This window comes from Ictalurus furcatus, chromosome 12 (genome assembly GCF_023375685.1).
Source record: "Ictalurus furcatus strain D&B chromosome 12, Billie_1.0, whole genome shotgun sequence".
NCBI lineage: Eukaryota > Metazoa > Chordata > Actinopteri > Siluriformes > Ictaluridae > Ictalurus > Ictalurus furcatus.
In genome coordinates, this window is record NC_071266.1 from 30,269,851 (window position 1) to 30,382,335 (window position 112,485).

General features: G+C 39.9%; 5 protein-coding genes, 1 long non-coding RNA gene, 1 other non-coding gene and 1 pseudogene across 8 annotated transcripts; all 8 read left to right on the forward strand.

Annotated features, from left to right (window-relative positions):
- The first annotated feature begins 9,778 nt into the window (after positions 1-9,778).
- Positions 9,779-14,547, forward strand: LOC128616353 (interferon-induced very large GTPase 1-like). Its single transcript, XM_053638959.1, has one exon. The coding sequence runs from the start codon at positions 9,785-9,787 to the stop codon at positions 14,483-14,485; it is 4,701 nt and encodes a 1,566-aa protein (XP_053494934.1). The 5' UTR covers positions 9,779-9,784; the 3' UTR covers positions 14,486-14,547.
- A 29,043-nt stretch (positions 14,548-43,590) lies between these two features.
- Positions 43,591-54,335, forward strand: LOC128616359 (interferon-induced very large GTPase 1-like; annotated as a pseudogene).
- A 256-nt stretch (positions 54,336-54,591) lies between these two features.
- On the forward strand, positions 54,592-60,574 carry LOC128616360 (uncharacterized). The gene is made up of 4 exons (XR_008387421.1): positions 54,592-54,718; positions 55,016-55,175; positions 59,771-59,844; positions 60,407-60,574. It is a non-coding gene; the product is annotated as an uncharacterized LOC128616360 (long non-coding RNA).
- Positions 60,575-60,600: 26 nt separating this feature from the next.
- Positions 60,601-68,016, forward strand: LOC128616352 (interferon-induced very large GTPase 1-like). The gene is made up of 3 exons (XM_053638958.1): positions 60,601-61,280; positions 61,672-61,739; positions 62,566-68,016. The coding sequence occupies exons 1-3, from the start codon at positions 60,647-60,649 to the stop codon at positions 67,453-67,455; spliced, it is 5,592 nt and encodes a 1,863-aa protein (XP_053494933.1). The 5' UTR covers positions 60,601-60,646; the 3' UTR covers positions 67,456-68,016.
- Positions 68,017-71,328: 3,312 nt separating this feature from the next.
- pick1 (protein interacting with prkca 1) lies at positions 71,329-83,606 on the forward strand. Of its 2 annotated transcripts, XM_053638962.1 has the most exons (15): positions 71,329-71,511; positions 71,765-71,835; positions 74,752-74,863; positions 75,409-75,537; positions 76,192-76,258; positions 76,624-76,713; positions 76,982-77,035; positions 77,126-77,188; positions 77,339-77,472; positions 77,925-78,017; positions 78,492-78,542; positions 78,753-78,897; positions 79,435-79,725; positions 79,811-81,385; positions 83,448-83,606. In XM_053638962.1, exons 2-13 carry the CDS (start codon positions 71,792-71,794, stop codon positions 79,677-79,679), a joined length of 1,227 nt encoding a protein of 408 aa, XP_053494937.1. In that variant the 5' UTR covers positions 71,329-71,511; positions 71,765-71,791; the 3' UTR covers positions 79,680-79,725; positions 79,811-81,385; positions 83,448-83,606. The 2 variants fall into 2 exon arrangements, with proteins under 2 accessions (XP_053494937.1, XP_053494936.1); XM_053638961.1 differs by having other exon boundaries at positions 79,435-81,385.
- trnar-ccu (transfer RNA arginine (anticodon CCU)) lies at positions 81,316-81,388 on the forward strand. Its single transcript has one exon. It is a non-coding gene; the product is annotated as a tRNA-Arg (tRNA).
- plbd1a (phospholipase B domain containing 1a) lies at positions 81,820-90,208 on the forward strand. Its single transcript, XM_053638960.1, has 11 exons — positions 81,820-81,949; positions 83,448-83,670; positions 85,357-85,440; positions 85,667-85,808; positions 86,056-86,196; positions 86,443-86,587; positions 86,685-86,885; positions 87,435-87,575; positions 88,100-88,285; positions 88,671-88,777; positions 89,912-90,208. Exons 1-11 carry the CDS (start codon positions 81,886-81,888, stop codon positions 90,086-90,088), a joined length of 1,611 nt encoding a protein of 536 aa, XP_053494935.1. The 5' UTR covers positions 81,820-81,885; the 3' UTR covers positions 90,089-90,208.
- A 123-nt stretch (positions 90,209-90,331) lies between these two features.
- On the forward strand, positions 90,332-102,427 carry LOC128616357 (uncharacterized). Its single transcript, XM_053638963.1, has 3 exons — positions 90,332-91,247; positions 92,186-92,332; positions 101,137-102,427. The coding sequence occupies exons 1-3, from the start codon at positions 91,151-91,153 to the stop codon at positions 101,385-101,387; spliced, it is 495 nt and encodes a 164-aa protein (XP_053494938.1). The 5' UTR covers positions 90,332-91,150; the 3' UTR covers positions 101,388-102,427.
- The last annotated feature ends 10,058 nt before the right edge of the window (positions 102,428-112,485 follow it).

Here is a 112,485-nt window from a genome sequence, read left to right on the forward strand (position 1 = left end):
GTTTAGCAACTGTTTTATTTCATGAATACAGGCTGTTACTGGACTGGTTGAGATGGATATGTCAGACTGGGTAGTTGCATAGATCTGTGTGTCATCAGCATAGCAGAGGTATTGGAGACGAATAACGTGACAGAGTGGAAGCATATAAAGGCTTGGATGAGAGGGCAAGTGGTGGATTTGAAGCCTTTAATAGAAACAAAATATTTAAGATGTGAGATATGATGGAAACCAAGATCAAGCATTGCCAGTGATACCTACGTCTGTGAGATGAGAAAGGAGTGTTTTGTGGCAGATAGTGTCAAATGCAGCACTCAAGTCAAGCAGTATTAAGGTACGTTTGCAAAACAACGATGTACTAAAAATGGAGACGTTTTTCCTTTGTGTTTTTGAAAAGCTTCGCGTACAGACAACAACGTTGTCCAAATGATCCTATTCACATGGAACCGCGAAAATGACCCAAAATGCTGTATTATTCATGCCAGGTCAGTAGTTGGCGATGCCACTTTGTAAAGAAACACTAGTGCTTGCGCACAAAGCATTCAAGCCAACGTGTCCGACATATTGATCCGGGCAAGACTGTCCTATAAACAAATACAAGCTTCTGGATAAAAAGTTTATTTATCTGGGTTAATAAATATTGAAATGTCCCTGATGTAATGTAATGTACATGAAATGTGCATAAAGGTTTTTTTCATTGTGGAAATAGATTTTTCTGTCTTCAACCCATCTTTTAGCTTTTCTTGCGATAAATACCAATTTTCTTGTGCATAAGTGTGGATCTTATAGACAGATTTCGTACTTTTAGTAGTAGATTTAGTAGATTTAGGGGCGGCTGTGGCTCAGGTGGTAGAGCAGGTTGTCCACTAATCATAGGGTTGGCAGTTCGATTCCCAGTCCCAACTCCACATGCCGAAGTGTCCTTGGGCAAGACACTGAACCCCAAGTTGCTCCCAGTGGCAAGTTAGCACCTTGCATGGCAGCTCTGCTACCATTGGTGTGTGTGTGTGAATGGGTGAATGAGACACAGTGTAAAGCGCTTTGGATAAAAGCGCTACTATATATGTGTGCCATTTACCATTTACTTGACATGAGACACCTGATTTTTCTGTGACACTTACATCATCATTATAAATAACTGCAACACCTCCTCTTCTGCCAGTCAGATGGGGCTGATGTATATAACTGTATCTAGGAGGAATGGCTTCATTTAATGATACATACTCATTTGGTTTAATCCATGTTTCTTTTAAACACATTATAGTAATCTCAGTAACAATAATGGTAATTGTTTCGTTAACATAAGTGCAATAAGATGGTTTCATTAAAAATAAGTGTAAGATATCTAATATTTAAAAGTCCTAGCTTCAGATCACAGGTGCTGGCTGTGCATTGAGTATGATTGAGTTGTATGTTAATTATTTACTAAAAAAAATTCTGAGTATTTCTATATTTTTGTCTAGCTTGGGGAACAGACACAGTCTTGATATTTTGGAACCTGAGTGACAACTCAGTGCAGCTAGCAGACTGCTGGTTTAGCCTGCTTGTCTGCTCCCTGGCCATGGCTCTGGATTGTTAACAATTAACTAGGCCTGTTCGGAGACTGGTGAGAAGTGAAGTGATGGGGGGGGGGCGGACCTGAGACAGGCCTTTCTTGAACGCTTGTACTTCATTGTAATTATTCTTTTCCTCTCTACACTGAAATCAGGTCAGATGTTCAAGTTTCTTATTAAGGGTTATTATTAAGAGTTCTATGTTGGTCTTTCTGTAGAACAACAAGAATATTCTGCCAATAGCATCATGAATATTAATGTTTTGGGGTCCATATTGGATTTTTTGGACTCCTTTTAGTACTGTGAGACTATTCTTGTCTTCTTCTGAATATAAATAAGCTTGCTGTTGATGTCCACAAGAGAGAAATTTTCATGTTTCTGGGGTTGTTGCTTCATGGTAGGGCAAATGAAGGAACAACCTTCCTTCATTTCTGGCCTGTTTGTACACATGGGGAATACAGCGCAGAGGAAGATGGGCAGAATATACAGCAAGCATGCTTAAACACAAGCAAAGCACAGGGTATAGCAACACTGTGGTTTACAGCTGTATAATTAACTAGAGCTAATTATAACAGTCAACTAAAGCAGAGAATACTTCAAGATGGCGGTGCGCATAGACACAGCAACCTCTTTGGGACACTAAACTGTGCAAAATTGTGCATTTCCTTTGTGGTGTTTGCTGTTTTTCTCTGCTCTCTTAAGTCATAAACAAACCATCACAATGATCACATACAGCAAGGAAACCATGTACAACATCGTCACCATCGCTGTTAGCAGAGCTAGACAAGCATGGCATTCAGCCATTAGCAGGCCCTGGGTACACGGCTGTTCAAGCAGACAGCACAAGTGGTGCACGGAGAAATGGAAACACGGCAAGCGAGGTGGCATCCAGGCCAGGCTAAAGGCTAACCCCACCAAACCAGCCATCCTGTCACTATTTTTATCGAACGTGAGGTCACTGGACAATAAAATGGATTTAATAAGACTCAGACTGAAAACTGAAAGGGAAATAAGGGAATGATGTGTGAAACGAACCACCAAGAGCATCAAAGTTTGGCCAGACTCTTCAACACTGCCACACTCCAGCATCCATCACTGAATTCATCAGTAAGTGTGTGGTTGATGTTGTACATACTAGGACAATCACTAAATGTCCCCACACGAGGCAGTGTCTAAATGCTAAAGTCCACTCATTGCTCAAAGTCCATGATGAAGCCTACAGATCGGGTGACAGAGTGGCAGAGAGCAGCCAGGGCTAATCTCACCCGTGGCATCAAAGAAACCAAAAATTCATGCCTCCAGAATTAAAGAACACTTCAATAATAATGACACACAGGGCATGTGTAGAGGGATTCAATGTGTCACTATAGGCAGAAAAAACACCTCACCTGTATGAATGACACCTCGCTTCCACACAGTGAATGAATTCTATGCACGATTTGAAGCAACTAACTTCAGGAACATGGTCAAGTCTACCCCTCCTCCAGGTGATCAAGTGTTGGCTGTTTCTGTGAGCGATTTTAGGAGGACCCTCCTCAGGGTGAACCCCCACAAAGCTGGCAGACCAGATGGTATCCCAAGCCATGTACTCAATGAATGTGTCCACCAACTAGCAGATGTTTTTTTACGGACATCTTCAACATGTTCCTTAAGCAGGTGGTCATCCCTGTGTGCTTTAAATCCACCTCCATCACCCTGATGCCTAAGAAATCTACAATGTCATGCCTCAATGATTACTGCCCTGTCACACTCACCACTATGATCATAAAGTGTTTTGAAAGAGAGGTCATGGCTCACCTCAAACCGCTCATCCCATTCACACTGAACCCTCAACAATATGCATACAGACATAATCACTTTACAGATGATGTAATCGCCTTCACAATTTACCTGGCCATCTCACACTTGGAAAACAGATTCATATGTTAGAATACTGCTCATTGACATCAGCTCAGCATTCAATACAATCATTCCACAGACTCTAATTGAAAAACTGTCAGCACTTGAACTAAAAACACTTGACTTCCTGAGCAGTAGACCACAGGTTGTCAAAATCAATCCACAGACCTCCCAACCCATCACACTGAGCACCAGTACACCACAGGGCTGGTGTACTGAGTCCACTGTTATACAAACTGTTGACTCATGATTGCATTGCAAAACACCAAAGCAATAGCATCAGATAACACCACAATTGTGGGGCTCATCAGCAACATTGGTGAGACAGCATACAGGGATGAGGTGAACCAACTCATAGCCTGGTGTGATTCCAACAATCTCTTCCTGAATGTCAACAAGACAAAAAAGATGATTGTTGACTTCAGACACAACAAAGCTCATCAGCCACTTTTCATCAATGCTTAATATTCGATACACAAAAAGGCTGTGGTTAAAGTAGGCTTTTCCCAACTTAAGTTAAAAGTGAAATTAAATGAATAGTAATATTAATTTAAACCTTTTTATTCTGTTAAGGATTTAGATATTGTAATCCATGCATTTATCTCTTCTGGAATTGATTACTGTAATGCACTGTATTTATGTGTATCTCGAGCATTACTGTCTCCTTGTCAAACTCCAAGATCTGTAATATCATCATAAAGTCTACTGTTGAGTGTTCTCCAAGGACTCATCTTAAAACTATGGATATCACTCATTTTCTGTTATAGATCCTTGCCTTTGGAATGCTTTGCCTTTATTGATTAGGTCTTGTCCAACCTGAGATCTTTTTAAGTCTCAGCTAAAGACTCACTTTTTCTCCCATGCTTATGAGTCATTTTAATGTATTGTGCAGTGTCATTCTTTGGTGTTATTTTATTCATCTTTATTTTTCTTATTATTTATTGCATGTTGGTTAGTTTTTTATAGCAATTTGGTCAACGTCTGTTGTTTTTAAATGCACTATATACAGTGCATCCGGAAAGTATTCACAGCGCTTCACTTTTTCCACATTTTGTTATGTTACAGTCTTATTCGAAAATGGATTAAATTCATTATTTTCCTCAAAATGAATGAAAGAAGTTTCAAATCTTTGCAAATTTATTAAAAATAAAAAACAAAAAAAGCACATGTACATAAGTATTCACAGCCTTTGCTCAATACGTGGTTGAAGCACCTTTGGCACCAATTACAGCCTCAAGTCTTTTTGAGTATGATGCTACAAGCTTGGCACACCTATTTTTGGGTGGTTTCTCCCATTCTTCTTTGCAGGACCTCTCAAGCTCCATCAGGTTGGATGGGGATCGATGCACAGCCATTTTCAGATCTCTCCAGAGATGTTCAATCGTGTTCAAGTCTGGGCTCTGGCTGGGCCACTCAAGGACATTCACAAAGTTGTCCTGTAACCACTCCTTCATTATCTTGGCTGTGTGCCTAGGGTCGTTGCCCTGTTGGAAGATAAACCTTCACCTGTCTCTGTACATTGCTGCATTCATCTTTCCCTTGATCCTGACTAGTCTCCCACTTCCTGCTGCTGAAAAACATCCCCGTAGCATGATGCTTCCACCACCATGCTTCACTGTAGGGATGGTATTTGCCAGGTGATGACTGGTGCCTGGTTTCCTCCAGATATGACGCTTGCCATTCACGCCAAAGAGTTCAATCTTTGTTCAAACTTTGGTCTGAGAGTCCTTCAGGTGCCTTTTGGCAAACTCCAGGTGGGTTGTCATGTGCCTTTTACTGAGGAGTGGCTTCCGTCTTGCCACTCTACCATACAGGCCTGATTGGTGGAGTGCTGCAGAGATGGTTGTTCTTCTGGAAGGTTCTTCTCTCTCCACAGAGACACGCTGGAGCTCTGTCAGAGTGACCATCGGGTTTTTGGTCACTGATATATGCTGGGCCCTGGCTACAAGGACAAGCCAGGGCCCAGTGTGCCAGTAGCTTTTTCAATTCCTGTGTTGATAGGTAAGAGATATAGAACAGTGAATCTGCTGAGAAAGAGAAAACGCTTTGCAGATTCTGAAAATCTAGCATTAATTCCTCGTCAGCCACAGCCTGATGCAAAAAATGGGACAGATGGGACAGTTTTTAACACACTAAATTTAGCCTTATTAAATATTAGGTCTCTGGCAGGAAAAACATTTTTAATTAATAATTTTATAATCAAGCACAATCTTAATTTCATGTTTTTAATTGAAACCTGGTTAGACCAAGATACCAGTGCAGCTGTTCTTATTGAGTCTTTCCCTCCAAACTTCAGTTTTATAAGTGAAAATAGGGTACACAAGAAAGGAGGTTGGAGTTGCCATTTTGTTTAATGACTCTCTACAATGTAAGAAGATGTCTTATGGAAATTGATTCTTTTCAATATGTGGCTCTTCAATTGAATTGCTCTTCTCAATCTATATTTCTAAATGTTCACAGGCCACCTAAATACTGTGCAGCCTTTTTTGATGACTTTGCTGAGCTAATGGTTATCATTTGTATTGACTTTGACTGTGTAGTTATAGTTGGTGATTTTAACATCCATGTTGACAACCCCCAGGACAGAGAGACTAAAGAACTATGTGGTGTTCTTGATAACTATGGACTGACAGCATGTGACTGAGCCCACGCACAATAAGGGGCATACTCTGGATTTAATCATCTCCAAGGGTCTGAACATCTCAAAGGTTGTGGTAACTGATGTTGCTCTCTCTGATCATTCCTGTGTTTTCTTTGAGAGCGCCATCTCCGTGCATACTAAAGTTCAAACAGAGATAATCAAAAAACGACAAATCACTGAGAACACCAGTGAAATATTTCTCTTCCACACCTGCCCTCTCATGGGTCTCAGTAAATGAGCTTGTAGATCATTTCAATTCTAAAATGACAAATGTTTTTGACACCATTGCACCCATTAAGATGAAGGTGTTCTCTGGTAAGAAAAGACCTCCATGAAGAAATGCCACTCCGGTAATAACCGGAAAGAGAGTGTGTCAGAAAGCTGAACACAGGTGGTAAAAAACAAATCTCCAGATTCACCATGACCTCTATAAAATGAGACTTCACATTTATAATTTATAACTGAGAAATGCAAGACGGTCCTTCTTCTCTAACATCATCTCCAAAAACAATAACAATGCACGCACCTTGTTTGCTACTACTGACAGGCTAACCAACCCTCCTGTGTCAGTAGCCTCTGACTTTTTATCCACCAGGGCCTGCAATGACTTTGCCTTTTTCTTTACTGAGAAAATTTTAAAAATTATATAAGCAATCACTGTTTCCATGTCAGGTATAGGATATGTGCTGCCTCTGTGTCCATCTACAAACAACTCAATTATCATGACACAATTTCATCCTATCACTCATGAAAACTTGGGGGATATTATACAACACCTGAAATCCTCCTCTTGCTGCCTTGATATTCTGCCAACAGGCTTTTTCAAAAAGGTTTCTAATTGCATGGCCTCAGAACTCTTAGAAATTGTCAACACATCTCTTCTCTCAGGTTTCTTCCCACAGGCCCTGAAAACTGCTGTCATCAAGCCACTCTTAAAAAAATAATAATCTAGACAGGTCACTAATGAGTAATTATAGACCCATATCAAACCTCCCGTTGTTAAGTAAAATTATTGAAAAAGCTGTTTTTCAGCAGCTGAACAATTTTAATTGAACAAATTAATGAGTGGATGTGCCAAAATTTTCTCCAATTAAACAAAGAGAAAACTGAAGTTATTGTTTTTGGAGCTAAGAAGAAGCGATTAGAGGTCAGCACTCAGCTTCAGTCTGTAATGTTAAAGACCAGAGACCAAATCAGAAATCTTGGTGTAGTCATGGACTCGGACTTGACTTTCAAAGGCCATATTAAGACAGTTACAAAGTCAGCCTACTGACACCTTAAAAATATTCGAAGGGTTAGAGGACTAATGTCTCAGCAAGACTTAGAAAAACTTGTCCATGCATTTGTCTTCAGTCGACTCGACTACTGTAAGAGTGTCTTTCGGGTCTCAATAAGAAATCTATTAGACAGTTGCAGTTGATTCAGAATGCTGCTGCTCGGGTCCTCACTAAGACTAAAAAGGTAGATCATATAACTCCAGTCCTGAGGTCATTGCACTGGCTTCCTGTCTGTAAAAGAATTGATTTTAAAATACTGCTGTTGGTTTATAAAGCACTGAATGGTTTGGGTCCAATATATATTTCTGATCTACTAGTACATTATGAACTATCCAGACCTCTGAGGTCGTCTTGAACAGGTCTTCTTTCTGTTCCCAGAGTCAAAACTAAACGTGGAGAAGCAGTATTTAGTTTTTATGCTCCACATATCTGGAACAAACTTCCAGAAAACTGCAGATCTGCCAAAACTCTCAGTTCTTTTAAATCAAGACTGAAGACTTTTCTTTTTGCTGCTGCTTTTAATTAAATCAAGGCATTTTAATTAATATCTTATGCTGCACTGTAACCTTTTTAATCTATTTTAACCTGTTTTTATTTTTATTTTTTTATTACTTTTTTATTTATTTTTATATATTTTTTATGAACTCTTTTTACTGTATTTTCTTTTTAAATGTTGCTTTGTGTTGCTTTTATGTTTTATGTAAAGCACTTTGAATTACCCTGTTGTTGAAAATGTGCTATACAAATAAATTTGCCTTGCCTTGCTTTACCTTACCTCCCTGAATAAGGCCCTTCTCCCCCGATCGCTCAGTTTGGCTGGGCTGCCAGCTCTAGGAAGAGTCCTGGTGGTTCCAAACTTCTTCCATTTCCGGATTATGGAGGCCACTGTGCTCATTGGGACCTTCAATGCTTCAGAAATGTTTCTGTACCCTTCCCCAGATCTGTGCCCCGATACAATCCTGTCTTGGAGGTCTATAGACAGTTCCTTGGACTTCATGGCTTGGTTTGTGCTCTGACATGTATTGTTAACTGTGGGACCTTATATAGACAGGTGTGTGCCTTTCCAAATCATGTCCAATCAACTGAATTTACCACAGGTGGACTCCAATCGAGTTGTAGAAACATCTCAAGGATGATCAGTGGAAACAGGATGCACCTGTGCTCAATTTTGAGTGTCATGGCAAAGGCTGTGAATACTTATGTACATGTGCTTTTTTTGTTTTTTATTTTTAATAAATTTGCAAAGATTTCAAACAAACTTCTTTCACGTTGTCATTATGGGGTATTGTTTGTAGAGTTTTGAGGAAAATAATGAATTTAATCCATTTTGGAATAAGGCTGTAAAATAACAAAATGTGGAAAAAGTGAAGCGCTGTGAATACTTTCCAGATGCACTGTAAACTACATTTGATTAATTTTATTTAATTTTTTGAAGCTAATTGGGAATTAGCATAGCACCAAATGGAATGAGGGGCACATGGTGGCTTAGTGGTTAGCATGTTCACCTCACACCTCCAGAGTTTGCATGTTCTCCATCGGGTACACCGGTTTCCTCCCCCAGTCTAAAGACATGCATGGTAGGCTGATTGGCATGTCCAAAGTATCCATAGCGTATGAATGGGTGTGTGTATGTATATGTGATTGTGTGTGTGTGTGTGCCCCGTCTTGTGCCCTATGCACCCTGAGCTAGGCTCCAGGTTCCCAGTGACCCTGCAGGATAAGCGGTATAGAAAATGGATGGATGGATGGAAACAAAATGAGTGTTCAAACAGGCTTTAACTCTGTAAATAGGCAATTTGGAACTTCCTGTTGGTGATATGGAGTTTCCTTCCATTTTGATCAAGGATGATCAATAAAAGGCTTATCTGAAGTTTTTATACTCAGAATAAAGTAACACATTTCAATAAAATCTCTAAAAAAGCATGATTTGAAGAGTCTCCTGAAATAACTGTAATGCGTCCTACAACAACAGTAAAAGAAACTTAAAATTTAATAAATTATTTGAAAAAATTTCAATTAAATATTTCTCCCCCAAAAAAATCGTAGGTTAGAAACTGAAACAAACTGATTAGATATTGGTTACTTTTTTTCTCTCTTTATCTGATTTAAAATTTACAGGATAAGTGGAAAAGATAATATGTTGTTAATCTTTGTGATGTGAATATATTTGATACACATTGTAGGTGGATATCAGCTCATTGTTACTGGTTATGGTGTTTGTTTTATATTTAATATATTCTATAGACAGCTCTGTCACAAATGCATATTTATTGTTGTTTAAAGTAATAGATGCAATGTTTCCAGTTTCATATAACAGTTATTTTATAACCACAAAATTACATTTTATTTTACAGAAAACAAGGACCAAGCATGAATTAGAAGAAGGGTCCGTTTCTGAAGAAAAGAAGAAGCTTAAAATGACAAAACCAGAGGAACTGTTTATTAGAATTAATCTTAATGAAATGCAGAAACAAAAAAAGAAAATGTCAGATGTTCTTCAAATAACTTCACATTCATTTCACTGGAAGGAATCTTGTACAGAGAAAGAATTAGTGGGCACCTTTCTACAAAGGATGCTAATGATGGACTACAGAGCAAGATACATTACCACTGAAGAAGACTCCAACAATTCAGAACACACTGACTTCAACACAGGAGATGGAGATGATGATGATGATGATGATGGTTTTGCTGATTTCTTATCGAAGAAGACAGCAGGTTTTGATAGTGAAAGCCATAAATCTCCTGTTCACCCCATGGATGTTCAGATGGCAGTGTTTCACTGCTCAGATCATTTCCTAAAGCAGCTAATAGTGAATAAACTGGCTCATTGTCAGTATGCTCTGCCTCTGCTGGTGCCCAATCCCTTCACCAGCAAGATCGAGTTTCCTCTCTGGACCTTTCGCCAAATCAGAAAGAGCTGGAAGATCAATAACTCCTCTGGTAAGCTGATCAGTAAAACCCAGGCTATGTATGAAGCAGGAACTCCAATGGTGGCTTTCTTCAGGTTCGGCTCTGCATCTTCATCCAAATCTCAGCTGATGAACAGCTTGATCAATGAGAAGCATCACACATTCTTCCACAGACACTGTCCAGGCAGCAGCAAGAACCGGTTACTGCTGGATGGAGTGGTGGAGATTGCTTGGTACTGCCCATCTGGGAAGGAAACTGATTATTTCCCTGACTGTGTTGCATTCTGTAATCTCCATGGTGATGCGGTCACTCATAAAGAACAACTGGATATCCTGACTAAAATGTCCTCAGTGAATGTTGTACTTTTATCTGATTCTGAAAAAGCAACATATAAGGGGCTACTACAGAACCTCTTCAGAGACACCAAGCCACTGATTTTTCTATTTTCTGAGGATGAATCGGGTGTCACAAGGTCTAAGAATGGAAAATACAGAATTGGCCTTAAAGACAGAAATCAGTCAGATGTAACCAAGAATCTCAGAACGACTATCAAAGAGTGTCTTTTAAAGTCACCATCAATCTTCAGAATTGAAGATTTGAACATAACTGAGGTGATTAGAAAAGATGAAGATGACCCTGAATGCAAGAGAGGGAAAGAAGCTGCAGAGATAATCATGAGCCAGTTGGAGGGAAATGAATTGTCCAAAATAAAGGTGAAGCATCTGCCCTGTCAGGGGAAGTTATGGCATGACTGGTGTGAGAAGAACAAAGACCTGTGTCGACTTCAAGGTAACAACTTAGAAATGCAAAAGATTGAGAAACAAAAAATAATGATGCGAATCCGTGAAGAGCAGCATAAATACAGACTCTCTGGTCTTATGGAACAATTCATTTCCTCACTGAATTGTCTACAAGAAAATGAAAAATTATTCTTTGTAAAGTGGGCTGGGATTCTCCTGGACAAAAAAACCTCAGATGATCTTTCAGATCTATATCACAAATACAATGAAAAGTGGACATCAGTTTTAGATCTTAAGAAGAAACATGATAAATCAGATAAAATGAAGCAGGAGCAAAAAGAACTTGAGGAGCTTTCAGAAAAACTGAATGCAGCAACCTTTGGTTTGGAACACATCTTCAGAGAGATGGGTCAGATATACGAGTCTTTTATTTCTGTACAAACATTCAAGAAAGGATCTGAAGAAGAAAACATGTCCTCTCTCCCCAAGCTTGTAGCAGAACTCATGAAATCTGGTCACCCACTGGAGCTGATGGATGGAGATGCTGCTCATGTTCCTCTGATCTGGGTTTCAGCAGTTCTAGATGAACTTGTGAAGATACTGGGAGACCAGAGGGTGTTTGTGCTGTCAGTTTTGGGGATTCAGAGCTCTGGAAAATCCACCATGCTGAATGCCATGTTTGGACTCCAGTTTGCTGTCAGTGCTGGAAGATGCACCAGAGGAGCCTTCATGCAGCTGGTCAGAGTGTCAGAGGAGATGAAGAATGAGCTGAAGTTTGACTACATTCTTATTGTAGATACTGAAGGACTTCAAGCGCTTGAGCTCGCAGGAAAATCCACTCAACATCATGACACTGAACTTGCCACATTTGTTGTTGGTCTTGGAAACTTGACCTTGATCAATATCTTTGGAGAGAACCCTGCTGAGATGCAGGACATCCTTCAGATTGTTGTTCAGACCTTCCTGAGGATGAAGAAGGTCAGACTGAATCCCAGCTGTTTGTTTATCCATCAGAATGTCAGTGACATCACAGCTGGAGAGAAAAACATGCAGGGAAGGAGACATTTACAGGAAAAACTGGATGAAATGACAAAATTAGCTGCAAAAGAAGAAGACCGTGAAGCTGAGTGTTTCAGTGATGTTATTAAATTCAATGTACAAGATGATGTGTATTATTTTGCACAGCTCTGGGAGGGCAGCCCACCAATGGCACCACCAAATTCATGCTACAGCAGAAATGTTCAGGATCTAAAGAACACCATTTTCGAAAAAGCAAGCAATTGTACTGGTTTGACTCTCTCACAGTTTAAATCACGCATTAGTGATCTTTGGGATGCGTTACTCAACGAGAACTTTGTGTTCAGCTTCAATAACACACTGGAGATAGCAGTGTACAGAAAACTGGAGAATCAGTTTGGAAAATGGACCTGGACCCTCAGAAGTGCCATGTTTAATACTGAAGAAAAACTTCACAACAGAATTGAAAACGAAAAACTGGAAAAAATTGAAGATAAAGATGTTTATTCTTCCACGAAAAAGACCAAAGAGGAAGTGGACAATTCAGTGAAAAGTTACTTCGAAGAAGACAAAGACATTTTAATTCAGTGGAGAGTGAGATATGAAAAGAAAATCACACAGCTTTATGAAGACCTTGTCCAAGACACAAAACAAAATGTGAATGAAGTTATACAACAGCTACAGGCACGGGAGACTTTTGAACATGAAAGGACCCAGTACAATGCAAATCTGTTCAATCTGAGCAAAGCCCTTGCTCTGAAACTCAAAACCACAACAACTAATGAACAAGTTCTTAAAGATGAATTTGACAAAGTGTGGGAAAAATACATCACTGAACTGACACAAGACACACCTCCAGAGAGAACGTTTGATTTTTGGGAGGATGCTGTACAGATTCTGTCTGTGGGAATTGAACAAGCTTCTGTGCATGAGCGGAAATCTCAGCAAGACTACAGACAGATACACAAACTGGGAGATTATTCACATTACATTTCAGAAGTCAAAAGACAAAATGTTCTTCATTGCATTCCTGGCATGAATAAACCTTCTTCTGAAGACAGTGATTTAGTAAGAACTCTGATCATAAATGTGATCAGAGAAACCGAGGGATTAATGAACAAGATCTGCAACAAAATCAGAAGACTCGGGTACAAAGACAGCTACATACAGGAAATAACAGACCAGGTCAGGAAGAGAGTTGAACATCATCACAGTGGAAACCAGAGAATTATTTTAAAAAAGGAATTCATTCTGGATCTCTGTCTTCATGTGTGTGAAAGTGTTCGTCACAAATTTACTGAACATCATAAACAATTCAGGGATGCAAATGATCCAAGAGTTTATCTGTCCAAGCAGAAACCACAATATTACAGTGTCTTTAAAAACTACTGCAGAGGAGCAACAACAACAAAAGTGTTCGTTGAACTGATCTGCAGTAACCTGAGAGAATCCATCCTGCAAGCGGTTTACAATAAAACTGCTATTGATTTGGCAGATCAGATGAGATCAGACATGCCAGAGTTTAACGGTAACAGAACAAACCTTGAGAAACACATCCTGAAATGTCTGGCAGAGGAGGAGAACTTTGAGAAGTACAAAGTGTACATTTTTAATCCCCAAAATCACTTCCAACACTTCATTACAGAGAAGGTTAATAAGTACATTACTGAAAATAACACCACAGTTCTGAACCTTTTTAAAGGAAATCTAAAAAACAACGAGCGGAGAGTAACGAATGCTGTTCACATTGCAACTGAAGAGGTGAAGAACAGCTGTGGTGATGCAGACATGTGGTTGAGAAGTTTTACCCGTTCACTAAAAGATGAACTGAGCTTAAAAGAAATAACCTTCACTGATCACAAAGAAATTACAGACTTTGATTTTCTACAGCAGGTTATCAGTGAAGGTCTCACTGAAATTAATTCAGAGCTCCACAAAAGCTTTAACAGTGTAAAAGACATCGAAATGGTGAAGTTCAGGAAGAAACCACATGAGATTCTGATTGAACACCTCTGTCGATGCTGCTGGGGTGAGTGTCCATTCTGTAAAGCCATCTGTACCCACACATTGGAGGACCACGATGGAGATCACAGTGTCCCCTTCCACAGGATAATTGGTATCAATGGGTGGAATTACAAAGCAACAACAAACCTCTCCACTGATGTTTGCACAACACTTGTGCAAAGTAATAAATGTTTCCACCCCAGTCATGATACAGATAAGGCAGTACCTTACAAATCATACAGAAGAGCAGGAGGAGTATATGAGACCTGGAGCATCACCCCTGATAATTCACAGCTCGCATACTGGAAATGGTTTGTGTGCAGATTCCAGAAAGACCTGGAGAAGCACTATAAGAAAACATTTCAGGGTTATGGTGAGATCCCCAGTGAATGGAGAAAGTTCACTAAAGAACAAGCTATTAAGAGTTTGGATGAATATATCTGATCTGACACAACTCTGATAAACAGAACCTGGCAGGAACAGCAACTTAATCATGAACCAGTCATAAACAAAGAAGCTCGGCTTGTATTAGTGACAACAGAAATGATAAATAAATATCATTAGGAAACATTCATTAGATTATATTTAGAATAATCACTAATTATATATATATATATATATATATATATATATATATATATATATATATATATATATATATATATATATATATATATATAATCACACACACATACACACAGACATACACAGTTTACCTTTTCTCTTCCTTTTTCTGCTTTGTGAAAACCTTTAAAAATTGATCACATTATATCAGTGAGAATATTAATAATAGAATGTGTTTGATTATATGAATTTTTTTTTATTAAGGTGTTCTTGTTTACGGTTCAAGGCTGTAATAATAAACAACATTACAACATATTTTATGTCTCTATGCTTCAGAAAGACTTTCCAAAATCTTGATATTTGATTCTGAAGAACCTATAATGAGACAGAAAGAACCATATAGCTCAACTCAAGAACCCTATTAAATGAAAAATGGTTCTTGGGGGGTAAAAAAAAAAAAATTAAATCTAAAATACTTCAGATTTTTTTCATTTGTCTATGCCTGAACATTTTAAGTTTCTATGTAGAACCCTTACAGGAAGCTAAGAACTTTTAACTATAAAAAGAAGACTGTAGACTCATTTTGCTTTGTTTTATTTCTTTATTAGATTAAATACACCCATTTTATAAAACCATGAACAGATGCTTTTAACCAACAAGTGTCGCAGGACCCAGTCAAAGATCCAATCACAGAGCTGCGGAGCTGAGGGTTAAGTGTCACGCTCAAGAACACCTCAGTGAGAGTCCAGGGGTTTGAACTCTGTGATGAGTCTTTATTAGTTTTAATGAAGCTTTTCCTCAGGATGTTAAATAACCCAGACAGACTGTTTACATTTATGCTCTTTTTCTGTATCAACTTAGCCAGTGATGGACAGAGCACAGACACACAGGAGGTCGTTTCAGTGTCTCTCGTGGAGAAAATCTTTATTCACCAACGGGTTGTGAGAGGGTGTGCAGGTGTGGGGGTGTGAGGTGAAGTGTTTCGTCGCGGCGGGGTTGCCTAGGGCGTGCTGGGGGTTTCCCGCGTAACGGGGATCCCGTCTTGCCGTCAGGAGAAGCCAGGGGGCGGAGTCTTCGCTCGCGTCGGGATTGTCTGCAAAACACACAGCAACGGCTATCACACGTACCTTGAGCGCCTCCTCTCTCTTGAGAGTATCGCCCTTTTATACTCTCCCGTCACCTGCTGGATGGTGGAATTTTCCCGTGCCGTCCGCCTTTCAGCAGCCGTATATGTGTCGGCGGCCCTGCCCTGCCGCCATGCGCTCTCCGGGCTGTCCAAAACATTGGTGGTGCTGAAGCGGAGCTGTCGCTTCAGCACCACAGTGGCAGTCACGGGAGGAGCGATCTTGGTTTCTTGTGCGTCAACCGCGGGCCTGTCGCCACACAAGACAACATGTACAAATTAATCACATTATATCAGTGAGAAAATTAATCCTACACTGTGTTTGATTATATGATTTTTTTTTCCTATTTGGTTTGAGGGTCAAGATTGTGATAAAGGTGTGAAGAAAAGTAGAAGACCATGCCTCATTTTATTATTCTTGCATAGAAAAAATATTTTCTGTATAAAAGACGAGTCAAGGGAAAAAAAAAGAAGACGAGTAGAAGATAATGGAATGTGAGTAGAGGATAATAGAATGTGAGTAGCGGATAATAGAATACTAGTAGAGGATAATAGAATGTGAGTAGCGGATAATAGAATACTAGTAGAGGATAATAGAATGTGAGTATATGGGTGGAAGTGCTTGTCTTGTTATATATTACATGGTCTATGTTAAACGTTCCTTTGTGGGTGTTTGGATCCGCTTGTGCGAGGGTGAGAGGTCATTACTGTTTGTTTGTCTACTTTGGAGATGCAACTACAATTTCGTTGCCCTTGACAGTGACACTGAACCTTTAACCTTGAACCTATAATGTCATCACTTTCTCTTTGTGCAGTTAGAAAGGTCATCAGTAGATGGCAGTATTGTGTGTGTGTGTGTGCTGTTGCAGATTATATATTAAGTGTCATTTTCACATTAAGATTACATAACACAAGACACAGATCCGAAATGGCGTCAGGAGAAGGTAAGGATCCGGGTAGATCTTTTTTAAAAAATATATTTTAAATAAATAAATAAATACGTTCACAATAGGTCTAGGCTAAATGATAAACCATTTTCACTGTAAATAACATTGTTTCTGTCACGAATCGTGACGGAGCAGAGATAGGACGGATGCAAGTGCAGGATGAACAGTTGTTTATTTGAAAGAGAGACCGGCAGACAAATCCAAAACGTAATCCACAAACATGCAAGAGGTCAGGCGATTGGCAAACAGGCATACACGGGGCACGGCAGGAATCTAGGTTGTGGTCACGGAAAACAGGGTCGATAAACAAAACGAGAAACGAACTATGACGAGGGACTGGAAGCGGATAATCCAGCGCGAACTAACTCTAAACATGGACTGTGACTATGACTACGATACGATACAATACGATACGATACGATACGATACGATACGAACTAATCTAATTCTAAACATGGACCGTGACTATGACTACTAAACGAACTAAACTAACTCTAAGATAATCTTCCGCGTTGAGTGCTGGGAGGCGCGCGGTATATATGCGGACATGATCAGGGTCTAAACCGCTAGCAGCTGAGAGCAATACAGACCCACGTGAAATCCCAGCTAATGATGGAACAGGGAGGAGACATGACAGAAACATAAACAAAACACACGTGTCCCAATGTCATTACGGTCAACAACGGAAAAGCAGGTGCTCGCGCATTCGCGCTTAGAGCACGCTGCTTCAAGGGGGAATCATGACAGTTTCACTATTGATGTGTCACATTAACCTGAACTTATGACCATGGTCTCAAAATAATTAACACAGCCATCACATCAGATACTAAATATTTCCACAGCAATACATTTCACTAATAAAAACATTGCATTCTTTTATGATATGATTTTTAAAAGCAAATATTCAGCTATAAATCATTGATGAATTAGAACTTGCTGAATCTTGTGTTTTTTACATTACAGTAGGAAGTGTTCAGTATAGGCAGCTGCATCACCATGTCCTGCTCCTCCCTAAAGCACCAACTGAAATGGATCACTGTAATACTTCTCACTTTTCATCATATTTTTTCACACAGGATAACATTTGACATGAAGTAAATCTGAATGTGCTCACTCGAACAAACTGAAACCACATCTTTTCTTCTGTTCTTCTCAAAGGGTTCTTTATGCAATTTATGCCATTGGGCAGATGCCCAGTGAGCTACCACTATATTGCCCCTACTGCTTCATGCTTACAGCACTTCTTCTGGTCACATGATCATTTGTGGTCAAACTGCATTTCTGGATGTTAGGAAAGACAGTATTGTCTTGGATGATCCTCTGCTGGATTTTTCTGAAGTGGGTGTTGTTTTTTTTGTATGACTGTTTACAACTGCACTTTCTTCTTCCACTCCTCTGAACTCTTGTAACACCTGGAACCTGGTTCCTTTCCTCCTTCCCCCCCTCTTCTTCTTCTTTCTCTTCTCCACTGAACTCTTAGAACATGCCCTGTGTGCACTCTTTCCTTTCCCATCCTTCTTCATCTTTATCTTTTTTCTCCTCAGTCTTCTCATTCTAGTTTCTTTAATCATGTTTGGATCACGTGCTTTGACAGATAATACCTTTTATAGTCTGCAAAACACTGATTACTGATTAAACAATTAAGCTGATTGGTGTGCTCATTCCTTAACCAATTAATCTCAAATTGATGTGAATTGAATACATGTGTGAGAGAGGAATAGTTGGTATATACTGTAACCTGTAAGATCATTATACTGTATATACTGTAAGATCATTATCATCAATCTTATTTATTTTGACAGGTCAAAGATCAAAAAGGTCATCACCAACGTCATTGGACAGACGTAGTTAAAGATAGCTATTGTTGCACATTTGTTTCTATAGATTAATCATATTTATTTTGACAGGTCTAGGTCAAAAAGTTCATCACCAACGTCATTGGACAGACGGAGTTAAAAACTACCAGTTTATCAGTAGTAAACTTTAAATCCGGTTCCGGTGCATATGCACACACACACACACACACACACACACACACACACACACACACACAGAATATACCCCTGACTAATCAGCACAAAAGACACCTGTTTAAATATTTAGGCCATAGCTAATTGAATATTATCAGTAGTAAACTTTAAATCCGGTTCCCGTGCATTCCTGCACACACAAACACACAAGTACTTTCACATAGAATTTACTCATACATAGTATGGTCATGTGCATTACACACACACACACACACACACACACACACACACACACACCCCTGACCAATCAGAACAAAAGTAATTAAAATTGCTCCATCTGGTAGGTGTTGGTATAAACACCTTAAGTTTATAGAAGAAGAAGAAGAAGAAGAAGAAGAAGGACTCACCCACCCTCTAGGTTTAAAATACTCTGTGATTCAATATTGGGTAATGTCAAATGGATGTACAGACGGATTTTTTTTCCGATGCAGAGTCAACTCCAACATGCGTGATTGTTAAATCCTGACAAGTACTATGTGCACTTAAACACCTACAGATTGCTGAAAAAGCTGTTTAAACCGTGGTTCAAATACACGTTGGCAAGTGGTCTGAAATTGTGTGGGATCAAACACACTCCATCCCTGGAAATAATTCAAGGTGTCGCTGAAGCCATCGTGTGTGAATGGCGAGACAAGCCTCACATCAAAACCATGCTGAACAAGGTCAAAGAGAAAACCAAAGAAATTTTCAACAAGCAGGTGTACGAAGACGTGGACTGCTGGACTTTTCACTCATCTCTGGAACCCGCTGACCCGCCACATACGTGGGAAACTTCAAAACACGCCATGTCTATTCTGACTGCTAGAAAAGCCTGAAGCCAAACAAACAACAATGCTGAAGACATTCGTAAAACGTGTGTCCTTAACACATTTTTGTGTATCAAGTTTTATCTTACATGTATTGCTCAAAGGTTTGAATGTAAAACTAATCATGTGTCTAAACCTGTGTGTGATATAAATTGTTTAGAATGGAAAATGTTACTTTGATTTAATTTGTAATACCATACTCATGTGTTCTGAGATAAAATGTTTAATCTACACTTGCATTTTGTTACGGGGCAGAGGGATAGACAGGAAGTAAGTGCAGGAGCACTGTCTTTATTAATAAGTCAATTAAACAAACAAGCAAACACAGGAACGCGGTCTATATGGAGTTAGCAAGAAAACATGGGACTAGAGTCGAGGCAGGAAACAGGACATAAAAACAAAGACCGCTTAGCGTGCTAAACTTAGATGCTACACCGTTAAGGCTGATGCTTCTCACACAGGTATCTCAACTACAAATAATATCGCACGACGTGTGCATAGACCCGAGGGGTTTAAATACCCAACATAATTAATCTAAACCAAAGACACCTGCGTTAAATCAAGGACATCCTCAAACAGAAACTAGAACTCGGGCAGAAAGCGAATGAAAACAAAACAAAGTCATGTGACCAGTCTGGAGCCGTGCCACAGTGCCATCTGCTGGCCGTGGCGTAACACATTTGATCATTCTTGTCTTGACACTTGAAATGACTGAACGATTGATAAAGAATATATATTATATGCCATCAGAACCTGGTTCTTATGGTGGCGTTGAGAGTTTGCAAAGAGCTATTGTTGAGAAAATAGGTAAAAGAGCTAATGATACTGAAATAAAAAATTGGTTAGCAGAGCAGGATGCATACGGTCTACATAAACCAGTATCTACAAAGTTTAAAAGAAACAAGGTTTTTGTAAAGAACATCGATGAACAATGGCAAGCTGATTTAATCGATATGAGCAACCTGTCAGAGAGTAATGACAACATGAAATTTATGATCACGTGCATAGATATTTTATCCAATTATGCCTGGGTACGTGTGTTACGAAACAAGACCGGACTCGAGGTAACTAAAGCCTTTGAAAAGACTGAGCAGAGAGGCAATAGGCATCCTTCCATCTCTCACAAGAGAAAGCGGCTGTACATTTTCTAACATCATGGCTTTCTTACACAGTCTATCCTCAGAGTGTACCAAGACAGAATTGGATATTTTCACATTACCTTATACCCAAACGAGTATCAAAAAGTACACTTATGTCGAAATACCTCCACTTTCCGCTCTTACGGACAACGGGCCCCTGGAGTTCTACATAGCTGAAAACGGGGAGGATTACCTCGACTTGAACAAAACTTTTTTACATATGTCCTGTAAAATCATGTACCACGACGGTTTCAATATAGCTAACGATGCAAAGGTTAGGGTCGTTAACTATCCTGTAGCCTCACTTTTTTCACAAGTGTATGTCTTGCTCGGGGATCGTCTTATTTCTCAATCTAGCAGTACATACCCATACCCCACTACTTTTTAAAGTCTTCTCAACTATGGAAAAGATACCCTGGAAACACAATTTTGCACCGGGCTATTCTAGTCCTCGGCCCTTTACCTAAAACCATTATCTTTGGAATGGTAGACAACGATGCCTTCAGCAGGTCGTACAATAAAAACCCTTTTAATTTTAAACATTACGATGCAGAGTTTATCGCGTTCTATGTGGACAGTACTCAACATCCTGCAGAACCGTTTTAGCCTGTTTTTCAGTCCGGTAATGTGGGCCGTGAAATCCATTCTTTAATTTTAGCATCAGGAAAGCAGCTAAAAGATCAGGCTTTGTCAATAAACAGAGAAGAGTATCTGAACGGATATACTGTCCAAAGTTTTCCAATAAAGCAGACTTTGCTTGGAAGAAATCACGCCACGCTGTGCAGATCTCCAGCAATTCGAGGTCAAGTTGAATGTTGGCTTCCGAGTTGAATTCCTCTTGTTCTTCTATTGCATCACTCGTACCTATAAGTCACAGAACATGTGAAAGAGGTTTTTTTTTTTGGATTGTTTATTTTTGTGCTAGGTAAATAGAAGGTAAAATATGTCATCTCACCTCAAATATCTCCGTCTTAAGCATTGATAGTCACGACGCCCTCAACTTCTGAATATGACACAAACAAAGTTATAATTACGTATGAAAGACTTTACAGCATGAAACAGTCATGATTTTATGATATGACTTGCGTGTGGAGCTCAGATTCAAAAGGTCTTGAGCGTTTGTTTCAGGAATCTCATCAGAAATATTCACAAAGCTGTTGTCTAAAAACAGTAAAGCAAATAAAATATACTATTAGTAACGTAACAGACCCCCTTTTAGCTTGCTACACAGATCTAAGAGACAAATTCTAATTATCTACTAGAATCGTATTAGTTTGATGCAAACAAATACATATATACGTATGAAAGACTCTACAGCATGAAACATTCATAATTTTATGTTATGACTTACGAGTAGAGCTCACATTCAAAAGGCCTTGATCAAATGTCTCAGAAAATTCATTGTCAGAAATAATCATGACTCTGTTGTCTAAAAACAGTAAAGGAAATAAAACAAATGTTTAGTAACTTAACGGTTCGCTTTTAGCTCACTACACAGATCTAAGATACAAATTTTAATTACCTATACACTAGAATCAGATGACCTTAGCTTGGTCTTGCACTGTAATATAAGTGTATTGAAGAATAAATTTTAGATATTGCATCATTCCAGATTACATAACGATCAGATAAGAATGATGATTGTTGTACTCAGAAAGATTAGTTTTAGGTTTATATCATTATCAATATCAAATGGATAATTACATAAACATTCTATTTCAATTTATAATTAACTATTTTAATTGTTTAAAATACATCTTCTTACCTGCTTAGAAATCCATGGTGTCTGGAAGTTTTGAAGGATAGAGTCTGGAAATTCTTTCAACTCTTTGCTGATTGTCCAACTAACGGAGTGCTCGCTTTTATGTACAGGGTCATATGTGTATGTGAGTGTGTATGTATGTGTGTGTATGTATGCATCGGAACCGGATTTAAAGTTTACTACTGATATGCATCTTTAAGTCCGTCTGTCCAGATAATGATGTTGATGACCTTTTTGAACTAGGCTTGTCAAAATCAATCATTAATCTATAGCTAAGAACAATAATTATCTTTAATTTCGTCTGTCCAGATGGTTGATGACCTTTTTGACCTAGGCCTGACTCATGAGTGTTAGCCTAAACAGGGGATATTTGTGGGAATGCAATTTCCTTTTAAATAATGAGAAAAAAAATGTCAGTAGCACAGCTCCCAATATTGAATCTTTTCATGCTCTAAAATTTTTTCTAATCTTCCCAAAAAGAGTAGCTTTTTTTCGGGGCATTAGGACAAGCATCAGCCATGTTGTCAGATAATACACAATGTTCGAAGTACAGAGTATTTTAAACCCAGAGGGTGGGTGAGTCCTTCTTCTTCTTCTTCTTCTTCTTCTTCTGTAAACTTATGGTGTTTATACCGACACCTACCGGATGGAACAATTTTAATTTCATTTGTTCTGATTGGTCAGGGGTATGTGTGTGTGTGTGTGTGCATGCGTGTGTGTGCGTGGAATGCATACGGCCATACTATGTATGAATACATTCTATGTGAAAGAACTTGTCTGTTTGTGTGTGCGGGAATGCACCGGAATCGGATTTAAAGTTTACTACTGATAATATTCAATTAGCTATGGCCTAAATATTTAAACAGGTGTCTTTTGTTCTGATTAGTCAGGGGTATCTTCTGTGTGTGTGTATGCACCGAAACCGGATGTAAAGTTTACTACTGATAAACTGGTAGTCTTTAAATTCGTCTGTCCAATGACGTTGGTGATGACCTTTTTGACCTAGACCTGTCAAAATAGATAATTAATCTATAGCTAAGTATATGGAACAATAGATATCATATATATTTTATTGAAAGGTTTTGCATGTAGAGTCGAACACACATTCATACATACTCACTAAAAAAATCAATAGCTAAAAATAAATGAATGAATGAATGAATGAATGAATGAATAAATAAATAAATAAATAAATAAATAAAAATTCTAATAAATGAATAAACTAAATAAAATTTTAATAAATAAAACGGGGGGGGGGGGGGGGGGGGGGTTCCCTCAATCAGAAGACAAAGATGGCAGAGACTTGAAGAAGGTTAAGAAAGGCTGCCACTTACTGTGAAACCTATCAGAGTTGGCACCCAGAGAGTACCCAATCTTTTCCAATTTTAGAAAAGACATTACATCCCTGAGCCACTGAGTGCTGGAGGGAGGCTTTATGGATTTCTAGTGGAAAAGAAGGTGCCGTCTTGCTAACAAGGAAGTGAACGCCAAGAGATCTAATTGGTTTGAGTTGTACCTGTTATAATCCTCCAGATACCCAAATATGGCAATATGGGGAGAGGGTTTAACAGTAATAGACAGTATTTTTGAGATGCTATCAAAATACTTCTGCCAAAAGGAAAATAATGATGGGCAGGAATAGAACATGTGGATGAGGTTGCAGTGAGAGGCATGACATTTTTCACATCTGTCAGTGACAGTGGGATAAATCTGTGATAGACGTGTTTTGGAGAAATGAATCCTGTGTAATACCTTGAACTGTATCAAAGAGAGACGAGCACAAGATGAGCTTGTGTGGACCTTTTTAAGGGAAACGTCCCACCAGGCTTCATGTAGGGTCAACCCCAATTTGCCCTCCCAAGCAACCTTGATTTTAGTGATAGGTGAGCTGTCGTAGGATAAGAGTTTATTATAAATTCTTGAAATAAGAGATTTCTGAAGAGGGTCAGAAGAGAGAAAATCATCCCATAGTTGATTTGGGGGTGAGGAGGGAAAAGTAGGAAACAATGATTTTGCGCAGTGTCTAACTTGAAAATAGCTAAAAAGATGGGATGGTGGAAACTGAAATTCACTTGACAGATCTGCAAAGCTACGAAAAGTACCGTCCCTATAGAGATCTTTGAAGGTTTTGAAACCTTTGTCATGCCAAATAGCAAATGTGGGGTCAGATAGTGCAGGTTGGAATGAGTGATTTTTCAGTAACGGAGCTAAGGTAGACGCGGAAACGAATTTAAAATTCTTCCTGAACTGGTACCATATTTTTAGAGTTGAACTAACCACTGGGTTATCTGTAAAGCCAGAGAAGTTGGTGGACATAGATGAGGTAAGCAGAGCCATTGTAGAGGACGAGCCGCATGAATGTACCTCTAACGTACCCCACGGGGAATGCGCTGGTCTCAACCAAAATAAGATAATGTGAATGTGTGATGCCCAGTAATACAGCTGGAGATTTGGGAGAAGCATTGAGTTTACATCTCTGAAGCATTGGCTTACTTATTCTAGGTGCCTTTCCACAGCATAAAAAGCTAGAAATGTCCCGATCAATAGTCTTAAAAAATGTTTTGATAAGAATAGAGGGAGACATTGGAATCATTTTTACCATGTTAATTCTTTCTATAAGCGACAGAGGTAAAGACCTCCGTCACTGAAGGTCAGTTTTGATTTTAGACATTAATGGGGAGAAGTTAGCAGAGAAAAGTGAAGTTAGAGTTCTGGTTATATTGATTCCTAAATACTTAAAGCCAGAGGGGCTCAGTCTGAAGGGGATATCATATTGATTTAGCAGTGATGCCAAAGTATTAACTGGATAGCATTCACTCTTGGAAATGTTAACTTTATAACCTGAAAATGAACCAAATCTCTGGAAAAAGGAGAGAATTCTGGGTAAAGAGCAACTTGGGCTGGAAACATACAGCAATAAATCATCCGCATAAAGAGATAGTTTAAATTCCATTCCCAAACGTGATATTCCAGTGAAAGAGTGGGAGGACCTCAGATAGATTGATAAGGGCTCTAAAGCTAATGCAAAAAGTAAAGAAGACAAGGGACAACCCTGTCGAGTGCCACGGGATAAAGTAAAATAAGTTGATTGCATACCATTGGTGGAGATACTAGCTTGCGGGGATGTGTACAGAAGGTGTATCCAAGAAATAAATATATCATCCAATCCAAATTTATGTAATACTGTAGGCAGGTTGTCCCATTCAACCCTGTCAAACGCTTTTTCAACGTCGACTGAGATCACTACTTCGGGGCTTGTAGCGGAGGGTTTGGAGTAGATTATGTTTAAAAGGGTGTGGACATTGTAAAATAGCTGACGCCCCTTTATAAATCCAGTTTGTTCTTCTGAAACTATGACAGGAAGAATTCTTTCCAAGCGACTAGCCAAAGCCTTAGCAAGAATCTTAGCATCCACATTTATCAAGGAAAGGGGTCTGTAAGAGCTGCAGAGATTCAGACCTTTGTCTTTTTTAAGTGCAGATTTATAGAGGCTTGTCGTAAAGTAGGAGGAAGAGAGCCATCCTGCAGAGATTCCTTATATACAGAATGCAATAAAGGGGACAGTTAGAGCTAAATCTTTTGAAAAATTCTACTGGGAATCCATCAGGGCCAGGAGCTTTATTGTTTTGCATGCTATTTGTGGTTAGGTTGATTACCTCTAAGGTTAATGGTGAATCAAGATCTTTCGCAACGTCTGAGTTAATGGTAGGGAAAGAACACGAATAGACGATAAAAGAACACGAGTAGAGACGATAAAAGAACACGAGTAGAGACGATAAAAGAACACGAGTAGAGACGATAAAAGAACACGAGTAGAGACGATAAAAGAACACACGAGTAGAGACGATAATAGAATGTGAGTAGAGGATAACAGTATGTGAGTAGAGGATAATGGAATGTAAGTGCAGCACTTGTATGCTCTGATACAACCTTATTGAGCTTATATCAGTTCTAGGTTTGGATAGAGTGGGGTAACGGTGGAAAATTAGACCAGAGACCAGGTACTTTAAACACAAAAACCGGCAGTTTACTGAACAACAGACAATACATTAAACAGAATACAATTGAAGTAACCCTTCAGATCCAGTTCAAGTTCAGTTCCAAGGAAAAAGAAAAAAAAATTAGTCCCAACACTCCTACCGCTCTGGCAGTGAGTTTACCAGCATCCCTTCGTACACAGCAGATTCTCTCTGGCATGAAGAAGCCAAGTTGTCTCTAGAAACTTTGTCCATGGGTTTGGCTTGCCATCTTGTATCCCATGTCTGTGTGTGTAGTCCCCACATGCGGCAAACAACAACAAAGAAACCTGACCAAATACGTTGTGGTTTTCTTATATTTAAGCTTCATAAATTCCCAAGCAGGTAAGTATTGTTTTTGAGCTTCTAAATTAACTCTTCACAACAGCTTTTAACTTTTTAGCTTGTTAGTCTGCCTGCTTTTCCTCTCCGCTCTCTGCTCAATGCTTCTTCAAAAATGGGCCAACGAGTCTCTTAAAGGGGAAGGGCCACCACAATTCCTTACAGCCATACTTCTATTTGTTTACCTTAAATCACTGTGAAACTGTTTTTAACCATTCCCAATTGTTTGTTACATATGTGTTTTAACTGATTAGCTTATTTATGCATTTTATGAATTATTTATTGGTGATAATTCAATGTGGGTTCCATCCTCCCCACTTTACCTAATGCACGTCCCTGTGCATTGTCTTAGGAGCCTACACTGTCATGACTCTGTGCGTTTCTGGAAAACTATATTCTTTGAGTGAGTCTGTGATCACTTCACTCAAACTCTGAAATAGAGACTGGACTATTTGAACTAATGGATTCCCTAGTTCAGGATAAGTCAGTCGTCTGGTGCCCTTTCTGTCTCTGGTGGATCTTCTGAGGTGTTCCCTTCCACTTTCAGTTTCCGCTATGTCTTCATTTCTTCTCAGAGTGGTTTGAGTAGGAGAATGGACAGTATTCTGGTCCTCCCCTGGTAGGTTTTCAGGGTTGACAGGTAAGTGATTCTCCTCAATATCAGGTAAGGTTCTCCTTTCAGGGTGAGGTGAGTTACTCTCTCCAGAATCAGGTGAATTACTTTCTTCAGGATCCAGTGAGTTCAAGTCAATAGTGTCTACTGGAGCATACCCAGGGAAAGCTTCAGCTACATCCGAAAGAGCTTGCTCAACAGCAGTCAATGTGGAAGGTTCTGGTTCAGTTATTTCTAGAAGGTGTTCCATGGTTTCAGAGGTATGGTTGAAAGGTAGAGTTTATACTCTTATGTTCCCATAACCATCATGATAACATTCCTCAGGCTCAGATTGGGATTCTTTCCCATCATTTCATCTGAACTGTTGCCTTTTGGATGTTGTCATGTCTTTGGCCGCCTCACTTTCTTTGTCTTGCTGGATCCACCTTCCACAGAGGTCATGGGAAGGAAACCACATGGCAGTAGAAGGTCACGGTGAAGGGTTCTTTGCGGACCTTCTCCAGTCTCAGGTTTCACAATGTACACTGGCATGTCTCTACATTGCCTCACGACAACATATATATCTGACTCCCACCTGTCAGCTAGCTTATGCTTGCCCCTCAGGCGGACATTTCTGACCAAAACCCTGTCGCCTTCTCTCAGGGTGGACTCAACAACGTGCTTATCAAACCTTGCTTGATTGCGGTCTGCTATTTTCTTTGCATTTTCTGCAGCAACTCGGTAGCTTTTCTCGAGGTGGGATTTCAGGTTCTGGACATATTGAGAATGTGATCCTGGCTGGTGGTAGACTGGTAAGCCCAAGGCTAGGTCGATTGGCAGCCTAGGCTGTCCCCCAAACATTATTTCGTAGGGGGTAAAACCAGTCACCTTATTCTTAGTACAGTTATAGGCATGTACTAATGGCTTGACATAATCACGCCATTGACTCTTTTTCTGATTTTCAAGGGTTCCCAGCATATTAAGTAGGGTCCGGTTGAAACGTTCAACGGGGTTCCCCCATGGATGATAGGGTGTAGTCCATATTTTCTGGGTAGCGATGAGTTCACACAACTCCTTTATTGTTTTAGACTCAAAGTCGGGACCTTGATCGCTATGAAGTCTCTCAGGAATGCCATAATGGACAGGGAAGTGGTCCCATAAGCACTTAGCGACTGTTCGAGCCTTTTGGTTCGGAGTGAGGACTGCTATGGCATACTTCGTAAAATGGTCTGTGATGACCAGAATGTCTTTGGTGTTACTTAAGTCTGGTTCTACTTTGAGAAAGTCCATACATACAAGCTCAAGGGGTCTTGTAGCTGTGATGTTAACAAGCGGTGTGGCTTTCTCAGGTAAGGACTTAACTCATATGCAGCGATTGCAGGTCTTGATTTTGTTTTCTACGTCACCTGACATTTTTGGCCAATAGAACCGCGCCCTGACAAGGTCTAAGGTACGCTCAATACCCATGTGGCCAGTGTCATCATGCAGGCTCTTCAAGACCACTGGCCTCAGCTCTTCTGGTAGCAAGAGCTGATAACATATCTGTGCACCCTCTTGTCATTTACAGTACAATATGCCATTTAAAAGTTCAAGCCTGTTCCATTCCCTTACCATTAGGCAGAGCTCAGGGAGTTCTTTCCTCAGAGATGGTGGGGGTCTCACTCCAGACTCCATCTGGTTGATCACTTCTCAGATTACATTATTAACTCTTTGTTTTTCCATCAACTCAGTAGCTGTGAAATGGGGGATAATGGGTAAACCATCGAGCCGACCTTCATCTTCAAAGCTTTCTGGTATGGCCTTTGGGTGATGAGCAAGTGACATAACTAAGGTGGTGCCAGGTGATGTCTCTGTAGGTTCATCTTCCATGATGTAGTGAACCAAGTGTTTCTCACAGATGGCTTTGACTGTGTCCTCAGTTACCTGGTTTGGGTGTTCAGGTTCAGACAAATGTCTTTGGGCAAATTGCTTTATCCTTTCCATCTCTTTCTGTGATGCCAGGCCGTTGGTCAGTCCACTGTGTGGGTGTCTGGACAGCCCGTCTGTATCCTGATTTTGCTTTCCTGCTCTGTACTGCAGTTGAAACTCAAATGTTGACAGAGCAGCTAGCCACCTGTAGCTTGTGGCATCGAGCCTAGCAGAAGTGAGGATATAGGTTAATGGGTTACTGTCTGTGACAACCAGGAATGGACTGCCATACAAATAGTCCTGGAATTTTTCTGTTACTGCCCATTTAAGGGCAAGAAACTCCAACTTGTGAGCTGGGTATCTGGCTTCACATTGTGACAGGCCACGGCTTGCATAAGCAATGACATGTCTCTGTCCTTGTTGTTCCTGGTATAGGGCAGCACCTAACCCTGCAGCGCTCGCATCTGTATGTAAGATGTAGGGTAACTTGGGGTCAGCAAAACCAAGGATGGGGCTGTTTGTCAACTTATCAATGATAGTTTCTAATGCTATTTGGCATTTTGTTGTCCACCTATCACCAAAGACATCTTTGGGATTGTGGTATTTCTCTGTGTTCACTTTGGGGTTGTTGTAATTCCACTGCGGTGGGTACCCACCGGTGAGTGCATTGAGGGGTTTCACAATCTGTGAGTAGTTCTTAATAAATCTACGGTAATGCCAAGAAGGTTCTGAGCTCTTTCAAGTTGTTTGGTTTTGGCCAGGTTTTAAGGGCTGCAATCTTCTCTGGGTCAGTTTTGATCCCTTTTTCAGACACAACGTGCCCTAGGTATTTGACAGATGTTTGGAAGAACTTACATTTTTCAGGAGACAATTTCAGGCCATACTCCCTCAACCTGTTGAGCACATTCAGCAGCCTTTCCTCATGTTCCTCCAGCATCTGGGAGAACACTATGAGGTCATCTATGAAGACAAGGGCTTGTTTCAAGTTTAGTTCTCCTATGCAGCACTCCATAAGCCTCTGGAATGTACTAGGGGCATTTGTGATCCCCTCTGGCATCCTGTTGAACTCAAAGAACCCAAGTGGGCAGACAAATCCGGTCTTGTGCTTGTCTGACTCTTCCATCTCTATCTGGTAGAAGCCAAACTTCAGATCCAGTACAGATAACCACTTTGATCTGTTCAATGCTGGGAAAGACTCCTCCAAATTTGGTAAGGCGTACAAATCCCTGACTGTTTGGATGTTGAGTTTTCTGTAGTCAATGCAGAGTCTGACGTCACCATTCTTCTTCCTAACAACTACAATTGGTGAAGAGAAAGGTGATTCTGACTCGCGGATGATTTCAGCATCAAGAAGCTCTTGGAGATGCCTACGCACAGCTACCCACAACTTGGAGTTTTATGTGATGCTTTAGTTTATGAGTGCGCCCAAAGTCAAGGTCGTGCCGTGCAAACACATCTGGCATCAAGTTGAGTTTTTCAGTTATCCTTTTTTTCCATTCATTTGGTATTAGAGAGTTTCCAAAATCAAAGTCTCTGTTTGGTTTTATGTCAGGTCTAGTTGGAGTGTCTGGGTTGCCAGTGGTGGTGGGCTGAATACTTTGGATGGCATTCACTTCGGCTATCACACTCTTAGGAGGGATGGTGATATCATGGTCTGACTCATTCTTGAGGATCACTAGTATGCGATGAGGCAGTTTGGCTGGTTGGCTTGCTAAACCATTTGTAACCATTACGCCACCTGGTAGGCAAGAGGCTTTTGGTGGTTCAACCACTACCCACTTTCCTGCATTAGGTGTTCTGCAGTTGACTGATCCTTCCACAACTTTGGTCTGACCAGGACCAATGACCTCAGGGTCTTTGCTGAGTAGTTTCAAAACTCCAAGGCTGGAGTCGACTTTCTGCCTCTGTTTCATCTCAAGAGTTTTGAAGACAACTTTATACCCATAGGACAATAACTGGAAGTTCTGAAGTCCAGAATCTGAGTACTGCTCATAAAGGGTGCCTAGAGTATTGGTGCCTATCAAGACTGATGACAGGGTTGAGCGCATGTCAAGCACAATCAGGGCTAAGGTGGACACTTTAATATCCATGCCAAGGGAGCTTGTAGGGAATGTGATATCTACACCAACATAGCCCATGTAAGGGACATCTTGGCCATTAGCAGCTTCCACTTCGAGCAAGTTGTTCAGAGGCTCGATAGATAACTGTGACAGGTTCTGCTGATAGAACGAGTTTGGGATCGCTGTCACCTGTGACCCCATGTCTAACAAGCAATTGCAGTCTTTCTCTTCTATGGTCACTTGTGCAGTGATTTTAGCTCCAACGAGTCCTTTTGGTAAGGTTGCTGCTCACTGCTTTGAGTATGAGCATCCTGATGAGGCGTGCTGTTTGTTTTTGGGACACTTTTCCGGTGTTAACTGATCAGATGTTGAACCATTTCTCATTTCCCATTCTAACTGTTTCTGTCTCAACAGTTCCCTTTTTGAGGCTACGACAGAGGGATTGGGTTCCGTTTCACATTGGGGCCTTATGTGTCCATCTTCACCACACCTAAAACAGTACCAGGGTTTTGGTTTGTTACTGTGGTTTTTGTTCATATCATGGTTGCCAAGCTGTGCTTTTTGTGGTCTGATACTGTCAACTGAGGACTTGGTATTGGCAGCTCTGGGGGGTACTTTCTTTGATTGAGATTTGTTGTCTTTTTGTGTGATTTTTAAAAGCTGGGATCGCAAATCAGCTATTTGTTTTTTTCAGGTTTTGTATTTCAGATTCTGATTGATCTTGTCTTTGTGCTGATGTTCTGCACTCTTCAACACTCTGAGCATAGGCGCCCTGAAAATGTGAGGACACCTTCTGCTTCGAGGCACCAAGGTACTGCCTCATGCGACAGGCTTTGGAATTTCATTTGTCCTCTTCTGTACAAGGTAGCAAAAGCAGCTCTGCAAAAATAGGTGAGCTTTGTTTCTTTTGTTCAAGCTTTAATTCAGATATCAAGGTGTTGTTCCAACAGCCTCTGCAGAACTGTTTCAGAAGCTGGCTGTCTAGATCAGTTGCATTTACACCACCTCTCCTGAGGGTGGTGTTCAGCATCACTTGCAGTCGTTGGAGATAGGATGAGGATTTCTCACCATAGTTTTGTAGGGTGTTGAGAAACTTGGCGTAGAGGTCGTCTCCGTCTTCCGGGGGTTGTCGAGACGATGCCGGGTTAAATTCAGGGGTATGGACATTTTGTGTGGGAGGAGCACTGGGTTGAGGACTCACCTGTGCCACAGCCTCGAGCTTGTCATGTTCTTGATCATTATCCAAGCTTGTTTCAGAGTCTTCCTCTTGGTTCCCTGAATCATCTTGGCCAACAGTCTCACTGATGCAAGAGAGCTCTTCTCTCAGCACATCTGCAAAGTCCTTGCCACTCTGCTTTGCGATCTCCTTTAACTCTGAGAGGTACATTCATGTAGCTGATTGGCTGACTTCAGGAGTGTAAACACTTGCCAATGTCTTGATATGGTAAGTAATGTCTGTCTGCGTTTTACTGGCAAGTTTGTAAGGCAATATAGATGAGAGTGACTGTAAAGCTGTGCCATATGTAAACTCTATAATAACCTGTAGGCCTGGTTCAGACTGGGGTAAGTCTACAGGTATTTTTCTCTGAATAGAGCCATACTGTTTTAGGAAGTCATAAAGGTCTTTGTCAGCTTGTGTGTCTATTAAGCCACTAACTAGGACTGAGTTTGGAATTTTAACACCTGATGTCTGAATCACCTCCATCATGAATCAATGTAAATACTGCCTGGTCATACAGTATACATATTACATATGTGTTTGTATATGTAATATACATATACAGTATCTGGTCATACAGTATACATATATTACATATGTGTTTTAACTGATTAGCTTATTTATGCATTTTATGAATTATTTATTGGTGATAATTCAGTGTGGGTTACATAAGTATTTGGGTAGACATGCTTGTCTTGTTATGTTACGTGTTCAATGTTAAACATTCCTTTGTGGGTGTTTGGATCTGCTTATGCGAGGGTGAGAGGTCATTACTGTTTGTTTGTCTACTTTGGAGATGCAACTACAATTTCATTGTCCTGGACAGTGACACTGAACCTTTAACCTTGAACCTATAATGTCATCACTTTCTCTTTGTGTAGTTAGAAAGGTCATCAGTAGATGGCAATATTGTGTTGCAGATTATTTTAGTAAAGTTTCATTTTCACATTAATATTACAGAACAGAAGACACAAAATGGCATCAGGAGAAGGTAAGGATCCGGTTAGATTTTTTTATTATAAAAATAAATACTCTACACAATAGGTCCAGGCTAAATGATAAACCATTTTCACTGTAATTCACTATTCGTCACAGTAACCTGAACTTATATTCATGGTCTCAAAACCATTAACACAGCCATTTCCACAGCAATACATTTCACTAATAAAAACACTGCATTCTTTTATGATATGATATTTAAAAGCAAATATTCAGCCTTAAGTCATTGATGATTTAGAACTTCCTGAATCTTGTGTTTTTTACATTACAGTAGGAAGTGTTCAGTATAGGCAGCTGCATCACCATCTCCTGCTCCTCCCTAAAGCAACAGCTGAGATTCATCACTGTATTACTTCTTACTTTTCATCATATTGTTTCACACAGTATAACATTTGACATGAAGTAAATCTGAAAGTACTCACTCGAACAAACTGAAACCACATCTTCTTTTCTTCTATTCTTTTCAAAGGGTTCTTTATACAGTTTATGCCACTTGGCAGATGCACAGTGAGCTACCACTATATTGTCCCTACTGCTTCATGCTGACTGCATTTCTTCTGATCACATGATCATTTAGGGTCAAACTGCATTGCTGGATGTTATGAAAGACAGTATTGTGTTGGATGATCCTTTGCTGGATTTTTCTGGAGTGGATTGTGTTTTGTATGAGCATGTTTACAACTGCACTTTCTTGTTCTACTCCTCTGAATTCTTGTAACACACCATGTGTGCCCTGGTTCCTTTCCTCCTTCACCCCATCATCTTCTTTTTCTCTTCTCCACTGAACTCTTAGAACATGCCCTGTGTGCCCTCTTTCCTCTCCTCAGTCTTCTCATTCTGTTTTCTTTCTTCATGTTTGGTGCTTTAATAGATAATGCCTTTTATAATCCACAAAACACTGATTACTGCGTGAACAATTAAGCTGATTGGTGTGCTCCATCCTTAACCAATTAACCTCAAATTGATGTAAATTGAATGCATGTGGTGTGAATTTCTTAAGACGGCAAATCGAAAGGACAGTTGTACTTTTGATAGAGATTGGCGTGTCATTGGTAAAATGTGTCAAAACAATAAAAGTTTATTATTTCATTTGCTTCACTTATTAAGGGTTTAGATTGTTGTGTTTTAGCTTGAAAATATTGTACATGGTTTGGAGTGTTGTATGTAACGATTGCAAAAAAAATTATATATATTTTTATATTTGTGTGAAATTAATGAAAATGTTCAAGCTGTTTTGCTACATTCTGAAAGGTTCAGAGTTCTGTGTTAATTGTTTTAAAAACAAGTAATATATTTTGGAAAAATGTGTCAAATGAACAGCAAAAAAATGTAAATCACATGTTGTGCTGGAATGTGTAAAATATAACATTAACACACCTACAGCCAAATCAGTGTGGTAATAAATAGCTTCAAAAACAGAAGGTTTTTGAAAAAAGATAGAAGGTTATCATGTTCTGATCATCTCTTCTTCTCCACATCACTGAGCTCCAGATGGTGGGATTCTTCATTGTTGTAGCAAAGCACTGAAAAGATTTTTTTAAACAGTTGTTGTTAATAAAGAAACAGATCGTTATAGTCTATTACTATGAACTTACTGATGAGTAGACATTATTTCTAATGCAGCCAAGTTCCACTGTAATAATTCTAATGTTAATTCTCCTGCACATACTGGTTCTCTCAACATCTTCACTCTTTTCCAGCTACTCAGAGATGAACAACTATCTTAATTTAATCAGTAATCAGATTTCTAATTAGAAGAGGAAGGATTAGAGACTCTACAGACAAATGTCAAACCAGACAAACCAAACATACTTGTAACACCTCAGCTCATGAACAGCTCCTCCCGCCACCAGAGGAAGCCGTGACCTGAGTTCTAGGTTCGCTTCTGGTGTTTAGCTTTATAATCCATTCAGCTACCCCTGCTCACTGTGAAGTATTGCCAGTGTTTTCCTGCTATACCAAGCCGTCCCACTTCTGTGGATTTTGTGTTCTGACCTTCTGCCTGTTCTGTAGATTTTGCCGTTTAGTCTCACATTTGGATTTGTTTGTTAATTACCTGCCTTCCAATGGTTTAGCATACTTACCCCTTCAACCACGACCTTGCCTGCCATTCTTGATTGTTTGTCTTGTGTCTTCATTAATAAACACTTACTGCATATGGATTCTAACAGGCCTCCCTATATGGATGTGTCACAATACATATGTAAGTGGTAGCTAAGTGGTTAAAGTGCACCTATTATGGTTTTTCAGATATCACCTTTCATGTAGTGTGTTATAGAGCTTTTTGTGAAAGTAAAACGTCTGCAAAGTTTCATAAATCAAAGCGCATGACAAACGGAGTTATTGACTCCCAAAAGAAGGAACCGGTTCTGAACAGCTGAAACAAGTCATTAGACTTTACTTCCTGTACTAACCTACGTAGATCTGTAACAAAAAAACCCATCTCTGGTCTTCATCACCTGCTCGTTGACAGACGGAGCTGAAACTCTTTATGGTAGTGGGCATTTCCTTTTTGAAACCCGCTGACAGCTGTAGACCAATCTCAACAGACTGGGACATCTGACCAATCAGAGCAGAGTATGCTCTCTGAAAGGAGGAGTTTAGACTGAATCCTTTAGAACTAATCATTTAATGAGTCGTTTGTGACACTGGGGGAAAAGGTAATTCTGCAGTTTAAATTATCAACAAATAAAGCGCATGGTAAATAGACAACGCTAACATCACACATTTAAGCGACAAAGCTAAAAACTTGTACCTCTAAGTCCATAGCAACGAAAGGAAGGGGTGGATTTTCGACCATGACGCATTCTGAGAGGCATAAACAACCACTTATATACTGTGGTAGGGAGAGAGCCCATTGGCCATGTAGTTAATAAGGGTGACGTTTTAACCACGACACACACCCCACTACAGACTGTTGTTAAAATATTTGTTTTTTGGTGTGTGTGTGTGAGTGAGTGAGTCAGTGAGTGAGTGAGTGAGTGTGTGAGTGATTTTGTGTTGAAAATGTCCAGTTGTATGGTATTGTACCCATCACAGGACTGGGATATGCTTCTTCATCTTGAACCCAGGTTTTATATCATATAAAAAGAACAGACTAAGGCCGTATTATTATATAATTGAGTGAGTTCCATGGGGCACCAGCTAATGGGGAGCATCAAACGATTAAAATAATGACTAGACCTTTAAAATATTTGTCATATTTTCTCTATATATTATTTATTACTGATACAGATTTAACAGCTAATACTATATATATATATATATATATATATATATATATATATATATATATATATATATATTATTATTATTATTATTATTATATAGGTCTTAAAAAGATTTAAGATGTTTTGAGGTATTTAAGGTGTTAAAAAGAAAAACATGTTCGACCCGGTCAAAAGCTTTCTCCTGATCTAATGATAAAAACCCCATTTCGATCTTGTTGTCATAGGCATAGTCATAAAGTCCCTTACTAGATGCAGATTCTCTGTAATAGATCTGTCTTTTATACAATATGATTGATCTTTGTGTATGATTGTGTGCAGTACATCATTTGCTCTGTTTACCAAACTTTTTAAAATATTTTGTAGTCTGAACACAAAACTGCTACAGGTCTCCAGTTCTTTAAGAGTGTCAGGTCCCCTTTCTTGGGAAGCAGTGTTAAAATTGCATGCTGGAAGCTCTTGAGAGTTTTTTTCGGTGATACTTTTTTTGAAGAACTTTGAGAGAGTCATGTCTGAGAACAGGCCAAAAGGCCTTGTAGAATTCAGCAGGCAGTCCGTCTATTCCAGGTGCTCGGCCTACAGAGAGTCCCATTACCGCGGCTGTGACTTCTTCGTAGGTTAGTCCAGTCTCTAAGGAGTTTTTCTGCTCTAAGGAGTTTTTCCTTAGAAAGTACATAAAAAGAGAAAGTTAATCCTCATCATCATTGTGTTTGTGTTTTTCCTTTGCCTTTGCCCTCATTATTCTTTCATTCACAGTTTGTTTCCTTTGTCTAATGGTGATCAGATGCTTACTTAGTCAGTATCTCTTCTGCTGTGAGAGCTGTCCATAGTTGCTAGTTTTCTTTGCCATTATAACAGATGCAATGAATTTTTCAGGATCTGAAAACAAGTCATTGAGTTCTACACCTGTTTTTCCTTTTGTCTCCTCTAAAAAGTAGTTAATCTCTTCAAGGGTATACAAACCTTGTTCAGCCACACTTCCCATATCTGTATCTGACAGGTATTCTTCATCTCTCGACCCATCATCTGCACATTGGGAAATTTCATCTAACTCATCAGGCTCATTATCTTCTGATTGACTGATTAGATAATTACATGAATAAGTATGTGTACAGGTGTTCCTAAAACAGTGCTCAGTGAGTGTACGTTAGCAATGATGGTGAAAATACATATTAAAGATGAGTTACATTCAGAACTTTACTGTTACATAAAAATGCAATATGTAAGAGTGGATATGTACTAACTAGCCACTTTATTATGGACATCTACACATCTTCTCATTTGTGCAATTATTTCATCATGTGAATGATGAAACTGAATCCAATCATGTGACTGCAGCTCAATGCATAAAAACTTGTATATCCACAAATTTGTCATATTTCTTATGAGATTATTGTAAATCAAATAATTATTCAGCCTGTTACTAGATGTTTTTGATAATTTTGCTACTTTCTAGACATAAACGCTTAAAGTTACCTTAAAGTTATTTGTAGACAAAAAAAAATTCTTCTCTTTCCTCTTGTCACGAGTTCCCCTTTATGCAGCGCGCTGTGGAGCATGTGAGCGCGCGTGCACGAGCAGGTGCGCGAGCACCTGCTTTTCCCGTGTGGACAGTCGTGACATTTCTACACGTGCATTTGTTTGTTTCTGTTATGTCTCCTCCCCATTCTGTCATTGGCTATTGTTCCATGTGTGTCTGAATCGTCCTCAGCCGTCAGCCATTACGAGGCTGATTTTCTCCGCATATATACTGCGCGCCTCCCAGCACACAACGCGGAATGTTGAATGAGTTAGATAGTCGATTAGTTTAGAGTCCTTACGATAGATAGCCACAGGCCATAGTTTCATGTTTCGTTTCATAGTCTTAGTCTTAGTCTTAGTCTTAGTCTTAGTCCATAGTTCATAGTTCATGTCTAGTTTCGTTTGTTAAGTTCACGCTGGTTTCTCCGCTACCAGTCCCTCGTTGATGTTTCTGTTTCATGTTTGGTATATCAACCCTGTATCCCGTGACCACGACGTTGATTCCTGCCTTGCCTCGTTTATGCCTGTTTGCCGATCGCCTGAACCTTGTATGTTACTGGATTCCGATTTTGGATCACGTTTTGGATTTGTCTGCCTGTCTCTCTGTAAATAAAACTGTTGTTCAACCTGCACTTGCATCCTACCTTATCTCTGTTGCGTCACGAAACGTGACACCTCTGATTTAAACATTAATCATAAAGTTCTTCTTCTTCTTCTTCTTATTATTATTATTATTATTATTATTAGTAGTAGTAGTAGTAGTAGTAGTAGTAGTAGTAGTATGTTCAGTTAGATATCATCTATTTTCCATGTCCTTGTGCCTACCAATCTTTGTAAAAGGGTCGAGTCATTTACTACAAGATTTTTCAGAAATTAATTTTTTTCATCATTAAAAAAAAACTATTAGAAAATGTATTTCTAAGATTTCATTACTTGATATGCCTCTTCCACACATTTCTATGTGTGTCATGTATCAAGAAACTCTGGACTCCACTTCCCATCAGCCACTGCACTAGCTGTCACATGACCACCTGCACCTGACTGACGTTTTGTTAATGAGCACTCGTGTGTATATATAGTCCTTGTCTGCACTGTTTGCTTGTCTTTCGTTGTCCTAGACTCTTGTTGTTTGTCTCATGCCACAGTGTTATACCAAGTTCTCTTAGTGTCTTTGTCTCATAGTATGTTTGTTTAAATAAATGTTATTATCTGCACTTGCTTCTGGCTCAACCTCGGTACGTGACAGAACGAAAGACCATTTATCAGAAGCAGCACATCACCAAGATGGATGCCTGGTTTGCAGCATATGAGGAGTGGTATAGAGGACTACTGGAGCAGGGAAGAAGGACAGATGAACTCGCTCAGAATAACCGCATGCTAGGCCTGCCGCAGCCGGACAGACCATGCACCAGGCCACACCCGGCGTTCATAAAGGGCTACGCCATGCTACGCCGACAGGAGGGGGAGTCTGTGGTCGGGGCTGAGACCAACTCCCACCCTCCCTCCCCTATTATGGCTCTCGTTCAACCTTCATGTTCAGTGGAGGACGTCACTCTGCCTCCATGTTCCGTGAGAGACGTCGCTCCATCTCCTACCGGACTCAAGAATTCCCCACTGTTCAGCTACCTCAAGGTCGTTCTGCCTCCCTGCTCGGCTGAGGACGCCGCTCTGCCTCCCTGCTCGGCTGAGGTCGCCGCTCTGCCTCCCTGCTCGGCTGAGGTCGCCGCTCTGCCTCCATGTTCCGCTAAAGACGTCGCTCCTTTTCTTTGCTGCACTCAGTATGTCACTCCCCCTTCCTGCTCCACGGAGGACATCATTCCCCCCTCATGCTCCACGGAGGACATCGTTCCCCCCTCGGGCCTCGCGGAGAACCTCGCTCCTCTCCCTGGCCTCGCGGAGAACCTCGCTCCCCTCTCATGTCCCGTGGAGGACGTCACCCCGCTTTCATGTTCTGCCGAGGACGTCGCCCTGCTTTCATGTTCAGCCGAGGAAGTATCTCTGTCTCCCTGTGCTGTTGTGGAAGCCGCTCGGCCTCCTGGTTCTGCTGGGGACATTTTGGAGGACGTATAATTTTGGGCGCTCCGGGAGTAGCACCCTTGGGGGAGGGTTCTGTCATGTATCAAGAAACTCTGGACTCCACTTCCCATCAGCCACTGCACTGCACTAGCTGTCACATGACCACCTGCACCTGACTGACGTTTTGTTAATGAGCACTCGTGTGTGTGTATATATAGTCCTTGTCTGCACTGTTTGCTTGTCTTTCGTTGTCCTAGACTCTTGTTGTTTATGTCTCGGTGTTTTGTTTCATGCCACAGTGTTATACCAAGTTGTCTTAGTGTCTTTGTCTCATAGTACATTTGTTTAAATAAATGTTATTATCTGCACTTGCTTCTGGCTCAACCTCGATACGTTGACAGAACGAAAAACCATTTTTCAGAAGCAGCAGATCACCAAGATGGACGCCTGGTTTGCAGCATATGAGGAGTGGTATAGAGGACTATTGGAGCAGGGAAGAAGGACAGATGAACTACTCGCTCAGAATAACCGCATGCTAGGCCTGCCGCAGCCGGACAGACCATGCACCAGGCCACACCCGGTGTTCATAAAGGACTACGCCATGCTATGCCGACAGGAGGGGGAGTCTGTGGTCGGGGCTGAGACCAACTCCCACCCTCCCTCCCCATTATGGCTCTCGTTCAACCTTCATGTTCAGTGGAGGACGTCACTCTGCCTCCATGTTCCGTGAGAGACGTCGCTCCATCTCCTACCGGACTCAAGAATTCCCCACTGTTCAGCTACCTCAAGGTCGTTCTGCCTTCCTGCTCGGCTGAGGACGTCGCTCTGCTGTCCTGCTCGGCTGTGGACGTCGCTCTGCCTCCCTGCTCGGCTGAGGTCGTCGCTCTGCCTCCCTGCTCGGCTGAGGTCGTCGCTCTGCCTCCCTGCTCGGCTGAGGTCGTCGCTCTGCCTCCATGTTCCGCTAAAGACGTCGCTCCTTTTCTTTGCTGTGCTTAGTATGTCGCTCCCCCTTCCTGCTCCACAGAGGACATCGTTCCCCCCTCATGCTCCGCGGAGAGCATCGTTCCTCCCTCGGGCCTCGCGGAGAACCTCGCTCCTCTCCCTGGCCTTGCGGACAACCTCGCTCCTCTCCCTGGCCTTGCGGACAACCTCGCTCCTCTCCCTGGCCTCGCGGAGAACCTCGCTCCCCTCTCCTGTCCCATGGAGGACGTCGCCCTGCTTTCATGCTCTGCCGAGGACGTTGCCCCGCTTTCATGTTCAGCTGAGGAAGTATCTCTGCCTCCCTGTGCTGTTGTGGAAGCCGCTCGGCCTCCTGGTTCTGCTGGGTACATTTTGGAGGACGTATAATTTTGGGCGCTCCGGGAGTAGCACCCTTGGGGGAGGGTTCTGTCATGTATCAAGGAACTCTGGACTCCACTTCCCATCAGCCACTGCACTGCACTAGCTGTCACATGACCACCTGCACCTGACTGACGTTTTGTTAATGAGCACTCGTGTGTGTATATATAGTCCTTGTCTGCACTGTTTGCTTGTCTTTCGTTGTCCTAGACTCTTGTTGTTTATGTCTCGGTGTTTTGTTTCATGCCACAGTGTTATACCAAGTTGTCTTAGTGTCTTTGTCTCATAGTACATTTGTTTAAATAAATGTTATTATCTGCACTTGCTTCTGGCTCAACCTCGATACGTGACAATTTGTCATAGCAAAATTGTTGCGATAGCAACAGATTTCAACACTGACAGCTTGCTACAAGCGTAGACCTGTTGTAGTGTAAGGAAAGTTCCTGGTGTTGTCTGTCAATATCTCCAATAGATAAGATACACGAGCACAGGAACTGTTCTGACAGTTTGTTAATGAAAGTGAGAGAGGTTTCTGTTTTGTTTGTGACTGGAGCAACTGTAAAAGAATAAAAACAGGATGTATTGAATAGTGACCTAGATATTGATGTAAATATTTTCTGGATGATCAACATGCTTCAGCTTCACCAGAAGTATGATGCTTGAAGAATCAGGGGATCAAGAGCCAGAGTAGAGACAAAAAGATGGTTTATTATGCACACAAAGACACCCTGGGAACTACGGTGTTTCATAGTCTTAATCTTAGTCTCAACATAAGTTGGATACAGTTGGTTTTTATACTCATATGTACATGCAAGCAACTTACCCAAGGCAACTTACCATGAGAAAAGCATAAGAGAAAAGACAAAACACCTTGACAAAAACCATCATGAGACCATAAGTGAGCAAAAATCCCATTGAACTGATCTTAAATGAACATCTTCTGTGTTAAATTTTTAAGTGTATTTGGGTAATAGGCTAAATTTGAGCCAGCAGGTGACAGTATCTTGTAACAGACTCATTTTTTTTTCTTCTCAATCTCTCCAGGATTTAACATGGACTTATGTTAGATGGAGGTTTGTTTTTTTTTATTACCACTGTAATGGGTTACCATCTCTCTCCCAGCCTAGCTTGGGTCCTTTCCACTGAGAGGAGGATGGAGTGTTAATCGCATGTTGAATCACTGCTCTGTGCTCACAATTAATCCCTCTTAATGGTCTTAAATCACTATGGTCAGGTTGCACATACTCATTATTACCCTCTATTAATTTAGTGTTTAAATGGCATAGCCTTGTATCTCAATAAGGTTATACAAATGTGCTATGAGTGCATATTTATACTGTTGAATAATAATATTCTATTCTGGGCAAAATAATAAAAAAGCTCTTTCCAGACAGACCTGACTGACTGCCCTGTTAGAGTTAAAGTGCAGGAGTGGCTTTATAAAGTAATAGTAAAGCTCCACTTGTACAAGGGAAAAAGTACAACTTCTTTCATTAATCAGAGGTTTTAGATCACCTAAATCCCATAGACCATTTCAATACAACTAAATAATTCAATTAAAAGAAATAAAATAATAAAAGTTTATTTCTGTAGCCATTTTAAGAACAGTTTTGTAGAATTCTGAGTCTACTTTCCAAGTGGCAACTAAAATGTCCCAAGACAGAATAAGGAACTATCACAGTTTGAGATTATAGTATTGAACTTTTATTTTTGTGTTTCTTTTATATGAAGCAAGAACTGCCTTTCAACAATGCACTGTTAAGAGCAATAATAATCAGAGAGAGAGAGAGAGAGAGACAGTTTATTTAACTATGCATGGAGCATGCCACAGATTTTTGTGTCATGTGATTTCAGGGAAGTGACTCAGCCCCATCTCTTACACAATAAACTACAGAGCAGATTTCACTTACTAGAGAAGATAACTTAAAGCAAACAGCAACAGACAGACAGCAACAGGAAGAGGAAGAGCAATGCTGAAAAATGGTCTTTACACAGGTTGGACTTTTAAATTCATCACTTTAGTAACTTCTCTTTAATTGTTTTATAAATCTGTGGTATGGCATTACAGCTTAGGTATACTTCTATATAGGATAAATATGTCATATACTGAACCTTCTTTATATTTAAATCTCAGTTTAACAATTTGGACAAGTTCCAGCAGAAACTATGTGGGTGTGGCTCAAAAGGAAGAACAAAATATGACCTTACACGTTCATACAGAATTGTGGAAAAAAAAACAAATGCAAAACAATAGTAAATGATTTTGTAATCAAAGCTACTGATTAACATTTATTAATAATATATTGTTTATAGTAAAGACTTTCAAAATATTTTTTCTATCAAACAAAACTTACTATACAGTAAATATTATATTAGTAATTTAACTTCTGCCATGACACAACATATCTCACTGCTCTCTTCACACATTTAAGACAGGATTATAGTATAAATGGTATTGCACTTAAGACTAGTGCACACTACATGACTTTACTAATCACATTTTAGCAAGGGCATAGGTTTGGTCTCAATATTGGTAGGGACACCCACCCACCCCAGAAAAAAAAGAGGACTGTTTAATGTTGACAACCAACTGGTTTATTAAAATATAACATCTATATTTACATTAAGATCTGTATTTACATTTAAATACAAATTAAACAAAGCAACAGATCAAACCTAACCCTCACCTGAAGCCCTGAAGGTCCAGCTGCTTCTCCCTCAACCTGCCCTATGGCATCTTTAGGCCTACTTGATTTCTGAGTGTAATAAAATTATGCACTGATGAAGATACATAAACATATAGTTAAACTTTGGATCCCATTTATTTTTGAGGGAAATGTTAATATTGAGTGAATAGGATCTTATGTTGTTTTGATGTAAGATTTTTTTCAAAACAAACTCATGACCAATATGTTGACTTTCAAAGGATATACTGTATATTTGCTGAACATCCTAAAGACTGACTTTAATGCTGATGCCTCCCTACAAACCCTCACCTGAAACCCTGAAGATGCAGCTGTTTCATCCTGCTCTACTTCAGCCCTCTGCTGGGTTTCCTGCATTTAAACTCATTCATTAAATGATGACATTTTCATGGGATTTCTAGACTAAAATTCAACTCAACATAATTTCATATATGCACATATTTTAACACGGTTAACTAACATCAGTTGACATTACTTTCCACAGTGCAAGGCTGGTGACGTTTGGTCACTAACAGGTTTTCATTTTAAATCAATGTGTCTACTGGACAGTTAGTTTACTACCTATTACTTATGCTTTGGGTGGGGAAAAAGCTCCTGATGTCTCGTCGTTTTTTTGGTGACATGATATCTACAAAGTACAAAACGTGTTGGCATGGGAAAAATACTTTATGTGGCAATAGAGGAAAGGGTGTAAATTCATCTGAAAGACTAAATTCTGTGTCTGTACTCTACACTGGTAGTTCGATATTTGCATGTAAGGTGAGCCTTCAGATAGCCCCGCCCCCTCACTTTCAGCCAATCAAATGCTAGCATGCCTAAATCCTGGAGCTTCTGGGAGAGTATGCTATGGAATTTACATGACTTCATTCCAAAGATAATGTGAACGAGTTCGCACAAATATTGGTAGGGACAATTCTGCCCTCCCAAAATATTGGTAGGGACATGTCCGTACCGTCCATATGCAAACCTACAACCTTGCATTTTAGCCCTAATTTCACGGTTGTTGACTAATTTTGGGGCTCCGCACCTTTTGGTTTTGACTATTTGGTTTGTTAAACCTAAATGATTGTTAGGAACATCAAAAATAAAAACAATAGTGCTGCACAGTATAAAAAAGCAGATTTTAGCATTATACCTCCAGTTCACTTTGCAGAACAGACAATCTTTGCTGTGCACGTTTTCGCAATTAATCCGCCATTACCATTTTCTCTTATTTCTAGTTTTATTTGTTTAATAAAAAATAGTGATAGTTACCAAGTCACATGATAGATAGAGCTGAGGTATATTATTGTGAGAAAGGGGGATTTGGGGGATGAGGTATGATTAGAGGAGAGCTCTCCAGGTGAATGTTGGAGAAATGTGTGAACCTATAAGTGATGGTGTTGTATACAAACCCATTCATCCACAAAACAACCACCCACAAGTGATTAAAGTGTAGTGAGTGTGATATTGGTGATATCTGCATAAGAAAAAGCTCATTAATGAACCTGAAACATTTATTTAAATAAAGAAAAACAGTTCAATACTTCCATCACTGTGGAACAACAGAATAAAGAGTAAATATTCTTATCTTGGTGCTGACTAGTCGTCCCAAGTAAATACATTTCTCTATAGACAGATAGAAAAGCAGGTTTAGCTCAATCCTTATAGGTGATAGGCTCAGAAAGCCAAATAACAGCAATGGTCGATTACTCCAGCCATAATGTCAGATAAATTAAGGTTTACAGAGATTTTTTTTCCCCAGCATGTTACTGTAAACTTCATAAATGTGTAATATATAACTATATTACTTTCTCATTATAGAAAGTTAACTGTTTGCAGATGTCTATATGGTAGTAAAATCCATAAAGCATCCATCATTTAATACATGAGCATGGCTGCCACTACATCATTTTATCTATACATAATATACATAACATTAGTGTCATATCCTGGGTGTATCCCTGACCACTGTTCTCAGGATAAACTCCACAACCCTGACCAGGATAACACTCTTACTGAAGATGAATAAAAAATAATGAATGTTTCCTTCCTAGAGTTTTGTAATAAAATATTACTGTGTACACATGCAGAAATTATGAGGGACCTCCTGAAAAAGCTAGCCCTTTTTTATTATAATAACCATGGCTAAAAAGCTAATCAGCTGAACATGGTAGATTTAGAAGGTCCAGGTTAATTTTAACAAACCACATTGGCCAGTATTTTTCACATTGGTGAAAAATAATAATAATCAGAAAAACATGAATGAATAGATTAGAACTCTAGAGGGAAAGTAAGTGTGAGTGCATAAAAGGAAGGAAAGTTAAAAATTAATTTCCTTTTTTCACTAAAATGAAACAATCATAATTTATGTTTCTCAACAGTGAACACTGAAGTAAGATGACCTGAGCTAACACACACACAGAACGAGTAAATAACACCACTACCATCAAGTCCTAGTGTGGATCAGGCAGTAAAATGGGTAAGAATTTAAGAACTGGTTATTACTGGTCTGCTTCTGTGCTGGATTTTCTGGAGCTTAACACAACATTGTGTTATTGTGTTTTAGCCCAACCGGAGTCCAGAGTCAATTTTGTGCTGTTTGGAAACACCTCTGCACTTTGGACCTGAAAATGTACTACTTGGACAAGACCTACCCATTCTAAACAACACAGAGTTCTCTCAGATTGTCCCAGTATCAAGAATGGTATCAGGACATAATGTTTCTGTCATCAATATCCTTGGCTTGGAAGAGACTGAATTCTCCCCACACATCATGCATCAGTTCATTAGTAGACTTGTTAAAGAAAATGAAATCCATGCTTTCATCTTTGTGCTTCAACTGAACCGGTTAACAGACACTAATAAATTGGGACTAGAATGGCTGAAAAACACATTTGGAGAAGATTCTCTTTCTTTTGTGATGATTCTATTCACTTATGAGAGAGAGGAGGAGTGTGACACAATTGTAGATGACTTGAAGAAAAACAGTGTTCTAGAGCAACTGACACGGCAATGTGGAGGCAGGTACCACACATGCAGCAAGAGCATGAACAACCAATCAGAACTGAGACCACTGCTAGGGAAGATTGACCGCCTCACCTCTGATAATAATCAGCGCTGCTACACTGTTGAGATCTACAACACAGCCTTCAGTCAGCAAACAGGTATATAAATATTACAGGGCAAATATACAGTATTTAAATTCTTCATACTTCTCATATTCTTGTTCTATCATATAACTTTTATAAAATGAGGGAAAGAGATTTTTTTTTTAACCCAGTTTGGTCTCGCCAATTCCCACCACTAGCTACCTCAACCCCCGTCACACGACAGCCACCAGCTGGAGCAAATACATGCTTCATTTGAGAAATGTGAAGCCAAATTCCACATCTGTTCACCGGCTGTCTTTCACATACATGAGCTCACAGATGACTGACTGTTTGAGGCAAAGTAATTCCCGCCTAAAACCGTTAAAAATGACCGAAAATGCCTCCTCAGCTGTTCAAACTGTGAAGTCCCCTTTCTCTGTAAATGGGTTTATAGCAGTATTTGCTTTAGATCAGTTCATATACAGACACAGCACTTGGTTAAATCTACAACACTGACCATACTAATCACTGTTTTGAGAAGATAATCATCAACAGTAGAGTTATCACTAATGTTAACCGGCTAGCTTCTTGCTAATGCTACTTGCAATTGTCCGCTGGCTAGCTTGTCTAGTCTGAATAATCACTCAGGCCTGTAACTGTAAACATGCAGTAAAGTAGCTGTTCATGAGTTTTACCTGCTCTGACAGAGTAAACAAAAGGCACAGTTTCATGGAGGCATTTTTTTTTTTATCTAATTCTTACAGTGAACATTTCGAGGTGTGAAATGAAGTTATTACAACATGGAAATTACCATTTACAAGGTATCACAAACACAGCATTAGTGTCTCTTTGACAGGGGAGAGAAATTATGCCCCTCCCACCCAAAGAGGACAGCTAATTTTACTCTCTTGACTCCCAGTGAAGGATGGTCAGTGATTCATTTCTCTTTTATATAATTCTTTATCACTAGGGGGAAACTAAGCATTTGGGATCTACCGTAAATATACACCTTAGGGTGGGTTTTAAAAAAAAAGCAGGTGCGCAGTCCAGGGGTCAAGATACAGGCAGGCAGCAGAGAATCTGACTGGTAAGAGCCAGTAGCTAAATGGTGCAGGAATACTAAGAGCTTGCCAGTGGAAGCACAGTGGTAATTATTTAGTAGTGGGATTTTATGCAGCTGCCATGAAAACCCAATCCCTGAAGATTCTAATGAAGAGTTCTCATGCTTACCTTGGTTTCAGAAGCAGTTTGCAACTTGGTAGTGCTCGTAGATATTTTCACTTCATATAGATGAATGGGGAGCTGTTATAGGAAATCTGAGCAAATAATTTGGTGGAAAAGAGGCACCTTATGAACATGTCATGCTTACATCTTGCAATTTGACTGAATAAATAATGTTTTTGTGTACTTAGCATTTAATAGGCTTCTGCTACAAGAAGATATGGATATCAAAGAGAATCTAACCAATCAGCCTAAAGTAAGTAGTTCGAGAAACTGTCCACAGGCTCTACACAATAATGTAATCATATAATTAAGTGACTAATCATTAAAAACAATAGACTCAAACTAAATGTTCTACAAATATAGCTGTGTTATATGCAGAACTATATAATGCTATGCCTTACTGTGCTTTAGCCCCTCCCTTTGTCACCTCCCTGATGTCTAAAAACAGACATCCCATTGATGCTAAATAATCTATACACTCTGCCAACTTTTGTGATTTTTGGTGCCTAATGATCAATTGTCTATACCTAAAGATAATGTTTTGTTTTACAGGAAAAAACACCAGAGCTTAATGCAGCAGATTGCAGACCAGATTTTTCTGAAGAATTGAAGGAACTATTTTCAAGAGTATTAGGAAATCACAATCAAATAATAAAACCTGCAGATATTCTTCAAATAACAAAACCATCATTACAGTACCAAGAATCTTCATTACATTTAGCTTTCCTACAAAAGCTGCTGATGGTGAACTACAAGGCAAGGTACATTTCAGTTGATAAACAAACCAGTGAAGAGGATGACATTTCACCAGAACCAGTGTTTGATGATCAGAAGAACACTTTGTCATTTTTTCTTGACACATACTTCGCATCAACTTCTGATCTTGCAAACAAACAGATTGTTCACCCCATGGATGTCCAGATGGCAGTGTTTCACTGCTCAGATCATTTCCTAAAGCAGCTAATAATGAATAAACTGGCTCAGTGTCAGTACGCTCTGCCTCTGCTGGTGCCCAATCCCTTCACCAGAAAGATCGAGTTTCCTCTGTGGACCTTTCACTAAATCAGAAAGAGCTGGAAGACCACAGACTCCTCTGGTAAAGTTATCAACAAAACCATGTCGATTTCTGTGGCAGAAACTCCAATGGTGGCATTTTTCAGGTTCGGTTCTGTATCTTCATCCAAGTCTCAGCTGATGAATAACTTGATCAATAAGAAACATGACACATTCTTCCACCGGGACTGCCTTGGAAGCAGCAGTAACCGGCTCCTGATGGATGGAGTGGTGGAGATCGCTTTCTACTACCCATCTGGGAAGGAAACTGATTATTTCCCTGACTGTGTTGCATTCTGTAATCTCCATGGTGATGCAGAAACTAATCAAGAGCAACTGGAAATCCTGACTGAAATGTCCTCAGTGAATGTTGTACTTTTTTCTGAACAAAAAATATCAAAAATAACATAGTACTAGGAAATCTTTATGAAAGCCAAAAGCCACTAATTTGCTTAGTCACCAACAGTAATTCACATGTAACTCAGTTCAAAAATCTGAAATTCAGAATTGGTCTTAAACAGAGAAATCAGTCAGATATATCTGAAGCTCTCATGAACACCCTCAAAAAGTGTTTTAAACAAAAACACACAAAATTCAGACTTGAAAATGTGGGTAGAAGCAGGAAGATCAGAATAGATGAGGAAGATGATGAATGTCAGAAGGGGAAAAAAGCAGCTATCCAAATTGCACAGTTATTGTATGGAATGCAACTGTCCAAAATGAGGGAAACATATCTGCCCTGTCAGGGAAAACTGTGGCATGACTGGTGCCAGAAAAACAAGGAATTACATCGACTTCAAGGAAAAAACATAGAAATGAAAATGTGTGAAAAACAAACTGAAATGAAGACGATTCGTAAGCAACAGCATGAGTGTGGAGTCACAAACCTGATGGAGATGTTCATTCACACACTGAATTCATCAGAAGCAAGCGATAAAGACTATTTTCTGAAATGGCTTGTAATCCTTCTTGACAACTACACCACTGATGAGCTCTCTGGACTTTCACAACTTCAGGTCATATCAAAACAGTTCAAGGCTGCAGCCTTTGGTTTGGAACATATCCTCAGGGAGATGAGTCAGATATATGAGTCTTTTATTTCTGTACAAACACACAAGAAAGGATCTTTAAGAGAAGATTTCTACTGTCTTCCTAAGCTTGGAGCAGATGTCATGCTCTCGGGATACCCACTGGAGCTGATGGATGGAGATGATGCTCATGTTCCTCTGACCTGGGTTTCAGCAGTTCTAGATGAACTTGTGAAGATACTGGGAGACCAGAGAGTGTTTGTGCTGTCAGTTCTGGGTATTCAGAGCTCTGGGAAATCCACCATGCTGAATGCCATGTTTGGTCTCCAGTTTGCTGTCAGTGCTGGAAGGTGCACCAGAGGACCTTCACAACAAATTCAAAAACACAAATGATGTGGGAGTATACCTGGAGAAACAGAAACCTCAGTACTTCAACATCTTCCAAAACTACTACAATGGTGCGACCTCGACAACAGTGTTTGGTGAATTAATTGTGGATAAACTTGAGCCGTCTATACTGCAGGCAGCGTACGACCAAACTGCCATTGATGTAGCTGAGAAAATGAAACGTGATGTTCCAGCATTCAGTGGAAACAGGTCAAATCTGGAAAAACACATTCTAACAGCACTAGCGGAAGAAGAAAACTTTCAGAACTATATTGAATACCTTCACAAGCCCAAAGAACATTTTAATCATTTTATTACCAACGAAGTAAATAAATATCTTCTTGAAGACAAATGTCAGGAGGTTCTAGAAACTATCAAAACTAACATAAAGTCGAAGGGAAGGTGTGTGATGGACGCCATCAATAAAGCAACAGAAGATGTCAATAATAGAAATGGAAACATCGACATGTGGCTGGAGTACTTCTCCAAAGAGCTAAAGATGAGCTTCAGTTTAAAGAAGAATCATGTCCAGAGCAGAAAGAAATTACAGACCTTGGCTTTCTTCAAGAGGTTGTACAGAAGGGCCTGACTGACACCGTGGCAAAGTTATGCAGTGAAGTCAAAACCATTTCTGACCTCAAACAGGAAATGTTCAGGAAGAAACCACACAAGGTTCTGATTGAACATCTCTGTCAGTGCTGCTGGGTTCAGTGTCCATTCTGTAATGCCATCTGTACCAACACAATGAAGGATCATGATGGAGATCACCGTGTCCGTTTCCATCGCAACTGTGGAATCAATGGATGGTCTTTCATGTTTACAGAAAATCTTGGAGTTGATTTCTGCACAACTGCTGTTTCAAGTAACTTGTTTTTCCGTACATCTGAGGGTGTGTTTACTTTTAAAGAGTACAGAAAAGCAGGTGGAGAATATGCCAAGTGGAACATCAGCCCTGACACGTCTGAGGTGCCCTACTGGAAGTGGTTTGTGTGCAGGTTCCAAGAAGATCTGGAAAAGCACTACAAGAGAAAATTCACAGGGAATGGAGAGATTCCTCTTGAATGGAGAGATATCACTAAAGATAGAGCCATTGAAAGCTTAAATGAGTTGTAATATAAACTGGAAGAGAATTTAATTGTCTTTTATGCTGTAATATGATAGATATTTGAATGTTTTTAGTTTCTTTCAGTATTTTCTGGTGTTATTGGTTTCTTGTATCAGTAGTTCCTGTTAGAATATATGCATTAACGGTTGCTACAGCCTTAGCCACTGGTGAGGCCTGTAAGGTTTTGGTTGCATTAGGCATGGTGGCAAGGAAGAGCGGTAATCCTATGAGCACCGGAGTAGGTGCGACAGGCAGCAATGCCACAGCAGGCCAGCATCTACCTGTGCAATCAATTCAGCAACATTTAACTAATACCACTCAGCCATGCTTTAACCCCGGAAGGTCTCCTGGTACCGGAGCAGTGGCAGGGACGTATCCCTGTCACCCCTCGCAAATAGACCTTGGGTTAGGTGTTACTACCCCAACACTTCTCCTTTGACCTCATACAGAACCAAAAGGTGCTTTTCTCAGCCCCCTCTTCAGCCAGGTCTTTCAGGGCCTTCTGCTGGTTTGCTCCAGTTACTCTTATATCCCCAGGAGGTGAACAGTTGATGTTCCAACAAAGCCACGGCATCCTACTTCTACTGGGTAGATGATGGATCTATAGCCAGCCTCCTTTCACTCAGCGACAAGATCAGAGTACTTCCTCTTCCTCTCAAAAGCAGTTTCTATTCCTTCCTCCCAGGGGAGAGTTAGCTCGATGAGGAACCATTGGACCACATCACTATATCAGTATATAGACTTGTGCTGGTGATCTCCCCAATGAACTAGAACTTCCTGCCAAGATCAACTCTCATTCTACATTCCTTTGTGAAAGGAACTTTGCTTGTTGGAACTCTTGGTGTGGTACTTGTGTTGCCCCCTCCTTCTCTGACAAATTGGATGTGCTGACACACTGGTGCAGGATGACCTCTGCTGATGACCTGTACATGCTCCTCCAGCATCTCGGCCAATCTGCTCAGGATTTGATTAATCTTGCAGCTTGATAAGATGTGCTGAAGACTTGCATTTGGACTATTACAGAGGGGGCAGCATTCTTCCTGGCTTCCTGGTGCAGGTTCAGTGGGCAGGGGAGTGTGGTGTATGTTGCCCTGATAAGAAAACTAAGCTAATAGAAAGCAGCTTGCTTGATGATTTAAATGTTCTGATCACATTTCTGTTTTATCTTCTAAATTAGGAATAATAATTACTACATATTTTCATTTGGACCTTCCTTGGTACAACTCCCTCTGTTACAATATGCTCTGTGTGTATGTGTGTGTGTGTGTCACATGAACACACTTTTGAACTGTTGTATTTATATTTTGTAAAAAAAAAAAAGAAAGAAAGAAAGAAAGAAGCTACAGTTCTTTAAGTAAATAAATAATAATAATATATTTCCTCTGATGTTTGTTTATTATGGGTTTTATCCAGATTCCATTTTGGGGTGAATCCTGAAAGCATGACTATCTAGATTTTTTTTTTTTAAAAGTACAGTGTTGATTTTATTTTGTGACTTCACAAAGCAAACTATTCAAAGTTACTTATCATTATTATCATCATAATAATCATGTAGTTTCATCCACATTTTGTCTGGACCACAATCAGGCTTCAGAAAGATCTTATTAGATGAATTTACATTTATTCATTTAGCAGAGGCTTTTATCCAAAGCGACTTACAAATAAGGAAATACAAGCAAAGGAATATATCAAGTGGAGAACAATACAAGTAGTGCTACTGTACAAGATATTTTAATTGAGTTCTAGAAAACCAAAGTGCACAGGGTAGAGGTGTAAGAGCCTGAGTAATGTTATTTTATTTTTTAAATAAAGAAAGGACAATGTAGGGTTGGTGTTGAATAAAGGTAAAATCCCCAGTGTGTACACATGTTTTATTATTAATTTGTTTGTGCAGAGATAAACCTGAACAGAGGAATAATATTGAGAAGAAAAAAACAGACCGGATAAGTTTATAGCAGACCTTAATAAACAGCGCCACCTATAGGTGACTTATTACCACTTCAGTAAAGTTTTAATGTGTAAATTCAGCACCAAACTAGTTAATCACTAGTTAAACTAGGTAAACTAATTAATCACAAACTAGTCTCAGTCTCTAAGCTGCACTATATTTCCCCTCTGTATGCTGATGTATAGTGCACTATAAAGGGTGTAAAAGTCGTTATTTCATGCCAATGTTTACTATTTCTATATAATTTAAATTTGCATGAGTTTTACACACTTTGATCACACTGATTTGGTTAGTTTTATTTTAAACGATTTTTTTTCACCAGAACGTAAGCTATATAATTGTTAACCACCATGTTTCTATATATTATTTCCATAAATTAGAATAGGTAAAAACACAATAATTAAAATAATGTAAAAGCAAAATGTTGTTCAAATGTAAGGATGTTTCGGGTAGATCATGTGATTTTAAGAAATCGACGCGCACGTGACCAGTACATGTTCAGCTCGGTACTTTCGGTTTAAATCCCGGGAGACACCCTACTACTCAGGTCTGATTTCCTTTTATTCGTGTTATTCTTCACTCTTTCCTGTTTTGGGAAGCGAAAGTGCTCAATAAAGTGCTCATGTCTGATAGTTATTTAACATGAATTAAACTTTCTAAAGTACGAGATAAAATGTAACGCTTTAGATTTTTTTAAGCATCATTTACGTGCATGTCCAATGTAATACATTAACCTATCTCAAATTAATCGTGTTAGTGTGATAAATACGCCAGAGGTACATGTTTACAGTCAGTTTTACAGTCATTACTGCCAACTTTAACCTTCTGTAATAACATTCCTCAGGCTTTGAGGGCGTTACCTCTGAAGGAGTAACAGCAGAGCTTTCACATACTCTTATCTGCTTCTGACGCAGGACCGAAGTATAAGCTTAAAACTGCTAAGGACACTGAAATCATGACAGATCACGATCCAGAAGATGAAATGGACACAGAAGACATCACCAGTAAGTACATAACATAACCTCAGATAATGGTAACTTCACCAACCACAATGTGAACAGTAGCTATATTTATGTGCAGTCTAATAATCTGAGGGCTCAATCAGAATAAAAATGTTCATGTAAATGCTTCAATCTGAATATAATAACCTGACTAAAGCCAATCCTAATGAAATTTCTGTCTGACAGAACAGGAGGGTTAATGTATAACTGTGTAAACCTTATCTCATTATTGCACAATCAAAATCTGCACATGTTTGGGTCATGATGTGCTCCTGGTGCCATAAAACTGTCCTGTACAGAAAATACATCTCATAGGGCACATTGTAATTCATTTAATAAGCTGTGATGGGCATCAAACTATCATTTTGAGGCAGGAAGTGAGTACCTCAGGAAGGTCAGTACCTCAGTAAAGTCGGTTTGACATTTCTCAAGGTGTTCGCTAGACATTCAGCGAGGATCCAACACATGCACCTGGTACAAAAGAGTAAAACTTTTCATTTTGACCTTTAATATTGCTAAGTAGATGTAAGTGATTTTGCTGCACTCATAAACTCTTCTTATCACTGTGCATTTAATAATAACAATTAGATGGCATTTGGTATGCACGTACTTTAGATCAGATTATACGTAACATTCATATAAACACAGACTTTGCAATTGGACTGAATTCAATCAGACTGGTGAGAATGTGTGCATGTAAATATGGTTAATGTCAGTTAGGATTTTATGTCAGCAATTTCATTACTTAATGAACTACACATATCAAGACTTCCATTTCCCACATACCGTATACCATCAGACTCATGTTCACGTGTAATTATGTCCAATCATGTGTATCACACTAGAGTGTGGCTTCTTTTCATGTATGTTGTACATTATTGTACACAGAATGTAGAAAAGGGGTTCCAAAATTTTTTCAACGTAAATGTAGATAGATAGATAGATAGATAGATAGATAGATAGATAATTTATTGGTCCTCAAAGAGGAAATTTGTTTCCACAGTGGTGCGTACAAAAACATAACATCATACATATAGACCGTCAAAAACAATCACAGGCATAGAGGGGAGAAGGGGATGAAAAGAAAAACATCAGGATCATCATACCACAGATGCATCTGACATCACAATGGCTGAGTACCTATGTGTTTAATGCTCGTATAGCCATAGGAACAAAACTCCTACCATAGCTGGCCTTTCTGCACATGGGTAGTCTATACTTGTGGCCAGAAGGAAGGGGGTTGAAATATTTATAAAGTGGGTGGTTTGGGTCATTCAAAATTTTATGTGCCTTCCGGAGCATATATGAACTGACACAGTCCAATAAATTAGGGATGGGAATACCAATCATTTTTCTCGCTAAATGAGTTATTTTCAAAAGTTTGTTCTTATTGGTTACTGTTAGCATATGGAAAAAACAAATGGCACCATACATAAGAACCGGTTCAGTAATACTTCGATACAGAAGAAGAAGCAGACTAGGCTGAACAGACAGATATTTAAGTTTACGAATAACTGTGAGTCACTGTTGACAGCACTTGTAAATCCCTAGAGTGTGCTGATTGAAGTTGAGATGTTTATCCAATGTAATGCCCAGATATCTGAAATGCTCCACACTTTCAACCATCTCTCTGTTAATGGTAATACTGGAAGGATGGGTCAGTGTTTTGGAAGAACTAAAAACCAGTTCCTTAGCCTTTTTGATATTAAGGTGGAGAAAGTTATCACCATGTACTAAAATGTGCTATGGAGCATTGATAGTCCAAAAAAGAATCATTGCCCTTATTAAGCAATGCAAGAATGGCAGTATCATCTGCATATTTAAAGTAATGAGTGGTGGTGCCTGGACTCTGACAGTCATTTGTATAGAGAATATAAAGAAGTGGACTAAGTACAGACCCCTGAGGGGCACAAGTGTTGAGAACAATAATGGGCGATAATGCATTGTCCACCTTTACCACTTGTGGTCTGTTAGAAAGGAAATTATAAATCCGATGTACTAGTGGTGATGGACTTGCAGACACTGTAGTTTCCTGATTACCTGATGAAGCTGAATTGAGTTCACGGCGGAGCTAAAGTCAATGAAAAGACGTCTGGCATAATTTCCAAGAATGTCCAGGTATTGAAGTAGACAGTGCAAGAGGCAAGCCACTGTTCTGTTTATATGCAAATTGAAACATCCATCCATCTTCTATACCGCTTATCATTTTCAGGGTCACAGGGAAACCTGGAGACTATCCCAGGGAGCTTTGGGCACAAGTCAAGGTACACCCTGGACAGGGTGCCAGTCCATCTCAGGGCACACAATCACATACACATTCACACTCTATGGACACTTTAGTCATACCAGCATGTCTTTGGACTGGGGAGCATGGGGAGAACGTGCAAACTCCGCACAGAGCCGCGGGAATCGAACCCCCGACCCTGGTGGTGTGAGGCGAACATGCTAACCACTAAGCCACCGTGCACAGGGTGAAACGTGTAGTGATTTAACTCTGTTGGATGAGGTTTTTTAGGAACAGGAATAACAACTGATGTTTACCATGTGACTGGTATTGTTGAAGTACAAAGTGATCGAAGAAAAAGTGAATGAAGAATGGGGGGTAATTCTAGAGTGCAGGTTTTCAAGACCCGACCTGGCCCGGGAGCCTTATTCAATTTGCACTTAATAAGCTGGAAATAGACATCCTGCTTAGTTAGAAGGGGCTCATAATCCAGCTCTTGAGAAGGCAAAGAATCCAAAAGGCTATCACACTCTGCTGAAAAATCAGAGGTATCAAACCGGGCATAGAAATTATTAAGATTAGCAGCAAAGGTGGTGGGATCTGGTACAGAGACAGTCTGTTAAACGGCTTGTCCAGTAAGAGACCTGACTCGCTGAAAAGACTGTTTGATGTTCATATTTGCAAAGTCCTGCTCCAATTTGTTTTTATACTTCTTTTTAGCCTTGAATATTTCAGTTTTGATGTCCTGATGAATGATTTTTAGACCAGCAAAGTCCTTTTGCTTAAAGGCAAGTTTTCTCTTGTGGAAAAGAGATTTTAGAGATGAGTTGATCCAAGGTTTTGAATTTGGGTATGTTCTGGTAGTCGTTACCGGTATCAAGGAATCCATACAGAATTTAATGTAATCAGTAATAACTGAAGTCTGCTCATCAAGCTCTCCATCAAAGACAGTCTGTACACGCAACGCAGCGTTGAAGGCATGCAATAGCATCCTCCGACCATTGAGGGACGCTATGTGTTACAGGCCTGCGTTGTTTCAGCTGTTGTTTGTAAACAGGAAGTAAATGGATAACATTATGATTCACTAATCCTAGCGGTGAGAGAGCTCTAGCTTTATAGGCTTCTGGGATATTACTGTAACATAAATCTAGTTTTATTAAATCTTATTGGTACATCTACATATTGATTGAAGGCTGGCTGTGCGTAATCAAGCCGACAGCTGTTGAAGTCTCCAAGAAGTAGTACTGGAGCATCCGGGTATTTGCTGAGAATAGTCTGTGTATTATATGCTATCTGCTCAGCCGCCGCCTTGACATTAGCACTTGGTGGAACATAAACACAGCTAAGCACAACATTTGAGAACTCCCTGGGGAGGTAAAAGGCACGGGCGGACAGGGGAGCAGCTCCAGGTCCGGATAACAAGATTTCCTGTGTACTTTGATGTTAGTACACCACCGCGAGTTGATGTACATACACACCACTTCCACGCTCTTTCTCCAAATTACTGGTTCTGTCTACCCGAAAGATCTCAAAACCGTCCAGGTTATCCAGGACAGACTTATCCAGCCAGGACTCTGTCAAAGCGAGAACACATGCCTCCCTGAACGATACATCCGTGAGACATTTCGCATGCAAAAAGTCCATTTTGTTTTTCAATGAACGAACGTTTGAAAGGACGATCGAGGGTAGTGGAGGTTTAAAAGGACGCCTTCTAAGTCTGCAACGCACCCCTCGTCACCTTTTTCTTTTCCTCTTTAAGCCAGTTGTTGGTGTTCTATCCAGCGGAATGGCAATAGATGGGTTCAGTTGGCAGTGGATAGAGTTACAAAGGAGTAAAAGTTCCTCCCGTGAATAGGCGAATCCATTCCCTGCTCTAACATCATTTAATTGAATAGTCCAAACAGCGCAGTCACTAACAATCCATATAGTTATAGAAATAATCCAAATCCAACTTGTCCAATTCCCCATGATGTTTCAGCCGTAGACAAACAGACAAGCAACAACAAACAAACACACACACAACGCACCGACCGTGCCATCGCAGCTAACGCATGCGCCGAGTCAAAGAGTCAAAATGTAGTACCCCTTAGTACACCTGAAGAGTTTAAGTAAATGGCAAAACCTGTTATATAATGCATACCACCTTTCAGTTTCTGAAATATATATTAACATCTTTACTGTTCTGTGTTTTTCATTCTTGCAAATTTAACTATCTGTCAATCTATCTATTTACCATGTTTAATTTTATCACAATATTATGAACCTCTAGATCATAGTGATGTCATAGGATCTTGAACATGATTGGTAAACGGTTGACAATTTTGAAAAAAAGTCATAACTTTAAAATAACATCTGCTTTTTTTGTTTCATTAAGATTTCAGTAGCTATGAACACACAGATGAGACCATTACAAGTGTGGAAAACCAAATGATATCAGGAAATTACGAGGTGGGTACAGATTACCTAATAATCTTTTCTCTCCCTCTCTCCTTCTGCCGAGCCCCACACGATTTTATGGAGATACTAGAGATCCAGATCCTTTCTGCCTCTGGATGGAGCTCAAATCTACTCCAATTCCAGACTGCTGTGACTACGGCTGCTCCTAAGGCCAAACAGACTTCATATAAATCCATAATTAACTTTTTCACACTATCTGTTGTTACCCAGATGAGGACGGGTTCCCTTCTGAGTCGGGTTCCTCTCAAGGTTTCTTCCTCTTAAAACATCTTAAGGAGTTTTTCCTCGCCACCATCGCCACTCAGCACTCAACATATTAAATATGACCTGGTTTCTGTGTGTGCATGTGTGTGTACTGCTCTATAATATTAGTGCTATTAAAGACAGTGTGAAGTACAGGAAAATAGGAAGTAGTGGGAAAACAGGAAGTTGGATTGTCTTATATAAAGGGCTGATCTTTGCAAATTAGTATAATCTAAATTTATGAATAATTGAGAATTTTTATTTGTTAATAAATAATAATTTCTATAATAAATCATTACTTTTGTTTAAGGATAATAAAGACACACAGAAGAACTCACTGACATCGCAAGCTGGAATAAACTGTCCCACAACATCCAGACATTCCCAAGCTGATGAGCATGAAGGGTTGAAAAGGGTTGCTGTTATTTATACAGAAATGTCCAGAGTAGCTCCTGAACACAACCAAGCTGATGGTAGTTTAAAACATATTAGCACAGCCACTGGAGCACCTCAAACAGCTGAACCATCACAAGAAGACGGTACTGAAGAAATGCCTGTTAGGGGATCTGATTCCTCCAATTTCACTCTTGTGCTGTTTGGAAACACCTCTGCAGTCCACTTTGGAGATGAAAATATACTGCTTGGAGCAGAACATGTTCCTCCAGATCAGGCTCACATCCCCAGAGATATAAAAGTGTCAGGACGTGTTTTGTCAGTGGTCAATATACTGGACTTGCATGAGGGTGATCTATACCTGGACCATGTGGACCACATCACTGGTCAGTTAGTCAGTGAAAACAGCATCCAGTCCTTCATCTTTGTCCTGAAACTAGGACAATTTACAGATAATGATAAGATGGGACTTGATTGGCTGGAAAGAAAATTTGGAGAACATGCTCTGTCCTTTGTGATGATTCTGTTCACTTATGAGAAAGAGGAGGAGTGTGACACCATCATAGATGACCTGAAGAACAACACTGTTCTAGAGGAACTGATGAAGAAGTGCGGTGACAGGTACTGCACATGCAGCAAGAGCATGAACAACCAATCAGAAATGAGAACACTGTTGGAGAAGATTGATCATCTCGTCTCTGAGAACAATCAGTGCTGCTACACTGCTGAGATCTACAGCACAGAATTAAAGACTAAAGAACACCAGCAAGACGAGGGGGGGCCCAAACATGGTGAGTGAATATTTCCTTATTTTATTTTTTATTCTCTATTATATTGTAAGTCATTCCTTATATGCTGCATATTCTGTTTCTGAAGAAGGCCATCTGATATTAACTAAAATGTAAAGTTACTGTTTAATATTTTATTTCTATATGCAATGTAAGCTCTTTAATTTACGGTCTCTTCAAGAATTCCCTTTTTCATGAATATTTAATGATTCAATTATTCAAGGATAATTATATATTCAGTTCTTCTATATTTTTTTTGTGGAAAAGCAGAGCTGTCATTGATAGTATTAATACATCAGAACACTAGAAGGTCAATATGTTTGTATGTTATACTGTTTATACAGATTATACACAAATTTAGGTTTGTATTATTGCATCATTTTTGTATTTTCAGACCATATGGTTCAACTGCCAGATGAGGATGAAGAATCTTTTGGCAATAAAAAGGTTGAACACAGAAAGGTAACTGAAGTCACTTCTCTGGCTTCCTGTAACATGTAGAATCACACTAAAAATTCCTGTATTTGCCTTCTGTGTGTCATAATATAGTTACACCATATTATCTATATACCATAGTTTAAAACTGAGCCCATGCATCTAGATCAGGTCTTAAATCTCAGGGTAACTGGCAGGCCTTTCTCAAGAATCTCAGTAAGCTCTTGCTGTGAATCTCCCTTTCTACCACAAAGGTGCTCTTAGATTCAGATCAGGTGACTGGGGAAGCCACTGAAGTTCACTGAACTGTGTCATGTCCATGGAATCAGCTTGAGACGTCTTGTGCTTTGTCAAATGGGACATTATCATACTTTAAGTAGCCATTTATTAGGTGTTAAATTATGACAATAAAGGGATGCATGAGGTCAGTAGTAATACTCAGATAAACTGTATTATTTAAGTGATACTTAATTGGTTTTATGAGGCACGGTATGTGCAAAGAAAACATTCCCTACATCATTAGATCACCAACATCCAGCCTCAACTGAGGACACAAAACAGGGTGGGATTCATGATGATTCATACACAGATTCACAAGTTATGCCAAATTCTGAACCACCATCTGCATGTCAGAAATCAAGATTTATTATATCTTAAATCTGACATAAAAATGTCCTCATAAAGGTTTAATGAAAGCATAACCTCTTACATTCTAATATTCCTGAAGGCTTAATCACTTTAATCATATGTGTGTTAAATTACAAGTTGCCATCAACAAATGTTTTTTTAAAACATGCATTCATTTGAGTATTACATGGAAGTGAATTGTAAATTAATATTGTATACTTCACAGGGACAAGCACCAGAGTCTGAAGATAATCAGTCAAGAGATGGACAAAACCAAAACACGGAAGAAGATAAGTTTGGAAATGAAAACATAAGACAGCTTTTCAGCAGACTCAATCTTGATACTGAGCATACACTGAAGACCGGTGAATTTCTCAAAATAACAGCATCCTCATTGAAATGTCATGAACCATGTGCTGAAAAGGATTTAGTTCACACTTTCCTACGCAGGCTGATCATGATGGACTACACCGCAAGATATATCCCAATTAGACAGCAAGTCGCTAAAACCAACATTCAGTGCAACACCAAAAAATCTAAAGATATATTTACTGTCCTCTTTGACAGTGAGACAGTGGGTAGTGCGGCAGTAGAGCAGGTCCAGGTTCACCCAATGGATATTCAGATGGCTGCAATTCACAGTGCAGACAACTTTCTTCGACAGTTAATGGTAACAAAGCTCTCACAATGTCAATATGCTGTACCTCTGCTTGTGCCCAGCCCCACCACGGGGGAAATTGAATTTCCCTTGTGGACTTTTCGACAAATTAAAAAAAGTTGGAAGTCAACAGATGATACAGGTAAAACAACAAGCAAATGCAAATCAATAGTTGGAGTAGAAACTCCAATGGTGGCCTTCCTCAGGTTGGGATCTGTGTCCTCGTCCAAGTCACAGCTAATGAATAACTTAATCAATGATCGATATCATACATTTTTTGACAGGAACTGCCCCCAGGACAGCAAAACTAGACTTTTGATGAATGGAGTTGTTGAAATTGCTTGGTATTGCCCATCTGGTAAGAACTCTGATTGGCTTACTGACTGTGTTGCCTTCTGTAACTTTCATGGAGATGCAGGAACTAATACCACTCAGCGTGAGATCGTGACAGAAATGTCCACAGTAAACGTCATACTTCTATCTACACTTTGCAAGGATGAAAGCAATAGGGCAATAATTGAGGAGCTCTCAAAAGCCACAAAGCCTCTCATTTTCCTTCTTACTGACAGTGACTCAGTTGGAGAGGAACTGTGGGAAGGAAAATACAGAATTGGTTTGAAAGATAGAAGTCAATCTGATGTGGCTGAGGAATTAAGAAGAACAATCAAAGAGTGCATAAAATCATCTACTTTTAAACTTGAGAATGTTGCCAAGCAACCTAATATAGTTGTGGATGAAGAGAAAGGAGAATGCAAAAGAGCAAAGGAAGCAGCAAACCAGCTCATGCGCCTGTTTAACAATGAAAATCTGCCCAAGATCAAAGAAAAATACTTGCCCTGTCAGGGAAAACTGTGGCATGACTGGTGTCAAGAGAACAAAAAACTCTTCTGCTTAATGGGACACCTAGAAAACCACAAAATGTCTATAAAACAGGAAATGAATCAAATACGCCATCAGCAGCATAAACTAGATTTCAGTTGTCTTATAAAACTTTTTCTTGAGAGCCTAAATGTATTAACAGAAAATGAAAGAGTCTATTTTCTCAAGTGGGTTGGAATGCTACTGGACAGTTGCACTTCAGATTGTCTGTCCTCACTGCATCATGAATATGATGAACAATGGTCCAGGGTGTTGGATTTGAAGAAAAAACACAATATGTCACCATCATTCAGCGAGCAACAAGCAAAACTTGAAAAAATTTCCAAAGACTTGAACGCTGCCACCTTTGGTGTAGAACACATCCTTAGAGAAATGGGGCAGGTTTTTGAAGCCTGTACATCAGTACAAAGCACAGAAGTAACAAATGAGGCAAAAATAACCTTCTCATCACTTCCTCAGATAGCTGCAGAAATTATAGTGACCGGATACCCACTGGAAATAATGGATGGAGATGCTGCTCATGTTCCTCTGACCTGGGTTTTAGCAGTTCTAGATGAACTTGTGAAGATACTGGGAGACCAGAGAGTGTTTGTGCTGTCAGTTCTGGGGATTCAGAGCTCGGGGAAATCCACCATGCTGAATGCCATGTTTGGACTAGAGTTTGCTGTCAGTGCTGGAAGGTGCACCAGAGGAGCCTTCATGCAGCTGGTCAGAGTGTCACAGGAGATGAAGAACAAGCTGAAGTTTGACTACATTCTAGTTGTTGACACTGAAGGTCTCCGAGCCTTAGAGCAGGCTGAGAAGACAACCATACATCATGACAATGAACTCGCCACATTTGTTGTTGGTCTTGGAAACTTGACCTTGATCAACATCTTTGGAGAGAACCCTGCTGACATGCAGGACATCCTTCAGATTGTTGTTCAGGCCTTCCTGAGGATGAAGAAGGTCAGGCTGAATCCCAGCTGTTTGTTTGTCCATCAGAATGTTGGAGACATCACTGCTAGGGAGAAAACTATGGAAGGAAGGAGACGCTTGCAGGAAAAACTGGATGACATGACCAAGCTAGCATCTAAAGAAGAAGATGGCGATGCTCGGTATTTTAGTGATATCATTGCGTTTGATGTACAAAGTGATGTTAGGTATTTTGCACAGCTCTGGGAGGGCAGCCCGCCGATGGCACCACCAAACCCCTCATACAGTGAAAATATTAATGAGCTAAGAAGAAAGATTATGTCAAAAATATCCACACACCGTGGTGTGACACTTTCACAATTTAAATCAAGCATCAACGATTTGTGGAATGCACTTCTAAATGAAAATTTTGTGTTTAGCTTCAGAAACACTCTAGAGATTGCAGTGTACAGGAAACTTGAGCATGAATACACTAAATGGACCTGGAGTCTAAGGAGTGCCATGCTTACAGTTGAGAACAAACTGCTTAACAGAGTCAACAATGAACGGTTTTTGAGGATTGAGGAAAAGGATCTTGCGGCACAAATGACAGTGTTGAAAAAAGAAGTAGATAAGACAGTAGATCACTTTTTCAGGGACGACCATGATAAAGATATTTTGATCCAATGGAAAGAAAGGTTTCAAAGAAAAATCGTGGATCTTTACAATGAACTTGTGGAAGTGACGAAAAGAAAATTAGATCATGTTTATCAACAAAAAGTTGCAAGAGAGAAAGTTGATGAAGAAAAGACAAGGTATGAAAACAAACTCTTTAAACTGAGTAAAGAGCTTGCTTTCAATCTGAAAAACAATCAAACAGATGAAAATGCACTCGAGAACCAATTTGATGATGTTTGGTCCACATGGCTCTCTGAACTCACGCAGGATGCACCCATGGTTGGTGACATCGATGTTTTTGGAGATGTAACAAAAATTTTGTCTGAAACATATGAGCTGTCATTTGTCTGTGATCAACAGAATCTGGAAAGTTACAAAAAACTTGATGCCTTAGGAGATTATTCAAATTATGTAGTTTTCAAAAAGTCTCAAGAGCCCCTTCCAACAGAGGAGAATCTAACATATATAGATGTAAATGTGGATGAAAATGTGGATGAAAATGAGAAACCTGGTCGATTGCGTCACGCACGCCACTTTGTAAGTAATACGTGCAGAACACTTTATTCAGCAATGCGTCGTACAATTACAAAACCAGAAAACAAGCCTTCAGCAAATATGTTATCATCAAAGGATAATGATCAGTTAAGGGCCCTTGTAAATAATGTATCCCAACAAAGTAAGAATGAAATCCAGAGAATGTCCAGTGCAGAGCTTGGGTATAATCACAGCTACATCCAACAAATAATTGAGTCTGTCAAAACCAGCATTAATGCACATCACCAGAAGATATCTTGGTATACACTCAAAAAGGAATTCACTGTAGACCTCTGCCTTCATGTCTGTATTTTTGCTGCTGACCAATTTACCAAGCTTCACATGAAATTCAAGGAAGCAAATAATGTCAGACTCTACCTGAAAAAACAGAAACCTCAGTACTTCAATATCTTCAAGAACTACTACAATGGTGCGACCTCAGCAGCAGTGTTTGGTGAATTAATTGTGGATAAACTTGAGCCGTCTATACTGCAGGCAGCGTACGACCAAACTGCCATTGATGTAGCTGAGAAAATGAAACGTGATGTTCCAGCATTCAGTGGAAACAGGTCAAATCTGGAAAAACACATTCTAACAGCACTAGCGGAAGAAGAAAACTTTGAGAACTATATTGAATACCTTCACAAGCCCAAAGAACATTTTAATCATTTTATTACCAACGAAGTAAATAAATATCTTCTTGAAGACAAATGTCAGGAGGTTCTGGAAACTGTCAAAGCTAACATAAAGTCAAAGGGAAAGTGTGTGATGGACGCCGTCAATAAAGCAACAGAAGACGTCAATAAAAGAAATGGAAACATCGACATGTGGCTGGAGTACTTCTCCAAAGAGCTACAAGATGAGCTTCAGTTTAAAGAAGAATCATGTCCAGAGCAGAAAGAAATTACAGACCTTGGCTTTCTTCAAGAGGTTGTACAGAAGGGCCTGACTGACACCGTGGCAAAGTTATGCAGTGAAGTCAAAACCATTTCTGACCTCAAACAGGAAATGTTCAGGAAGAAACCACACAAGGTTCTGATTGAACACCTCTGTCAGTGCTGCTGGGTTCAGTGTCCATTCTGTAATGCCATCTGTACCAACACAATGGAGGATCATGATGGAGATCACCGTGTCCGTTTCCATCGCAACTGTGGAATCAATGGATGGTCTTTCATGTTTACAGAAAATCTTGGAGTTGATTTCTGCACAACTGCTGTTTCAAGTAACTTGTTATTCCGTACATCTGAGGGTGTGTTTACTTTTAAAGAGTACAGAAAAGCAGGTGGAGAATATGCCAAGTGGAACATCAGCCCTGACACGTCTGAGGTGCCCTACTGGAAGTGGTTTGTGTGCAGGTTCCAAGAAGATCTGGAAAAGCACTACAAGAGAAAATTCACAGGGAATGGAGAGATTCCTCTTGAATGGAGAGATATCACTAAAGATAGAGCCATTGAAAGCTTAAATGAGTTGTAATAATTACCATTAGTGCTGTAATGCCATGGATATTTGAGTGGAAAACTGGAACAGCTACACCTAATGTGAGAGAAATGATAACCAGAATAAAATGTAACTCATAAATAAATAAATAAACCTTCAAGAATAGGACTGGGAGCACACCTCGCATACAGAGTTCTGGTATGACTCTAAAAGCAGGCAAAACCTTCAGGTACTTTGGAGTGTTTTTCAGTATCTTTCAATATTTCCTGGTGTCTTTAGTGTCATTCATCAATGCGTCCTGTTGACGTTTTACATATTGCTGAATAGAGAGGTTACATTCTGCAGTTTGATCTGATATTTCTCCTCTAAATACTAATAATTATGACTGCTGTTCATTTTAATTTAGGCCTTACTTATTATAACTGTTACTATTAATACATGCAAAATACTACACATATAAGAACTGTTGTGCATGCATCAAGTTTTCAGGATGCTGATCTGTTGTATGAAATAAAATATATTGTTTAAGAAAATAAATGTATGTTTTTCACTTGATGGCCATTTTCACTTTTAACATATAAGTAATAAAGAGCAAGTTAAACATGCTGGCTTTTAAAAGTGTAAATAATAATAGATTAAATTAAGCAACAATACTGTTCAAAACTGCATTATTGGGTCAGTAAAAACATATCCAATTTTCTAAACAATACTTTTACAAATACATTGTTATAAATACAAATACATATTACATAACAAATTAGTGCGACTGTCAAGGTCTCCAAAGGAACTGTCAAATTCTCCTACAGTGCTCACTTATCATCTTAAACTTACCAGCCATTTCCTGTATAAAGTTTATATGAGACTGCTGATGCAGTTTTTGAAAATGAAAAAGGGTTTTCACACCAAATATTGACTTTGTTTAGTTTATTATTGTTGTCTAGTCTTTATAAACATCATTCAGAAAATGATGAAAATAGATGAAAAAGAAAATATGAGCTGTGTGAGGAACATACACTGTATGGTCAAAAGGGACACCTGATCCCACCAGACCCATATGTGCTGCTTGTTGAATGTCCCATTCCAGATTTATTCCCCCTTTGCTGCTATAAAGCTCCACTCTTCTGGGAAGGCTTTCCACTAGAGTTTGGGGCATGGCTGTGGGGATGTGTGTTCATTCAGCTACAAGAGCATTAGTGAGGTTGAGATCAGGCAATGATAACAATAATGAGTCATTATCAATCACATAAACATTACAGCACAGTGAAATTCTTCGCATATCCCAGCATGTCAGGAATCTGGGGTCAGCCATTATACAGTGCCCTGGAGCAGAGAGGGCCTTGCTCAAGGGCCCAGCAGTGACAGCTTGGCAGTGCTGGGGCTTGAACCCCCAACCTTCTGATCAGTAACCCAGAGCCTTAACTGCCAATCCACCACTGAAAGGTGTTCAGTGGGGTTGAGGTCAGGGATCTGTGCAGGACTCTCGAGTTATTGTACTTTCTTCCAACCTTCACACACCATGTCTTCATGGAGCTCACTTTGTGCACAGGGGAAGAACCACATATGGGTGTGATGGTCGGGGGTGCACATACTTTTAGCCGTATTTACTCACCTGCTTTGATCTTATGGTGTAATCATATCTTCACTAATGTCAGTGAGCTGTGTGAGGAATGTACTTCTGATAATCCAGTGGTGACGTACCTGCCTCTGTGTCAGGGATTATCAATAAGGGCATTTTCACACTTGGCCACTGGTGTGATTTTGAATAGAAAGATTCCTTCTGAACTGTGGATCAGTTGCACAATTCCTTATTTCACTTTTGTGCGTGCAGGTTTGCAAAATGGTGGACAATAACTTCACCAGGATTTATTATTTTTTATTTGGTACCAACACTCCAGTGTTGAAGAACAGTGCTTTTTGGATGAACTGCATGTCCAAGTGAAGGAATACCTGCAAACAAAGAGACACTCTCATATAAGAATATTTGTAACTTTTCATAAGATAACATAAGATAAGATAAGATAAGGTAATACATTATTAATCCCCAGACAGAGAAATTAGGGTATAATGCTCTCAGTGTAAGCACTCTGAGAGGTGAGCTAATTATAGACCTCCAGTCCTGTGAAAGTCTGGTTTTATATATCAGTGACCGTTATAATTTCCCCACTATCACACGTGTAAAAGCAGGAAGTAATGTGAAAGTAGTGCAGAAAGCTTCCACATATGATGTAGGTTGCACCTTGGTTTGGTAGAAGTGAGCAGACCCCCGTTTAAGAGGACCAGCATGTTCTTGCCCTCACTGTTATTGCGGGTTCATGCTCCTAAACCCAAAATCAAGTCCATCTTTTGTTTGGGGGTTTTGCGAACATCATGAAAAATTTCTGCTAAAATTCAATGCTTTATTTAATCACTTGTGTTCACAGAAGCCAAGCAAGTTCATCCTTTTGGGAAATGTTTGTAATATATACATAACATCTACTGCTAGGCAGATAAACAACTTAACAGGATTTCTGAGAGGATTTTTAAATCCATACTGTACCCCATATATCCCAGTTTCATCTACACCCCACTCTCCTCCTGGGGCAGTGGTAGATCAGTGGTTAAGATGTTGGACTCTCATTACAGTGGCACTTGTAAAGGCGGTGGGATATATTAAGCAGCTAGTGAAGAGATGGCACCAGGATAATATTAATAATAATATTACTGATATTTCAAATTCATATTCTTATCCTGCCTTATATTGATCCTCAGCTTTATTACAGTGATTAATAATAAAGAGACGGATCTACAGCAAACAGAAAGACATCAGCTCTCTAACAGTACTGCTAATTTCTATACTGTGAGGGTCACAATAAAGAAATACTACAGTGATATCACCATTCATAACACTATTGTCACAAAATAATTTATTATTAATATGTCAGAGGTAAACCTGAACAGAGGAATAATACTGACAAATAAACAAAAACATGATAACAGACTTTATTAAATAGCGCCATCTACATGTGACTTCATACCGCTTCAGTAAATATTTAATGTGGAAGTTCACACAGCACCAATCACAAACTATTCTCAGTCCAATAGAGGTTTATTTACTCCTCATATTGTGAAATATAGTGCACTATAAATAAATAAATAAACAGTGTAAAAGTCATTAGTTCACGCCATTATTTAATGTTTGGCTAAATTATTTAAAATTTAGCTCTACATGAGATAACCTCAATTAAATTTTTTAAAGTAGATATTACCAAAATTGCTTATAAAACCATTATCTGATAGACTTATATGCACATCGCCGGTGTGTACTAGGCTTTGAGCTATTTTTATTTATTTATTTAGGTTCAAAACTATACAACTCTTAGTAATTAATTTTTAAAAAGATTTAAAACTATAGGCTATGTTTTATTTTAAAGCCATATGTAGCCTATTATCTGGAGTTAATGCAGAAGAATGAAAAACATGGTGCATATATTGAAAAAATAATAATAATTGAAAATTCAAAGATCTTTACAATGTAAAGTAAAAACAGAAATATAAAACAAAAGGGAGTAAAACAGTAATAGGCAAATAACAAAACAATAACAGTGACACAAAGAATAAAATAATAACTATTTAAAATATATAATTAAAAGTGTGTGTAATTTACTTACAATAAATAAAATAATATAAACGTTGCGTTCCACTAAACAATCAAGTAATAAAAGCTGTCTATCTGAAGTTATTCCTAATAAACAGAGTGAAGTTGTGGAAATGTCTGTTTCACTCGGACATGTGCAATTGTTGGTTTGTAATCGACAAGTACTTTAAAGTTTCTTAAAAGGCAGAAATTCAACAAGGATTAATAATATTCGTGGGTATAGTACGCTTTATCTGCGTTACCGGGCGACAGGGGTGTTTCCGGTGAGCCAGCGGAAGTGACGCAGCCATCAGGTCCACATCACACAGACAGAGAGAGAGAGAGAGAGAGATATGGAACAGCTGGAAACATTTCTAATCTCCGTTTTTATTATAACTCAGAAATAAACGCGTTTTGTGGGAATGCGTTAATAAGGACATAAGGAAATAATTAATTCCGGGTTCAGAAGCGTTTACACGGTAAGACTGTACAAGTAGTTTTACTGCAGGAGTAATAGTAACGTCTAGCTAAGCTAACAGAGCAGATATGAACAGTTTCCCTGAGGATCAAATAAATCACCATCCTTATCACTGTGTGTGTGTGTGTGTGTGTGTGTGTGTGTGTGTGTGTGTGTGTGTGTGTGTGTCACTCTGGAAGTTATTGTCCCATATGTGAATTAGCCTGCTAGCAGTCTGCAGGGAAACTGTTACTGAGTGTGATTATAATGTGCAGGTTTGGGATACGGCTCTGTACCCTGGCATGTTCTCAGACACCATGGACTACGAGCTAGAGGAAGATAAACTGTGAGTGAGGCTGTTTTTACACACACACACACACACACACACACACACACACACCTCCATTTCTGTTGTATCCCCGTGTACAGCTGTAGTGGTGAGTGTTATGGCTTATTATACAACCGCAATTCTGGAAAAGTTGTGACAGTATGGAGAATGCTAATAAAAACAAAGAGGAGTGATGTGGAAATGTACTTTGACTTGTATTTAAAAAAAAAAAAAAACTTATAAAGACGAGGTATTTGATGTTTTATATAATCAATTGCATAGTTTTTTTTAAAGATAAATGTTTATTTTGAAATTGGTGCATGCAACATGTTCCAAAAAAGTTGGGACAGGAACAATTTAGTACTAATAGCGATGTGAGAAGTTGAAATAAGAAGGTGATGTGAAACAGGTGAGGCGATCGTCTATCATAGTGTATAAGGAGCCTCCAAAGAAGGCCTAGTCCTTTAAGCTTAAGGACGGGTCGAGGTTTGCCGATCTGCCTACAGATAGGTCAGAGAATAATCCAACAGTTTGAGAAGAACATTCCCCAAAGACACATCAGTAGGATTTTGGGCATTTCACCTTCTACACCACACAAATCTCCGGTCAAATCTCGGTGTGTAAAAGGCAAGGCTGAAAACCACTTCTGAATGTGTGTGATCTCCGATCCCTCAGACGTCACTGTCTTAAAAACCATCCAAGCTGTTATCAGTATCAGGTCCAAAATCATCTGTCATGGTATGAGGGCGTGTCAGTGCCCATGGTATGGGGGCGTGTCAGTACCCATGGAATGGGGGCGTGTCAGTGCCCATGGTATATGGGCGTGTCAGTACCCATGGTATATGGGCGTGTCAGCGCCCATGGGATGGGGGCGTGTCAGTGCCCATGGTATGGGGGCGTCTCAGTGCCCATGGCAGGGGTAACTCACACATCTGTAAGGGCAGCATCAATGCAGAAAGATATGTACACATTTTGGAGCAACATACGCTGCCATCCAGACCAGGACAATGCCACACCACATTCTGCCCGGGTTACAAGCGCATGGTTGCGTGAGCAGAGAGTGCGGGTGCGAGCATGGCCTGCTGCAGTCCTGACCTGTCTCCCATTGAGGACGTGTGGTGCATTATGAAGCACAAAATAAGTCGACAAAGTCCTTGTACATTTACACAGGTGAAGAAATGCATAATGGATGAATGGGGAAAATTCCGCTTGCTAAACTTAACCAACTGGTGTCTTCACTCAGAGTCCAGACACTTAATAAATGTTATTAAAAGAAAAGGTGATGTTAAACAGTCTACTGTCCCAACTTTTTTGGAGTGTGTTGCAGTCATCAGATTTGAAATGTGTGTATATTTTCATATAGTGAAACATGTAATAATGTGTTAATAATGTGTTTTCAGTACAGTAGAGCATGAACTGAATGTTCAAACGACTATTTGTGTTTTTTTTGCATTTTCCATACTGTCCTATCTTTTTTCAGAATTGGGCTTGTATGTTGATGATATTGATGGAGGTTTTGCTAATGTAAGCAACAGTGAAGGATAAAACTTATTTAATGTTTTATTTTAATATTTAACACAACTTTAAAGAACTTATGGATCAGCATCAGCGGCACCTCAGAGTCACAGACTTGCCTCGGCTTTAGGACCCCACAGGCCCGGGATCACTTTTACATGCACGTATACGTTTACAGATTAAAAAAAACAGTTAGCCTTACCTAATCTGACATGTTTAAAACATTAATAATTGAATAATATGCTAGTATTATTAACAAAATATAATGTATTAATCAAATACTTCTAACTGTAGCTAGTTAACATGCGCTAACCTTATAAGCTTTTAAAAACTGTTAATAATCTTCACTTCATAACCTTCAGTTGTTAATAGCTAACCTGAGAGTTTTTTTATTTTATTTTTTTAAATGTTAAGAATATAAACGGTTAATGCTATCTAGCTAACCTGACAGGATATCTGAGAGAAACCTGTGTACAGAGTCATGGTCCTCCTTTTGAGAGTGAAGCTGCAGCACACACTGAGTTTATATACCGTCTCAGGGACACGCCCACATTTACATCATTTACATACAGCCCTGGGAAAAGAAAGTACACCCTCCATCAGTTCTATGTTTTTATTTATCAGAGTATAAATTACAGTCGTGTAGTCATCAACAACTTCTATAAACAAACAAATAACCTCATATGACAACAAAACAACAGATTTCAATACAGAGTGATTCAGAAACCAGGTGGGAAAAATAAGTACACCCTATAATTAAGTAACATATTCACTCTTCTTTACAACATTGCTTCAGTTCATTGATGTTTGAAGACATTAGTTTATACACAGCTCTCTTAAGATCCCACCTCAATATCTCAATGGGGTTGAGGTCTAGACTTTGACTTGGCCATACCAACACTTAGATTTTTTTTTCTTTAGTCATCCAGATGTTGATGTACTGGTGTGTTTGGGATCATTGTCCTGTTGCATGACCCAATTTCATCCCAGATTCAGCTGCAGCACGGATGGTCTCATATTTATCTTAAGAATATTCTGGTATAAAGTGGAGATCATCGTTGTCTTAATGACTGCAGGTTTCCCAGGTCCTCTGGCTGTAAAACCCAAAGTCCAAATCATCACCACTCCACCACCACCATGCTTCACAGCTGGTATGAGGTGTCTGTGGTTATATGCTGTGTTTGGATTTCTCTAAACATGGTGCTGTGTTTATTTGTTTCTTTTTAAAAGTTTGTGAAAACCACACATTGTTATTTATGTGCTGATAAATAAAGGTATAGAATTGAAAGCATACCTTCTTTGATCCCCCTGACTGTACATGATCTCAGAGACACACCCACTGATCCATGGTCTCTCTGTGACTGTCTAGATGTGATGGTTAAGTGTTAAACTTGTGTGTGTGTGCGTGTGCACGCGCAGCGGGATTCCCACAGTTCCTGGAACAGTGACATTGAAGAAGGATGCACAGAACCTGATTGGGATCAGTATAGGGGGAGGGGCTCAGTACTGCCCCTGTCTCTACATCGTACAGGTTAGTGACCATTCACACTGTCCTAAAGTCGTACGCCTTGTCACAAAACTACACGTCCCAAAATCAATCACATACGCCATCCCGATATCAGGTACACCCGCCGAGAGTCATACACAGCCTTCCAAAATTAATCATACCCGCCGAGAGTCATACGCAGCCTCCCAAAATTAATCACAGGCGCCGTCCCGATATCACGTACACCCGCCGAGAGTCATACGCAGTCTCCCAAAATCGTGTGTCTCGTCTCAAATTCTTAATGCTGTGGTAAATGTCCTTTATCAGTTAAACACATTTATATCACAGTATCCTCATTACACACACACACACACACACACACACACACAGTTATTGGTGATTTGTTTAACTATTAACATTTATTTTAGTCATTTGGGTTTCATCTATCACTAACATTGGGGTTAGTTGTTCTGTTAGCCTCTATTATATTTAGACTTAAAATTAGTAAAATATCTTTGGAGCTTTTTGCTAAACTGGAATAAACTAGAGTCATAGGTGTGTGTGTGTGTGTGTGTGTGTGTGTGTGTCAGGTGTTTGATAACACTCCAGCAGCACTGGATGGGACATTAGCAGCAGGTGATGAGATCACAGGTGTAAACGGTAAACCAGTGAAGGGCAAGACCAAGGTGGAGGTGGCCAAGATGATTCAGGCTGTACAGGTGTGAGAGTGTGTGTGTGTGTGTGAGAGAGAGTGAGTGAGTGAGTGAGTGTGTGAGTGAGTGAGTGTGTGAGTGAGTGTGTGAGTGTGTGAGTGTGTGAGTGAGTGAGTGAGTGTGTGAGTGAGTGAGTGAGTGAGTGTGTGAGTGAGTGAGTGAGTGTGTGAGTGTGTGAGTGAGTGTGTGAGTGAGTGAGTGAGTGTGTGAGTGAGTGTGTGAGTGAGTGAGTGTGTGAGTGAGTGAGTGTGTGAGTGAGTGAGTGTGTGAGTGAGTGAGTGAGTGTGTGTGTGAGTGAGTGTGTGAGTGTGTGAGTGTGTGAGTGTGTGAGTGAGTGAGTGTGTGAGTGAGTGAGTGAGTGTGTGAGTGAGTGAGTGTGTGAGTGTGTGAGTGTGTGAGTGAGTGTGTGAGTGTGTGAGTGAGTGAGTGTGTGTGTGAGTGAGTGTGTGAGTGAGTGTGTGAGTGAGTGTGTGAGTGAGTGTGTGTGTGAGTGAGTGTGTGAGTGAGTGAGAGTGTGTGTGTGAGTGAGTGTGAGAGAAACTAGGACTGTAAACACTATCATACACCTTCATGTACATTACAGATAAATGATTTTCATTAATGGAGTCTGTGTGTGTGTGTGTGTGTGTGTGTGTGTGTGTGTGTGTGTGTGTGTTGCAGGGTGAAGCAGTGATACACTATAATAAACTGCAGGCTGACCCCAAACAGGGCAAATCCCTGGATATCGGTAAAACACACACACACAGAGTTGACCGCAGTTTGCATGAAACTGAACTTGCTTTGCCCTGTTCATCACATTGTTCAAAGATTGATCAATATCTATCAGTTCAGGGGAAAATACTGATGTATACCTTCCTCCTAGTCCATAGGTGGGCGGGGCATAAATAATACTGGCCAATAATATGACATCATTTACATTTCAGTGAAATCTTATTGGACGAAGCGACTGTATTATACAGTTCAGTACATCATGTTTATAGCTGCTGATATACTTTCAAATGAGAAAAGACAGACATATTGGGCAAGGTGTCTACACACAAGTGGTTTTGTGTGTTTGTTTATGTGTGTGTGTGTGTGTGTTTTTTCTCACAGTGTTGAAGAAGGTGAAGCACCGATTGGTGGAGAATATGAGCTCAGGAACAGCAGATGCACTTGGACTGAGTAGAGCCATCCTCTGTAACGGTAACACACACACACACACACGCACAGTGTGAAATCTCATTAACGCTTCTTAACAGATCTGATCTAGACCACTGGCTTTTCAGTCAATAATCAGATAATTCTGCGCATGTACACTGTTAATCAGATTTATCTCCTACATGTTCTGAAACAGAACTGATTATTTTGTACATGTAAACATAGAAGAATAGAAACACACACACATCATTATTGTAAGTACAGTTAAGTTTTGTGCAAATGAATCATTAGCTAAGTGTGTGTGTGTGTGTAGATGGACTAGTAAAGAAACTGGATGAACTGGAGAAAACTGCAGAGCTGTACAAAGGTACATGATGCTTCATTATTGACACTGTGTTACTGATTGAGTGTTTCTACTCAGGATTAAAGTGTGTGTGTGTGTGTATGTGTGTTACAGGGTTAATGGAACACAGTAAACAGTTACTCAGAGCATTCTTTGAGCTCTCACAGACACACAGAGGTAAGTCACACTGCACAGTGGAATTATGGGAAAAAGTGTCTAAAAATGTGTCTGTAGACGAGTATATAATGTTCACTAATATATGTTATTATTGGACAATGATGAAATACCCCCCCCCCCCCCCCCCCCCCCCCCCCGGGGGTTTAACAGCATTTGGTGACGTGTTCTCTGTGATCGGTGTTCGAGAGCCTCAGGCTGCAGCCAGTGAGGCGTTTGTAAAATTTGCAGAAGCTCATCGTAACATTGAGAAATACGGCATCCAGCTGCTCAAAACCATCAAACCTGTGAGAATCTCTTTATTTTTATTATAAACACTTTTGTAATTTCTTATTCACCTCAGAGGGAGAGCTGACATGTACACCAGCACGTAATAAACATGCTGTGTGTGGTGCTGTCTGAGTAAATTAATCAACTACAGGGTGGAGTGATGAAGCAGAGTTACTGTTACCACCCTGACGTTCATTACTTTCCTGTAACCGCACCTCCCCACCTGTTTTATTCCTCTTACCAACAGTCACAATCTGTAATTATTAAAGTATGTCATATGTTTATCCATATTATCTATAGTTAGATTTAATATTGTGAAACAGCTTCCTGTTCTTACTTCCTGTTTTTCTCTCTCCTGAAGTTAACCAACAGAGATTCCTTCCATACATGCTCCAAAAAACTTCACCACTCCAACACACAGTTTTTAATCAGTTTATCTGTTTATTATTGTATGTGTTTGTGTGTTTAGATGCTGCATGATCTGAACACCTACCTTCACAAAGCGATTCCAGACACCAAACTGACCATCCGTAAATACCTGGACGTCAAGTTCGAGTACCTGGTGAGAAACACCTCAGGACCAATCACAAGCTGTGTTTTCTCACCCCTCCCATCACTGCTTAGCAATTGTTGCTATGCACCGTGACCTCAGATAGGTGTTTAGCCCTGTGCTGTTGTACTAGAGGTTCCTGTGTTTGAAGCTGTAGATAACCTGTGAAGGTGGAGCCACACGTGTGTCATCTGATGTTCAGAGGAAAATGTGTGTGTGTGTGTGTGTTTGTGTGGTGGGGGGGGGATAAAAAAGAAAAACAACCTGCTTTTATACTTTGTAATATTTTTTAAAGAAAGTGAGCAGTTTCTTTTCATTTTCGCATGATTACTTAAATGTTATTGAAGGTTTTTTGTTTCCTTGCTGTTGGATTTGACATGAAACATGCTGGGGATTAGAACCCAAAATAAAATATGCAAATGAATGTGTTCACTATTACATATCAAATAATGCAGAGCTGTAACTGTGTGCGTGTGTGTGTTACAGTCATACTGTCTGAAGGTGAAGGAGATGGATGATGAGGAGTACAGCTGCATCGTGAGTTTTTTTTTTCTTCCTTTTTTTTTCCCCACCGTGTTCCAATCCCTAATTTAACACATCCTCGTCAACGTCCTCGCCTGTGTGTGTGTGTACAATCTGTACAAAGTCACATGTCTTTTATAAAGACGTACATAAACACCATAATTACTTTACAATGTGACTGCCATCATTATACGTGTGCGTTTGTCCGTGCCTGCATGTGTGTAGGCGCTGGGAGAGCCGCTGTACCGAGTTAGCACAGGAAATTATGAGTATCGTCTGATCCTGCGCTGTCGACAGGAAGCTCGCTCTCGATTTGCAAAAATGCGTAAAGATGTTCTGGAGAAGATCGAGCTGCTGGACCAGAAACATGGTGAGTTACACCACATTATCATGCTAGCAGGTGATGAGGCTTTTATGTCGGTTGTCTCTTACAGGTGTGTGCTAACCGCCACTGGATTGTAGGCGTGGCCTATCCACAATTTGTGTAGTTCCGATGAGAACCAGTAATAGCTGTGTGTGTATCTCTCTCTCTCTCTCTCTCTCTCTCTCTCTCTCTCTATATATATATATATATATATATATATATATATATATATATATATATATATATATATATATATATATATATATATATATATATATATATATATGTGTGTGTGTGTGTGTGTGTGTGTGTGTGTGTATATAATATATATATATATATATAAAATGCTTTTTTATGAAGTCTTACCTGATGTGGACAGAATTGAGAAAATCTCAGTTTAAATGCTAGAGTGACTGTACGGTTACACCTCATGGTTATGTGTGTTTCATGTGAGCATGGCCTGCTCTGCTGTAGCCAATGTACAGCACTCTGTGTGTGTGTGTGTGTGTGTGTGTGTGTGTGTGTGTGTGCGTGCGTGTACAGTTCAGGACATTGTGTTCCAGCTGCAGAGGTTCGTCTCGGGGATGTCACGTTACTATGACGAGTGTTACGCTGTGCTGAAGGAGGCCGACGTCTTCCCCATCGAGGTGGACCTCTCGCGCACCACCCTCAACTACACCGGCCCAAACTACGAGGAGGAGGATGAGGAGGGTGAGGAAGAGCGAGGAGAGGAGGAGAAGAACGAACAGACTGAGAACGGAGCGGAGAAACTGATCGATGACGAATGAGTGGAGAACAGTGGAAGAGAGAGAGAGTAATACTGATGCCGAACGAGTATGTATTGTTTGTGTTATATTTTCACACATTCCTGCTCTGTGTGAGTGTGAGACTCTAATGTGAGCTTTGTCCCAAATTTCAGCATACAATAGTCTACAGTAACCCAACCGAGTATTCCTTCTCTCACGCTGGGATGAAGTGTCGATTTCGTGCCGTTTGGGACGCAGACCTGGGCTTTATTTCTACTTGTATATTTAGTACACTGGACTAACTCTTTCAAAACTTCTATCAACATGGATATTAAAGTTCTAATTCATCTTTAGTGTGTGGAAATAATCAGTCTTTGTCTTTATTATGGGTTTATTATTTCTTGTGTACTGATTCCTGTGACCTGAGTCGTTTCCCTTGTTTATTAAATCTTTATTTCTTATATCTTTCTGTGTATTTAAATGTTCCAGGTATGAAGATGTTACTGAAAACCTGTACTACTGATTTACAAAAAGCTACTAATGTCAAAGAAATTAAAAATATTTATGGCAAAGTGTGTGTGTGTGTGAGAGAGAGAGAGAGAGAAACTGATAATGAATAAGGAACCGAGTAAGAACAAAGGGTTAGAACATTTTAAATGGATCTGGATTACCTACCCTGCTCAAAAACTAATTCTTTTTTTTTTTTTAATCTTATAGAATTTGTAATGGTTATAATGGAAACTGTAACGGTCCCTGTGGGTCTCTACTGGTAATGTGTTCCCTTCCACAGAGTGGCGCAGGGATGACGTCATTGTATACGCCAAAACCCGGAAACGAGTTAGCATTTTAGCCCTTCTGGTTCCATCGTCCTGAAGTCAGTGGGTTTTTTAAATGGGATTTTGCTTAAAAGCATGAAATAAATTCTGTGGTGAACACAAGCTCAATATATTTTCACATTTTATTCTGCGACACAAAGTACACCAGTAAAATCCCACTCGTGAGGTTTTTAAAGCTTTTACGTGTACTGAAAAGGCGGTTGCTAACAAATTTGTAAATGGAACTACGGAGGCTGTCGGGGACATTAAACGTCATCACGCCGAACAGGAAAAAAATTACCAGATAAACTGGTTCAGGTGTGCTGTGCACAATTCCCAAAAATGTGGATAAAGATTCATCCACAAAGTAAATCCGTATTATGGAAAATGTTTTTAAATCAAGTTTGGAAAAGTTGTCGGAAGCTTGGTGATATTGACGTTGAAGTCGAGCGACCGAGGTGTAGTTCGTCTATAGCATTCCTTTAGCATGTGATTTCTGGAGACTGTGTTTAGGCTTCAAACTTCATAAAAGTTGTGTTAATTTGTGAAAACTATCTTCATGGACAAAACGTGTTAGTATTGTAAACTTTTGTTGATCACAGCTTTTTTTTTGTTTTTGCGATAATCCAAAAGCCTATGGGAAAACCCTATTGGGTTTTTGTCAAGGGAACGTAGTCAGGGTGCATTAGCATTAGTTTGTGGTGACGTTTTTAAAGTGGGAAGGTCCCGTGAACTGGGAGAATATTAACACTAACATAGATAAACGTGAATATTATACATTACTCATTAACTGAAAGAACAGAACAGCAATTGAAATACGAATAAACAGAATTAATCAGAAACCCATCTTTCGTGCTCGCGCAGCCCCAGTGGCCTAATGGATAAGGCACTGGCCTCCTAAGCCAGGGATTGTGGGTTCGAGTCCCATCTGGGGTGAGTTCGCCTTTTATACTATTCATTTTAAATGTGTATTAATGTATATTGCACGGTCATAAATTAGACATATAAATACTATTTTGTGTAATTTTTTTTACTATTACGTTAAACCAACTTGAAGCACACGCCATATTACAGTTAGGTTTTTATTTTTCTTGCATTTAGGACCGACTAATCTTTTATAAAGGCACAGTTTAATAATAAATAAATAAATAAATCAGGCCATTGGGAAGTAAAGGGACAGGATCACACACACACACACACACACACACACACCCCCCGAGGCTCAGTATTATTATAATTTGAGGGTGTAATTAGTGCTTATTAGTTAAGTGGAGGTTAATGAGTTAATTAGTGTGTAGTGAGTGTCAATCCACTAAAGCCACGCCTCTGCAGGAGGAGCACACACACACACACACACACACCAGGAATTTTCCCTCTAAGAGTTTCACTTCTCTTCCGACTCTCTTGTCCGTGACTGCGTCTGAAACACAACAATGACGGAGTTTATGGTTTGTGTTTGTATGCTCCTGTGCGCTGTGATTGCAGTGAGAACTGACTGTAAGTTTAATTCACTTTTACTATTTTATTTTACTATTTATTTCTGTTTCCGTCACACTAACTCCGGTGCGCGCGCGTAACTTTATGGAGTTACTCCAATAATGTTGTTCACTTTGTTCAGTTAGAGACTGCTGTGTAAGAACTTTTTTACTTTCATACAGAGTGTGTGATAATGCTCCCGTAGCCTTCAGCAGGGTTCACTGCTTAAAACTCCAACAACAAAACAGCTGTACCTGATCCACTCTACCTGCACGAAACACTCTCTCTCTCTCTCTCTCACTCTCACACACACACACACACACTCTCACTCTCAGATCAGTGTGCACTATTGTTGCAGATGAGTATTCAAACTATTTGGCAAAGTGTGTTACCTCCTTTTTTCATGTCACTACAGCTTGCATTAACTGGCAGTTATTTTTAATTATTATTTGTAAAGTTCTTTGTCCGATACCAGTCACAGAACCAGAATTTGGACCCTCCGCTGGCTGGTACCAGGAAGTCACACTGACCTCATCGTTCAATGAAAGCTTCTTAGTTTAATGATGCAGAAAGCATAGTGTATACACACACATACTCATAAAGAATGATAAAAGATAATTGGAACAGATAAAATAAAAACATCTATTATGTAGGTTCGAGTGATATAAGAACAAGACATCTAGTTTACCAGATAAGAGAAGAAGAACCGAGAGAGCGATTGAGGGCTAAAGGCCCTTAGGAATTCTCAAAACAACACATACCAAGATCACAACAATCTGGTTCTGTAAAATCATGACACAAATTAGAGACCTTCAGAATTGAGACACAGAGATCATGTCTGAAACTCATTATTTCACCAGACAGCCTAAAAATCTCATTTCCAAGTATTACTGACATGCAGAGAATGTCCTAACATTATAACATTTAAATGTTATAATTATCAGGTTTTTCCCCTTTTATATGAAAGTCCACAGACTAATTGTTGTAGTGTAAAATGCAGTAGAAGGTTTTTGTTCAGATTGCAGAGGTGAAAGCAGAAGCTCCTTGGTTATGAGCAAAAGGAGATTAGAAACTTGGCTATTAGAAACTTTATCCACTTCCTAAAATGGTGATGATGAATAATAAACAGGAATGGAAAAACAGAAGTGGTTTATCGGTAGGACGGCCCTGGTGGAGTGTATGATCTCCATTTCACTTCACACAGTCATTATTAAGATTGTTCTCTGAATAAGGAAGAAGTGAACACCATAAGATTAAACCATATTAAATACCTTTAACTAGATACTTTCTGATAGAAATCTTAAGTTAAGATTAAATTTGCTCTCAATGATCAATAGCATCCACTCAGTCGCCCGCACACAAATTAAAGCGCTAGTTATAAAAAAAGGTGAAATTGGTGAAAGTTATAAAATGTGAAATGTTAAAATCTAATGTTGCGGTCAGTTTGCTTGTAACTCACACACCACTCTGACGTGACATGACTGCAGCATCATATCCATGTCCTCGTTTCCCCCTGCAGCTGTGCATAAGGCCACAGCGTACTGGGACCCTGACAGTAAGACGGTGCTGCTGAAGGACGGGGTTCTGGAGGACACGGGAGATGCTTACGGTTTCTACAACGACTCCTTCTCGGAGACGGGATGGGGCGTGATGGAGGTCCGTGCTGGGTACGGACAAACACCTAGGGCTGATGAAAGAACCTTCTTCCTGGCGGGATATCTGGAGGGATTCCTGACTGCACGGTGAGAGCCATCATCACCCTGTAACTAATCCTTCAAAATTTCTAATCCCCAGTACAGAAACTGTCCAAGCTGAGAGAGTGTAGGATTGAAATTGAATGGTGTTAAGATTCATATGGAATTATAATTGTAACCTGCAGATGAACTTATTAGATTTTGGAATTGATCCAAACATGGTCAAGGTCACAAAAATTGCCTGAAATCCTTTTTTTTTTTTTTTTTTTTTTTACAAATTTTCTTGACTCGCTTCCTGTTAAAAGTATATATTTTTAAGAGTATTTCAGGCATACACTTTAGTCACAAGGTGGTCTAGACATGGTGATGCTGGCGGCGTCCCCATCCGTGTCATTGGCAGAGAGTTGCCCTTGTTTTTGTCTTGAGAAGTGTCTGAATATTGGAACCAACTGACTTGCATTAATGTAGGAGCTAGGTTAGTGATGATCAGAGAACCACCTTACATTAAACATAGTGTTTAGTGTACATAGCATGTATGTAAAGAGAGAGAGAGAGAGAGAGAGAGAGAGAGAGAGAGGGAGAAGGAGAGAGGGAATAGATCGATGGGTGGATGGAAAACAGATTGAAGAAAATTAGTCATGCTCGGGTATAAAAGTCCTGTCAGCTGTTAAACATCAGTGTTTAAACTTTAACCTGCAGACTCAGCTGTTTAATCTGGGTTAATAACAGATATTAAAGTCTCAGTAATAAATGTACAACAATAAGAATACAATGCTATTAGAGACAGAAGTTGAGACAAAGCATCTGAACATTTCTTAACCAATACTAGAGTAGCGTTGCTCTGAAAAATGCATCTGCTGGTGTTGGGCATTGAGACTGATCCACACAGAACTGTTCTGGAGGGTTATTAGGACCACGCATGATTTGGAGTGAACCAAAGTCCATAATCTTGGAGGAGATCAAGGCAATAAACATGATGAAAACACTGATGACTCAAACAGATGCTCAGGACAATGACATGAACACTGAGCTGAGCCCAAATATGCATCAGTGTTCTGTGCACTAATGGGCAACATGTGAGACTCAGTAACTGTAGACTCTGTGACACACACCTAGTGTCCAGTGGCGGTATTGCAGTATGTAACTTGACTTGTGTTGGAGTGGAAATAATACAGAGATCAGGTCAGGGTTTCTTCAGAGTCTCTCCATATCAGATCTTTTAGAATGATCACTGAAGGAGACAATATGTATTTAAATGCAGACATTTTAATGAACACTTTTTCTACATAAATAGGTTAAATGTCCATATTGTGATCAGAGGGACTAAATCTTCCAAAAGATTTTTCTTCATTATAATAATAGGCTGTTAGAAAGCACGGACACTGGACACTACTTCCACAAATGTTAAATGTCTGTTTACAGAACTGTCCACTGTATAAGTAAATGAGCTGTTACTATAGAAACAATAATGTATTTGAACGAGTGCATTAATATAAAGTTGCGATGTGCAGCTGTGTTACTCTCAGAGCTGCTGTAATAGAAAACTAATCAACACCTTCTGAACAATCACAATCCAGAACGCAACAGCAGTGTGGGGTGATGCAACAATTATTACACTGCAACAACAGTGTAATATGGTGATTTACACTGCATGGTGATGAGCGTGTGTGATGTGATGTAGTATTATTAGTGTTTAGTACAGAGCTGTGAGAGTGAAACAGGTGTGTCCTGCAGGCAGATGATCGATCACTACACTAACCTGTATCCTCAGCTCATTACCAGCCCCGATGTGCTGCTGGCCGTCAAGACCTTCATGACGTGAGTGATTCTTTTACAAATAATACCATGAGGTGTAGAATGTGTGCTGAGGAGCCATGATTCTGTCCTGGAGCTTCTGATTGGTCTAAACACCACTAATGCATATTTCTGTTATGTACTGTATTGTGCTGGTGACAAAATTGTAGTAGTTATATAGTTGATTGCTTTAGACTTGGGGTGTGTGTGTGTGTGTGTGTGTGTGTGTGTGTATGTGTGTGTGTGTCAGTAAGCAGAGCACCTGGTCTCGGCAGCAGGTGAAGCTCAATAAGACCTCTGATCCTCTGTGGGCTCACACTGGCTTCATCCTGGCCCAGCTGGACGGGCTGCAGGCCGGCGCGGCCGAGTGGGCCAAGCGCTCGGGGAAAAAGGTGCAAGAAAGGAGAGTAGTAATAAGCAAATACACGATGTAGTGATCAGTTAAAGCTGGAGTGAAGCTAGCCTGTGCCACTAACAGCCCTGTTTACATGTAATGCCTTAATAAACTGGATTAAATCATGGTATTGTTGTCATATAAAATTATATAGCAGCACATATTCTTCATAAATAGTAGTAGTATTAGAGTTCTCTCTGTGTGTGTGTGTGTGTGTGTGTGTGTGTGTGTGTGTGTGTGTTTAGGCCTTGTCGCGCTTTGAGGTGCAATTCCTGAACGCAATTGGAGATCTGTTGGATTTGATACAGATGTTGGTTCCTGAAGCCAAACATTCAGTGAGAGGATTTAAAGAGCCCCCAATGGGCCACTGCTCTGCCCTCATCAAGGTATAAGCTGGATGCATAACACCCCAACCTCCACCACCACCAAGGTACATGCTCCATACCTACAACTGCTACCCCTTGCTGAGGTGCAGGCCCCGTACATAGAACCAAACCCCCTGCCCACCCCCCCACTCACCAAGGCTCATGCCCTTTGTACATAAAACTGTTCTGCCCTAAAATGATTGCTATCAATATTACAAAGAAAAGGACATTGGTTTTCATTACTAAAACGTGTGTGTGCATATGTAGATGTTACCTGGCTATGAGAACCTGTTGTTCGCTCACTCCAGCTGGTACGTTTATGCCGCCACAATGCGCATCTTCAAACACTGGGACTTTAAAGTTCAGGAACCACACACTGCTACTGGGAAACTCTCCTTCAGCAGCTACCCTGGTGTGTGCATACATACCCATTTGGTCACATACATGTATATAAACACACCCCTCTGTTGTAGAAGTCTCTCTATGTTTGTGTTTCTGATGTGGAGCAGGCCTGCTGGTGTCTCTGGATGACTTCTACCTGTTGGGCAGTGGGCTGATGATGACTCAGACCACCAACAATGTCTTTAACCATTCGCTGTACGACTCAGTCACTCCCTCCAGCCTGTTCGCTTGGCAGAGAGTCCGGCTAGCACATGCCCTCGCTCACTCTGGCCAAGAGTGGGCTGAGATATTCTCCCGCTTCAACTCCGGTCAGAAAACACATGCTAACACACACACACACACACACACACACACACACACACACACACACACACACACACACACACAGAGTTAGGGGGACATGGGGGGTCTTGTGTAGTCCAGTCCGGTATTGCTCCTGTACTGACACCCCTGTGGATGGGAAAGGAAAGAGAGACAGAAAGACAGATAAAGGGAAATGAACAGGGAAGCAGACTGATGGGTATATAGACTGGTAGACAGTCAGATGGGTAATGAAACAGGTAGATAGTTGAAAGGCAGACAGAGAAATGGAGAAGTAGATATGCAAATGTATATAGAGAAATTGTTAGGCAAACAGACTGATGGCTAGATGAATGGGTAGCTGGACATGTAGAGGGAGACACATCTTCAGAGTAGAATGAACTATTGATCCAGTAATAGACACAGAATATAAAGAAGGACCAATGGAAATGTTCTTAGAGGTATAATCGTTCTGTTGTCGAGGTTAAACATATTACTTGACTACTCTCTCTCACTGTCCCATTCTGTCTCTGTCCTGTCTTTCGCTGTCCCCTCAGGAACGTATAATAATCAGTACATGCTAGTGGATGTGAGTAAAGTGTCCCTGGGCTCGAGACTCGATGATGGTGCTCTGACCATAGTGGAGCAGATCCCAGGACTGGTGGAATATTCAGATCAAACAGAGGCTCTGCGCTTCGGTGAGGTTCCACTTAATGTAACACGGGGAACGGGGAACACTGGGCATGTGCCATGGTCATTTAGTGATCATGTTCATCTACTTCAACACACTCAATCCAGAGTGTGTATCAGGAGGCCAAAGACGGAAGGCATGCTTAAGCAAGAGGGATATGGGATGCTAATGTGGGAGGGGTCAGGGAAGGCCTTATCTGGAAGGGTTATGGCATGCTGAAGCAGGAAATGTCATAAGATGTTGAAGTGGGAAGCAGGAAGTTTATGGGATGCCGGAGTGGGAAGGGGTCAGTAAATTCTGAAGTGGAAAGGTTTGAAAAGTTGTTAGTGGGAGTGGCTACAGGATGGTGATGTGGGAGTGGTTACAGGATGCTGATGTGGGAGTGGTTCGGAAAAGCTGAAAACTTTAACTAGCTCAACATTTGGGAGTTGTAACAGAACATTTCCGTTTGTCAGTATGGTAGAAGCAGTGGACAGTGTGTTGGTGTATTGTTATTATAATGTTCTGTCAGTAATAAGCGATGTCCTGCAGGTTACTGGCCGTCCTACAATGTGCCGTTCCACCAGAGGGTCTACACCCTGAGTGGATATGAGGAGATGTGGAAGGACTATGGAGAGGATTACTCTTATGAACTCTGTCCTCGAGCCAAGATCTTCCGCCGGGATCAGGCATCCGTCATTGATCTGCCATCACTCAAACACATCATGAGATCCAACGGTACCCTGTCTGTCTGTCTGTGTTTCTGTCTGTCTTGCTCACTAGTACGAAGGCTATATGACTTCAGAATCTATCTTTATATTTCTCTGTGTGTATGTACATCTTGCAGTCTCTCTGTGTACGTTGTCCATTTATTTGTCTCTTACACTGTTTCATCCCTGAGCAGGTGTGAAATTACCTTCAGTGCATTCTATATTCACACTGAAGCATTTTAATTATTTTATTAGGAATGTTATTTGAGTTTTTTTAAACCACGTTTGCTTTCCATGCTTATTCCTGTAACTTGGCACCACTGACAGTACCTTTAGTGTCATAATAACCTCTGTAAACCTTTGGACTGATTTCCTGCTGTGGTGGATGAATAGACATTCTGTTGTGTTAATAGACTATAAGAAAGATCCATACTCGAAGGGTGACCCCTGTAAGTCCATCTGTTGTCGTGGCGATCTGCGGGAGTCCAACCCCGTTCCTGAAGGATGTTACGACACCAAGGTTAGTGTTTATAAAAATAATAATTAAATACAGCCTCTTTAGGTGTGACTTTATGCAGCAGTACTCCAGTCTCAGAAAGTAGCATGCTTTCATGATGTATGGTATTATGTGTTGTTGTTGTTGTTGTTGTTATAATAATAATAATAATAATAATAATAAGTCGTAGTAGTAACAATGATGTTTAAAGGAATGAAAACTGAAGTTTTTGTTAAACCAAAAACACTTGTAATGAAACCTGAAACCATATTTGTAATGGAAGTATGTGTTTAAAAAAAAAAAAAAAGTTTCCCTTTTGAAAATAAGTGTCATTTATTATATTGGAGAGGAGGGCCACAATGGCTTCCCCGGTTGCAACAACTTCCATGTATTGATTCTTTGTACCAGGTTCCCCGGAAGTGATGATTTTGAACACGTGGGATGGAAATAGTGCTCATGGTTCACACCTCCATTAGGGATTAAAATTATAAACAGGACATATCACTTGATCTGCACTGACTGATTTTTTTTTTTCCCACCTTCAAACTGGTTGTCCATCCTTGAGGGCAAATGGGGGGTTTGCCCTCAAGGATGGACAACCAGTTTGAAGGTGGGGCAAAAAAAATACCCCTTTTGTTTTTTGGGATATCCAAAATAATCCCACGCTGCTGATTTGAATTTTCGGCAGGGGATGGAGATTAGTGATACCAGCCTCAAATTTTTCTATATTTCCTCCACTGTAAACAGTAGGCAGTCAACCAGAATATGTATTACTGCCATGTACTGCTGCCACACGACCACTGCGATAAATACAAAGCTGTCACATCTGAGAAATTACCACCAGGTGGTGCAAAGGGGCAGTTTGCAAAATGACTGGAATTGTGGTTTTGGTTTGTAAATGGAGATCAAATAATTGTGTGTGTAATGTTTTTTTTATTTTTATATTTATTATTATAATAATATAAAAACAACTATTTTTAAATTTTGTCGAAGAAGAAATCAACAGTGACTGATTTCATGTTCTTGTTTTAAAAGCTTATTGGATCCATGTACTCGAATCGGAATGAAAGTACGGCTTTTATAAGCACTACATAAGTTGAGATTTTTACACCAGCCTCCTACTCACAGTCTGCCCTGCCCCTCTTACCCCTCTTCCAGGTGACTGACCTGAATATGGCTCAGCAGTTCGTGTCTGAGGCTCTGAATGGTCCGAGTACAGATGGCGATCTTCCTCCTTTCACATGGGATGCATTTAACAGGACAACACACCAGGGTCTGCCACGCCTCTACAACTATACGTTTGTCACCATGCACCCGGTGCTGTTCAGCCCCTGAGCCGCCTACATGCATGAAGTGTGCGAAGAGCAGGAGCTCAGCCTGTTTTACTACGTGTACATGTCCTGCTCTACAACTGTGTATTATCCTGCTGCAATTAAAAGAGCCTGTGAAAACTTGTGCATGTGTGTTTATTATTCAGTCTACTGGTTCACACAGGTTTATGTGGGATAAATTAATGCTGTGTTCAGGTGACTGTTTGTAAACATGTCACAGCTGCAGTTCTGCCAAATGAGAGAAAAGTCAGAATACAGTCTAAAGCCAGAACTGAAAACATATGAGGTTAAGTTTAATGATTTGGTTGGATGTCATGGAATATTAAAGGATTTAATGGGAATTGATCACACAACCTAGTGATCCATAACATCAGCATTTCCTCAGATTTGTTGGTAAATTACTAAATAAAAAAACTAATTACTCTTGAATTTGAACTCTGAGCTACTTGAAAATGTATGGTTTTTTTTCCCCCACCCCAATCCTTCCTGCCTTAGAATTCCCCAACACTCCCAGTTCATCATTCTCTCACCCTGTCCATTTCAGGGATTTCTGTAAAGCCACTTCTACACGTGCTGTAAAAATAAAGTGGAACAGAACTGAAATGGATGGGATCAGTTTGCTGTTATTTACAATTTGCATCCTACTGCAGTGCCACTGATGAGTCAGAAAGTTTCTGAATAATTTCAGGTTGTGATAAATATATGGCTTACTAAAGTTACAAAATAATACTGCCTATGTTTTCCCCTCTAACTGTTCTGTCCTTCCTGTTCACATGTTCTCTCCATCACCTCTCTTTCCACCTCATTCTCTAACCCTAACCCTGTCTATCTGATTCTGTCTCTCTGTTTTTGTCTTTCTCTCTGGGGAGCAACTTGGTGATTCATATGTTCCTACCTTCCTGAAAGCAGAAGTGAAAGGTTCTATTATCACGCTCTCTCCTCCGTTTACGTCCTCTTCTGTGTCTGCTTTGGTTCATGATGTGCAGTTATAACTTGTACCTGAGTGAACAGCTTTCTATTGGAGCGTTGACTTTGGCATTAGCATTGTTGGCAGTCTTCTCAGGTGATGGAAATGCAGCAGTGTCCTTCTGGATTGACCTGGGACATTCTTGTGAAGGATTGCATCCATGATGCTGTGGGGCAGAAACAGAAACCCATCACTGGTGAGTACAGTCTGATCTTCATACAGCCGTTATCTCTGTCATTTATAGAGGACATTAAATATAACAGGGTGCAGGATGGTGAGGTTCAAAATGCACATCTCTTTTCAATTATGACTTAAATATTACAAAGACCATCTGTAGAAAACTCAGTAAAGATGATTAACAGTTCAGAGATAATCACATAGGTAATATAAATAGATGGGGACATCTATTTATTATAATTATAATCTAATAATGACAAAGGAAGAGAGAATGATTACAGATGTATCTGGTAATTTACATAGGGTCAGAGAGAGAGAGACATAAACAGGAAGATTAATAAATTAATTAAATTAGTTGTGGTTCAGTGTCCATCAGAAATGACCGAATTAGTTGAATGGAGTCAAGTGATGTGTAATTAAAGTCACAATATAAATACACATGTTCCTGGAAGAACATGGTTAAACACACAGCATTGTGAAGACCAATGAGCGATCAAAAGTCTTGGAAATGTATCAGTCAAGGTTTAGTTATTTTTAAAAAATCCCCAAACTTTGAACATTTTGAAGAGTGACTTTCAACTTTCAAGTTAAACCGGATATTAAATGCATCATTAAAATTTGGAAAGAAAATTACACAACAGTAATTCTACTTGGAGGAGACTGTCCACCCAAAGTCAGTGACTGTATAAAGATTCAATGACACAACCAAGCGGACAAGGGAAACTGAACAGAAACATTTTCCACATGACTTGTAGCAAACTCTCTTGGTTGCAGACGATCATACATTTATCCAGAGAGAGAAACATATAGATAAATAGACAGATAGACATGCTCAGATGCTTTATTGATGCTGTAAAGAAAAGTTCAAACAAGAAATGATAGTAATGTATTCCATAAGTAATTTTAAATAAATAAGTAAATGAATTCCATGTTTAAAATTTATTATTATTATGGCAGAGTCAGTGATGGTGGTGAGTACGGTACCTCCGGTACAATGCTGGAACTTCACTGTGTGGATCAGTGTGTGTGTGATCATTGTACTGAGCAGCTCAGTGCTGGTACTCCTCCTCTGGGTTATCTACCGACGACACACTCATGATAAAGGTAGGACGGACACACACACACACATCCTGCAGTGCATGTCAACATAAGGCCAGGCCTTCATCCAGAATCTATTTTTAGTGATGTCATAAGTTGTGGTTGGTTAAAAACAGGTCCTGACCCCAAACACGCACACATTTAGATGAGTTTCTATTCCTCTTTTAGGGAGGTCCTCAGGGATGCCCCTTTGTACAACACAAATGTGTATCTCTCTCTCTCGCTCTCTCTCTCACACACAGTAACTAAAGTGAGAATGAAGTAAAGTAGTTTGTTGGTTCCTAATAATAATAATGATAGTCTTATCATTAAAGAATCTGAAATACTGATGGGCAAAGTTAATAGGTTATTATTAAGTCTGTGGTTTTCAGTCTGAAATGTTCATTGTGGAAACAGAACACTAAAGCACTGAGCTTTACCTATAAAAGATTAAACAAAACTGTTAAAATGATAAACAAAACAAAAAATTATAATCTACCATCAATGAATAAATGGTTAAACATGGTTTTAACAACACATACCAAAGAGGTGATTTAAACAGTACATCTACAGTCCTGTCCAACACTATTGGAACAGCAAGGCCAATTCATTTGAGTTTGCTGTAGACTGAAGACGTTTTGGGTTATGAGATTAAAAGATGAATATGAATTTCAGCTTTTATTTCCTGGTACAGTATGTATACTCCTGGGCAAAGAAATAAGCCAAGCCCAAAATGGCAAATATGAAGCTTTTAATCGTCTTAATAACAAATGATTGGTCAGAATATTAGCAAGAATTAAATAAATGCACTCCTGAGACGTCCTGTGACACCATTTGCTTGTTTAGTTTTGCTGCAGTGAACTCTTTTAGGGTTATATAGTCTTCTTGTACACAAAAGTAAAATCATGATCATTAAAATGTTTGATGTGAAATATCTGGGTGTACAAAATTAATTAAAAATAGAATAAAATTGAGAGAAATTTACCCCAAGTTTACCCACAAGGCTTAGATAAAGATTTCTTTAAATGTTTTTTCTTGCTAAGTTCTTGCTAAATTCCTGACCAATTATTTGTTGTTAAGACCATGAAAAACTTCATATTTTGTAATTTTGGGCTTGGCTTTTTGGGGGGGGGGGAGCTAAGGAGTGTATATGTAGATGTGTTGAATGACAAAACATCACACATTTTTTATCGGACCACCCAATTTGTAAGCAAGCAAAAATATTGGAACATGTGACTGACAGGTGTTTCTTGTTACCCAGGTGTGTCCTATTAGTTTGATTGTAGCTCTGAACATCTACGCTTGGTTGTACTTCACAGTTTCACCTGTGAAGACTGCATTTATTGTTAAAAAGGATAAACCAACATGAAGATCAGAGAGCTGTCTATGAGACAAAAGCAAGCCATTTGTTTCATAAAAGAGGAAGAATCTATTGGAGGCATTGCACAAACATTTTTGGAATAACCTGAAAAAGAAAGAAAGCACTGGTGTACTGAGCAACAGACACCGAATGGGTCATCCAAACAACAGCTGATGATAAACATTGTGTGAGCTGTGAAGAAATCCCCAAAAACAAGAGTTGGTGACATCAACATCCTCCACAGGTCAGAGGTGAAGGTATCACAATTCACCATTCGAAATAGACTTCGTGAGCAGAAATATAGAGGACGTACCACAAGATGCAAACCACTCATCAGCAGTAAGAATCAGAAAGCCAGATTGGAATTCACAAAGAAATACAGAGGTGATCCACAAAAGTTCTGGAACCAAGATGAACCTCTACCAAAGTGATGAGAAAGAAAGGATCTGCTCATGATCCAGAACATACAAGCTGATCTGTGAAACATAGTGGAGGTAGTGTAATATCTTGGGCTTGTATGGCTGCTTCTGGAACATTCTCACTAATCTTCATTGATGACGGAACTTATGATGGTAGCAGCAGAATGAATTCAGAAGTTTACAGAGACATTCTGTCTGATAATTTATAGAGAAATGCCTCAGAATCATGAGGAACTTCATCATGCAGCAAGACGACGATCCAAAACTCACTTCCACCTTAACAGAGGACTTCATCAGGGGGAAAGTGGAAGGTTTTAGATTGGACAAGTCAATCACCAGACCTTAACCCAACTGATCAGCATTTCTTCTCCTGAAGAGGAGACTGAAGGGAGAAACCCCCCGAAACAAACACCACCTGAAAAAAGAAACCTACAGTTTGATGATATCAGTGAATCGTAGACTTGATGCAGTTATTGCAAGCAAGGGATATGCAACCAAATATTAAGTGTTATTTACTTATTTCTATACTTAGACTATCTGTTCCAATATTAACATCTAAAAATTGGGTGGTCCAATACAAAAGGTTGTATGATTTATGGTGTTTAACACGTCTAGATGTAAATACCAGGAAATAAAAGCTGAAATCCTAAACAATCGTCTCATCTCCCTCTTTTGATCTCAGACCCAAATGTCTTCGATGTATAGCACAAACAAATGAATTGGCCTTGCTGTTCCAATAGTTTCAGAGCTGAGAGACTACTGTAACCGTAGATTTTATATAAAATCTCTTACGCTCCGAAGTCAAATCAGTAACAGGCTCACTGCAGACAGACTGAGTACCATCAGGATTTCTGTTTTATCACAATTTAGAATAAAGTTTCTATTCATCTTGAGTTTATATGTGCTGCTGAATTAAGCTGAACTGATCAGTATATTATTAGTATAAACTAATAGAAGTGACATTATGTCTGTGAATTAAATGAGCAAAGAGCTTAATGTAAATAATGTTTCCTATTAAAGAACTTTGGTGATGAAACCAAGAGGAGATCATTTCAATTCAAATATTTACATCTTCCATTTATCATAAATTCAATCACAGTAATAAACCAGAGAATTTCCCATCATCAAAGATGACAGAAAACCAATGATAAAACAGCTTCTAGAGTTACATGGAAGTCTTTAGCTGTAGCTTTAGGCTTCAAAGAAAAGCCATCCGGCTCAAGGGTGAAATCAACAACCTCATTGTGGACAGAATTCCCAACATCACTGTTCCCTTTCAAAGAGAAGTTTGACGTTGCATTTAGCATAACAGTATGGGAGCGCCTCTCGCACGTGACCGGCATCTGAAGCTTGTGTAAAATCATGCCTATTTATAGGCCTGCCATGATCAGGTGATGTGGCAATTCAGCGTACCGTGTGATATAAATATGGCACCTGTGAACCGTGCCATCAGCCTTTATTATCTTCAGCGAAAGACATGTCGGTTGTTTGTGTAAAGAAACAAAAAGACGCTTCATTTCCTCGCTATCTTTTCTCAAAATCTCAGGACTTTTGTATCCTTTTGAAAAAAAAAAAAAGGAATGAGCAGAAAGAGAGAAAAATATGAGTGGGAGAATTCAGGAAGTGTGTTACGGCTTGCTCCCGTTTCAACACGGGAAAAGTGCACACTTACTGGGTGAAGTGTTTAGGGATAGAGCATGCGATGGCAGCCTCGAGAGGCTGCGCATGGTAACGCCTACAATAGGCATCTCCGCTCGTGTTTCGCGCTCTTCTCAGAAGCCGAAACGAGTTGGGTTTCGGAGCCTCGCGGATCTGGGCCGGCCGCTGCCGAGGCAGCTAGGTTCGGGGGATCTCTTATAGATCTGAAAGAGGAGCCGGAGACGAGCGCTGCTCTCACTTGCTCTGTCTTCCAGGTTCGGCTCTCCGCGGGATTTTGGAGCTCGCGTCGCGACCCCAGCTCCCGCTATGGAAAGCCAAAGGGAAAGGAAAAAAAAACAGACACACAAAAATAATAGTAATAATTCTTCTATGACTCCGAGGAAAAACTGAGAGCAGCATATAAAGAGCTGCTTGAAGTTATTACTAAGGCTGTATGAGCTTTTTTTCCCCCCCAGTGAAAGTAAATCCCTCACACTGCAGAAAACTCCCCTTTCTTCCAGAAGTGCATGACAAAATATCAGGCTTCTGGGGGGAAAACCACGCATCAGCCATATTTATAACCCCACGATGTTGGATTATTCTGCCATTGTGGGGAATGAACGGCATGGCTATTTAGCTATGCTGAGGGTGGAGGAGGTGCTTGCGAGCTACCTCTCTCCATCGACGGCAGATAATTTAGGGGGGACGGCTTTGCCACCCAAGCCACCGTGTAATGCCACCATGGCATTGGTGGGCCAAGCCTGTGCAGTAGAAGTCTTGCTTGTTGGTCACTGCAGACAATGACCGTGTTGCAGGAATACCAAGCAGACCTGCTGAGTGAGCTCAACATATGGCGGCATTCAGCCAGTTCCTTTCCTGTTGTGTCGAGTTCACCTGGGCATCCACAAGTGGATGCCCAGGTCAGCACTAGTGCGAGGGAGACACAGAAGGTGAGTATGGCAGCCTGCCAACCCCTGCAGACTGCCAGGGGAACCAGGCGGCCGCAGTCATGGCCTGCTACTAGGCCTGATCTGAGAATGGTCATAAAGGCCAAGCAAAGAAGAGCGGTCCTGAGGGGCCGTGGAGGGACGTATCAGGGGACATGAGGTTGTTAGGGCGTATAGATGGAGCACGGTCTTAGACAGCTGTCCAGCTCATAGTCTCTGGAGCAGCCCTCATCTGGAGTGCTTTATAAATTGCCTAAAAATGTGGCCCATATTTCTAGCACTGAAATTCCTTCTTCCTCAATCGAGAGATCACCATGTGTTTATAGACAACACAGCGGTGGTCTCATATATTGACGACCAGGGAAGATTATGTCCGTGCCCCCTGTTGAGGCAGGCACAACTAATTCTTCTCTGGGCAGAAGGAAAGTTTGTCAGAGACTGCATTGTACTTTCTGGGAATATGGGGCAGACATCCTGTTGAGGCAGGGCCTGAGGCCCAGGAATTGGTGGCTCCATCCACAAGTGGTGGAGTCCATATGGCAAGGTTGGCCAAGCGGAACTGCATGTGTTCACCTCCAAGGAGACAACACCCGGCCGCTGTGGTTCGCCCTCACTCCTCCCGCACAATTAGGGCTGGACGCCATGGTGCACATGTGGCCAAGGTCACATATGTATGCTTTTCCCTTGATCGCTCTGCTCCCACAAGTTCTAGCGAGAGTTTGCCAAGACCATCTATGTCTGCTGCTCATAGCACCTTATTGGCCAGCTTGAATATTGTTCTCAGAGATAATATCCCTGCTAGATGGCACTCCTTGGGAGAGTCCCATCCACAGGGATCCACTGTAGACCCAGTGAACTGCGCAATAGCTACTGTCCTGGAGTTTTTACAAGAACGTTTCTCAGTGGGGTGAGCTCCTTCTACAACCAGGGTTTACGTGGCCGCCTTTTCGGCCAGCCACGCCCCTGTTGATGGAGACTCTGTGGGGCAACATCCTCTAACTTCGAGGCGGCTGAGGCCCATCTGCAGGCCGCGCATACCTTCCTGGGACCTTTCTGTGGTCCTGTAAGGTCTGTCAGGTGCCCCATTTGAGCCCTTAGAGTGGATCTACTGTCTCAAGCCGGAGGGCTGATTTATCACCCTTGGCCAGAACTATGGAAACTGTGGATGTGGCCCCTGAGGGGCGCCAGCTCATAGATTCTGGTCTCACAACTGAGGTTGTAGAAACCATGTTAAACGCTAGAGCACCATCCACAAGGAAATTGTATGCACTCAAGTGGCGGCTTTTTGTCTTGTGGTGTGAGTAACGTCAGCTAGACCCAGTGAACTGCGCACTAGCTACAGTCCTGGAGTTCTTACAAGAACGTTTCTCAGCAGGGTGGGTTAGGGTGGGCAAGGTCTGTCAGGGACCCCATTTGAGCCCTTAGAGGCAACCTCTGAGAAGCTTCTGACTCTAAAGGTAGCTCTTCTGCTGGCTCTGACATATCTCAAGTGAGTAGGAGATCTACAAGCTCTCTCTGTTGCCCCTTCCTGCCTTGACTTTGCCCATGGATTAGCCAAGGCCTTCCTGTATCCTATGCCGGATTATATTCCTAAAGTGCCTACATTGGCTGCCCACCCTGTGGTGTTGCAGGCTTTCTGCCCTCCTCCATTCCCCACACCGGAACAAGAGAGAATGCACCTGCTGTGTCCAGTAAGGGCTCTCTGTACTTACGTCCACCGCTCCGGCCAGTGCTGGTCTGCTTTGGCGGCAACAGTAGAGGTGATGCTGTGTCAAAGCAGTGCATCTCTAATTGGATAATGGAAGAAATCTCTATTGGTTATGAGGCGCATGGTCTCGCTATGCCTCTGGGCATAAGGGCTCATTCCACTAGGGTGGTCGCCTCCGCGAAGGCTTTGTCCGAAGGGGTATCCTTACAGGATGTGTGTGCTGCTGCAGGGTGGTCTACACCACACACATTCATTCGATATTACAGCCTGGATATTCATTCCACCCCAGGCTCGAGTGTCTTTCAGTGACCCTCGGGCTTGAGTCTTTATGAACAGGCCGTACCCTCAGTATGACGGAGTGGGTATTCTCATTCCCATAGTGTTATGCTAAATGCAACGTCGAAATTCCCTTTGAAAGGGAACGTCTGGGTTACCCTGTTCCTTGAGAAGGGAACGAGACATTGCGTAGCTTTGTCATACCTGGGCGGGCCTGTGAATTGCGTCTTCACGTCAGATAATAGAGGCTGATGGCACGGTTCACATATGCCATATTTATATCACGAGGTGCGCTTAATTGCCATGTCACCTGATCATGGCAGGTCTATAAATAGGCATGATTTTTACATAAGCTTCAGATGCCGGTTGCGCGAGAGGCGCTCCCATAGTGTTATACTAAACGCAACGTCTCGTTCCCTTCTCAGGGAACAGGGTTACATGTGTAACCCAGACGTTTCTATCACAATTTAAAAGAAAGTTTCCAGTAGTTTTAATGTATGTGCTGCTGAATGGAACAGTATACATTAGTACAGTGGATATAAAGTCTACGGACCTTGTGAAAAATTACAGGTGTTTGTAATGTATAAAAAAGAAATGAAGAAAAATCATGTAATATTTTTCCACTTTTAATGTGAAATAGCAACCAGCAAAATTCACATGAAAAACAAACTTTTTTAAAAAATTAAAAACATGCAATAACCTGGTTGCATATGTATGCACACCGTTTTATAATGGATCATGTGACTGTACTCAGAATGAACCTCAAACTAATATACAAAAGTAATTATCACACAGCTGTAACCAATAAAGTGATTCTGATTAACCCCAAATTAAGAGCCGCCGTTTCTGTAGGATGTTTTAGAAATCTACTTGGTTTCATTTGACTGCTAAAGCCATAGGCTGCAAATAGCTTACAAAGCATGGATGGGATCTCACCACCAAAAGATCTTGATCAGGAGAGGAGCACAAAAGAACTTCCAAAACATTACCATTGAACACTGTGAAGGGCATCAGCAACAAAAAGTGGGGAAAATGGAGCACCACAGTGACATTACAACATTAAAGCAGCTGCAGGAACATCTGGCAAGTACTGGCCACTGCCTGCATGTGATAACAATCTCTCATATTCTTCACATGTCTGGATTATGGGGTCATGTGAAAAAAACAACAACATCCAAGCCCAACTAAATCACCCCAAACCATGTAGTAAAATGTGTGCTGGTCCGATGAGAGTAGGTAGAACCTTTTGGGCATAATTCTAAAAGATTTGTTTTGCATAAAAACAAGACGGCTTATACCCCCGGAGAACATGAAGAAGATCTGCATTTTACAATTATCCAGTCAGAGCCCAGATCTAAATCCTGTCCAAAACCTCTGGAATGAGTTGAATAAGGCTGTGTACAGGACATCTCTGCACAATCTGATAGGTCTGGAAGAAATGTGAAATAAAATGACCAAATAAAGATTACCCCAAAACACAGTGCTGTAATACAAGCAAAAGGAGCTTTAACAAAGCATTAGTTAAGAGGTGTACACACTTTTGCACTTAAGCAACCAGGTAATTGTAGGTTTTTTCTCTTTCTTTTTTTCTAAAACATTTCCATTTGTTTTTTTCACTTTAAGTTTGTAAATTTTTCCTTTCTTTTCTTCTTTTTTTTACATTACAAAAGCCTGCATTTTCATCAGTGGCGTATAGACCTTTTTTTATATCAACAGTATAAACTACAAGAAGCCAATGTTATGTTTGTGATTTAAATAAACTCAAACTTTATTTAATAAATAATTAGGCAGGTGTAAAGGGAGAATTGTTTCTTATTAAAGAACTCTGGCAATGAAACAAAGATGAGATCATTTTAATGAAAAATATTTCCATCATAAATTGGAAATTGGCTTCATAAAACTATCCAGAGAATTTCCTATCATCAAAATTTACAGGAATCATATGATAAAACAGCTTCTACATATAAGAAGGTCTTTAAATGTTTCAGGCTCCAGGGTGAATCAGTAACCATGTTACTGACAGACTCATGTTCCTGTTCAATCACAATTTATGAGAAGGAAGTTTCTATTTATTAGAGTTTTTACTTCTTTTGCATGTTTCCATTCTGTGTTGCTGAGTTGAGTGGAACTGATTTATAAAAACTGTGGCATCAGCGTAGACGTAAATCCCAACACCAGCAAGCAGCTGGATATAAAATAATAATAATAGAGGGCCTAAGATAGAACCTTGTGGAACATTGCACTGGGCTTTTTTTTTATGATGGAACATTCAAGTTTTATAAACAGATGATAAATTCAGAGACGTCCCATCATCAAAATTAATGTACAGTATTATCAGATCACAAGGAATCTACTCACAATGATGACATACAGTAGATAGCATGTATGAACTTCTATAATGATGCAACATTAGAATTGTAGTAAATAAAGGAGTCCAGGGCTCTCAAAGTTAACATCACTAAGGCATTTTATTTCTCGTGCAGGAAAGAAAAACTCTGAGTGTCCACCTTCTCATCACGACGTTAACACAAACTCACATGGCAAGGAAGATTCCTGTCCACACATGAACGGCAGGAAACAGGAAGTGTCCGACTGTGAAATGGGGTGGGGGCGGGGTTTCTGTAAGGCAAGGGTGGAGCCTGCAGTCCCATTACCAGCTACAGAGCTGGGAGACTCTGCCCTCGTCACTACAAAAACTGTACAGCTGGTCGATTATTCACATTGTGATGCTTAATTAAACAAAATACAACTTTAACCAGAATACATTGTTTAAAAATTCACACAAACGTCTACAAAAAAAGTACTTATCGTCAATGTGCTTGAAAAAAGTGCTATTTATGATTAGGCTAACTAGTGCTTTTAATCTGATCAATCTAATCAAACAAAGCTGACACTCAGTTTAACCCAAGAGGATTTTTAAAAATGTTTGTAAGAACTTCACATTGAATCTTCACATTGTTCATTTTAATCATTATCCTGAATGTGAGCATTTCTTCCACTCCTAGGTATTGGGGTTTACAAATGTTGCTTTGCTTTTATTTTTCATATTTTTTTTTATTTTTGTAACGATGCTTCAGAGATGTCATGTTAATCTGTACAGTATGCTCTATGAGTTTGAGAGAGTTTTCAGATTAATCATGCATGAACTGGCTTAAACTTTGTTCTACAGGCACAATGTGATTATAAATGTCAAGATGGAAAGGTTAATTTAAATTAAAGGTGTGCAAAAAACATGTAAGGAAATAGCCTCAGTAGTGAGGCTCAGTAGTAGTTAATTTTGCTTCTTTTAATTTTTCTTGTTAATTTTGCTTCTTGTGTAATTCTGAGGCTTGTTGACTGAATATTTTTTTATAATGCGTAAGAGCTCTGTTATTTAGAAAACAAAGCATTAAAACTGTTTGGTGTGGGCCAGTGTAAAATAAACACATGGAATGGTTAAAACACTAATGTTATGAGTTTAACATGTTTAATGGATAATTATTAGATTTTTTTTTCCACCAAAAAAGATTAAAGTGCAGATTTAATCTCATCTCCTAAAAACATTGTGATGACAAACATATGTTCCCTCATGCAACCTCAGATCAGTCAGTGGCTGATGCGTGGTAGTGCCAACTCAGCAAGGCATGAGGTCCCTTTCCAGAACCTTCAAACTGACTGTCTCTCAGTGGTGGAATGAACTTCCAACCTCAATCTGGACTGCAGAATCCGTCACTGTCTACAAAAAATGGCTAAAGGCTAAGTTCTTCCGTGAACTCTTAACGAACCCCTAACTTGCCCCCCCTACACACACACACTTATATATATATATATATATATATATATATATATATATATATATATATATATAAAAACACATTCTGAACTCACACTGGCACTTACACCTCTACTCTGCACACTTTGCTTGTATCTTGTACAGCTGCAAAGGAACAGTTGAAGATGGCAGACTGGTGTTCCACTTTGATAATGATGACCACATTTGTGGCACAAATCTCATGGTACACCTAACTCTCCATTGAGATTGGTTTAAGTTTTAGCTACACTTGCTACCTGTAAATCAGGGATGTAAAAACCAAATTCAATCTTCTTACTTTCAATAATATCTACAGGCCAATGGCACCCATTTAATTTATGAGAATCTAATCCTAGGAGAGCTGGACTCAACAGCAGGCTCTATTCACAGGAAGAAAAGACTAGAACATATCTTCTCCTGCATCTATCAGCTCAATCAAATACTTAGCATGGACACTGAGCTGAATCCTATTCAGAGGTAGGGGTGTGGTTCAAATCCACACATATTAAAAGTTTTGGTTTTGGGATTATGACCTAATATTTCAAGTTTTTATAGGAATATAGTTGCATAATTAGGACAACACTTACATGGATTAACGGCAGCACACTTGTATGCTGGCTACTAATTAAACTGTGGTCTTTCATTTCCAAAGCATTGTGCACAAAACTCTTCCAACGTGAGGGGGCATGTAGCAGGTCAGGATGATTCAATTTTAGGATGCTAGTTTCTCCCACTCTTACACTGATGGTGTAAATATGGAGGTGGGCCAGCAAATCTACGTAGGAGTCTTTGTTCAAGGAGTGGACAGCCATCAGATTGCCATAGTGATTGATTCATGTTGGGCTACATCTGTAATTGAGAAGAAACCCACAGTCTGCTGGGACCTGATTACTAGAAAGTAAGTGATTTTCTCTTCCTCAAGCTATAGATATATAAATACTAAGCAGTGATATGGAAAAATGGGAACGCCTTACTGTTTACTCTCATTTAGCAGTACCAGTATGTGCTAATTATACGTTCAGTGATTGCTTACTGTTCACTCATGTTATTATCAAACTAAATATAAATGTTCAACTGAGGAACGTTCTGTTTTTGTCGTGCTTGACTTTCCGATGTATCGCTACTGGACTCAGGCTCAAATTGATGTATACATGTACAGCCAGTGCTCGGCTGTTAACCTGTTAGCTGTTAGCCTCTGCTAACCTGCTAATAGACATATTTTCAGAAGCAGCTGAAACTCGGATATGGTAGTGGGCATTTCCTTTCTGACATGTGCTGTAAGACCAATCACAACAGCCTGGGACTTCTGACCAATCAGAGCAGAGTATGCTCTCTGAAAGGAGGAGTTTAGAACGGATCATTGAACGAGTCGTTTGTGACACTGGGAAAAAAAGGTATTTTTAAAGGTAAAAAAATTTTTTTTTTTAAATGAGTTGGTTAGGTGTTCACTGAAGAGGTGGGTCTTTAGCTGTTTTTTGAAGATGGTGAGAGATTTGCGGTCCGGAGTGAGATTGGAAGTTCATTCCACTACTGAGGAACAGTTAGCGTGAAGGTTCTGGAAAGGACCTTGCGCCACGCTGAGTGGGTACTACTAAACGTCGGTCGCTAATCGATTGCAGATTGCGAGAGGGAACGTAGGCCTTCAGGAGAGTGTTGAAATAGGGGGGTGATGTTCCAGACAAGGTCTTGTAGGTGAGCATCAAGGCCTTGAATTTGATGCGGGCAGCTACAGGAAGCCAGTGTAGGGAGATGAAGAGGGGTGTGACATGGGTTCTCTTGGGCTGGTTGAAGACGAGGCGTGCTGCAGCATTCTGAATCATCTGAAGGGGTTAGATGGAGCTGGCTGGGAGGCCTGAAAGCAGTGAGTTGCACAGTAAGTGAGTTAAACTTAATTCAAAGTACTGTCACCCTGCATCTTCATGTCCTTTTCTGAATGTGTTCTGCCACGGATCAGCTGCACACTGCAAACTTGTCTTATGTGAAAGCAAAATGGTGCATGCTGCTTCCGCACCGCATACATACTGCAGATGATCATGTGTGAAACAGGCATCAAACAGTATTGGTGTTTAAGTCCAGGCTAAAAACATATTTGTTTAGTCAAGCCTTTTGTGAATAGTTCTTGTCTTAGGGAGAGCAGCAGATCTGGAGGGTTCACGGGCATGGAGTGTTATGGTGAACTGGGATGTTTGTGTGCTGTCACACTATAAAAGTTAAATAAATAAAGGTTAATTCATGAAAAAAAAAATACTGTGGTATAACGTAATAAATTACCATGATGCTGATACTCACTCTACCCATAAATCTTTTCAACATAGAGTGCATCCGGAAAGTATTCACAGCGCTTCACTTTTTCCGCATTTTTTTATGTTACAGCCTTATTCCAAAATGGATTAAATTAATTATTTTCCTCAAAATTCTACAAACAATACCCCATAATGACAACATGAAAGAAGTTTGTTTGGAATCTTTGAAAATTTATTAAAAATAAAAAACAAAAAAATCACATGTACATAAGTATTCACACCCTTTGTTCAATGCTTTGGTGAAGCACCTTTGGCACCAATTACAGCCTCAAGTCTTTTTGAGAATGATGCTACAAGCTTGGCACACCTATTTTGCGCAGTTTGTCCCATTCTTCTTTGCAGGACCTCTCAGGCTCCATCAGGTTGGATGGGGAGCGTCGGTGCACAGCCATTTTCAGATCTCTCCAGAGATGTTCAATCGGGTTCAAGTCTGGGCTCTGGCTGGGTAACTCAAGGACATTCACAGAGTTGTCCTGTAGCCACTCCTTTGTTATCTTGGCTGTGTGCTTAGGGTCGTTGTCCTGTTGGAAGATGAACCTTCACCCCAGTCTGAGGTCCAGAGCGCTCTGGAGCAGGTTTTCATCAAGGATGACTCTGTACATTGCTGCATTCATCGATCCTGACTAGTCTCCCAGTTCCTGCCGCTGAAAAACATTCCCAAACCATGATGCTGCCACCATCATGCTTCACTGTAGGGATGGTATTGGCCAAGTGATGACTGGTGCCTGGTTTCCTCCAGACATGACGCTTGCCATTCAGGCCAAAGAGTTCAATCTTTGTTCAATCTTTGGTCTGAGAGTCCTTCAGGTGCCTTTTGGCAAACTCCAGGTGGGCTGTCATGTGCCTTTTACTGAGGAGTGGCTTCCGTCTGGCCAATCTACCATACAGGCCTGATTGGTGGAGACACACTGGAGCTCTGTCAGAGTGACCATCGGGTTTTTGGTCACCTCCCTGACTAAGGCCCTTCTCCCCGATCGCTAAGTTTGGCCAGGGCGGCCAGCTCTAGGAAGAGTCCTGTTGGTTCCAAACTTCTTCCATTTATGGATGATGTAGGCCACTGTGCTCATTGGGACCTTCAATGCTGCAGAAATGTTTCTGTACCCTTCCCCAGATCTGTGCCTCGATACAATCCTGTCTTGGAGGTCTACAGACAATTCCTTGGACTTCATGGCTTGGTTTGTGCTCTGACATGCATTGTTAACTGTGGGACCTTATATAGACAGGTGTGTGCCTTTCCAAATCATGTCCAATCAATTAAATTTACCACAGGTGGTCTCCAATCAAGTTGTAGAAACATCTCAAGGATGATCAGTGGAAACAGGATACACCTGAGCTCAATTTTGAGTGTCATGGTAAAGGCTGTGAATACTTATGTAAATGTTCTTTTTTTGTTTTTTATTTTTAATAAATTTGCAAAGGTTTCAAACAAACTTCTTTCACATTGTCATTATGGGGTATTGTTTGTAGAATTTTGAGGAAAATAATTAATTTAATCCATTTTGGAATAAGGCTATAACATAACAAAATGTGGAAAAAGTGAAGCGCTGTGAATACGTTCCGGATGCACTGTACATGGCTCTGCATGACTCTATAGTATAGGCCTGTGGATGAATAATGACTTAATCACACTATCAACCAGAAGACAATGGATTCCCTTTTGAGTCTGGTTCCTCTCAATGTTTCTTCCCCATGTCCTCTCAGGAAGATTTTCCTTCACACAGTCACATACAAACTCAAAACCTACCTAAAATCCTGAATTTTAATGTTTGTGTTTTTTCTTTATTTTTGGCTTAACTATATATTATTATAGTAGTTGCAGCTGCAGTTGCAATTAAAGGAATCCTGAAATTTGGTGGTGCTGGAGCCCCCTCAGGACGCCTACTGCCTGTGTCCTTGGGTGAGTTGTACATTCATGAAAATGTACAGTCTACAAATAGTACCCGTTTTGTTTTTGTGTTTTTAATATATAGGATATAAAGTGTAATCAGTGTGTGTAACTACAAAGTTTACTGATGTTTGGATATGTTAATCAGGTATAATCTGGTATGTATACCCAACAGTTAAGACTTACTTGTGGGAAGCATTATCTAAATCCATAGTATACTTGTTGATGAAGTTATAAGTGTGTATTGAGTTAGAAGAATTCTGTGTTTTACTAAACAGTAGCCCTAATTGTTTTCTGTGTCAGTCCGTACCTCTGCAAGCATAATCTAAAACTATAAAACACATCTAACAAGTGGTATTCGAAATGTGTACATTAAGTGCTTTGTGTTAGTCTAAAGCAGCTTCACTCTATGGCAGTAAATTAAGAACTTTGTGTTTGTCTAAAGCAGCTTCGCTTTGTGGCAATAAAAAAGCAATTAGACACATTCCACAACTGGGCTTCTAAACAAAGCCCTCTAAGCTTGCAAATCAGTGTCAAAAGAAGAGATAAGAATTCTAGGAGGAAAGTAACAGATGAGGCTATAGGGTGAATTATGTCACACAGTAAAAAAAAAACATCATATGGATCTGAATAATTAGTTAAGGCAATGGAGATTGGTCTGTGCTGTTTGACTTAGGCTGGAAAGATTGATTTTCCTCGACAGTTCAATGCAACACGATTTTGGATACAATTTTTTTTGCATTATTATTATCCAGAGGTGTATTACTTATATTCAATTACAAAAACTACAATTTTAAAATATTTATTTAACACTGAACATTTTTTTTCATTCCAGCAGGCATAAGCTACCAACAAGGCACAATATAACTTTAAATAAATAAATTAGTAAAATAAAAATATTTTTATGTGGTCATCTTTGAGCCCCCCTTGAATAACCTATGTTAGGCCTATAACTGACCGCTGAAAGAATGGAACACTCTACAACAAAAAAGTGCATTAAAAAGTGCATTGAGAAGAGTGCAAAAAATGGTTCTATTCAGTTATATACGGCTGATTATATTCGGGATATATACCGCTCGCGTCCCTGTACACCTCGCTGAGTATTATAGTAGATATAGGATTTTTCTGCCTGCCCTTAAATAAATACGTCTATACCTGCTTCCGTACTCTACTCCCTTACGTCTCGCGACGTGACGGTAATATGCTCCGGAACAGAAACAAAGCAAGCGCACGTGTCCACAGCTCGTGCATGTGCGCGCCCCCTCATCGAGGTCGTGACATTCGCGCGTCTCACTCTGGTCGCTAGGCTATTTGGTCGCGTCATCAAACACGTCATTGTTCGGTCAAATTTATTCGGCCTTTTCACTTATTCGGCCGAACACCGAAAATGCTTTTTTTGCTATTTTCGGCCGAATAATTTCGGTTGCCGAACATTCGTGCATCCCTAGTTGTAACAACTCCATAGGTGCAGTAAGGCTAAAATAAAACGTGTAACACTGAGAACACTGAGAACATTGAGTGTAAAACTGGTAATGATAGTTTAAAAATACTCCCTCTGGGGTGTGTGTGTGTGGGGGGGGGGGGGTATTGCAGGTTGTGGGCATTACATATTTTAGTTACCCCTTATACATAAGGATAAAACACACACAAAGGGCAACAGTAGACCCCCATTTACACCACAGCAGAGAGAAAGACACTTGTCCTTCACTTCCTTCTCACTTTTGACATTTTTTTATGGTCCTGGGGAAAGACTGATGGACCTGCAAGAATGTGTGTGCGTGTGAGAGAGAAAGAGAGAGAGAGAGAGAGAGAGAGAGAGAGTGCATGAGAGCATGAGAGAGAACAAATTAATGATATTCACACTGGAGCTTTACCCCCTGCTCTCCACTGCACCACATTTTGCTTTTCTGCCACTTCACTCGGTGTCAAAACTGTGTCTGTGGTTTCGTTTAGCAATTTTTTATCCAGACTGACACCTCTCTCTCCTGTTGCTATGTGTGAAATATCAGAGATCATTTTTCAGCCGCTTTAGTCATGAAGCACTGTGTGCGTGTTTTTTTGTTGTTTACATGCACAGGGATGTAATAAAGAGTCAAGAGCTACACAATTCAACTGGTACACTTTTAGATTTGCTGGAACAAGCCAGTGAAGCAAGCTTCAGTAACCACACACACACGGCACAGCGTGAGCAGATTATCATTTTAATTTTGTACCAAGTTCATACAAAGACTGATTTATTCTATAAAGTGAATGTTAAAAACTTGTTCATAAAAAAAAAAAAACATCCTCACCTTAGTAACATTGTCATAAATACATGCTTTCACTAATAAAGTTGAGTTTTTCAATATATGAGTGCATCACTTCTAATTAGAAGATCGTCATAACATCACAGGACCTGTTCAGGATTAGACATGTGTGGAGGACCTTTTACTGAGACATGTATGGAGGTTCGTACACTGAGATATGAAGGGGAGAGAGTTGATGTTCAGATGCAAACAGACTAACTGTACTAGAAAAATACTGTGTACTGTACTGTGGAAAAATATCAGAACTGATTCATCAACACATGCCTAATCTCGATGACATCACTGAGTTTATTCTTTTTAAATAATTCAGCAGAATACATGGTAATCACATTTGCTACAAATGAACTTTTAAAAAACTGATTTTTCTCTGCATTGCACTGTAACTGTACACACACACACACACACACACACACACACACACACACAACTGACAAAACAGATATTTTGGTGTTTTTTGTTTTTTTTTGCTTGCATTTGATTTTATGATATAGAAATGTGTACATGGACACCTCCTGAAGAATAAACAGATTATAGTGACTATGCTACATTACTGAATGCTAAATGTCAATAATAATAATAATAATGATAATAATAAGAAGAATCAATTATTATTATTATTATTATAATCATTATCATTATTATTATTATTATTATTATTATTATTATTATTATTATTATTATTATTAAAGCTCCAACAATGTGAGCTGAGAATACTGTTCTGTTTATACCAAGTGATAGGAAAGAAGAGTGCCAATACTTTGTTCAGCTCAGCAGACAGTAATATTCACCCACTGAGTGATCTGATAAACTGTCCAGTATGTGAAGCATGAACTTCAATCTGCATCATGCTGGGGGAAATCACACACATACACACACACACACACACAAAATTGGGCTAAATAATTTCACATGCATAAATATTCATACAGAAGTTTGCATAAATAATTATTTACTTTTTTTTTTTGCTGTGTTTCTATAAACCTGTGTTTATACATTATGTATTGTATTATTTATTATGTATTGGATTTTATGTGAATCAATTGAGATAAAAAATAATAATAATTTCATGTCAGTGCCTCAGCATGCTGTCTGTCCTGTACACAGTAACATGGCTTTCAGAAGTTTTTTTCTTTTCAATGCTGGTTACAGTTGATATGAAATCAGATTATTCCACATTAAGCCCTTATTACATAAAAAAAATATACAATTATCTACAGATAAAGGGTAAAGTCTTCAACATTTTACAGTAGCTAATAAATCTACACAAGAACCCTTACAGGGAATTATTAAGTGATTAAATGTAAAGTATCGTTTGCTACATGCAGCACAAGCTTCAAATGTGGCAAGACATCTTCAAAATGTGAAAGAGACATCAGGTCAAAAATTCATTTCAAATTCTGGAAGCACTTTACTTTCAGGAGCTGTATTGCTATTTAAAACCATCATCAAGACTGAGCCAAAAAAGTCAGTATTTACATATTGTGGTCAGGAGACATCAGAGTCAAATAACTTGCATGCTTAGTTGATGTTATTTTAGGCAGATTTCATGCCTGAAAGCTTCACAATATCATACCAGGCTTTCAGTGTACAATGCTGTGTAGAAAATGCCAATTTTAGTCAAAAGTTTGTAATCTTCAAAACATGACCTTACTGCTATGGCTGAGTGAGGAAAAGGTGGCCTGATTGGTCACTCTAAGAGATAAAATGGCATCTACATTCATGTTTGTCCTATAGACTCGCCCAGGGCAAGAACAGCCACAAGGATGTGTCTGTGTCTCCATGGAGACAGCAGATCACACTGGGCAGAGGTAATTAAGTCACATGGTCAAACTTGGAACAGACCCACAAGACTGCGTTATTGCAATCTCATGTCAATCAGAGAGCTGAACAATTGGCTTCTTGCTGAGGGAAAACTCATGATGGCATTTCAGCAAATCTGGCCTGGCAGCTGATTCCGCAGTGGAAATGAACTGATTCTTAAAATAGAACTGGAGAGTAAGAGGCAGAGAGAGAGACAGAGAGAGAGAGAGAGAGAGAGAGAGAGGCAGAGTGAGTTTTATTATACATTATCACATAAAAATATCTGGAGTGTGTTCTTTCACTGCTGCATTTTTCCATATTTTCTCTCATTTCTGTCTCATTCTGCTTCTTTCTCTGATGTGGCACTTTCATTAGGAACAGGAAATCCCTTAGAAAGGTTTTCTCCCCCATTTTCTCATGCTGAGTTTCAATCTTTAACATTAACATTATTTTACCTCAGACATCTGCTGGGCATCAGATTTTCTTCCTGCTGAAGTCATACATAATACGCATTATTCATTCATTTTCAGTAAGCATTTTATCCTGGTCAGGGTGGCAGTGGATCCAGAGACTATCCCCATTTTTGCTAGTGGAGAATAACATCCATCTGCTCTGAATCTAGATCAATAACAAAAAACTTCTGACATTGCTCGCTGTCTCCATCTCAAACAGAATAGCAACCTGTCATGATGCCTTAGAGATTATTGATGCTCTCGGGTAACTGATGTTCCTAATGATTCTCCGACATATCTGATATCGGTGACCTTCTTTCTACCATGATCACCAGGTGATCATGTTATCATGTGATGTCCTGAATAGGGTGAGCAAACAGCTTGAACAAGGTTCACACCATTTCATGCTTGAGAAGTGTTGAGAAGAAATGTATCCTCCGGAGGTTTTCAGAGCAAGTTCTGAAAACAAATGTCTAAAACTACATGTAGTGGAATTAGAACTTATGTTTCTAGATGTGTTTCCTTTGTTAGGTTTTAGTGTGCTAAATGTTCTTGGTTTTTTTTTTTGTTTGTTTTTTTTATTTATTTTGAGAATGGTTTTCTTTCTGTTAACTGAAGCAGTTGGCATTCAGATGCTTTCCCTGGAGAAATATTACCCAATCAATATTTTTAATCCACTCACACAAATAATACAAACATCAACCCTGACATTAAAAGAAACATGACAAACAAATCTGACATAAAAGAGTAAGGTTTTTGTTAGTGTGTGAACTCCATCTCTGAAAGTGCTTTACAGCTTTACAAAATGACACTTGCTATTGTTGGTCTGGTGTTAGCCATTACTCCAGATCTGCTTGGATGATTCCACTCAGAGTGTGAGCGGAGGTTAATGAGAGTTGACAGCACAGTTCCAGGCATGTGTGAAGAAATGTGGGACATTGTGCTGCTTTGCCACTGTACTCAAAATTTTCACCACATTTCATTTACTGGATCAGACAACTGAGTGACAGAGTGAAAATATGAGTAAAAAATAAGGCCCAGATTTTACTGAGACTCACCACTCACTGAGTAAGATCCATCCTCTTTGTTATCTAATGCTCTTCATACAGGAAATGCCAAAAAATGTTTACCAAAATACTTCCACTGCCTTTGCACTCATTTGGCAGTGAGGAAAAATGGTTATTGTATTGCATCTTGTTAAACTGCTATTCCAAGCCACTATGCTCCTGTCATTGTTAATTTTTCTCTCCTCCTCTCCCTCTGTCCCTTTTCCCCTCTTGTTCACACAGTCACTTC

Coding starts and splice junctions, on each gene's coding strand:
- LOC128616357 (XM_053638963.1), top strand. CDS start 91,151: ATGGAAATGCAGCAGTGTCCTTCTGGATTGACCTGGGACATTCTTGTG. Junction 91,248..92,185: donor GAAACAGAAACCCATCACTG/GTGAGTACAGTC, acceptor TTATTATGGCAG/AGTCAGTGATGGTGGTGAGT. Junction 92,333..101,136: donor ACGACACACTCATGATAAAG/GTAGGACGGACA, acceptor TTTCTCGTGCAG/GAAAGAAAAACTCTGAGTGT.
- LOC128616352 (XM_053638958.1), top strand. CDS start 60,647: ATGCCTGTTAGGGGATCTGATTCCTCCAATTTCACTCTTGTGCTGTTT. Junction 61,281..61,671: donor CGAGGGGGGGCCCAAACATG/GTGAGTGAATAT, acceptor TTGTATTTTCAG/ACCATATGGTTCAACTGCCA. Junction 61,740..62,565: donor AAAAGGTTGAACACAGAAAG/GTAACTGAAGTC, acceptor TATACTTCACAG/GGACAAGCACCAGAGTCTGA.
- plbd1a (XM_053638960.1), top strand. CDS start 81,886: ATGACGGAGTTTATGGTTTGTGTTTGTATGCTCCTGTGCGCTGTGATT. Junction 83,671..85,356: donor GAGGGATTCCTGACTGCACG/GTGAGAGCCATC, acceptor TGTGTCCTGCAG/GCAGATGATCGATCACTACA. Junction 86,197..86,442: donor ACTGCTCTGCCCTCATCAAG/GTATAAGCTGGA, acceptor GTGCATATGTAG/ATGTTACCTGGCTATGAGAA.
- LOC128616353 (XM_053638959.1), top strand. CDS start 9,785: ATGACAAAACCAGAGGAACTGTTTATTAGAATTAATCTTAATGAAATG.
- pick1 (XM_053638961.1), top strand. CDS start 71,792: ATGTTCTCAGACACCATGGACTACGAGCTAGAGGAAGATAAACT. Junction 75,538..76,191: donor AGATGATTCAGGCTGTACAG/GTGTGAGAGTGT, acceptor TGTGTGTTGCAG/GGTGAAGCAGTGATACACTA. Junction 78,898..79,434: donor GCTGCTGGACCAGAAACATG/GTGAGTTACACC, acceptor GTGCGTGTACAG/TTCAGGACATTGTGTTCCAG.